The following is a 111,830-nucleotide window of genomic DNA, read 5'->3' on the forward strand; positions in this document are numbered from 1 at the left end:
TTTGAGCAGACACATGCACATTTGTGGCCTGCTGGAGGTCATTTTGCAGGGCTCTGGCAGTGCTCCTCCTGTTCCTCCTTGCACAAAGGCGGAGGTAGCGGTCCTGCTGCTGGGTTGTTGCCCTCCTACGGCCTCCTCCACGTCTCCTGATGTACTAGCCTGTCTCCTGGTAGCGCCTCCATGCTCTGGACACTACACTGACAGACACAGCAAACCTTCTTGCCACAGCTCGCATTGATGTGCCATCCTGGATAAGCTGCACTACCTGAGGAACTTGTGTGGGTTGTAGACTCCGTCTCATGCTACCACTAGAGTGAAAGCACCGCCAGCATTCAAAAGTGACCAAAACATCAGCCAGGAAGCATAGGAACTGAGAAGTGGTCTGTGGTCACCACCTGCAGAACCACTCCTTTATTGGGGGTGTCTTTCTAATTGCCTATAATTTCCACCTGTTGTCTATCCCATTTGCACAACAGCATGTGAAATTGATTGTCACTCATTGTTGCTTCCTAAGTGGACAGTTTGATTTCACAGAAGTGTGATTGACTTGGAGTTACATTGTGTTGTTTAAGTGTTCCTTTTATTTTTTTGAGCAGTGTATTATTTGCACTGTGGCCAAGGAACTGTCTGTATAGTGATGATAAAATGTATTCTTTCTGATAAGGCTATATTAAGATGTCACCAGTATCGGGAGATATCTTAATCTCGCACATGCACCTTTACTGTGAGAAGCTGCCCATGCACAAATATACTCCACTACAAATCCAAACCCAGATGCATTATGATTGTGGAGTGTGCCAAAAATTCTGAGTGTGGATTTGTGATGAAGCATATTCGTGCATGGCCGCTGCTCATAGTAAAGACGTCTTGAGAGATGGGCAGTCATCTTAATATAGCCTCATTGGAAAAAACACATTTTAACATTGCTATACAGACAGTTCCTTGGTCATAGTACAGATAATATAAAATTATCCGGTTTATCCGTAGTGGGACAAACTAATTCAGTCATTACTATATTAATGTTTCCTAAAAAAAAAAGCTACCTTTTTTATGCAAAAAACATGACATCACTCAGCTCTATTTACATAAAAAGTTAAGTTTACAGCTGGTGGAAAAAAGTCTGGCTAAAAGTTTGTCAAAAACATATATTTTTTTTCTGAATGTTTGTAAAAGACTATGGCATGAAGGATTGATGTAAACCAAAGTCTATCTACGTGGTACAGCACACATTGTATAAGGCTTGGGGCAATTAATAAACCCAAGTCCTGGAGTAAGGTCCAGTTCTGCTCCCGGTGGTGAATGGAATATAAAATTTTGCAACAGTGACGTAAAGAAGATAAATAGCTCCATCTTAGCCAAGCTCTTTCCAATACAACTTCTTTTTCCTAGAAAGTAATACAAATAAATACAAGAATAAATAATGAAAATCATTTTTGCTTTGCTTTTTTAAACTTTTTTCTAATTTGGTTCCATCTAAACCAGGCATGCTATACCTGCAGCCCTCCAGCTGTTGCAAAACTACAACTCCCAGCATGCCCGAACAGCCTACAGAAGGGCAATGTGGGAGTTGTAGTTTTACAACAGCTAGAGGGCCGCAGGTTGAGCATGCCTGATCTAAACCAATGGGTCAAAAAGAAGCAATTCCACAGAAGTTTTTATAATTTTCTTTTTTTTATTATCTGTGTTAATTATGATTATAATTAATTGAACAGGTTGGTACTGATAAGAAACTATTTAAAGGTTGAGTTCACACTTCAGTTTTTTGGTCAGTTATTTCCATCAGTGATTGTGAGCCAAAACCAGGAGTGGAGCCTATTCAGGGATAAGGTATAATGAAAAGATCTGCACCTGTTCTGTGTTTCTGACTCGCATCTAGTTTTGACTCACAATAACTAATCAAAATAACTGACCAAATTACTGAAGTGTGAACTCAGCCTAAAGCCTCATGCACACGACTGTGTGCCGGCAAGGCCTGTGCTGCGGCCGCAATTTGCACAGGCACAGACAGTAGGGCAGATGCATGCGGACGCCGACCCGTTCACTTGAATGGGGTCCGGAATCCACATCCGACGGTCCGCACCACAGAAAAGTAGTGCATGCACTACTTTTTTCCAGGGCAGAGGAACGGACAGAAACCCACGGAAACACTCCTTAGTGCTTCTGTAGGGTTCAGTACCTCCGTTCTGCACTGACCTTCCGGAATGGGTTTGCATCCGTGATGCCGGGTGCATACAGACGGTTCCTGTGTATTGTGGACCTGCTGTTTACGGGCCACAATACGGCCAAGGCTGGGCAACGGCCGTGTGCAAGAGGCCTAAGTCTGTAATAGTTATCAAGGCATTACATCTGTTAGTGCCCACACATGCCTTTGAATACTCCTGTCCTAACAATATTGTATAGTTTAATGATAAGTCTAAAGCAATACAGTGACCTGATCCCTCTGAAGCAAAAGTCAATTTTATTGAAGTTACCCAGTGAGAATGGTATGAAGGCATCTTTCTTTGCAAGTTTTCCATTGGAGTCAAGAAAATGTTCTGGATAAAATTCGTCTGGTTTCTCAAAGAACTCTTTATCTCTGAGAGCCGAATGAAGGAGCATAATCAGAGTTGTTCCCTGAAAGCAAAAATGAGCAAAAATAGTAATAGTAAGACATTTTGGAATAGAATGATTTAAATCTAAGCATTATATTGTCACGTGTCCACAGAGTTAGTTCTGCTTAGCATTGTACAACCTATAGGCCACTGCCTTCCAGGTTCCTACCACCAATTACATATTAGTCTCCTCACATTTTTTACAGACAGTCTAACCAGGGACTATGGCTGAAATGACCATACTGTAATTTGACTTTTGAATAGCTTAAGAGGAAAAAAAAATGATAGAGCTACAGTACCTCTGGAATACAATAGCCTCTAAATGTAAAGTCTTCAGTAACTGAACGGAAAGTAATTGGTGAGAGATCCGCAAATCTAATAATTTCATGGATGACGGCATCTGTATACGGCATTTGTTTTCTATGCTCCATTTGAGGGCAGGCTGATCCGATCACTCGTTCAATTTCATTTTGCACTTTTTCTGTCGAAGCATAGATGTATAAATATGTGCACCTTAAAATGCATGTTAACACATTTATATAATTTATGGAATTACACGGAGAATACTATCAATCACTGATAACACCTGCCCCATGTACAGCTATCAGTGACTAAGAGCTATCTCTGTATACACACTTAGGGCTCGTTCACACGAACGTATTTTGCATTCCGTATACGGGCCGTTTTCTGCGTTCCGCATGCGGTCCGTATAAGGAAACATTCATTTCAATGGGTCCGCAAAAGATGAGGACAGCACTCTGCATCCGTTGCTCTGTTCCGTGGCCCCGCAAAAATTATGAGTTCTGTCCTATTCTTGTCCGTTTTGCAGACAAGAATAGGCATCTCTATAATGAGCCTCCTGTTCCGTTCCGCAAATTGCGGAAGGCACACGGGCGGCATTCGTTTTTTGCGGATCTGCAATTTGCAGACCGCAAAAAACGGCACGGTCGTGTGAACAAGCCCTTACACCGAGAATACTATCAATCACTGATAACACCTCCCCGCGTACAACTATCAGTGACTGACAGCAATCTCTGTATACACACTTACACAGAGAATGCTATCAATCACTGATAACACCTTTCCCATCTACAGCTATCAGTGACTGACAGCTATCTCTGTATACACACTTACATAAAAAATGCTATCAATCACGGATAACCCCTCCCCATGTACAACTTTTGCTGACTGAGAGCTATCTCTGTATACACACTTACACAGATAACACTATGCATTATGGAAACACTCATTAGTACAGTAGGACCAGGGAGCAGTGAATAGAGTACTCCTTGTGATGGTTCTGAACTCACCGCTCCCTGGTCTTCTGCTAACACTGCATGCTGTCCTGTGTCCTGAACACAGCGTGAGGACGCGGGCACACTCTGTGACTTAATGCTGTGTAATGTTGGGTCACAGAACAGCAAAGCAGGAAGAAAGCAGGATTTCAGGGAAGGTTGAGCCAACTGGAACAGGAGAGATGTTTTAATATTTTTCTTTCTTTGATCTGTGGACTGATCTAATGTCTGATTGGGGAACTTATTAACATTGGGGGTCTGATCTGAGGTCTGATTGGGGATCAAATTTACATTGGGGGTCTGATCTAAAGACTGACTTATCATTGGGGCTCTGATCTGAGGTCTGATTGGTGGTCTGATTAACATTGGGGTTCTGAGCTGGGGTCTAATTACCATTTGGAGTCTGAGTTTGGGACTAATTCACATTATGGGGTTTGGCTTGTGGTCTAATTAACATTGAGGGTCTGAGTTCAGGGTCTAATTAACATTGGTAGTCTGGGCCAGGGTCTAATTACTGTAACATTGGGGGTCTGAGGTCTGGTCTGAGGTCTGATTGGGGGTCTGAGCTGAGGTCTAAATAAAGCTGGTGGTCTGATCTGAGGTCTGATTAACATTGGGGGTCTGATCTGAAGTCAGATTGGGGGTCTAATTTACATTGATCTGAAATCTGATTGAGGGTCCAATTATCATTGATGGTCTGATTGGGGTCTGATTAAAATAGGGAGTCTGAGCTGGGGTCTAATTAACATTGGTGGTCTGAGCTGGGGTATAATTAACATTGCAGGTCTGAGGTCTGATTAGAGATCTGAGCTGAGGTCTAATTAATATTGGAGGCCTTATCTGAGGTTTGATTAACACTGGGGGTCTTATCTAAAGTCTGATGCTAAATTCCCCCCCCCCCCCCCCCTAATTTTCCTCCTCTAAAACCTGCGTCTTATAGGGCGAAAAATATGGTATATTTCTTACTCTGAATTTCCGGGTATTTCATCATGAGCAGAATAGCCCATCTCAGTGTGATTGCCGTGGATTCCACTCCAGCTGAAAACATATCTACCATCAGACCAGTCAGATTATCATTGTGGTAATACTGTGTGGATTCCAGATTTCCCTGTAAAATAAGAGAAACATCACAAATACAGAATACTAAAGACCAGCATTTGACATGCTGCTCTTAATAGAAACCCTGGTGAAGGAAGATCCAACTAATTTATTAAGAGGTGCATGCCTCTTAATAAATGTGTCACACATTTTCCTGTTTGTGTGCCGGAACAGAAATCTACTCCAGCCAAGAGCTGAAGTACATTTATGGTGTAATTTGCTCCAGCTTTCTGACACACATGTATATAAATGAAGAAGGCCATGGGACTCCTGCCAAAGCCTGCCTCTTCCCACTCATACCGCACCGTCCTTTTGGAAAAGAGGTGAGGGCATCAGTAAAAGAAAAAGGTCGTACATTTTTATAAGAAACAACACTTGCACCAGAATTTATGACTTTTCTATGCCAGAAAAGTAGCCTAGATTGTGAGGGCATGAACCCTATTGTCTTCAAACATTTATATAACAGGGAATAATCTATGGGTTTGCTCACTTTGTTTGGTTTGGTGTTTGCCGGCACCTTTACAAAAAGTAAGTATTAGGAAGGAGAGCTTGTACATGCTTAGTTATCAACCAAAGTAAGAATAACTTTTTGTTAAGGTTCTTGGATGAGCCAGCGATCAATTCCAGTGCTGCTTCCTCTTCATTACACTGCCTGTTGTCTCGGTGTGACGGTAACGTACACTACACACAGGGGGGAGGATAGTGACCACTGCGCTCCACCCTCACCCCTGGCCCTGCCTACTTGCCTCGCAAGTCCTAATGGCAGGGGACAACTAGACGGCAGTCCCTAACTTAGGATACGTGCTGGGAAGACAGACAAGACAAATAACGGAATGTGAACGGACCGGGTCAATACCTAGAGAGCTATGCAGTACTAAGGAATGAGCAGAGAATAGTCAGGAAAAGCCGAGGTCAAATACCAGGAGAGAAACGAAGTACAACAGGAGTCCGCAAAGAATCGTCAGGTGGAAGCCGGGGTCAGGATACCAGGAGAGATGCGCAGTACAGGAGGAGCAGGCAGAGAATCGTCAGGGAACACAGGATCAGGTAAGAATGCAGGAACAAAACAATCACCAGATACCTAAAATTAACAGGCAACCTGTGGCCAGCAGGCTGCCTTTATTTATAGTGGGGAGTGAGGGTCATGTGACGTGGCCAGCATCACATGACCGACAGACCGACCAGTTGAGCACCGAGTGATTAGCTCGGCGCTCAAGGCACACCTAGGAGCAGGGAGCCTCCCAGCTAGCAAAGCTGCCCTGGGAACAAGGTCAAACACAGATCCTCGCTCCCGAAGCTAAGCAGCAGGTCTGCGGCTGATGGGAGACCGAGTGCGCCTTCGGCACCCCGTTACACTCGGAAGTGCAGCATAATTACATGTACTCGCTCCATTCACTTGAATGGAGAGAGTACTTGTAATTACACTATGCCACCGCTACCGGGGAAACAACCTGTAGTGTAATGAAGAGGAAACAGCTGCCTGGAGCAGCGCCTCCTCTTCAAACAACCACTGTCGATCAGATATTGATGACTAGAGATGAGCGAATTTCTCAAAAATTCGATTCGGACGTTTTTTTTTAATATAATCTTTATTAGCTTTTGTCATTTTTCATTCAAACATCATGTCACAGTGGTATGATAGTTTGACAGGTGATAACACATGCAATACAATACTACTGGGGTAAGTTAGACAAAATTACACATGCATGTAGCTGCATTACAACTGGTACTGCTTGCATATTGTCATAATGATCATTCAATTCAAATCGTGACATTCTAAGCTAATCTTCTAGCTTAAAATAAACGAGGATAAACTTCTTGCCCCCCCCCCCCCTTTCCCCTCCCTCCCAGAATGATTCCCTTCAGTATACCGGACCCCAATAAGCACTATAATTTAATCAGACAGCAATCTTCCCAGAGTTCCTGCTATTTTACATTTTAAATACCATTCCGAGGACAGAAAAGGTGTCATTAACTCCTTCAGTTCCAGATTTGAGTAAACCACTAACATAAAATCTTCCCATCTTTTGAAGAAAATCTCAATACGTTTTCAGCCTCATGCACACGACCGTATTTTTTTGCGGTCCGCAAAAACGGGTTCCATTTTTCCGTGATCCGTGACCGTTTTTTCGTCCGTGGTGTCCGCCTGGCCGTGCAGAGCCAAACGGATCTGTCCTGAATTACAATGCCAGTCAATGGGGACGGATCCGTTTGACGTTGACACAATATGGTGCAATTTCAAACGGATCCGTCCCCCATTGACTTTCAATGTAAAGTCAGGAGTTAATATACCATAGGATCGGAGTTTTCTCCAATCCGATGGTATATTTTAACTTGAAGCGTCCCCATCACCATGGGAACACCTCTATGTTAGAATATACTGTCGGCTATGAGTTAGGTCGTGAAACTCAAATCCGACAGTATATTCTAACACAGAGGCGTTCCCATGGTGATGGGGACGCTTCAGGTTAGAATATACTAAAATAACTGTGTACATGACTGCCCCCTGCTGCCTGGCAGGTGCTGCCAGGCAGCAGGGGGCAGACCCTCCCCCCTGTTTTTAACTCATTGGTGGCCAGTGCGGCCGGCCCCCCTTCCCCCTGTAGTTAACTCTTTGTTGTCCAGTGCGGCCGGCCCCCCTCCCGCCCCTGTAGTTAACTCATTGGTGGCGAGTGGGCCCCCCTCCCTCCCCTGTAGTTAACTCTTTGTTGTACAGTGCGGCCGGCCCCCCCCCTCCCTCCCCTGTAGTTAACTCGTTGGTGGCCAGTGGGCCCTCCCCCCTCCCTCCCCATCTTAATTAAAATCTCCCCCCCTATTATTGGTGGCAGCGGTGAGTACCGATCGGAGTCCCAGTTTAATCGCTGGGGCTCCGATCGGTAACCATGGCAACCAGGACGCTACTGCAGTCCCGGTTGCCATGGTTACTTAGCAATTTGTAGAAGCAGTATACTTACCTGCGAGCTGCGATGTCTGTGTCCGGCCAGTAGATCCTCCTACTGGTAAGTGACAGGTCTGTGCGGCGCATTGCTTAATGACCTGTCACTTACCAGTAGGAGGAACTCCCGGCCGGACACAGACATCACAGCTCGCAGGTAAGTATAATGCTTCTACAAATTGCTAAGTAACCATGGCAACCGGGACTGCAGTAGCGTCCTGGTTGCCCTGGTTACCGATCGGAGCCCCAGCGATTAAACTGGGACTCCGATCGGTACTCTCCGCTGCCACCAATGATAGGGGGGGAGATTTTAATTAGGATGGGGATGGAGGGGGGAGGGCCCACTGGCCACCAACGAGTTAACTACAGGGGAGGGAGGGGGGGGCCGGCCGCACTGGACTGGGACTCCGATCGGTACTCTCCGCTGCCACCAATGATAGGGGGGGAGATTTTAATTAGGATGGGGATGGAGGGGGGAGGGCCCACTGGCCACCAAAGAGTTAACTACAGGGGAGGGAGGGGGCGTCCACTGGCCACCAATGAGTTAACTACAGGGGAGGGAGGGGGGCTGGCCGCACTGGACAACAAAGAAATAACTACAGGGGGGAAGGGGGGCCGGCCGCACTGGCCACCAATGAGTTAAAAACAGGGGGGGAGTCTGCCCCCTGCCAGGCAGCAGGGGGCAGTCATGTACACAGTTCTTTTAGTATATTCTAACCTAAAGCGTCCCCATCACCATGGGAACGCCTCTGTGTTAGAATATACTGTCGGATCTGAGTTTTCACGAAGTGAAAACTCAGCTCTGAAAAAGCTTTTATGCAGACGGATTTTAGGATCCGTCTGTATGAAAGTAACCTACGGCCACGGATCACGGACACGGATGCCAATCTTGTGTGCATCCGTGTTCTTTCACTGACCCATTGACTTGAATGGGTCCGTGAACCGTTGTCCGTCAAAAAAATAGGACCTGTCCTATTTTTTTGACGGACAGGATACACGGATCACGGTCTCGGCTGCAAAACGGTGCATTTTCCGATTTTTCCACGGACCCATTGAAAGTCAATGTGTCCGCGAAAAAAAACTGAAAACGGCACAACGGCCACGTATGCACACAACGGTCGTGTGCATGAGGCCTTCCTCTAAGGGAATTCGCTTCTATTCTCTGCAAGTCAAAGCATTTTTTGACATGCTGAAGTACCTCATTCATTGTAGGTATTTGTGGACGGAGCCAGCTGTTCAGTAAACACCTCTTAGCTGCCAAAATAATAATGTGAATAATTGGTTGCACATGCCTATGTTCTGGAAGAACATGAAATAGGATAAATTCATGAGTAATAGGGATATTCACGTCTAAGTGTCTTTTAATTTGCTGTTTTATTGATTCCATAATTTCGACGATTCGGGGCAAGACCAAATTCCGTGTATTATATCTGATCCATCTAGATGGCATTTTGGGCAGCACGTCAGTCCGTCTTGCTTTTGAGTCTGAGAGGAGAAGCGAAATCCATAAATTGCTTTGTGCATTAATCGGAACTGTGTTTCCCTCCAACCTTCATTAAATACTTCATTTCTAATCTTTTCCCAACCTTTTTGTATTATCTGTTGTATTTCAACACCCGGGAAGTCTTTATTCCAGGATGAAAAAAGAGTCTCCGCAAGAGCTTTTTGTTTGGTTTCACTGATCCCTTGGTATAGCTCTGACAATGATTTTTTTGTTGTTCCTTGCCCTATAATACGATCAAAGCTACTCACAGAGAACACCGCTCTGGAATCATTTATTCTAGTGTATAGGAAGCTCTTGACCTGAAGAAAAGCAAAACTAAGTTGTGGGCCTTTTAAGGGAAATCTCTCACTCAGCTCGGCATATGTATAGAAACGTTGTTCTTGTGTATGCCATAAGTCTGAAACCTTCATGATGCCCGCTTCTTTCCAGGCATTAAAATGTTTAAGCTGAACACCAGCTGGAAATTCCGGATGTCCCCATAATGGCATATGTTTATAGAGGGAAAAGGTCAGTTTAAAAATTTTGCGGGTTTCTTTCGAAGTGGCAATAGTGTCCCTTATTAATAGACTCGATCTTATCAATGGGGTCTGGGCTGAGTATTTAGTGTGCAGTAAGGCCTTTAAACTCCAAGGATGTACAAGCTGGGATTCCAATGATCCATTGGTATAGAAATTGGTATTAAAAATCCAGTCAATACAATGCCTCATGAGACTCGCCAGATTGTACAATCTTAAGCTAGGGAACGCCATACCTCCTTTCAATTTGGGTAGGTGCAATTTTGATATTGCCACTCTAGGTCTTTTCCCTGCCCACAGGAATCTACTAAAAGCTCTTTCCAGCATTTTGGTGTCAGAATGTTTGAGAAGAAGTGGTATTGTTTGCATGGGGTAAAGGTGTTTTGGGATGGCAATCATTTTTAGGAGCTGGCACCTTCCTCCCAGTGAAAGGGGGAGGTTCATCCACATCTCCATATCTGAGAGTATTTTTTTAAACAGCGGTGGATAATTTAAGCAATATAGCGACCCTGGCTGCCTAACTATATGGATTCCCAAGTATTTAATGGATATGGGGGCTATTTGGATAGGAATATCAAGGTTGTGTAGGTTTTTCCTGTGGGGGTTATTACTCAAAAAGAGAATCTCAGATTTAGTGACGTTCACTTTGTATCCGGACACATTTCCAAAATCTTCCAAAAGTTTAAATACACTGGTTAAATCCCTCTCAGGATTTTCTAGAAAAACTAGTAGATCGTCGGCAAAAAGGGCGTGTTTATAGGAGGTTTTGCCTATTTTGATACCCTCTATATTTTGACTTTTGCTAAGTTTACGCGACAGTGGTTCTATTGCAAGGTTGAATAGCAGGGGGGAGAGCGGACAGCCTTGTCTAGTCCCTTTATGCAAACTAAAAGATGGTGAAAGAAAACCTGGAGTGCATATCCTAGCTTGCGGATCTGTATATAAAGCTGCAAAGTATTTACGAAAAGGTCCACTAAAACCCATACGATCTAAAACAACTCCTAGCCACCCGCAACTTACATTGTCAAATGCTTTTTCAGCATCTATCGAGACTATGGCCGCGGATGGGTGCACTAGTGGGCACATTTTCACTTCATCCAGCACCGTTAGGACCTTTCGCGATTCGGCCAGTTTGACAAATTTTCCGAAAAGATTAGATTTGATCTGAATTTATTTGCGGCGAATCGCGTTAAAAAAACTGCTATTTCCTGGCTGCAGAGAGCCTGTATAGTGGTGTAGAACACTGTGCCTTGCAGTAACATGCATGGGGAGTCTGCTGTGGTAGTGAAACAATACTATGAGTCAGTATGACACACACATGACAGGCGTCGCTCTTAGAATCACTGCACACTTCACTTATTTGGGCAGTTACGGGGTCAAAACTGACCAAATTACTCAAGTGTCAACTCAGCCTTACAGGTCAATGTTAGCGCCAGTTATAAAGAACTGTGCAGAGGCCCAAAATCCCACTGTAGTGTGAAAGAGCGTACTTCTGTCACGGCTGTATGTGAGCAACAATAGTATACACAGTAAAAGAGCTACTGACCGGACCCAAACTAGGGAGGATAAAGGGTGACCCCTGTCAGACCCTCAAAGCTCTCCCTATGCTGCTAAAGCACATGCCCGGATCTAAATGGCGGAACGAGGCATGCCCACGTACCTAAGACTGATGACCACTGTAGCCCCTACAATAGTGGAAGGGGCACGGCCACCGGTGCCCTACTCAGTATATGGAGGGAACCGTGGCCACCTCAGATCCAGTCAGAAAATAATCAGGTACACAACAATGTCTGTACACTTAGCTGAAGGTGTTGCAGCCGCAGAGAAGACGGATCCAAGGACAGCTGGCAATATCCGGAGTGCTTGCTGCAGCAGAACACAGGTCCAGTGAACTGATGGCTACAAGTGAAGATACTAAAGCAAGAGCTACAACTGAAATGAGAACTATAATCCACGCCCTACAATAGGAGGCAGGGTCATATAAAGAGAGGGAAATCAAACGCATGAGGAACAGCTGGGAGGAAGGAAACAAAAAGTAAATAGAGCAGTGAGAACTCCTCCCAGCTCTAGTAGTGACATCATCACAGGGGTGGAGAAACAGAGCTGTGAGAACGTCCCAAAGCTCTGGTAGTGACAGTACCCCCCCCTCTATGGGTGGACTCCGGACACCCAGGACCCACCTTCTCAGGATGAGCCCTATGAAATGCCCTGATGAGGCGAGTGGCTTTAATGTCCGACACCGGAACCCACATCCTCTCCTCAGGACCATAACCCTTCCAATGAACGAGGTACTAAAGAGAACCACGGACAATGCGAGAGTCCACAATTCTGGAAACCTCAAACTCCAGATTGCCATCAACCAAAATCGGAGGAGGAGGCAAAGAGGAGGGTACCGTGGGCTGGACATATGGTTTTAAGAGAGATCTGTGAAATACATTATGTATCTTCCAAACCCGTGGAAGATCAAGACGGAAGGCAACAGGATTGATGACTGACAAGATTTTATAAGGCCCAATAAACTTGGGACCCAATTTCCAGGAGGGAACCTTCAGTTTAATATTTCTTGTAGACAACCACACCAGATCACCCACATTCAGGTCCGGACCAGGCACACGTCTCTTATCAGCCACACGCTTATACTTCTCACTCATCTTTTTAAGATTACTCTGAATCTTTTGCCAAATGGTAGACAAAGACGAGGAAAATCTCTCCTCCTCAGGTAAACCAGAAAGAGCCCCTCCCGAGAATGTCCCAAACTGCGGATGGAACCCATATGCACCAAAGAATGGTGACTTATCAGAAGATTCCTGACGACGGTTGTTCAGAGCAAACTCAGCAAGAGGGAGAAATGAACACCAATCCTCCTGGTTCTCTGCCACAAAACAGCGCAAATATGTCTCCAGATTCTGATTGAGGCGCTCAGTCTGACCATTCGACTGCGGGTGAAAAGCAGTAGAGAAGGACAGCCGAACCCCCAGGCGAGAACAGAAAGCCTTCCAGAACCTGGACACAAACTGCGTGCCTCTATCGGAAACAATATCAGAGGGAATGCCGTGCAATTTAACAATATGGTCGACAAAAGCTTGCGCCAACGTTTTAGCATTGGGTAAACCAGGGAAAGGTACGAAATGAGCCATCTTGCTAAAACGGTCCACCACCACCAGGATCACGGACTTCCCCGAGGAACGAGGAAGATCCGTGATAAAGTCCATGGACAGGTGTGTTTAAGGACGGGAAGGTATGGGTAACGGGAGAAGGGAACCTGAAGGCCGTGAACGAGGGACCTTAGCGCGAGCGCACGTCTCACAAGCAGCCACAGAACCCTCCACCGACTTACGAAGAGCCGGCCACCAAAATCTCCGAGCAATGAGATCTACCGTGGCTCTACTCCCGGGGTGACCAGCAAGAACCGTATCATGATGCTCCTTAAAGAGTTTGTGACGTAGCTCAGGAGGCACGAACAACTTCCCAGAAGGACAACGGGCAGGTGCCTCAGTCTGGGCAGCCTGGACCTCGGCCTCCAAATTGGAATATAGAGCAGAAACAACTACCCCCTCCGCCAAAATGGGACCCGGGTCCTCGGAGTTTCCTCCTCCCGGAAGACAGTGAGAGAGAGCATCAGCCTTCACATTTTTTATCCCAGGTCGGAATGTAACAACAAAATTTAATCTGGAGAAGAACAGAGACCATCTGGCCTGTCTCGGATTCATACGCCTGGCCGACTCCAAGTATGCCAGATTCTTATGGTCGGTAAAAACGGTGATAGGGTGCCTGGCCCCCTCCAACCAATGGCGCCATTCCTCGAAAGCCAACTTGATGGCCAACAACTCCCTATCTCCCACATCATAGTTTCTCTCTGCCGGGGAGAGTTTTTTAGAGAAAAAGGCACAGGGTCGCCATTTGGCAGGAGAAGGGCCCTGGGACAAAACCGCACCCACACCCACCTCGGAAGCATCCACCTCAACAATAAAAGATAAGGAAACATCGGGAGGCACCAAGACGGGAGCAGACGCAAAACTCTCTTTAATCTTAGAAAAGGCTGCAAGCGCCTCCTCCGACCAAGAGGAAAAATCCGCCCCCTTTTTTGTCATGTCAGTGAGGGGTTTGACAACAGAGGAATAATTCAAAATGAACTTTCTGTAATAGTTCGCAAAACCCAGAAAGCGCATCAATGCCTTCTGATTCTCAGGAAGCTCCCACTCAAGTACAGCACGGACCTTCTCCGGATCCATGCAAAAACCAGAAGCAGAGAGGAGAAAACCCAGAAATTGAATCTCCGATACCATAAAAAGACATTTCTCCAGCTTGGCGTACAATTTATTTTCCCGCAGAATCTGCAGAACCTGAAAAAGATGATCCTGATGGGTCTGAACATCAGGGGAAAAAATCAAAATATCATCAAGATACACCAATACAAATTTCCCCATTAAATGGTAGAAAATACTATTAACAAAATGCTGAAAGACGGCCGGAGCATTCATCAGGCCGAAAGGCATAACGAGATTCTCGAAATGCCCGTTAGGGGTATTAAAGGCCGTTTTCCATTCATCCCCCTCTCTGACCCTGACCAGGTTGTACGCGCCTCTCAAATCCAATTTGGAAAACACCTTGGCCCCAACAATTTGGTTGAAGAGGTCCGGGATCAGAGGAAGGGGATAGGGATCGCGAATCGTGATACGGTTCAGCTCCCTAAAATCTAGGCAAGGTCTAGGAGAGCCATCTTTTTTTTTAACAAAAAAAAAACCCGCGGCCACAGGTGACTTTGAGGGACGAATATGCCCCTTCTCGAGACTCTCGGAGATATAAGTTCGCATTGCGATTCTTTCCGGTTGTGAGAGATTGTAGAGGCGTGCTTTTGGCAGCTTGGCGCCTGGAATGAGGTTAATGGGACAGTCAAACTCCCGGTGAGGAGGTAGCTCCTGAACACCGCTCTCGGAAAACACGTCCGAGAAATCAGAGAGAAATGATGGCACAGTTTTAGTAGACACCTCTGCAAAAGTCGCTGTGAGACAATTCTCTCTACAAAAACTAGTAGATCGTCGGCAAAAAGGGCGTGTTTATAGGAGGTTTTGCCTATTTTGATACCCTCTATATTTTGACTTTTGCTAAGTTTACGCGACAGTGGTTCTATTGCAAGGTTGAATAGCAGGGGGGAGAGCGGACAGCCTTGTCTAGTCCCTTTATGCAAACTAAAAGATGGTGAAAGAAAACCTGGAGTGCATATCCTAGCTTGCGGATCTGTATATAAAGCTGCAAAGTATTTACGAAAAGGTCCACTAAAACCCATACGATCTAAAACAACTCCTAGCCACCCCCAACTTACATTGTCAAATGCTTTTTCAGCATCTATCGAGACTATGGCCGCGGATGGGTGCACTAGTGGGCACATTTTCACTTCATCCAGCACCGTTAAGACCTTTCGCGATTCGGCCAGTATGACAAATTTTCCGAAAAGATTAGATTTGATCTGAATTTATTTGCGGCGAATCGCGTTAAAAAAACTGCTATTTCCTGGCTGCAGAGAGCCTGTATAGTGGTGTAGAACACTGTGCCTTGCAGTAACATGCATGGGGAGTCTGCTGTGGTAGTGAAACTATACTATGAGTCAGTATGACACACACATGACAGGCGTCGCTCTTAGAATCACTGCACACTTCACTTATTTGGGCAGTTACGGGGTCAAAACTGACCAAATTACTCAAGTGTCAACTCAGCCTTACAGGTCAATGTTAGCGCCAGTTATAAAGAACTGTGCAGAGGCCCAAAATCCCACTGTAGTGTGAAAGAGCGTACTTCTGTCACGGCTGTATGTGAGCAACAATAGTATACACAGTAAAAGAGCTACTGACCGGACCCAAACTAGGGAGGATAAAGGGTGACCCCTGTCAGACCCTCAAAGCTCTCCCTATGCTGCTAAAGCACATGCCCGGATCTAAATGGCGGAACGAGGCATGCCCACGTACCTAAGACTGATGACCACTGTAGCCCCTACAATAGTGGAAGGGGCACGGCCACCGGTGCCCTACTCAGTATATGGAGGGAACCGTGGCCACCTCAGATCCAGTCAGAAAATAATCAGGTACACAACAATGTCTGTACACTTAGCTGAAGGTGTTGCAGCCGCAGAGAAGACGGATCCAAGGACAGCTGGCAATATCCGGAGTGCTTGCTGCAGCAGAACACAGGTCCAGTGAACTGATGGCTACAAGTGAAGATACTAAAGCAAGAGCTACAACTGAAATGAGAACTATAATCCACGCCCTACAATAGGAGGAGGGGTGATATAAAGAGAGGGAAATCAAACGCATGAGGAACAGCTGGGAGGAAGGAAACAAAAAGTAAATAGAGCAGTGAGAACTCCTCCCAGCTCTAGTAGTGACATCATCACAGGGGTGGAGAAACAGAGCTGTGAGAACGTCCCAAAGCTCTGGTAGTGACAGTACCCCCCCCTCTATGGGTGGACTCCGGACACCCAGGACCCACCTTCTCAGGATGAGCCCTATGAAATGCCCTGATGAGGCGAGTGGCTTTAATGTCCGACACCGGAACCCACATCCTCTCCTCAGGACCATAACCCTTCCAATGAACGAGGTACTGAAGAGAACCACGGACAATGCGAGAGTCCACAATTCTGGAAACCTCAAACTCCAGATTGCCATCAACCAAAATCGGAGGAGGAGGCAAAGAGGAGGGTACCGTGGGCTGGACATATGGTTTTAAGAGAGATCTGTGAAATACATTATGTATCTTCCAAACCCGTGGAAGATCAAGACGGAAGGCAACAGGATTGATGACTGACAAGATTTTATAAGGCCCAATAAACTTGGCACCCAATTTCCAGGAGGGAACCTTCAGTTTAATATTTCTTGTAGACAACCACACCAGATCACCCACATTCAGGTCTGGACCAGGCACACGTCTCTTATCAGCCACACGCTTATACTTCTCACTCATCTTTTTAAGATTACTCTGAATCTTTTGCCAAATGGTAGACAAAGACGAGGAAAATCTCTCCTCCTCAGGTAAACCAGAAAGAGCCCCTCCCGAGAATGTCCCAAACTGCGGATGGAACCCATATGCACCAAAGAATGGTGACTTATCAGAAGATTCCTGACGACGGTTGTTCAGAGCAAACTCAGCAAGAGGGAGAAATGAACACCAATCCTCCTGGTTCTCTGCCACAAAACAGCGCAAATATGTCTCCAGATTCTGATTGAGGCGCTCAGTCTGACCATTCGACTGCGGGTGAAAAGCAGAAGAGAAGGACAGCCGAACCCCCAGGCGAGAACAGAAAGCCTTCCAGAACCTGGACACAAACTGCGTGCCTCTATCGGAAACAATATCAGAGGGAATGCCGTGCAATTTAACAATATGGTCGACAAAAGCTTGCGCCAACGTTTTAGCATTGGGTAAACCAGGGAAAGGTACGAAATGAGCCATCTTGCTAAAACGGTCCACCACCACCAGGATCACGGACTTCCCCGAGGAACGAGGAAGATCCGTGATAAAGTCCATGGACAGGTGTGTTTAAGGACGGGAAGGTATGGGTAACGGGAGAAGGGAACCTGAAGGCCGTGAACGAGGGACCTTAGCGCGAGCGCACGTCTCACAAGCAGCCACAGAACCCTCCACCGACTTACGAAGAGCCGGCCACCAAAATCTCCGAGCAATGAGATCTACCGTGGCTCTACTCCCGGGGTGACCAGCAAGAACCGTATCATGATGCTCCTTAAAGAGTTTGTGACGTAGCTCAGGAGGCACGAACAACTTCCCAGAAGGACAACGGGCAGGTGCCTCAGTCTGGGCAGCCTGGACCTCGGCCTCCAAATTGGAATATAGAGCAGAAACAACTACCCCCTCCGCCAAAATGGGACCCGGGTCCTCGGAGTTTCCTCCTCCCGGAAAACAGCGAGAGAGAGCATCAGCCTTCACATTTTTTATCCCAGGTCGGAATGTAACAACAAAATTTAATCTGGAGAAGAACAGAGACCATCTGGCCTGTCTCGGATTCATACGCCTGGCCGACTCCAAGTATGCCAGATTCTTATGGTCGGTAAAAACGGTGATAGGGTGCCTGGCCCCCTCCAACCAATGGCGCCATTCCTCGAAAGCCAACTTGATGGCCAACAACTCCCTATCTCCCACATCATAGTTTCTCTCTGCCGGGGAGAGTTTTTTAGAGAAAAAGGCACAGGGTCGCCATTTGGCAGGAGAAGGGCCCTGGGACAAAACCGCACCCACACCCACCTCGGAAGCATCCACCTCAACAATAAAAGGTAAGGAAACATCGGGATGCACCAAGACGGGAGCAGACGCAAAACTCTCTTTAATCTTAGAAAAGGCTGCAAGCGCCTCCTCCGACCAAGAGGAAAAATCCGCCCCCTTTTTTGTCATGTCAGTGAGGGGTTTGACAACAGAGGAATAATTCAAAATGAACTTTCTGTAATAGTTCGCAAAACCCAGAAAGCGCATCAATGCCTTCTGATTCTCAGGAAGCTCCCACTCAAGTACAGCACGGACCTTCTCCGGATCCATGCGAAAACCAGAAGCAGAGAGGAGAAAACCCAGAAATTGAATCTCCGATACCATAAAAAGACATTTCTCCAGCTTGGCGTACAATTTATTTTCCCGCAGAATCTGCAGAACCTGAAAAAGATGATCCTGATGGGTCTGAACATCAGGGGAAAAAATCAAAATATCATCAAGATACACCAATACAAATTTCCCCATTAAATGGTAGAAAATACTATTAACAAAATGCTGAAAGACGGCCGGAGCATTCATCAGGCCGAAAGGCATAACGAGATTCTCGAAATGCCCGTTAGGGGTATTAAAGGCCGTTTTCCATTCATCCCCCTCTCTGACCCTGACCAGGTTGTACGCGCCTCTCAAATCCAATTTGGAAAACACCTTGGCCCCAACAATTTGGTTGAAGAGGTCCGGGATCAGAGGAAGGGGATAGGGATCGCGAATCGTGATACGGTTCAGCTCCCTAAAATCTAGGCAAGGTCTCAGAGAGCCATCTTTTTTTTTAACAAAAAAAAAACCCGCGGCCACAGGTGACTTTGAGGGATGAATATGCCCCTTCTCGAGACTCTCGGAGATATAAGTTCGCATTGCGATTCTTTCCGGTTGTGAGAGATTGTAGAGGCGTGCTTTTGGCAGCTTGGCGCCGGGAATGAGGTTAATGGGACAGTCAAACTCCCGGTGAGGAGGTAGCTCCTGAACACCGCTCTCGGAAAACACGTCCGAGAAATCAGAGAGAAATGATGGCACAGTTTTAGTAGACACCTCTGCAAAAGTCGCTGTGAGACAATTCTCTCTACAAAAGTCACTCCACTCATTTATTTGCCTTCCTTGCCAATCAATAGTGGGGTGATGTCTAGTGAGCCAGGGTAACCCCAAAACTAGAGGAGAAGGCAATCCGTTAAGGACAAAACAAGATATATCCTCCACATGAGTGTCACCTACAGCTAGCCGGATATTGTGAACAATGCCCTTCAGAGATCTCTGTGAGAGTGGAGCAGAGTCAATAGCAAAAACAGGTATATCCTTTTCTAATGTGCAAACCTGAAAACCATGCATGGCTACAAATTGAGTGTTAATAAGATTGACGGCCGCTCCACTATCGACAAAAATCTCACAAGAAATGACTTTGCTCTCTAGCGCCACCCTGGCAGACAGGAGAAAACGGGAACTGCAGGTCAGAGGAAAAGCATCAATTCCTACATCAACTTTGCCCAAAGTAGCAGATGAAGCAGAACTTGATGATTTACCTTTTTAGGTTTTTCTCTTATTATCGCTCTTAGTACAGTTCAAGAATCTCCTAGACGGACAAACATTTGCCAAATGACCTATGCCCCCACAACAAAAACACACCATACTCTGAGGACTAAATCCTCTTTTATCAGGGGCAAGTCGACCTAGCTGCATGGGCTCCTCCTCAGAGGGGAGCGAGACAGGATGAGGCCCCTGCACACTGAATGAGACCGCACCACTGCCCCTAGACTGACAATGGCTGGACAGAGAGGTCTTGTTTCTTTCTCTTAGACGCCTGTCAAGGCGTACCGCCAATGACATGGCAGACTCTAAGGACGTTGGTCTCTCATGGAAAGCAAACGCATCTTTCAATCTCTCTGAGAGACCATGACAGAACTGACTCCGGAGTGCAGCATCATTCCAACCCGAATTAGCTGCCCATCTCCGAAATTCAGAACAATAAAGCTCCGCAGACAGTTTGTTCTGGCATAAAACACGTAAGTTAGATTCGGCTAGAGCAACACGATCCGGGTCATCATAAATCTGCCCCAGGGCCACAAAAAATCTTTCCACGGATCGAAGGGAGGGATCCCCTGATGGCAGCGAAAAAGCCCAAGTCTGAGCATTACCCCTGAGCAGGGAGATGACAATCCTCACCCTCTGCTCCTCCTTACCAGAGGAGTGGGGACACAAGCAAAAATGGAGTTTGCATGCCTCTCTGAAGCGAACAAAATTCTCACTGCCCCCGGAGAACGTTTCTGGAAGTGAGACCTTTGGCTCGCAACAGGCTCCATGAGCCGGAGCAGAGCCCAATGCTTGAATCTGAGTCATAGATTGACGGAGATCCGCTACTTCCAAAGAAAGACCCTGCATGCGGTCAACCAGGCCAGAAAGCGGATCCATGTCAAAAAAAGGACGGTTTTGGTGGATTATAATGTCACGGCTGTATGTGAGCAACAATAGTATACACAGTAAAAGAGCTACTGACCGGACCCAAACTAGGGAGGATAAAGGGTGACCCCTGTCAGACCCTCAAAGCTCTCCCTATGCTGCTAAAGCACATGCCCGGATCCAAATGGCGGAACGAGGCATGCCCACGTACCTAAGACTGATGACCACTGTAACCCCTACAATAGTGGAAGGGGCATGGCGACCGGTGCCCTACTCAGTATATGGAGGGAACCGTGGCCACCTCAGATCCAGTCAGAAAATAATCAGGTACACAACAATGTCTGTACACTTAGCTGAAGGTGTTGCAGCCACAGAGAAGACGGATCCAAGGACAGCTGGCAATATCCGGAGTGCTTGCTGCAGCAGAACACAGGTCCAGTGAACTGATAGCTACAAGTGAAGATACTAAAGCAAGAGCTACAACTGAAATGAGAACTATAATCCACGCCCTACAATAGGAGGAGGGGTGATATAAAGAGAGGGAAATCAAACGCATGAGGAACAGCTGGGAGGAAGGAAACAAAAAGTAAACAGAGCAGTGAGAACTCCTCCCAGCTCTAGTAGTGACATCATCACAGGGGTGGAGAAACAGAGCTGTGAGAACGTCCCAAAGCTCTGGTAGTGACAACTTCTTTTACACCATCGTCAGCTGATTCCACATAGATGTCTACAGAACCTGTTTGATGAAACGCTTATACAAGTATAGCCCCCCTGACAGAGTGGAGAGGGTGTCAGCAGTAAGTTTGTGTTGACATCACTGATTATTTTGCCCTTCCTCTGATCCATCAGAACAATACCCTACAAAAAACGGATCCTTTCTGTTGAACATCCGCATTCACTTGGTCAGCATTTGGTCAGTAATCCATCAGTATTGCTAAAGCCAAAGAGAAACAGAAGTGGATCCAAAACAGAGATGACATATGAATGGAATATTTGCATGTCTTCTGTGTTTTGTACCCACTTTTGCTTTTGGATACCAAATCATAACCCAATTCTGATGGGACCATACAGGGGCCATACAGCTGCTACACAGGACACTATACAGGATCTGTTGTGCGTCTCATTTTTCCATCCTTTTGAGAGATCAGAAGAAGAGTCAAATAAATGATGATGTCAACCAGGCCAAAAGGCAACATAGTGGTCATGGAGTGGGCAGAACAGCTTGAGAAGTCTACAGAGTGGCCCAATGACATAGTGTTGAGGTAGCAGCAGCATGAGGAGACCACAAAGTGGCCCAGTGACATAGCGGGGAGGTGGCAGGAGCAGCAGCATTAGGAGACAACAGAGTGGCCCATTTACATAGTGTTGAGGTGGCAGCAGCATGAGGAAGCCACAGAATGGCCCAGTGACATAGTGTTGAGTAATCAGCAGCATGAGGAGGCCACTGAATGGCAAGGTGACATAGTGTGGAGATGGCAGAATCAGCAGCATGAAGAGGCCACAGAGTGTCCTAGTGACATAGTGTTGAGTTAGCAGCAGCATAAGGAGGCCACAGAGTGGCCTAGTGACATAGTGTAGAGTTAGCAGCAGCATGAGGAGGCCACAGATTGGCCCACTGACATAGTTTTGAGTTAGCAGCAGCATGAGGAGACCACAGTGTGGAGGTGGCTGCAGTAGCATGAGGAGTAGAGATGGCCTTGTGGTTTGCCCGGCGGTTGTTTTGCAGCAAACTTTGCGTGTTCGCGATTCGCCGAACATGCGAACATATGGAGATATTCGCGCCCGCCATATTATTTTACATTATGAAGAACTTTGACCCATGACACATCCATCAGGTGGTACAGGACAGCCAATTAAGACGTTTCAGCATAATGGACATACCCCCTACCTTATAAATAAACCTGATCAAACCGCCATTTTACATTCATTGTTTTGCCAGTGTAGGGAGAGGATGCTGTGTGGAGCAGGGACAGGCATTTAGGGACAACAAACGCTAGCTAATAGGGCCATAAAAGTCATCTTAAGGACTAGTATAGGTGTGCTATCGATAGGTGTGATACACAGAGGGGTGCAATATACTTATAATATACTTTTATAATGAGTCAAAAACACAGATCTATATAGTGATCACCTGGAAGTAAGGGGGCTAGGGGCTTACTAGGGCCATTTTTATATAGGGTAAGGTTCCGGATGGGGTCGCTCTTATCAGGGCAGGTGGTCTGTGGTTAGGCTATCAGGGCCAGAATAGCACCCCCTGTAGGGCAATATCAGGGACAGTTCTTTGCCCACCCTCTCCTTCAATACCACATCATCATCTAGCCCAGGGATAGATGTGTTTTGCTTTCCCTCTGGGATTCATGGATGTGCACTGGAACCCCCCGGATTGTGGTAGGACATATGGTTTCTGATTGAGTGCCGCCGAGCACTTGTTATTGCCTACCACATCTATGCTTTTTGCTTAACTTTAATAACTTAATTTATTTTCATTTTGAGGGATATCTTTTCCATTCACACGTCCGCAAAATGGGTCCGCATTTTTTGGAACGGGTGAAGACCCATTCATTTTCATTGGGGCCGGAATTTGCTGTCCGCATCCGCATTTGCGGGATCCGCACTACCGCATCCGTGCTTCCATTTGCGCAAAAAAATAGAACATGTCCTATTCTTGTCCACAATTGCAGACAAGATTATTCATTTTCTATTATAGTGCCGGCGATTTGCGGTCCGCAAATTGCAGAATGCACATTGCCAGTGTCCGCGTTTTGCGGATCCGCAAAACACTTACGGACGTTTGAATGGACCCTCATAGTAACATTATTAACCCCTTCAGGACACAGCCATATTTCACCTTAACCCCTTTGAGACACAGACTTATTTCACCTTAAGGACCAGGCCATTTTTTGCAAATCTGACCAGTGTCACTTTAAGTGGTGATAACTTTAAAACGCTTTGACTTATCCAAGCCATTTTGAGAATGTTTTTTCGTCACATATTGTACTTCATGACACTGGTAAAATGAAGTCAAAAAAATTAATTTTTATTTATAAAAAAATACCAAATTTAGCAAAAAATTTAAAAAATTAAAAATTTCCAAGTCTAAATTTCTCTACTTCTATAATACATAGTAATACCTCCAAAAATAGTTATTACTTTACATTGCCCATATGTCTACTTCATGTTTGGATCATTTTGGGAATGATATTTTATTTTTTGGGGATGTTACAAGGCTTAGAAGTTTAGAAGCAAATCTTGAAATTTTTCAGAAATTTTCAAAAACCCAATTTTTTGGGACCAATTTAGGTCTGAAGTCACTTTGCGAGGCTTACATAATAGAAACCACCCAAAAATGACCCCATTATAAAAACTACACCCCTCAAGGTATTCAAAACGGATTTTACTAACTTTGTTAAACCTTTAGGTGTTGCACAAAAGTTATTGGCAAATGGGGATGAAATTTTAGAATTTCATTTTTTTGCCAAATTTTCCATTTTAACCCATTTTTTCCACTAACAAAGCAAGGGTTAATAGCCAAACAAGACTGTATCTTTATTGCCCTGACTCTGCTGTTTACAGAAACACCCCATATGTGGTCGTACACTACTGTACGGCCACACAGTAGGGCGTAGAGGGAAAGGTGCGCCATATGGTTTTTGGAAGGCAGATTTTGCTGGACTGGATTATTTACACCATGTCCCATTTGAAGCCCCCCTGATGCACCCCTAGAGTAGAAACTCCCTAAAAGTGACCCCATCTAAGAAACTATACCCCTCAAGGTATTCAAAACTGATTTTACAAACGCCGTTAACCCTTTAGGTGTTGCACAAGAGTTGTTGGCAAATGGGGATGAAATTAGAGAATTTCATTTTTTTGCCAAATTTTCCATTTTAACCCATTTTTTCCACTAACAAAGCAAGGGTTAACAGACAAACAAGACTGTATCTTTATTGCCCTGACTCTGCCGTTTGCAGAAACACCCCATATGTGGTCTTCTCTTTCCCGGTCCGAAAAGATCAGGGCCTTGAGGACTGTCTCATAGAACTGAAGGAATGTCCCTGTGTTGCCAGCGCTCCGGGACAGCACAAAAGAGTTGTACATGGCAACCTGCACCAAGTAGACGCAACTTTTTTGTACCATGCCCGGGTTTTGCGCATGGCATTATATGGCTTCAGGACTTGATCAGAGAGAGCAACTCCTCCCATATACCGATTGTAGTCGACGATAAAAATCGGGCTTGAGGACCGTTGCCGCGGTACCTCGCACAGGGACAGGGGTGATGCCGTTACTATAAATTGTGGACAGTACAAGGACATCCCTCTTGTCCTTATATCTGACCAGCAACAGGTTTTCAGTGGTAAGGGCATGGGTCTCACCCCTGTGGATAGGTACCTGGAGGGGGTGGGCAGGGGGGCAGCATTGATTTTTTCGCACGGTCCCACAAGTGGACATGGATCTGGCAGCGAGGGACTGGAACAAGGGGATACTAGTATAAAAGTTATCCACGTACAGGTGATAACCTTTATCTAGCAGTGGCTGCAAAAGGTCCCACACAAGTTTCCCGCTAACACCCTGAGTAGGGGGACATTCTGGGGGTTGAATACGGGAATCTCGCCCCTCGTACACACGAAACTTGTAAGTGTACCCTGAGGTACTCTCACAAAGTTTGTACAGCTGCACGCCATACCTCGCCCGCTTTGAGGGAACATACTGATGGAAAATGAGTCTCCCCTTGAACGCAATGAGAGACTCATCAACCGCGACCTCCCTTCCAGGTACATAGGCCTGTACAAATTTGGCCCCAGAGTGATCGATGACCGGCCGTATCTTATACAGACCGTTATAGGTAGGATCACCTCGGGGGGGGACATGCTGCATTATCTGAAAAATGCAGGCATTTCTGGATGGCCTCAAACCGGGAGCGTGTCATGGCCGTACTGTAAAGTGGGGTCTGGTAGAGGACGTCCCCACTCCAGTAATGCCTGACACTAGGTTTCTTGACTAGGCCCATATGCAGCACGAGGCCCCAAAATGTTCTCATCTCTGCTGCACTGACCGGCGTCCAGCCACAGGGCCTAGCCAAAAAGGGGCCCGGGTGTTGAGCAACAAACTGTTGGGCGTACAGGTTCGTCTGCTCCACCATTAGATTTTCCAGTTGGTCACTGAAAAAATGACTAAAAAAGTCATATTCAGTGAAGCCCACTGTGGAAATCTGGATTCCTGGTTGGCCTACAAAATCAGGAATCACGGGCTCAAATCGCTATGGGGTACACCAGACAAGTTAACCGGCAGGGGGCTCCGGTGGATTTAACTGGTGGGCCGGAAAACTAGTACGAGCCCCAGAGCTGCTCGTACTAGGGTGGGCCACAGGGTCCCTAACATGGCGGTCCCCTTGCTCCGCCTGGCGGCGTCTTCGCCGCCTTGGGGCCTCATCATCATCGCTAGATGATGAGGAGGACGCGGATGACAACAGGAAAGTATTACACTATAATACATAGTAATACCTACAAAAATAGTTATTACTTTACATTCCCTATATGTCTACTTCATGTTTGGATCATTTTGGGAATGACATTTTTTTTTGAGGGGATGTTACAAGGCTTAGAAGTTTAGAAGCAAATCTTGAAATTTTTCAGAAATTTTCAAAAACCCACTATTCAAGGACCAGTTCAGATCTGTTGTCACGTTGTGAGGCTTACATAATAGAAACCACCCAAAAATTACCCCATTCTAGAAACTACACCCCTTAAAATATTCAAAACTTATTCTACAAACTTTGTTAACCCTTTAGGTGTTCCACAAGAATTAATAGAAAATTGAGATACAATTTCAAAATTTCACTTTTTTAGCAGATTTTCCATTTTAATAATTTTTTTTCCAGTTACGAAGCAAGGGTTAACAGCCAAACCAAACTCAATATTTATGGCTCTGATTCTGTAGTTTACAGAAACACCCCATTTGTGGTCGTAAACCACTGTACGGGCACATGGCAGGGCGCAGAAGGAAAGGAATGTTATATGGTTTTTGGAAGGCAGATTTTGCTGGACTGTTTTTTTGAAACCATGTCCCATTTGATGCACCCCTAGGGTAGAAACTCCAAAAAAGTGACCCCATTCTAGAAACTACACCCCTCAAGGTATTCAAAACAGATTTTCCAAATTTTGTTAACCCTTTAAGTGTTCCACAAGAATTAATGGAAAATAGAGATACAATTTCAAAATTTCACTTTTTTGGCAGATTTTCCATTTTAATAATTTTTTTCCAGTTACAAACAAAGGGTCAACAGCCAAACCAATCTCAATAATTATGGCTCTGATTCAGTAGTTTACAGAAACACCCCATTTGTGGTCGTAAAACCGCTGTACGGGCACACAGCAGGGCGCAGAAGGAAAGGAATGCCATACGGTTTTTGGAAGGCAGATTTTGCTGGACAGTTTTTTTGACACCAAGTCCCATTTGAAGCCTTCCTGATGCACCCCTAGAGTAGAAACTCCAAAAAATGACTCCATTCTATAAACTACACCCCTCACGGTATTTAAAACGGATTTTAAAAACTTTGTTAACCCTTTAGGTGTTCCACAAGAATTAATGGGAAATCGAGATACAATTTCAAAATTTCACTTTTTTGGCAGATTTTCCATTTTAATATTTTTTTCCAGTTACAAAGCAAGGGTTAACAGCCAAACCAAACTCAATATTTATTGCCCTGATTCTTTAGTTTACAGAAACACCCCATATGTGGTCGTAAACCGCTGTACGGGCACACAGCAGGGCGCGGAAGGAAAGGAATGCCATACGGTTTTTGGAAGGCAAATTTTGCTGGACTGGTTTTTTGACACCATGTCCCATTTTAAGCCCCCCTGATGCACCCCTAGAGTAAAAACTCCAAAAAAGTGACCCCATTTTAGAAACTACGGGATAGGGTGGAAGTTTTGTTGTTACTATTTTAGGGTACATATGATTTTTGGTTGCTCTGTATTACACTTTTTGTGAGGCAAGGTAACAAGAAATAGCTGTTTTGGCACCGTTTGTTATTTTTTTATTTACAACATTCATCAGACAAGTTAGATCATGTGGTATTTTTATAGACCAGACGCGGTGATACTTAATATGTATAATTTTTTTTTATTTATGTAAGTTTTACACAATGATTTAATTTTTGAAACAAAAAAATCATGTTTTAGTGTTTCCATTGTCTGAGAGCCATAGTTTTTTCAGTTTTTGGGCGATTATCTTGGTTAGGGTATGATTTTTGCGGGATGAGATGACGGTTCAATTGGCACTATTTTGGGGTGCGTATGACTTTTTGATCGCTAGCTATTACACTTTTTGTGATGTAAGGTGACAAAAAATTGTTTATTTAGCACAGTTTTTATTTGTTATTTTTTATGATGTTCTCCTGAGGGGTTAGGTCATGTGATATTTTTATAGAGACGGTCAATATGGACGTGGCGATACCTAATATGTATACTTTTTTTAATTTAAGTTTCACACAATAATATCATTTTTGAAACAAAAAAAAATCATGTTTTAGTGTCTCCATATTCTGAGAGCCATAGTTTTTTCAGTTTTTGGGCGATTATCTTAGGTAGGGTCTCATTTTTTGTGGGATGAGATGATAGTTTGGTTGGCACTATTTTGGGGTGCATATGAATTTTTGATCGCTTGCTATTACACTTTTTGTGATATAAGTTGACAAAAAATTGTTTATTTAGCACAGTTATTATTTTTTATTTTTTACGGTGTTCATCTGAGGAGTTAGGTCATGGGATATTTTTATAGAGGCGGTTGATACGGACGCGACAATACCTAATATGTATACTTTTTAATTATTTATGTAAGTTTTACACAATAATATCATTTTTGAAACAAAAGAAAATCATGTTTTAGTGTCTCAATATTCTGAGAGCCATAGTTTTTTCAGTTTTTAAGCGATTATCTTAAGTAGGGTCTCATTTTTTGCAGGATGAGATGACGGTTTGATTGGCACTATTTTGGAGTGCATATGACTTTTTGATCGCTTGCTATTACACTTTTTGTGATGTAAAGTGACAAAAAATTGTTTATTTAGCACAGTTTTAATTTTTTACGGTGTTCATCTGAGGGTATAGGTCATGGGATATTTTTATAGAGCCGGTCTATACGGATGCGGCGATACCTAATATGTATACTTTTTTTTTATTTATGTAAGTTTTAAAACAAAAAAAATGATGTTTTAGTGTCTCCATATTCTGAGACATAGTTTTTTTTATTTTTTGGGCGATTGTCTCAGGTAGGGGCTAATTTTTTGCGGGATGAGGTGACGGTTAGATTGGTACTATTTTGGTTGGCATACTCCTATTTTATCGCTTGCTTTTGTACTTTTTGTGATGTAAGGTGACAAAAAAAATGGTTTATTTACTACAGTTTTTATTTTTTATTTTTTACGGTATTCATCTGAGGGGTTAGGTCATGTGATATGTTTAAAGAGCCGATCGATACAGACGCGGCGATGCCTAAAATGTCTACTCCCCCCCCTATTTTTTACCCATTTTTCTAAACTTTATTTGGGGAAAATTAAGTTTTTGTTTATTTTTACTTGAAACTTTTAATTTTTTTGGGAGGGAACTTTATTTTTTTCACTTTTTTTTCACTTTATTTTTTGTCCCACTTTGGGACTTCAACTTTTCAATCCTTTACAATGCATTCCAATACTTCTGTTTTGGAATGCATTGGCTGTATGAGTAATACAGTGTGTATTACTCATACAGCTTCCGGCCTGTGAGATCCAGGGGGCTGGATCTCGCAGGCATGTCACAGGAAGGAGGCGCCGATGCCTTCCATGCCATCGGGTCCCCCCTACAACCCTACGGGGACCCGATGTCATCACCGCCCGCTGCCGCATGATAAAAAGCCGCAAACCGCAGGTCTGAATTGACCTGCAGTTTGCGGCGATCGCCGACACGGGGAGGCGGGGGTCACAGGACCCCCCAGAGCATTTAGCCAAGGTGCCTGCTCAATGATTTGAGCAGGCACCTTGTTCCGATCACTGCCCGCCGCGCGGCGATGATCGGAAATACATAGGACGTACCGGTACGTCCTGTGTCCTTAAGGATCGGGACATTAGGGCGTACCGGTATGCCCTATGTCCTAAACAGGTTAAAGGTTACGTTTTATCTTTATGTATATTCTAATAGATTGCCTTCCTTGTACAATGTTATAATATACTTTCTATGTTAGAAAGTATGTTATAGTGCATTTGTATTGTGCGGAAGTTGTGTGCGGTTCTGCTGCGATACTGCAGGTATATAGAGGGACAAGCGTTATTGGAACAAATAATTTCTACTGGTGTGATATACCAGTCGCCCCCCCCAAAAAACTGATTAAAGCGGGGTGTTATATACCAATATACTTTCTTTATAGTGAATTTGGGTAATGTATAGTGCATTTGCGCATGCGCGTACGTGAAAATAATATTGACGATATTTTGCATTGAAAAAAATTATGAATGGAGATCACAAATTCGAATAATACATCTGGTATGTCACTATCCATATTGTGGGACGATTTGTGCACGTCTAGTAATTATTTCTTGGCTGCAAATATGAGCTAAAGGTTTTTCAGGTTCGCCTGAAATTAAAATGAATGGGACCCGCCGCAAACTCGCGGTTCGTGAAAATTTGATCGTGTTCACGCGATCGCGTTCGCGAACCGTCTCGGCAGATGTTCGTCCATCACTAATGAGGAGGCCACAGACTGTCAAGGTGACATAGTGTGGAGGTTTCAGCAGCAGCAGCAGAATGAGGAGGCCACAGAGTGGCACAATGACATAGTGGGGAGGTGGCAGCAGCAGCATGAAGAGACCACAAACTGGCCCAGAGACAGAGTTGTGAGTTGGCAGCAGCATGAGGAGACCACAGAGTAGCCCCGTGACATAGTGTTGAGGTAGCAGCAGCATGAGGAGACCACAGAGTGGTGATTTGGTAGCAGCATGAGGAGACCACAAGTGGTAAAGTGGCAGCAGCATAAAGAGACCACAGAGTGGCAGCAGAATGAGGAGGCCACAGAGTGGCACAATGACATAGTGTGGAGGTGGCAGCAGCAGCATGAAGAGGCCACAGACTGCCAAGGTGACATAGTGTGAAGGTGGCAGCAGCTGGAGGAGACCACAGAGTGGCCTAGAGACAGAGTTGTGAGTTGGCAGCAGCATGAGGAGATCACAGAGTGGCAAGGTGACATAGTGTGGAGGTGGCAGCAGCATGAAGATTCCACAGAGTGGCACAATGACAGAGTGTGGAGGTGACAGCAGCATCATGAGGAGACCACAGACTGACCCAGAGACAAAGTTGTGAGTTGGCAGCAGCATGAGGAGACCACAGACTGGCACAGTGACATAGTGTGGAGGTGGCAACAGCTGTGTGCGCTTTTTTTTATGTGTCAGCTGCTGACAATAGTGTTGCCATCTGCAGCCTGTGCTGTTAACGCATAAGTGGCGGTAAGCCCAACACTCCAGCATTAAGAAGGCACCTGGCCTCCAATCACCAAGCCCAGTGGGAGCAATGCCGTCAGAACCCACAAAGTCACACTCCCGGCGCTCCACGTCCTGCCTCTTCTCCTTCTTCTCTCTCCTCCCATTTGTCCTCCACCTTCCACCGTGCCGTCGTCGTGTTCATTAGGCAGAAGGCAGGCTTCCGTGGCACCAAATGTACGAACATAAAAAGTTGATGATGCCAGATAACCCTCTTGCCCAACGGCTGACCGCTGGCTTGTCTGAACTGCTAGCCTGCCAACTACTGCTATATAAACTGGTGGACTCGGAGGCCTTTAGAAAATTTGTGGCCATTGGCACACTGCAATTGAAGGTCCCTGGACGGAAATATTTCTCCCAGAAGGGCATCCCAGAGCTATTTTGCCACGTTCAGCGGCAAGTGAATATATCTCTGGCACACAGTGTCGGTGTCAAGATACATCAGACTACAGACACGTGGTCTAGCAAACACGAGCAGGGAAAGTACATAACTTTTACTGTCCACTGGGTGAACCTTCTGACATCCATCAAGCATGGAACCCGTGGCTCTCGTGTGGATTTGGTGTTACCGCCAAGGATTGCATGCAGGCCTGCCTCCTCTTCTCCTTCTCCTCCTCCTACTCCACCCTCCGTCTCCTCCTCAGCTGACTCCTTCTTTTCCACTGCTACCGCCTCTTCCTCTCCTCCCCAAAGCTCCCCAGAACCTATTTGACATCCCAGGTGAGATATTGCCATGCTGTGCTGCGGCTGTTGTGCCTGGAAGCCAAGAGCCACACCGGTCCTGCACTGCTTTCGGCTTTGCAATCACAGGCCGATCAGTGGCTAAGCCTGCTCAATTTGACAGTTGGTAAAGTGGTGTGCGACAACGGTGCAAATCTGCTGAGCGCGCTGAAACAGGGCGAAATGAAACACGTGCCGTGTATGGCAAACATCCTTAACTTAGTCGTGCAGCAATTCATTGCCAAATACCCTGGGGTCCAGGACGTCTTGCGGCAGGCCAGAAAAATCTCTGGCCATTATAGAAGATCTTACAAGGCCATGGCTCGCCTTGCTGACACTTAGTGGCGACACCACTTGCCCGTCAGACGTCTTATTTGTGACAGCCCGACGCGCTGGAACTCCACCTTGTGTATGCTTGATAGGCTGCTCCAGCAGCAACTTGCCGTTAACTACTACCTGTACGAACTCTGATGCAGGACAGGTTCTGGGGAGCTTGGTTTTTTTCACCGCGTCAGTCACATCATACCTTACGCTTTCTTTCTGGAGCGTGCATTGCGTTGTGTCATTGATTAAGCTGTCGAGGAGCAGGAGCTTGAAGATGAGGAAGTCGCAATGCTGAATGAATTCCCAGGGGGGCTACTCCATCTGAGTCAGCAGGAGTCTGAAGAGGAGTCAGAGGAGGATAGTGGCTGGCGGGAGGAGAACCAAGAAGAGCAGGCTTTGAGTGGGACTTTGGTGATGTCCGTGGCTGGGGGGAGGAGACTGAGGACGACATTCTCCTGGGCCTTAAGCAGGAGCAAGAGTGCTCCACTGCTTCCAGTTTAGTGCAAATGGGGACCTTCATGCTCCAGTGGTTGAAGAGGGACCCCCGTATAAAAAGCATAAAGGGCAAGGACCAGTACTGGGTGGCAACATACTTAGACCTCCGGTACAAACACAAACACAAAATGGTGGACATGTTAACAGCATCACAGAGGGCTGGCAGAATGCAGCATTTCCAGGCCTTGCTGCGAGAGATGCTGCATTCTGCTGTTGCAGGCGCTGGCAGAGGAATTTCCACCCAAAGCAAAACAGGTACAGGTACCAATCCTACCGCACCTGCAAGAAGAGGGCGGTTTGAAGAGGTGTTGGTCACTTTGGATATGAGATCATTTTTGCAGCCAACCCATCGAAAGCTGCCCTCCGGATCCAGCCCCAGGGAACGCCTAGACCGACAGGTGTCAGACTACATCGGGTTAACGTTCTATGTGGATGCTCTGAGAAGCGAGGAACCCCTGGACTACTGGGTGTACAGGCTTGACCTGTGGCCAGAGCTGGCACAATTTGCCATGGAACTCTTGGCCTGCCCCTCGTCGAGTGTCCTGTCCGAAAGGACATTCAGTGCAGCAGGAAGGATCGTGACCTATAAGCGCACTCGCCTAGCTCACGACAGTGTGGGCTACCTCACATTTCTAAAAATGAATGAGGCATGGATCTCGGAGGAACACCTGTGATGACCACGTGTAATTGAATTTCCTCATGCCAGCTGTGACACAGTGAAAGGTTTGGTCTGGGAAAACAAGTATTTTCCTCCCAGCATGTGCTGCTGGGCTGATTTACAGCCAGGTGAGCTCAAATACCAGACTGTTTTTTTAATACCGGTGGGGGTTTTGGCAGCACTTGGCTATTCTTAAATAGGAAGAAGCTAGGTCTCTGTGTTGGGATATGGGATCCTTGTGTCTGGATGAAGACTTGCTATCAGCAAGGACTCTTTGAGGCAGAATTGCCGCATGGTCTAAATTACCACCAACACCGCAAGGTGACTTTTTGTTTGAATATAAATGCTTGTATTGTCACTTGCCTAAAGTGTGAATAAAACACTGAACTGTTTGATCCAAAGAACTTGTTGTTCCCTCTATATTGCGTCCACTAATCCTGTCTACCAGAGCGAGTCCCCACAATTGGTGGAGGATGCGGGCAAGAGCAGTGAGGCTGGCGTGAACCAGCTATGTTACAACCAGTGCCCCACGACAAAATGGAGGCTGTTGTGAAGGCCCTCATGGAGGCTAATCTGCAGCAGCGAGAGACAAACCTGCAGTAATGTGAGGCTAATAAACAGCAGCAGGAGACTAACCAGCTGCTGCAACACGTGATGGCTTTGCAGACAGCAGGAGCAACATCGAGCATCCACGATGCTCGGAAAGCAGTCCGTGCCGCGATTCCTAAGATGATCCCCGCAGACGACATCAAATCCTACCTGGCGATGTACGAGAAAGTGGCCATCAGGGAAAAGCTACCCCGTGACCAGTGGGCTGAGGTCGTCGTTCATTCCTGGCATCCGATTCCCAGCGGGTGTATTTCGACTTGCCGGACGATCAAGCGGCCGACTACCAAAAAGTAAAGGGTGAGATTTTGGCAAGACTGGGGGTGAATGTGTTGGTCCGGGCCCGGCGGGTACATCAGTGGGGGTTTAAGATGGCTGATCCTGCGAGGACCTAGTATTATGACTTACTCCACCTCTTGCAAAAGTGGCTACAGCCTGATGTGCTGAGTCCCCCGGCTATGCTGGATAGACTATTAGCCGATATGTTCTGAACAGCTTTGCCATACCCTCTCCAGCACTGGATCGGTCAGGTGTCTCCTGGCAATACCCTTGAGATGGTGGACCTGGTGGAACGCTATGAAGCTACCAGGAATCTAAAGGAGGGTTCTGTTGGGTGGGGGTTCGGCAAACCCCAGAAATCTCCACCCCAGGCCTGGAGATTTGAGCCGATAAAACCCACCCAGGATGTACCCACGGCGGACCTGGCTCCGATAGTCTGCTGGTGGTGTCAGGAGCCTGGCCATGTAAGGGCTGACTGTCCCCATCTGGTTGAGCCCATGGACACTAACTATGGCTACCGTCAGTCACTATATACCAGGAGGCTGTGTGCAACAGGTACACCAGAGTCTCTAGATTACTGGAAGTGGGAGACATTCCGGTGGAGGCTCTGCTGGACTCAGGCAATCTGGTGACCCTAGTAAGGGCTACCCTGGTGCGGTCCACTGAGTATACTGGCTGGAAATTCAGAGTGATGTGCATCCACGGAAACTTAAAAGACTACCCCACCGCGCTGGTGTCTCTAACCACGGTGGCCGGTAGATGGACCTACGAGGTACATTATGAACTTATAATAGGGAGAGACTTCCTGGGCTTCCCGGCAGTGTTGACTGCTATGAGAGTGACTGATAGCCATGAGACAGGGGTAACCCTAGCAGAGTGGTCTAGCTCAAGGGGGAGACCAGAACTCTGGGAACCTGAGACTGAAGGGCCAGCGGTATGGGTGACCGCCACTTCGGTGGAAGAGGGGGAGACAACCCAGCTAAGTGTGGTGGTGGGAAACATGGAGGACTTACCGCCGGTTCATGAATTGGCAGACCTCAATGTCTCCGGGGAAAATTTTGGTACCGTCCAACATCGGGACCCAACCCTATCCCGCGCCTGGAAAAATGTGTTAATAGTAGATGGTGAACCACAACAACCTGGGGCAGAGTCAGTTTTTACTGTTTTGTGGTTCATCAAGATATGTTGTATCGGGTAAACCAACTATGGGGTGAGCCTATTGAACATTTGGTGGTCCCCAAGGCTTACTGCAAGCTTGTGTTAGATCTAGCCCACCAACACATTCTCGGGGGTCACTTGGGGCTGCAGAAAACTCAGGATCGTGTTTGACAGCGGTTTTACTGGCCCAGCATATTCAAAGAAGTGGAAGAGTTTTGTAAGTCTTGCCCGACCTGCCAGAAAACTAGCCCCCAGCCACATTTCCGTAGTCCTCGAAACTCTCCCGATTATCCCGAAGTACTGTTTGACCGAATAGCTATGGACCTCATAGGCCCAGTATTGAAGTCCGCAAGAGGGCATCAACACATCTTAGTCATTCTAGACTACGTCACTCGGTACCGGAGGCGGTGCCATGGCGACATACCTCGGCCAAACTCATAGCTAAGGAGTTAATGGAGATGTTTTCAGGAGTAGGACTACCAAAAGAGGTTCAGTCTGGTAGAACGGTTTAACCGAACATTAAAAAATATGTTGTAAAAGGTAGTGTCTAAAGATGGGAAGGACTGGGACCTCCTTCTGTCCTATCTCTTGTTTGCAGTGCGAGAGGTACCCCAGGCCTCTACTGGGTTGTCCCCCTTCGAACTGCTATATGGCAGACACCCTCTCGGTCTCCTGGACGTGGCCAAAGAGGTGTGGGAACAACAACCCACTCCACATAAAAGTGTCATTGAGTATGATGCAAGATCAGATAGACATAGTGTTTCCGCTTGTTAGGGAGCATATGGAGGAAGCTCAGCGACCCCAGAGTCAGGTCTATAATAAGCAGGCTCGGGTCCGGATATTTAACCCGGGTGATCGGGTTTTGGTTCTGGTGCCGGCCGTGGACAGTAAGTTCCTGGCTAGGTGGCAGGGGCCCTACGAGGTTCTCGAGAAAATTGGCGATGTAAACTACAAGGTACACCAGCCAGGGTGGCGAAAGCTGGAGCAGGTTTACCATGTGAATTTACTCAAACTGTGGAAAGATAGGGAAACCGGTACAGAAGACAGCCCGCGGCTGGGTTTTCTAGGAGAAGAAGTATCGGCCCCTCTGTCTGATGCAAGAGAGGCGGCTGCCACAGTAAAAATTGCTAACAGCCTCTCCTCTAAGCAGACTCAGGAGGCCAGGGAGTTCATTAGTCGGAACACGGATGTGTTCTCGGACCTCCCTGGACGCACTTCCATAATCCAGCATGACATTGTCACTGAGCCTCAGGCAAAAGTCGGATTAAAATCATACCGGGTGCACGAGGCTCAGTGACAAGCCATATCGGAGGAGGTGCAGATGATGTTGCAGTTAGACATCATTGAGGAGTCAAGAAGTGAGTGGGCCAGTCCTATAGTATTGATACCCAAGCCGGACGGGACGCTGCAGTTTTGTAACGAATTTTGAAAACTTAACGAGGTTTCCAAATTCGATGCGTATGCCCCGGGTGGATGAGCTCATGGAGAGGTTAGGACAAGCCCAGTATTTTTTGGACCTCACGAAAGGGTAATGGCAGATGCCTTTAATGGAGGCTGCTAAAGAGAAAACTGCCTTCATCACGCCTGAGGGGCTGTATCAATATAAGGTATTACCCTTTGGTCTACATGGCGCCCTCCGCCACTTTTCTGCGACTAATGGACATTGTGCTTCGTCCACATCATCTGTACGCTTCAGCTTACCTGAATGATATTTTCATCCACAGTACCCACTGGGAAAGTCACCTACCCAAAGTGCAGGCTGTAGTGGACTACCTTCGGAAAGCTGGCCTAACCGCTAACCCCAAAAAATGTGCAATAGGGTTAGAAGAGACTAAGCACCTGGGGTATGTCATTGGGCGCAGAGTCATCAAACCCCAAGTGAACAAAATAGAGGCGATCCGGAATTGGCCCTGACCTGTCACCACTAGGCAAATAAAGTCATTCCTAGCAATGGTGGGCTATTACATGAGGTTTGTTCCCCACTTTGCTACTCTAGCCGCGCCCTTGACAGGGCTCTTGAAGGGACACAAGTCAATGATGGTTCGTTGGGATGATCGGACAGTAGAGACTTTCTCTGCTTTGAAGTCGGCCCTGTGCGGGTCCCCGGTTTTGGTGACACCCGACTTCAAAAGGGAGTTTATAGTACAGACTGATGCCTCCGAAGTAGGCCTCGGTGCTGTACTGTCTCAGGAAGTCAACAGGGAGGAGCATCACATTGTCTTTCTCAGCCGTAAGCTCACCCCAGCCGGGACTCGGTATAGTGTAGTGGAGAGTGAGTGCCTGGCTGCCAAGTGGGCACTAGAATCTCTCCGCTATTATTTATTCGGGAGAAAATTCTGCCTGGTGACTAACCACTCCCCTCTCAAGTGGATGAGCCAGGCCAAGGACAAAAATGCCCGTGTCACCCGATGGTTTCTCTCCCTACAAAACTTTAAGTTTTCAGTGGAACACAGGGCAGGCCGGTTACAGGGAAACGCGGATGCCCTGTCCCGGGTACACTGTCTGGTGTGTGTTCACGACCGCAGGTTTGAACAAAGGGGGGGTATGTGACAGAGTGAGAGGTTTGGTCTTGGAAAACAGGTATTTTCCTCCTGACATGTGGTGCTGGGCAGATTTTTCAGCCAGGTGAGGTCAAATACCGGACCAGATTTTAAATGCCGATCTGGGTTTTGGCAGCACCTGGCTGTCCTTAAATAGGCAGCTGGGCTCAGAAGCCAGGTCTCTGAGTTGGGATCTGGGAGCCTTGTGTCTGGATGAAGGTTTGCTACTTGTTTGGCGTAAAAACAGGTTGGTGCTGCTATCAGCAAGGACTCTTTGAGGCAGAATTGCCACAAAGTGTTAATTACCACCAACACTGCAAGGTGACTTTTTGCTTGAATATGACTGTTTGCTTTGTCACTTGCCTAAAGTGTGAATAAAACACTGAACTGTTTGATCCAAAGAACTTGTTGTTGCCTCTATACTGCGTCCGCTAATCCTGTCTACCAGAGCGAGTCCCCACACAGCCCACACATATCCGCCACCACCCAGAACAAAGAATGGTCCTTGTCTTATGTATATACAGTGGCATAAAATACCTTTTCTGTCAGGTGAATGCCTAATTTTTGGGGCCTGTACTGGCCGACAGTAACATTTTTATCCAGTGACCACCTAATGTACCTCCAGCCACATCATCACAAGTTCTTTTCTGTCAGGTGAATGCCTAATTTTTGGGGCCTGTACTCCCATGGCCAAAAATAAAAATTTTCTAGGCTCCAGCAGGGCACATTTTTAAGAGTTTCCCTTTAAGACGCATAAAAATGGCCCCTGATTAAAATATATATTTTTTGCGCAAATCTTTGCCAATGATCCCCCTCTGGTCTGTCACTGTCCATGTTGTGGGACTATTTGTGCACTACTAGTAAGTATTTGGTCACCACGAAGCGTCAGTAAATTCGGATTCGGTGCAAATCAAATTTTTCCTGAAATTTGGATTGAATTCCACTTCGTCAACTTCGATTCGCTCATCTCTGATGATATGACCTATACTGAGGATAGGTCATCAATATAAACAGGCTGCACAATCCTTTTAATTTTTATGGCAAGGAATGACTCCAATTAATTGCAATTCATCTGATCACCGTCATAACAATCTAAAATTAATGTAATGTAATGCAGCAAACCTTGTAAATACCAAAATTTGTGTCTTTCTCAAAATGTTGGGTCACGACTGTAGAGTACTGAATCCACACTTTTTGTTTAGTCAAGCGATTTGCATAATTAATTAAAAAGATTGTGGTATGTTTTGATTATTTGTTTTATTGCTGCATTTGTTTGCTGATGCATAATTTATCATACCTCTTGTTGCTTGGCTAAGAAGGTATCAACAAGGTTCCGTTGGTCATTTACGTCCAGTTCTTTCCTCTGTTTTCTAAATGTTTTTCTTACAAAGCTCTTAAGCTCCTTCATATTTTCACTCATTGTTCTGTGAGGTCCGGGCAGCCATTTAAACAGAAATGGATAACTATTGTACAGCTACAACATACATGAAATACAAATACATGTTTTACAAATTGAACTTAATGAGATAGAGACATATTGAATGCAAAGTCATGAAACAGATATAAGACAGACAGGCAGACAGACAGATAGACAGATTGATAGATAGATAGACAGATAGAGAGAAAGATACAAAGATAGATAGACAATAAACTGTAAGAACCACTTACCATGACCCAGGGACTGTTGAGAAGTTTTGTATTTTCACTGACTATAGCAAAAAGCCTCAGTACGGTTGGATCTTCATAATCATATCTTTTATTCAGCAGTATAGTCACAATTATATTGGTTACAGCAGCTTTAAAAATCATCTGATTATTACAGGGCTTTCCTGAAAAAGAAAAAAAAAAACATGATTTTCATTTTTTAACAGATTTTGTTTGCATTTGTTTGACACACCAGATTACATGATTTTGATACCCAGAATGTGCACCTGAGAAGTCACCTCAAATAATAGGTGCATGTTACTCTATCTTATATCCATGGAATGTTATAAATGTCTAATAGGTGCTGGTGGTGATGGGTCTTATAGATGACTCCCCTTTGCAACGTTAGGTGGCTGTCTGCAAAGAGAGGTAGTAGCTAAGGGAATTGTTTCAGTAAGTCCCATATACTTCATAGGCATGGGCATAGCTATACGGGGTGCAGAGGTAGCAGTAGCTACCAGGCCCAGGAGACTGAGGGGGCCCGAAGACCCTTCTGCCACATAAGAAGACACCAGTGCTATAGATAGTGCATGCTGGTCAAGTTACACCTCTGGCTTTAGGGAAGGGGTTAGGTCAAGAATTTGGCATGGGGGGTGGGGGTGCCATTAAAATTTTTGCCTCAGGCAGCACAAGGGCTATGTGCTTCCCTGCCCCTGGCCACAGAGCATTGAGGGAAGGGGGCCCCAAGCTGAACTCTTTCACCAGGGCCCATCAGCGTTTAGCTACGCCCCTGTTCATAGGGGAGAGACAGGTTCATTTGTGACCGGCTCTACATCATAGACAGACCCTTGTTACATTTAAAGGAATGGAAGGTGTGCCAGAGAAGTATATTAAATGTGTATTCCAGTGGTGAACAATTATTGTCATGGCGGGTGCAGTGTACCCTGAATTACCTGTTCCCAGAAATGGACAAAACCAATACAATACCAAGCCAGAGTCCAAACCAGGAAGAAACGTCAAGTTTTGAGTTCAAATCATCTGACAAAGGTCAAGGTCCAAATCAGAGATTGAGAATCCAGTAGGTAATAACGCACAATGAAGGTGCACTTACACCAACAGATTATCTGACCAATTTCATTCCAATCAGAGCAATAGTTGGTGTGTATAACAAAAGATCTGTGTGTGTAAATGGCCATCTGACCAATGATTGGTCATAAAATATGTCAGATAATCTGTTGGTGTGAATGCACCCTAAGTCTAGTGAGGCAATCCAGGAAGATAACACCAATCACAGACAACGTGTGGCCAGCAGGCTGCCTGCTTAAACTTCTGTCCAGTATCACATGACTGATGACATCAGCGTACCTCTGATTGGCTGTCGCTTCCTAAACCAGAAAGCCCAACCTTGTTGTCTTGATAACTGTATGCAGACGGAACTGCCTGATGAGGAGCGCGCGGTAGGAAGAACATGACTGTTATCCTCTATACACAGGATAGAACTGTGGGGGCTTTCCGCTGGCACCCCTATCGATCAGGAGAACAAGGAACCTGTACCCCATGGAGCGGCCACTCCGTCAACTTTCATTTGTTATTTTTGTAATGGAAAATTCTTAATTTGTTTCACAACTTGTATTTATTGAATAGAGTGCTTGGTTTTAATCCTTTTATGTGAGAAATGTAACCGTTGACCCCTACAACCAGGGAGGCCCCAAAATAGGTTGCATTTTGAACATTGAAGCTATTAATCTGAAACATTCAATGAATATTATCCTTGATGACAGAACCAGCAAGCAAGATCCTATTTTCTAACTGTTAACTATATACCGTATTTTTCGCCGTATAAGACGCACTTTTCCTTCCCCAAAACTGGGGTGCGTCTTATACGACGAATACACATTTTGCCTGCATTAAAACTGCCCCTAACTTTGTGTGGTGCTTGCTCGCAGTCCTCTTTTTATGCTGTGTGTGCTGCAGGCTGGATTTGTGGCATGTACTGCGGGCTGTGGAGACTTCTCTGACCCTCCCTGCCTGGCCAGGCTGTGTGTGTTCGGGCTTCCCTCTTCCTCCTATAGCGCGCCTTGTCCCCCCCTCCCGACAGTCTAACCACGTGCTGCCCGGGCACCATGTCAACGCTCTGCTGAGCTTACCAATACCTTTCCCTCCATCAGTGCGGGCAGTGCCTCCTCATGTCTCCCCGGGCAGTCTCACTCCTTGCTGGGCAGTGTGGGCACAATCCGCTTCTGGGCATATCTCCCGGGCACTGGGCATATCTCCCGCTGCCCTGAAATGTCTGCACGTCTGCCCCTCCTGCTCCATACGTTCCGCCTCCTCCGGCCAAGGTTTACTGTGTGCTATCCGTGCTCTGCTCCGCCCCACTCCTACTTGCTTTGATGCCCGTGATTGATGGGCAGAAGAATTGATCCGCCAAAGCTCCGCCCCCCGAATCCCGGGGAGAAGATACCGCCCTCCCTACCTCATACTGCTGCTCCTGCTCCGCCCCCACTTCGCCTACTACTCTATTGGATGCCTATGATTGATTTGTATTTGGTTCAGAATCTGAGTATTTGGTTCAGAATCTTTTTTTTCTAGATTTTCCTCCTTTAAAATTGGGTGCGTCTTATATGCCGGAGCGTCTTATACGGCGAAAAATACGGTAACAGAGATGACTATGCCAAATATGTCTTTAGGCAGAAAAACCCTTTAACGACCATAGGCACAATATTTTATGGGGTGATGAACTACTAAGGAAGTGATGAATTATCCACTCACCTTCATACAATCTTATTTTCTGAGTTAGGAATTCAGACTCTTCAATGATCTTATCTTGTATGGTTTTTTTCCCCATTCCATAGTCTCGTAAGGTTGAGAGTGTAAATCTTCTCATCGCTTTCCAGTTGTCTCCATTGGAGAAGACGACACCTGAATGAAAGGGATATGTAGAATGTGATACATAATGTCTACAAAAGAACATAGTTAGGGGATGGCAAACCCCATTTCATAAGGAGCCCCTTAGGATGGGAACCCTGAAAGCAGACTGAAGCTATTCACTATTTTATATTGTGGTATTATTTGAGACTTGAATGGCAGTACTATGTGGAAACTATATGACAGTGTTCGGCTACTTTCACACTAGCGGTACGGACCTCCGGCAGGCTGTTCCGTCGGGTGATCAGCCTGTCATATCAGCCCTGCCGTTAGTGAACGTGTGCCCCCGGACTGCCGCTCCGTCCCTATTGACTATAATGGGGACGGGGTTGGAGTTCCGGCGGAGGCACGGCAGCGCGCGGCGAGAGGCTGCCGGAATAAATGTCGGACATGCCGTAGTTTTATTCCGGCAGCCTCTCGCCGTGCGCTGCCGTGCCTCCGCCCCCACCCCCATTATAGTCAATGAGGACGGAGCGGCAGTCCGGGGGCACACGTTCAGTAGCGGCAGGACGGATCCGACAGGCTGTTTACCCGACGGTAAAGCTAGTGTGAAAGTAGCCTTATATAGGATCTTTAAGGTTTAATTATTTTAGAGATTGAACAAACATTTTGAGATTCGTTTTGCTTCAGGTTCGCCAAATTTTTCAAAATGTTCGGTTAGGTCCTAATTTGATTCTACCTGAACCAAAATAAGTCCAATAACCTGAAAATTGGAATATGACACCCTCCCATCTCCTATGATGTTTCCCTTTTCATACATTTTTTATGACTTTTTCTCTGCTCCTTCCCTAAACTCTTGAACATAATGACACCAATAGCAAATAATGTCAGGGTGACACTAACATATATCTATGGGTAAACACATAGCTGATGGTTTTTAAAATCACCTCACCGTCATGTGCTTTTTTATTCCATTGCTGCTAAAAATTGCCTCTTACATAAGTCGATTGTGTTTAAACACACACAATGCTATTGGAAAGAAGACAATGTCTTGTTTGAGAACCAAGCTTCCATATATTATGCCAAGGGGGCAGAATGTCTGCCCATATGACACGCACAACTGTTACATGTCAGAGAAAAAGTGGCTCATTGGGTCCAAGCTTCCAAAAATGATATGTTCAAGGGGCATTCCGAGATTGCTCTTTTATATTTCACTAGCAGAAGGACCCGACTTCGCATGGGTATATTTCATCTATGCCATCTATATATTCATCTATAATTCAGTGACATCTACAGTACCCCTCCCCTTTAATAGTGACCTCCTCAATGGCCTGCCCTCCTAACAGTAACATCCACAGCGCCCTCCCCTTTAACAGTGACCTCCACAGCGGCCGCCCATTTATTAGTGACCTCCACAGTACCCCGTCTCATTAACAGTGATTTCCACAACAACCCGCCCCCTTAACAGTGACCTCTACAGTACCCCACCCCTTAACATTGACCTCCATAGCGGAACATCCCCTTAACTGTGACCTCCACTGCTGCAGGGAGAAAGTCAACCCTCCCTCCCACCCATGCAGCTGACAGAAGTTGATTTTTTAAATCCCCGCCGGCTGCAGAGTGGGAGAGGGCGTGGCCTAACTGGATCGTGGGTATGGCTTAGCGCAGTGTTTCCCAACCAGTGTGCCTCCAGCTGTTGCAAAACTACAACTCCCAGCATGCCCGGACAGCCTTTGGCTGTGCGGGCATGCTGGGAGTTGTAGTTTTACAACAGCTGGAGGCACACTGGTTGGGAAACACTGGCTTAGCGGGACCCGGGAATGGGGTTATTAAGTACGTCTTTTGCCTGCCCCCTTAACTGTGACCTCCACAGCACTCCGCTCCTTTAACAGTGTCATCCACAGCGCCCTGCTCCTTAAAAAACTGACCTACAGCAGTGAAAAAAAAATGGCTGGGTAGTTATGGAAACCTGGTGTAAAACTGTGTGTATGTGGAAACAAAGGGCCTGCAAGCTTCTATTGGCTGATAAGGGTCATGTGACCAGGCTTCTATTGGCTAATGCATTTTTTGGGAATATCTCAGGAACAATATGTGCTAGAGAGCTGAGATCTGGTCTAAAACCTTCCCGGACACCTGATGAACGTGTGTGCCAAATTTTGTGATTTTAAATTCGATGGTGCGGATGCCTTTAGCCGACATACACACACACATACAAACACTCAGATTTATATATTAGATGGTTCCCCACCTTGCAGTGGCGTACATAGAAAAGTAAGGGCCACATAGCAAGGATCAAACCAGGCCCCTCACACAGGACAGAAGGGTTTCTGCCTAAACTCCATTCAATGACCCTTGGGCCATTTTTCCACTGCTTCATTTGCTAAAAGATGTTCCTTTGGAGGGTAGAGTCCTGACCAAGTTTTTACCTCCAATAGAAAAGGAGATAATCCCAACCAAGACTGGGCCCCCTCTTGCCCTGGGTCCCATAGCAGTTGCATGGTCTGCCGCTATGGTAGTTACGCCCCTGCCACCTTGCTTTGTATTGTACCTTCGTAATATACATTTAAGTTTCTTCTGGGCTTGAGATCGTCAGCTGAGCCACATGGTATGCCCTCTGCACGTCGTCCTTGCTCCCAGAACAAGTGTCATTCATTGTGCACGTGTTTCAGGTGCCCGATTTCTACCCACCATGGACATGTCAATCAGCGGTGATGACGCTTTCAGGGAAAGCCCCCTTGCCCTCCTTGACCACTACCATCACCAAGCCAGCAACGCTTGATATCAGCAGTCAGTACCAGTGGCTGCCTGACTGTACTTATATATTATGTTGTGACAGCTTCTGCACAGATTCAATACGTGCTATTCTGCCATCAGGGACACTCAACACTGCCACCACCATCCACTACATCTACTGGACTGCATCATAACAGACCATATAGTTTTACTTTGGTGAAAGGAACAGAGCTCAATATGTTGCAGGGTTTATTTATTTTTCTAAAGTAAAATTTTATGGCATCCAAGTGGGCAGACAGCCTTACCTCTTCTTCTGAAGCGTGACATTGTATGTGTGTGTGCAGTGGAGTAGCCAGTAGCGTATTAATAATAATAATAATAATAATAATAATAATAATAATAATATAATAATAATAATACAGAGGGGGTTATAATAATAATAATAATAATAATAATAATAATAATAATAATAATAAAAAATCAGAGGGGGTTATTATAATATACAGGGGGAATAATATTATGGGGAATGGGGGACTATCTGTATGGCTCTAGCACAGTATTGGGGAGCAGTAGGATGACAGTGTTGAGAGGAGAGGATGATAGTAAAGTGAGGAATCAAAAAAAAAAATCTGTGAAACTCTGCAGAGACGAGAAGCGGCTGAAAGAAGGTATCATGGTGGTCTAATCTCCGAATGAGGATGTTGAGGAAAGAGTCTACATCCCAGGAGACGTCACTGGATGTAACAGGTATGGTGCTGTATTCTACTGTATGATTAATAGCGATGTATGTAACGTGCATCCAAATATCTGTTTCATGGTAGGGTCGGAGGGAGGAGATTGAGAATTTGTCCCGCACTGCCGCAGACTGGCCCCAGACTTCAGGTCACACTGTGCGTGTTCTGAATTCTGGGTCCTCACACCCATCTACCACATTATCTGTACTCAGAAAGTTATCACTGTGTTATCTGAGGAGTTACGTAGGACTGCAAGTTACATCTACTACATTATCTGTTAAAAGGGGCGTGCCCAGTGGCTAGGGGGGGTGCCATTTTTGGCTTGTCCCGGGTGCTGGAAACCAACACTACGCCACTGCGTAGGAGGAAACAGGAGATCATGGAAATTGCCTGGCAGAGATCCCACACTTCTGATACTGTGCCTGAAGTATAACTTTGTCTTTGTGTCTTCATGTATTGGTCTTCCTAGTCCACACAGCAGCCACGGGGTTAGTTACTGGAGCAGGATGGCTGCTGCTTATCACCTATCTGTGTTCCAAACAGACAACAACTTCAGGGCAATGTTTTGTGTCCTCTATCGCCCTTGCCCCGTCACAGACTTCTGCACACCTACTGTCTCTCTTCTAGTTTACACAAGCTATGTCTCCCCAATAACTCCTGATATCAGTGACATATGATGTAAATGTCTCAGGAGGTTATATCAGTACTGGAACGTTATGATATGATATATGATATAAATGTATCTGGAGGTTATATCCAGGGGCGCACTGCCTCAGGTGACATGATCCCAGACTCAAGTGGGGTCGGCGGCAGGCCGTGGGAAATGAGCGCTTCCATTGTGAAAGTGCTCTTCTTTTTATATTCAACTGTATCGCCAACCTCTGGACAGCGATACTTTCTAATGCTGTTGTGGGGCATTGGATCAATGTCTCCCTGCCCCGTTCCCTCTGATAGACTTCAGACCTAGTGCCTGCAGCCTATCGGAGGCTGGTGCAGGTGACCTGATGATGTCTCAGCTGGCAAGCATATACCACAGGACCCGCATCGCTAACAGCCACATTGAGGTAATTAATTTAGTTAATTTTTTTCATTTGGCAGCATGTTGTTGGGCTACTATAGGGAAGCTGAGGAGAGGAGCACTATGGGGGCATCAACTGTGGGCACACTAAATTGGGGCACTATGGGGATATTGGCTCTACTGGAGGCACTAAGAGTTGGTAATTTTGTACTGGCACACAGAAGGGGACATTGGCTCTACTGTGGCATTATGGGGACATTGGCTCTATTGTGGGCACTCAGAGGAGGTATTTTTTGTACTCTAATGTGGGGGGGGGATTTATGTACTAGCACAAACTATAAAAGGTCTTTTTTTTTACAGGCACACATTATAAGGGCGTGATTTTAGTACTCACACACATTATAAGAATTATTACTAGTGGGGGCTATGGGGAACATGATTACTATTATAGGCACTATTGGGGCATTATTACTTCTGGGGCACAGTGTGGACATTATTACTATTGGGGCTCTTTAAGTACACTGTTACTACAAAATGCACTCTGGCAGAGAATTATTACTATTTGGGGACAATATTACTGTGAGGTGCTCCCTGGCACAGTATCAGCCTTGCTAAATTATTTTTGGGGGACACTATGTTTGCAACGCTATTACTGTCAGGAGCACTATTTGCTGAGTGAAGTTACTTTTTAGGGTAATGTGTACCAATAAATATTGCAGGGAGTTAGGGCTGCAGTAAACAATTATTTTAGTAATCGAGTATTCTATCAATTATTTTTTACTAGAGTTGAGCGAACCCGAACTGTAAAGTTCGGGTTCGAACCGAACTTTAGGGTTTTAGGCACCCGGACCCGAACCCGAACATTTAAGTAAAAGTTTGGGTTCAGGTTCGGTGTTCGGCGATTTTTATGGCACTTTTTGAAAGGCTGCAAAGCAGCCAATCAACAAGCATCATACTACTTGCCCCAAAAGGCCATCACAGCCATGCCTACTATTGGCATGGCTGTGATTGGCCAACTGCAGCATGTGACCCAGCCTCTATTTAAGCTGGAGTCACGTAGCGCTGCCCGCGTCACTCTGCTCGGATTAGTGTAGGGAGAGGCTGCAGCTGCTGTGAGGGAGAGATCATGGAGAAATCTTATCAAGAACTGGTTTATGTACTCAGTGATCCACAGAAAAAGTGTTTTGTGGGTGCAGTGCACAATTTTTTCAAGCCTGCCCTGAGCCAACTACTGCTTTTTTTTTCTTCAGTTAGTCAATATCAATACAGGATCGGCAGCCATTTTATGCAAAGATAGTGCACCAGCATAGGCTATCTGCAAGTCCAGAAATACAGCTTTGGCATACTGGGGTGAAAAAACCCTCCAATATACTGCACATCTGGGATTAGACAAGCATAAGTCACTGTCACATTTAGGACAGAAATACAGCTTTTTGGTTAGGGTGAAAAAAAACCTCTAATATACTGCACATCTGGGATTACACGTGCATAAGTCCCTGTCACATTTAGGACAGAAATACAGCTTTTCGGTTAGGGTGAAAAAACCCTCTAATATACTGCACATCTGGTATTAGTCAAGCATAAGTGACTGTCACATTTAGGCCATAAATACGGCTTTGGCATACTGGGGTAAAAAAGCCTCTCATATACTGCACATCTGGGATTAAAGGTGCATATGTCACATTTAGGCCATAAATACGGCTTTGGCATAGTAGGGTGCAATACCCTCTAATATACTGCACATCTGGGATTACACATGCATAAGTGACTGTCACATTTAGGACAGAAATACAGCTTTTTGTTAGGGTGAAAAAAAAACTCTAATATACTGCACATCTGGTATTAGACAAGCATAAGTGACTGTCACATTTAGGCCATAAATATGGCTTTTTGGTTACTGGGGTCAAAAAAGCCTCTCATATACTGCACATCTGGGATTACACGTGCATAAGTGACTGTCACATTTAGGCCATAAATACGGCTTTGGCATACTGGGGTAAAAAACCCTCTAATATACTGCACATCTGATATTAGACGTGCATAAGTGACTGTCACATTTAGGCCATATATACGGCTTTTTGGTTACTGGGGTGAAAAAAGCCTCTGATATACTGCACATTTTGGATAAGACATGCATAAGTGAGTGTCACATTTAGGCCACAAATACCGCTGTCATATAGAGTTAAAAAAAAAAAAATAGAGTGCAATACCCTACATCAGGGTTTATATTTGCGGTTAATTATTTTTAACATACTTAACCACTTTTTACTTTGCTTTGTGAACACTAACTATGAGACAAACATCTAATAAGGGACGCGGTCATTGTCGTGGTGGTGGTGTTGGTGGAGCCTCTGGTGCAGGGAGAGGACGTGGCCGTTCTGCCACAGCTACACATACTACTGAACCTACTACCTCAGGTCCCAGTAGCCGCCAGAATCTACAGCGATATTTGGTCGGGCCTAATGCCGTTCTAAGGATGGTAAGGCCTGAGCAAGTACAGGCCCTAGTCAATTGGGTGGCAGACAGTGGATCCAGCACGTTCACATTATCTCCCACCCGGTCTTCTGCAGAAAGTGCACAGGTGGCGCCTGAAACCCATGCCCATCAGTCTGTCACATCACCCCCATGCATGTCGAAGAACCTGTCTGAGCCTCAAGTCATGCAGCAGTCTCTTATGCTGTTTGAAGACTCTGCTGGCAGGGTTTCCCAAGGGCATCCACCTAGCCCTTCCCCAGGGGTGGAAGACATAGAATGCACTGACGCACAACCACTTATGTTTCCTGATGAGGACATGGGAATACCACCTCAGCACGTCTCTGATGATGACGAAACACAGGTGACTTTCAGAGTTCGGAGGAAAAGGCAGTGGTGAGACCGAGCCAACAACGTAGCAAAAGCGGGAGCAGGGTGCAAAAGCAGAGCAGCCGTCGCCAAAACAGTTCACCTGCTACTGGCCACCGTCACCAGGGACCGGGCACACCAAAGGTAGCTTCAAAGAGTTCCCTGGCATGGCACTTCTTCACACAATGTGCTGACGACAAGACCCGTGTGGTTTGCACGCTGTGCCATCAGAGCCTGAAGCGAGGCATTAACGTTCTGAACCTTAGCACAACCTGCATGACCAGGCATCTACATGCAAGACACGGGCTGCAGTGGAGTAAACACCTTCAAAACCAAGAAAGGGCTCAGGCTCCTCCTGCTCCCTCTTCTGCTGCTGCCTCGGCCTCTGGAGGAACGTTGGCACCTGCCGCCCAGCAAACAGAGGATGTGCCACCAACAACACCACCTCCGTCACCAAGCATCTTCACCATGTCACACGGAAGCGTTCAGCTCTCCATCTCACAAACCTTTGAGAGAAAGCGTAAATTCCCACCTAGCCACCCTCGATCCCTGGCCTTGACTGCCAGCATTTCTAAACTGCTGGCCTTTGAAATGCTGTCATTCAGGCTGGTGGAGACAGACAACTTCAAATAGCTTATGCCGCTTGCAGTCCCACAGTACGTCGTTCCCAGCCGCCACTACTTCTCCAGGAGAGCCGTGCCCTCCCTGCACAACCAAGTATCGGATAAAATCAAGTGTGCACTGCGCAACGCCATCTGTGGCAAGGTCCACCTAACCACAGATACGTGGACCAGTAAGCACGGCCAGGGACGCTATATCTCCCTAACTGCACACTGGGTAAATGTAGTGGCGGCTGGGCCCCAGGCAGAGAGCTGTTTGGCGCACGTCCTTCCGCCGCCAAGGATCGCAGGGCATCATTCTTTGCCTCCTGTTGCCTCCTCTTCCTACTCGGCTTCCTCCTCCTCTTCTACCACCTCCTCATCCGGTCAACGACAGACCTTTACCACCAACTTCAGCACAGCCAGGGGTAAACGTCAGCAGGCCATTCTGAAACTGATGTGTTTGGGGGACAGGCCCCACACCGCGCAGGAGTTGTGGCGGGGTATAGAACAACAGACCGACGAGTGGTTGCTGCCAGTGGGTCTCAGCCCGGCCTGGTGGTGTGCGATAATGGGCGAAATCTCGTAGCAGCTCTGGGACTAGCCGGTTTGACGCACATCCCTTGCCTGGCGCATGTGCTGAATTTGGTGGTGCAGAAATTCATTCACAACTACCCCAACATGTCTGAGCTGCTACATAAAGTGCGGACCGTCTGTGCGCGCTTCCGGCGTTCTCATCCTGCCGCCGCTCGGCTGTCTGCTCTACAGCGTAACTTCGGTCTTCCCACTCACCGCCTCAGATGCGACGTGCCCACCAGGTGGAACTCCACCTTGCACATGCTGGACAGACTGTGCGAGCAGCAGCAGGCCATAGTGGAGTTTCAGCTGCAGCACGCACGGGTGAGTCGCACTGCGGAACAGCACCACTTCACCACCAATGACTGGGCCTCCATGCGAGACCTGTGTGCCCTGTTGCACTGTTTCGAGTACCCCACCAACATGGCCAGTGGCGATGACGCCGTTGTCAGCGTTACAATACCACTTCTATGTCTCCTTGAGAAAACACTTAGGGCGATGATGGAAGAGGATGTTGCCCAGGACGAGGAGGAGAAGGAGGGGTCATCTCTAAAACTTTCAGGCCAGTCTTTTAGAAGTGTCTCAGAAAGAGGATTTTTGCAACAGCAGAGGCCAGGTACAAATTTGGCCAGCCAGGGCCCACTACTGGAGGACGAGGAGGATGAGGAGGAGGATGGGGATGAAGCATGTTCACAGCGGGGTGGTATCCAACGCAGCTCGGGCCCATCACTGGTGCGTGGCTGGGGGGATACGGAGGACACAGACGATATGCCTCCCACAGAGGACAGCTTGTCCTTACCTCTGGGCAGCCTGGCACACATGAGCGACTACATGCTGCAGTGCCTGCGCAACGACTGCAGAGTTGCCCATATTTTAACGTGTGCTGACTACTGGGTGGCCACCCTGCTGGATCCCCGTTACAAAGACAATGTGCCATCCTTAATTCCCTCACTGGAGCGTGATCGGAAGATGCGCGACTACAGGCGCACACTGGTAGACGCGCTCCTGAGAGCATTCCCGACTGACGCCGGGAGACAAGTGGAAGCACAAGGCGAAGGCAGGGGAGGAGGAAGAGGTCGCCAATGCAGCTGTGTCAGCACCAGCACCTCAGAAGGCAGGGTTAGCATGGCCGACATGTGGAAAAGCTTTGTCACCTTGCAGCAACAACCGGCCCCAACTGCTGATATGGAGCATGTTAGCAGGAGGCAGCATTTGAACAACATGGTGGAACAGTACCTGTGCACACGACTACATGTACTGACTGATGGTTCTGCCCCATTCAACTTCTGGGTCTCCAAATTGTCCACATGGCCAGAGCTTGCCCTGTATGCCTTGGTGGTGCTGGCCTGCCCTGCAGCCAGTGTACTCTCTGAACGTGTATTTAGCATGGCAGGAGGCATCATTACAAACAGACGCAGCCGCCTGTCCACAGCCAACGTGGACAAGCTCACGTTCATTAAAATGAACCAGGCTTGGATCCCACAAGACTTGTCTGTACCTTGTGCAGAATAGACATTTATACCACCATCAAACATACATTCTTGTACTCAAGTCAAGTGCAATGATTCTTTGATTTCTTTTTTTTTATTTGTCCCAATATTTTGAGGGCTACCTACCCCAATAAAAAATAAAAAAAAACATTGTTGGCTACCTGTTCCTCCTCCATTGCTGCCTCCACCTAAAACACCACATTCACCGCCTCCTCAACCTCCGACTCCATATCCACCTCCTTCTCTGAGTTGCAGGTTAATAATTTGTAATTTTTAGTTATTTTACTTCATTTTAACTTATTTCCCTATCCACTTTTGTTTGCAGAGCAGTTGACATGCTCTTAAGCACATTTTACTGCCTTTTACATCCCACTAGCCTTTTCAAGGACTATTTTAGAGCCATTTGAATTTAAAAAAGTGCCAATTTTAGTGTCCAAAATTGAAAAAAATAACTTTTAATTGTCGGGTGACATTTTACCATTTTTGCCGTATACAAACCCCTGCTGTGCCTGGCTGACAGGGGCCTAAATCTCTCACAATCCTCTGTTCTATTGCTGGGTGACATGAACCCCCTTTTGCCGTGAATGAACCCCTGCTCTGCATTGCTGACAGGGGCCTAAATCTCTCAAAATCCTCTGTTCTATTGCTGGGTGACATGAACCCCCTTTTGCAGTGACTGAACCCCTGCTCTGCATTGCTGACAGGGGCCTAAATCTCTCAAAATCCTCTGTTCTATTGCTGGGTGACATGAACCCCCTTTTGCCATGAATTAACCCCTGGTCTGAATTGCTGACAGGGGCCTAAATCTCTTAAAATCCTCTGTTCTATTGCTGGATGACAAGATCCCCCTTTTGCCGTGAATGAACCCCTGCTCTGCATTGCTGACAGGGAACTAAATTTAGTGAAAACATCTGTTACTGATCGGAAGATGCGCGACTACAAGCGCACGCTGATGATAGCATTCCCACCTGGACAGCGGGGGCACAGTGGAAGCACAAGGCGAAGGTAGAGGAGGAGGAAGAGGTCGCCAACGCAGCTGGGGCACCACCAGCACCTGAGAAGGCAGGGTTAGCATGGCCCAAATGTGGAAAAGCTTTGTCAGCCTTGGAGGTGCTGACCTGCCCTGCAGCCAGTGTATAGTGTGAACGTGTGTTTAGCACGGCAGAGAGCATTATCACAGGCCGCAGCCAATGTGGACAAGCTTACGTTTATTAAAATGAACTAGGCATGGATCCCACAGGACTTGTCCGTACCTTGTGCAGAATAGACATTTATACCAGCCTCAACCATCTATTCTTGTACTCAAGTGCACTTATTCTTTGTTTTATTTTGTTATATGTCCCAATATTTTGGGGGATACCCCAATTTAAAAATAAAAAATAACACAAATCAGTGTTGGCTACTTATTCCTCCTTCACCGCCGCTTCCACCTACACCGTCACGTCAACCTACACCGTCACATCCACCCATCCACCGCCTTCTCCACCTCCTACTTCTAGATCCAGATTGTTATTTTTTATTTTTCTGTATTTTCTGTTATTTTAAGTCATTTCCCTATCCATATTTGTTTGCAGAACAGTTGTCATGCTCTTAAACACATTTTGATGCCTTTTGCAGCCCTCTAGCCCTTTCCAGGACTATTCTAGAGCCATTTTAGTGCCCAAAAGTTCGGGTCCCCATTGACTTCAATGGGGTTTGGGTTCAGGTCAAGTTCGGGTCCCGAACCCAAATTTTTTTTCAAGTTCGGCCGAACCTGCCGAACCCGAACATCCAGGTGTCCGCTCAACTCTATTTTTTATGATTAATCGAGTACTCTAATAAGAAAAAAATGAATTAATAGACTGTTTTCCTTTATAAAAACTCATCAGACCCCCTGCCATCAGTCCTCAACACCATTTTTTTTTTCCCTGTGCGATCAGCCCAAGTGCATCAGTTCCCCCAGTGCCATCAGCTCCACTATCCCCCCAGTGCCATAAGCCCCCCCCACCCCAGTGCCTTCAGCTCCACTCCCCCAGTGCCATCAGCCCCTCCATGCCATCCATTGCCATGTCCCCCACTCCCCCAGTGCCATCAGATCAGCCCCTCCATGTCCCCCACTGCCATCAGATCAGCCCCTCCATGTCCCCCAGTGCCATCAGATCAGCCCTTCCAAGTCCCCCAGTGCCATTAGATCAGCCTCTCCATGTCCCCCAGTGCCATCAGATGAGCCCCTCCATGTCTCCCACTCCCATCTGCCCCTCAATGTCATCCATTGCCGGCTGTCCCCCTTCAGTGCCATGTCCCCAGCGCCAGTGAAATAAAATACTTTCCTTTCCAGTAGGAACGCCACTCCACAGCTCCTTCCTATTCTTCTCCGTGCGCTGCACTGGATCCTGCTGTCACACAGCGTTGGGTCATAGTGTGCACTTACGTGCACTATGACCTGACAATGTGTCAGGATCCAGTGCAGCACGGTAATGGCCGGCGGGTGACCACAGATCAGTAAGTAATAGCAAGCGCTTCACTCCTGCTCCGTGGTCACATGACACAAACCAATCCTCAATGCATGATTTTTTTGTGTCAAATTACTCGATTCAATCGAGTAATCGTTTCAGCCCTACAGGGGGCCCTATCTGTGTTCTACTAGTATTTCCGGGGGATTATCAGTTTCTGCAGTTTAGTTTCGGGGAGCACAGCAAGAACATTATTACGGTGGCAAGATGATGTGTTTAGAAGGTGGGAGGATGATGGAAAAGTAGGACTCTAAGATGTCTGTTTGTCAAACTCTTCTGCATAGTTGTATTTTGTAGCACTGTATGTAATGTTAGGAGGGAAGGGGCAAGGTTGAGAATTTTCTACTATGGAGGGGGCACAGAGGGCATTACTACTGCAAAGGAGCATAGAGGACATTACTACTACAAAGGGGCACAGAAGGCATTACTACTATTAAGAGGGTACAATGGGCATTACTACTATGAAGGGGGGACTATGGGCATTACTACTGTGAAGGGGGCACAAAGGGCATCACTACTGTTGAGGCAGCACAATGGATATTACTACTATGGAGGGGGCACAATGGACATTACTACTGTAGAGGGGGTACAATGGACATTATTACTATGGAGGTGGCACAATGTACATTACTACTGTAGAGGGGGCACAATGGACATTACTACTGTGAAGAAGGCACAATGGGCAATACTACTGTGAAGGAGGCACAATGGGCATTACTACTATGAAGGGGGCACAATGGGCATTACTACTATGAAGGGGGCACAATGGGCATTACTATTATGAAGGGGGCACAATGGACATTATTATTATGAAGGGGGCACAATGGGCATTATTACTATGAAGGGGGCACAGAGAGCATTACTACTGTGAAAGGGGGTGTGCATAACTGTTATGGGGAACAGAGTGTGCATTATTACTGTGAAGGGGCACAATGGGCATTACTACTGTGAAGGGGCACAGGAAGTGCATTACAAGTGTGCAGGGGGCACAGATAGGGCATTGCTACTGTAAAAGGGCCACAAGGAGGGCATTACAACTGTGAAGGTGGCATAGATAGGGCATTTCTACTGTGAAAGGGGCAAAGAGAGGGCATAACTACTGTGAGGGGGGCATAATGAGGGCATAACTGCTGTGAAGGGGGCAAAATGAAGGGATAAGTACCGTGAGGGGGCACATATCTGGACAAAAGTACTGTGAAGGTTGTACAATGAGGGCAATGGAGTACAATTTTTTAAAAGTATTGCAGGAAAGGTGTTCCAGAGCAAGGACCCGCCCCATGTGCCAAACACCCTAGGCACGCCACTGCTAGAGTGTTATAACAGGAGCAGCTTATATCAGTCATATATGATTTAAATGTATCAGGATGTAACTGGAATATGATGTGGTAGCAGACCTATGAGTTGGCGCTGTGGGTGGCTGCCCTTATTTCACACATTCTGGCATGATAATAACATTGCAGCAGGGCCACTGTCTGACATGATGTTTGTTGCAGTGAATGAGCATGGTATTATGTGTGTATGTATATATATATATACAGTTGCAAGAAAAAGTATTTGAACCCTTTGGAATGATATGGATTTCTGCACAAATTGGTCGTAAAATGTGATCTGATCTTCATCTAAGTCACAACAATAGACAATCACAGTCGGCTTAAACTAATAACACACAAAGAGTTAAATGTTACCATGTTTTTATTGAACACACCATGTAAACATTCACAGTGCAGGTGGAAAAAGTATGTGAACCCTTGGATTTAATAACTGGTTGAACCTCCTTTGGCAGCAATACCTTCAACCAAACGTTTCCTGTAGTTGCAGATCAGACGTGGACAACGGTCAGGAGTAATTCTTGACCATTCCTCTTTACAGAACTGTTTCAGTTCAGCAATATTCTTGGGATGTCTGGTGTGAATCGCTTTCTTGAGGTCATGCCACAGCATCTCAATCGGGTTGAGGTCAGGACTCTGACTGGGCCACTCCAGAAGGCGTATTTTCCTCTGTTTAAGCCATTCTGTTGTTGATTTACTTCTATGCTTTGGGTCGTTGTCCTGTTGCAACACCCATCTTCTGTTGAGCTTCAGCTGGTGGACAGATGGCCTTAAGTTCTCCTGCAAAATGTCTTGATAAACTTGGGAATTCATTTTTCCTTCGATGATAGCAATCCGTCCAGGCCCTGACGCAGCAAAGCAGCCCCAAACCATGATGCCCCCACTACCATACTTCACAGTTGGGATGAGGTTTTGAGGTTGGTGTGCTGTGCCTCTTTTTCTCCACACATAGTGTTGTGTGTTTCTTCCAAACAACTCCACTTTGGTTTAATCTGTCCACAGAATATTTTGCCAGTACTGCTGTGGAACATCCAGGTGCTCTTGTGCAAACTGTAAACGTGCAGCAATGTTTTTTTTGGACAGCAGTGGCTTCCTCTGTGGTATCCTCCTATGAAATCCATTCTTGTTTAGTGTTTTACGTATCATAGATTCACTAACAGGGATGTTAGCATATGCCAGAGACTTTTGTAAGTCTTTAGCTGACACTCTAGGATTCTTCTTCACCTCATTGAGCAGTCTGCGCTGTGCTCTTGCAGTCATCATTACAGGACGGCCGCTCCTAGGGAGAGTAGCAGCAGTGCTGAACTTTCTTCATTTATAGACAATTTGTCTTACCGTGGACTGATGAACAGCAAGGCTTTTGGAGATACTTTTATAACTGTTTCTAGCTTTATGCAAGTCAACAATTCTTAATCGTAGGTCTTCTGAGAGCTCTTTTGTGCGAGGCATCATTCACATCAGGCAATGCTTCTTGTGAAAAGCAAACCCAGAACTGGTGTGTGTTTTTTATAGGGCAGGGCAGCTGTAACCAACACCTCCAATCTCATCTCATTGATTGGACTCCAGTTGGCTGACACCTCTCTCCAATTAGCTCTTGGAGATGTCATTAGTCTAGGGGTTCACATACTTTTTCCACCTGCACTGTGAATGTTTACATGGTGTGTTCAATAAAAACATGGTAACATTTAATTCTTTGTGTGTTATTAGTTTAGGCAGACTGTGATTGTCTATTGTTGTGACTTAGATGAAGATCAGATCACAATTTATGACCAATTTGTGCAGAAATTCATATCATTCCAAAGGGTTCACATACTTTTTCTTGCAACTGTATATATATATATATATATATATATATATATTTACTGTATATATAAAGGCTGATAACAGCAAACAGGAGTGAATGAGCACTGTGTTATGCATACTGTGCCTTGAAAAAGTATTCATACCAATTGAATTTTACCACTTTTTTTTATGTTATACCCGCAAACCTAAATGTATTTTATTGGGATTTTATGTTATAGACCAACACAAAGTAGCAAGTATGTGTATCTGTAATAAATAAAAATCAGAAAAGTGTGGAGTGCTTTTTTACTCAACCCCCTGTACTCAGATACCCCTAAATAAAATCCATTGTGACCAATTTTCTTCAGAAGTCACCTAATCAGTAAATAGAGTCTATCTGTGTGAAATTTATTCTCAGTATAACTACAGCTGTTCTGTGAATGCCTCAACATTAGTGATCAAATAGCATCATGGAAACCAAGGAAACCATCAGACAGGTCAGGGATAAAGTTGTGGTGAAGTGTATAGCAGGGTTAGGTTATAATAAATATCCCAAGCTCTCAACATCTCACGGAGCACTGTTCAATCCATTATCTGAAAATGTATTGCACAGCTGTAAACCTACCAAGACATAGCCTCCAACTAAACTGACACCTCAGGCAAATAGATCACTAATTTGAAAAGCAGCCAAGAGGCCCATGGTCACTGTGGAGGAACTGCAGCGATCCACAGCTTAGGTTGGGCCATGTGTGTACTCCACATATCTGGCCTTTATGGAAGAGTGGGAAGAAAAAAGCCATTTTACAAAGCAAGCCATAACAAGTACTGTTTGCAGTTTGCCACGAGCAATGTAGGGATCACGGCAAACATATGGAAGAAGGTGCTCTGGTCAAATAAGACCAAAGTTGAACATTTTGGCCTAAATGCAAAATGCTATGTGTGGTGGAAAACTAATGCTGCACATCTTCCTGAACACACCATCTGCACTGTGAAACATGGTGGTGCCAGCAATATACTGTGGGGATGCTATTCTTCAACAAGGATAGGGAAGCTGGTAAGAGTTGATAGGAAGGAGGATAGAGCTAAATACAGGGCAATCCTGGAGGAAAATCTGGTAGAGGCTGCAAAAGACTTGATCCTGGGGCAGAGGGCAACAACCCTAAACATGCAGCCAGAGCTACAATGGAACGGTTTAGATCTAAGCATGTTCATGTGTTAGAATGGCCCAGTCACAGTCCAAACCTAAATCCCATCACTAATCTGTGGCAAGACTTGAAAATTGCTGTTCACAGATGTCTTCTATCCAATCTGACTGATCTTGAGCTATTTTGCTAAAATTTTCAGCATCTTGATGTGCAAAGCTGGTAGAGACAAACCCCAAAAAGACTTACAGCTGTGATTGCAACGATAGCACTTTCCAGATTTTTAGTTATTAAAAATTTTGAAAACCATGTATCATTTTCTTTTCTCTTCTCACATACACTGCTTACTACTTTTTGTTGATCTATCACATAAAATCCCAACAAAATACATTTAAGTCTGTGGGTGTTACAAGAAAAAAATATTGAAACGTTCAAGAGGTATGAATACTTTTTTAAGACATTGTACAGGTAAGAGCTACCCCATCAGCATTCCAGTGCAACAGACAGCCTTGCAGAAGGAAAAAAAAAGCCCATGGTGTACCCACTATACATAACAGAGCCACACTCTTGTACATATTCTCTAGACACATCCACAAATTGCATATAAGCTTATTACTTATTTTGCCCTAGTCTGCAGGAAGTAAACAGAGGAGCACAACCCTGAATGATGGATCTTGAAGGCAGCACCTTAAAGCATAATGGGAAGGCAGAACTCACAAGTTCAGGGCACAGACTCACCAATGTCTTGTGTAAAGAATGAAAATATTGGAAAACGTGGTTTTGTGGTCAATATTTCAGCATGGTTGGTGAGAGCATCTTTAATGGTGTCATAACCACTTAGGACAATTGATTTTGATGGTCCTAGCTTGATACTGAAGACTTTACCATATTCCTTAGACAACTGTGAAAACAGGAATGATTATATAGTTACCAAATGAGCTAAGATATTATTTGCAGCATTCTATGTACGTCTATAACTAGAGATGAGTGAAGTTTAAAAAAATTCAATTCGGCAGCTTCGCCAAAGTCCGACAAGAAATTTGATTCATTCCAAATTCATTTGTCACAAATTGCTAAAAATTAGGTATACCCAAGCCACTCTACCTTAGGTTTTGTCCACATGGAGCGGCTATGCTGCAGGCGGATTACCGTCATGCTGCGGTGAAGAACCATGTGGCCAATTAGCCCACAGCTGCCTTTCATTTAATGATGAAGACCAAACGATATAGTAGGTCTTCATTGTCAATGGCTATGTGGCACCTTTAATACATCTTTAAACAGGGGCTGTACCCATTTCTCCAACCACAGCGCTCTCCTGCCCTACAGGTGGGGGCCCTTCTTCTGCCTTCTGCTTTCCTCCTTTTCCACATCATCTAATATACAGTCTTCCTGGACTCTCCGTCTCCAATAATCTTCTATTAATAGTTTTCAACAACACTGTTGCTAGCGCGTGAGCACTTGCCACGTCTCTCCCTATGATCAGCTCACAGGAAAATGGCCAGAGACCATGCGGGATGAAGGTTTTATAGGGCTGTGACATCACAGAGGATGACTATCTGTGGATGGCTGGCTGTAGGGCTTTATGGGTGATCTTGTATTCCCGTGCTTGTCTCCTCTATTCTTAAAGTTTTGCTTTGTAACAACTGCAGCCGCCATTTTTGGAAAACCTGATTCGTTACCCAAAATTTTCCTAAACTTTGGACTGAATTCCGCTTTGAATGCTTTGCTTCACTTAATACTATCTAGAACATGTGGCTGGTTATGACTATTTCATGAATTCTTCCAAACCTTATGGTCAGGATCTTACCCAGCCAGGTTCCTCTGAATGTCTGTTTTAGAAGGATTACCATGTCTGAAAATTTCCGAACTATTAAAATATGAAAATATTTTTCCTATGCACTGTATGTCAAAACGGAAAAAGAAATACACTAATTTAACATTTTTTGTTACCTTGTACCCCCAAAAAAATGAATAAAGAGTGATTAAAATTTTGTCATCACCCAAAAATGGCACTGATAAGGAAATTAGCACTCTAGTATTCTGATGGGAAGACTTTTCTAATTTTCAAGTGTTAAAGGTTGGGTACTCCACCCAACTTTGGATTAATGACCTCCCAGAGGCCATAGCAATCACACTGTGCCAATCACAAAAATAAGAGAGAAATCCCAAATAGTGACACTGAGGTCCTGTGAGCTACCAGTGGATGAGACTGATTTATCATGTGGTAGTTAGTATACTATGAAGCTGTAGTGCTCACTGACATCTTGGGAATGCCGAAGACCATGTGCCTAAACACAGCCATGGGACACTTTACTGCCTGTCCTAGGAAGCCACAATGTGTGAGGGATGTCCCAACCCCATACTTTGCAACCAGTTACCGTGACAAAACAGTGCGCTGGTAATTTATAACAATTGTAAGGAAAGAAATAGAGTCACCTGTGAGAGAGGGATTTGCTATGTCTCTTGCAGCCTAAGTCCCCCGAAGCAAGACCCACTGAGGAGGAGAAGATTAGCAAGGTATGGGGTTATACTGTATATCTGGGAGAAATAGAAAGTGGTGTATGTCTAGAACTATGGCCACAGATGCCATAGGTGTAATACAGTTGTACTGCCTTAAGGATGAGAGAGATGTTTGCAGACTATATCCTGTTATGTAAAAATGTAACCTGGACCTTAACACTGATAATAGGAGAACATGTAAAAATACCAAAAGAGAAAGATTAGCGAATGGCGGAAAAGGTCCTGTTAGTCAAATTTCTATATCTCTTCCAGCATCAGTGAAACTTAGGCAGGGTACTGTCTGTCTTTACAGAGACCACCCTGTATGAAGAGTCACTGGAAGTGCTCCACAGTATGGAGACTTACTGGCAACTCTCCACAGGAAAACATTATGCAAGAGGTATCTCTCAATTAAAGAGAACCATTACACTACTGCCATCATGTGGAAGTGGCTCCCTATGAGTATAAAATCTAATTTTGTTTTCCCATAGAGCATTGCCAAGAAGTCTCCATACCATGAACTTCTGATAATACACACACACACACACATGTGCCTGGAGGTGGTTTGGACAGCGAGGTAAGACTACTTTCACACTTGCATTTGTAATTCCGGTATTGAGACCCGGCAGATGATCTCAATAACACAATTAAACTGTTCTGTTTAAAAATTATGATTTTGGGGGGGAACGTGGCCTATAGCTGGATGGTGTAGACGTGATTCGCCACGGCTCCTGCGGATGGGATCTAATCCTACCCCATCCACCGCATTAACATCGCCACAGTGCCCCAATTCCTGCAGTCCTGCGCTCCACTCATTACCCAACACCGTTTGAACCAAGTGGGGAGCTTCTACGACCCAGGCGGCCCGAGATACATTTGCGGCCTAACCGACAGGACAGATCCCCGGCCTCGATTTTCAGCCGCGGTGCGGCCCGAGTGCCAGCGCTCCATGCCAGAGACCCTTTGATCCATCTTTGGACCCCAGCGGGGCTCGAAGGGGAATGAGCGGAAACCAAGCACCATCAGGTCAGCGCTCTCCCCCTGCCTCCCCTCACTCACCTGGTCAGACGAGGAACATCGCCATAGCGGCGGCGCCATCTTTGAGATGGCGTTATCCTTCTCCAGCATCCTCCCACGAGGGAACAGAAGGCAGAAGTTCTCTGTGCCCGCCGTCTACCGTATCCACGTTAGGGGTGAGTGATTCACAGTGAGAGCCCCTAGCTAAGTGCCCTGGGCTGGAACCCACTCCACATCCCCAGCCAGCTAATATATCATAGGGCTTCAGCCCTCAAAACCTTCTGCCAATCACAGCAGAGTTTGCAAAAATCAGTACAGCAGCAGCACTGCTACATTTCCTTAAAGGCACAGCCTTCATTTTTTACAGTACCCGTTCCTGAGAAGGAGAGATTCACACAGCCTTGATTTTTTTCTGAAACATCTCCTGGAAAGCTAAGGAATGGATGTATAACACCACACCAATCTGGAGAGAAAGATAACCTGTTTTCATGTAAACCCTCTAAAATAGCATTACCCTGGGGCGCATGCACGAAGTTCACCGGGGAGGATGTGTGCTGAGTGAGCTCCGTGCCCGCCACTGCTGGAGGGCTGTGAAGCGATGCCTAGCAGCTCCATGAGCATTGACCATAGCTTCTAGCCTACCAAGACGATGACTAAAACCAAGAAATCAGATGCCAGCCAACTTCCCAGCCTCTATTCCAGTCTATCCCGGCCATCTTCGCCTCTCAGGCCGCTTCCAAAATGGCGACCCCGTCCACCCCAAATGCCAATGTGGACTCTAATCAGGGAGTACCGGGATCCCAATCGCCGGCACCAGCCTCACCCCCTGCATCTCCACCGAGAGACCACTTTCAAAACATCAGACAAATGTTCCGGGATGAACTAGCCCAAGCAGGAACTGAGTTTTCCGGCCAAATTCACGACCTAGGCCAACGTGTCGCTGATGTTGAAGCGAAGGCCGAAAGCATGGTCGATGCTATAGCAGCGGACCAGCATGATATTGATGCCCACGCAGCGCAAATAGAGGCATTGGAGCTTAAATTGGAAGATCTAGAAAACCGCTTCAGGATGGCAAACCTTCGCTTCCAAGGGGTACTGGAGAGTCTCATCTCATTGCATCAAACAGCATCAGAGCTCTTTAAGACCCTGCTGCCCCAACAGGACGTTTCACTGTTCCTTTTTGACAGAATACACAGGGCTCTGGGCACTCCAAAGAATCCCCATCCCCAGGGACATTGTGCTGAAACTCCACTATACGGAAGCCCGCAACAAGATTCTTCTAACGGCCCACAATCTCCAGGCCTTCCTCCCACAGCAAAGCTGTTTTCTGATTTGGCACCCTCAACTCTAGGTCGCCGCAGAAATATGAAGCATCACATTGGCCATCCAACAAGCCCAAATACGCTACCGTTGGGGCTTTCCTTTCTCTCTGACTTTTACCCACAGCTCCAAGACCTATTTGGTCCGCTCTCTGGAGGAAGGTAAAGAAGCCCAATTCAAAGCGGGAATCCCTACGGAGACGCAAGCGCCTCTACCTCCGAGGACCCCGAGACCAACGAGATTTTGGTCCAACAAAGCACGCCCATCGATGAGATCCAGAGTGGGACCCAGAACTGATCATATTACATCTCCCACTTCTCCTGGGACTGCACTTATCTGATGGGTAGGATTTGAGCCAATGGCTCCTAATGTAGTGTCCCACTAGGTAAAGGTGGGCACTACACAAAAGGGGTTAATGTGTCTTAATTGCATTTAATGTGTTTTTACATGCAATGTTTCCCTGTGTTAACTGGGTGTCAGGCCTGTCAGGGTGCAGTTTAGCCTCCCAGACGTTAGAGGGAGCCAGAGAGCCCTGGTCATATATAGGTAGGCCCAGACAGGGGAGTGGTAGTTCATTCCAGGGGACTAGAGGAGTTACTTCGTCTGCCTGAAGCTCCTGAGGCTAGGATTAGCTCAGTTGAGACACACCAGTAGCAGGACAGAACCTCCTGGGAGAAATCTGCAGTCATCCTCAAGCCAAGTAAGGATATTTCCAGCCAAGATAAGTAAACTAATAGGCAGAGGAACTATAAAGCAAAGCAAGAATTAATACGGGAGGAAGATATATATTTACCAAGGATTTAAGCCAGCATTTAGGCATCCGGGCCTTGGGATAAGAAACCAGACAGGAGTTCTAAAAGAACAGTGTACACTATTTCTGAGGAAAGGTACAACCTGATTCTGAGTGTGTTATGGATTTACCCTCTGAGTATCTTGCATGATTAATACCTGCCATCTTGTGAAATAAGCCTGCTTGTGAAGCACTTGATATAAAGGACTGCATTACTATCTCGATGTACAAAGTTGGACTGTTTAAGTAAAGCAACGTTTGGTTCACTATACCACCTGTGTACCTCACTTATTCCAACTATAAATCGGTGTGCCACCGTTACAGTCACTGGCGTCACGAATCCAAAAGGGACCTTGCCCGAGGCACACAAAATACCAGTAACATCCAGGGCACCTCATCCACCATCAGGCCTGGTCCCTACATACCGAGTGTGCCCCAGAGGAACTGTGTCTACCTCTCCTTCACTGCCGCATGCCTGCCCAGGGTTCTCCAATACAGTGAGCAACCCTCGATTGCCCATAACCGTGACCTCACTTCGCTAATACCCTGCAGGTCTGGCGTGCTGCACTAACAGTCCTCCCACACCCTAAGAAGGTTCATGGCCGGGCCTCTCGAGGTCACTATCCTCTATATACCCTCTGGTCAATGTTGTTAGAAAAATATGGTAGCCCTGTAGTGGCAGGATTATCATGTTGCCTTATGTTTCCTAGTCTGGGGGACTAAACATTATGTACCCCCACTCCAGGCTTTGGTACCCCCACTCCAGACCTACTGAGTTGTTTTGGTTCTTCATTTTTTTTTTGTTCTCTGCTCTGTTCTAGTTATAACAGTGTTTTTGTACGGTATCCTTTGATGCTTTCTATTATGCTACATGGGGATTTGATTATGTGCATTCGGGGGAGAGATGGCAGTGGGGGTGGGCGGGGGTGGTGTGAGAGTGAGTACTCCCGTACTTGCTCTTCTCCTGCGATTATCAGTTCTTTATCATGTGTCGCATAATCTCACATAATGTTAGGGAGTTTAATTCACCCCACAAGCATAAAAAAACATTTTTCGACTATCTAAAACACTGCCCTGATATTGTTTGTCTGCAGAAGTCTCACTTCTCCACCACCTCGTCCCCCTCTTATATTCATTCTCAGTACTCTACCTTCTGTACTGCTTTATCTACATACAAGACAAAGGGTGTGGTTACTCTCTTTAAGAATAATTTCTCCTTTCAGGTTAAACAGACCTATTCAGACTCTGATGGTAGATACCTGATTATTATAGGCACCCTTTATGATACATCCATTTGTGTCGTGAACTCTTACTCCCCTAATGAGCACCCCATTCATTTTTTTTAAGAATTTTGCTGAAATAATTGAACCTCTAGAATACCAATATCTTGTATGGTGTGGGGATTTCAACTTTGTACTGAACACCACTCTGGACAGGTCACACACGTCGGACTTACACCACACACGAGAGCAAAAACAGATTATAAGCGACACTATGCACCAACTCTCTCTCTCTCTCAGACACTTGGAGAGAGCACAATGGATCAGCTAGGGGATACACTTTCTACTCATCAGCTCACAATTCCCATACTCGAATTGACTTAATTCTTTCTGAAAAAGCCTTACGCTGGACCAAAGCTAAGTACTATAAATGGGCCAATAAACCTGATAAATTATTGGCTAGGAAGCTCAAATCCCAGCAACCCATTAACCAAGTCCTGCGGATTCAAACAAAAGAAGGCCAAGTCACTAGTAACCCTAACAATATATATAAGACCTTCAATGATTTTTATCAAGCCCTTTATAAACACCGAAACCCTCAAATGCCTGCACTAACTAACGCCTTCCTCTCCAAAGCCAACCTCTGACGCTCTTCTTCAGCTCAATAGGGAGGTATCAGCTGAAGAAGTTGAGATGACCCTTAAAAACCTGAAATTAGGAAAGGCCCCTGGGCCAGATGGTCTGACTGCACTTTACTTTAAGAAATTCTCCCCAATCCTTATTCTGCACACAAGAACCTACTGTAACCATCTCCTCCAGTATAATGCAATGCCGGATAAATTCCTGGAGGCTCTTATAACAGTTATCCCCAAGCCTAACAAGAATCCTTTGTCCCCAGCTAATTATAGACCGATCTCTTTATTAAACCTTGATGCAAAGATCTTCACATCAATTCTAGCTAGCAGATTAAACCTTTTACTTCCACTCTTGATCCATCCCGATCAAGTTGGATTTATCCCTCAAAGAGAAGCCCCTGATTATGTTCGCAAAATTCTCAATGTAATCTCTTGGTCACATCAGCATCAACATCCTCTAACCTTACTTTCATTGCACCTAGAAAAAGCCTTTGATTGCCTTGGAGACGTGCATGATTGCCCCATTTTCCTGGCCTGCATTGTTTTGGGATACAAATCCTTTCTTTACTGACCTTAAATACAAGGTCCTATTGCCTTTCTACGCTATCCAACTTTGGCGATCAGTCCGTTTTAAGGCTGGCCTCCAATCCAGGCCCGCTCCCCTCACTCCTCTACTGACTAACCCGGCCTTCCCACCTGGGATGGACTTGAGTGGTTTCTCATGGTGGTCCGCCAATCGCTTGACAAAACTGCATGACTTCCTTATTGCTGGTAAATTACTATCTGCAGATCAGTTAAGGTCTAAATATTCTATTCCCACATCTGAAAGCTATAGACTGATTTTGTCATTTTGGCGGTCCATTGTGGGGACTATCTCATCCATTTCCTGATCTCCTTTTGAACGTTTTATCTTATATTCTTTTAGAAGAGTAGGACTGATATCTGTTCTCTATTGTTGGTTAAATACTCCATCCAGTGATATCAAGCTCCCCTATATGTTAAACTGGGAGGAGGACATCCATTGCTCAATGTCTTTAGCTAGATGGCACACGTGTTGTGAAACTATCGCCAGGGGCAGCTGGCAAATATCCCTGGTGGAAACTTCTCTTAAGTTCCTCCACAGGACCTATTTAGTACCCGAAAGGCTACATCATATATATCCATCGGTCTCATCTGTTTGTTTCCGAGGCTGCAGCGCTACTGGATCAATGTACCATATATGGTGGGCATGCCCTGTAGCTAGCTCGTTTTGGTCAGGAGTTTGCGCAGTCTTGTCGGACGTTTTAGGGATCAATTTCCATAAGACCCCATCGGTTTGTCTCCTTGTAGATAAGCCTGTAAGCTTAAAATATGCCCCATTTAAATTGGCCCAACACTTTCTGATCGCGGAGCGCATTCACATAGTGGCCAAATGCCGATCCAACACCCTCTGTCTTTCTGAGGTTGTGCAGCGGATGGATAGAATGGCCATATATGAAAAAATTGCAGCCACTATGGGGGATACGATAGAATCATACTCAAAACACTGGCAGTCATGGCTGATCTCCTCCCAAACTTTTCACAGGATACCCTACTTGTCATTATAAAGTTGGTTAGAGGTTCTTGACCCCCCCATATGGTACACTCCGCCTGCAACACCTGCCCCTTCTATGTGGCTAAGAATTCCAAAAAGCCTTACTTTTAACAGGATACCATGTTTTTGTTACCTGTTGTATGTGAATCTATTGATTTTATTGTTGTTATTATTATTATTATTATTATTATTATTATTATTATTTTGTTGTTCTCTTGCTCACCAATCCCTGGTTGCTTGATACTACATGCATAAAACTATACGCTTATCATTAACCGCCTCCTGCGTGAGGTGCAATTCTGCAATATTTCTTTTGGTTGTGTAACCGTACCTTTTGTTATTCTTTAATAGAGTTGAGAGGACACCTGGATGTTCAGGTACGACGGGTTCGGCCGAACGTCACAAAAAAGTTTTAGTTCGGCACCCGAACTTGACCCCGAACCCGAACCCCATTGAAGTCAATAGGGACCCAAACTTTTGAGCACTAAAATGGTTTAAAAAATGTCATGGAAAGGGCTAGAGGGCTGCAAATGGCATCAAAATGTGGTTAAGAGCATGGCAAGTGCTCTGCAAACAAATGTGGATAGGCAAATGACTTTAAATAATATAAAATACGTAAAAATAAAAAATAATAATCTTGATCTAGGAGGACGAGGTCCATATGGATTAGCAGGTTGAGGAGGCGGTGGATGTGGCGGTGTAGGTGGAAGCGGCGGTGGAGGAGGAGGAGGTAGCCTACACTGCTTTTTGGTTTTAAATTTATTGGGAAATATAACCTGTGATAACCCCCTCCAGTATTGCTAAACACACGTTCAGACAATACACTGGCTGCAGGGCAGGCCAGCACCTCCAAGGCGTAAAGGGCAAGCTCAGGCCATGTGCCCAATTTGGAGACCCAGAAGTTGCAGGGGGCAGAACCATCAGTCAGTTTGTGTAGCCGTGTGCAAACATACTGTCCCACCATATTGCACGTCCCCGTGATGTTCACGATCCAATTGGATATCTGCTCTATCAACTTTCGATGTTCTTTTCTGCGCCTACCATGTTGATCATGGTTAGCGGCAAATCAGGATTCCACCCCGGAGAGAGAGCGTGAGAAAGAGAGACCACATCCAAGGGAGATCAATGGATAAAATGTAATTGTGATCGAGCGTAAATGTGGGAGAAGCTATTAAAACGGAAGAATTGAAGGAAAGGATGGGGTGCGCGGCAATTACCCACTCCCAAGTTGGGGAGGTAGTGACGATAAATAACAATAAAGGACTCTTAAGATGCCCTGTTATTTGAATGATTAATAAAAAATTATAGGGAATGTCACTGGGGTAATTTGGATTCAGAAACGTTAACCAGGAGAGGCTCTGCTGCCGCTTTGTTCACACTAGATAACTTCTGCCTGGTTGCACGTTCCTGTGACGTCCACCATCCATTTGGATATCTTCTCTATCAACTTTCGATGTTCTTTTCTGAGCCTACCATGTTGATCACGGTTATCGGCGAATCAGGGTTCCATGCCAGATAGGCAGCGTGAGAAAGGGAGACCTCATCCAAGGGAGGTCAAAGGCTGCAATGGGTTGAAGCGGAAATGTGACACAAATTGTTAAAGCAGAAGGATCGAAGGAAAGGGCCTGGCTGCTCCTGCTCCTCCTCTCCTGTCACCTGTGTAAAAAAAAAAAATTCTCTACGCATTGCTTGTGTTTAAATGTCCTCCTCCTCTAGCTCAGCCCCCACATGGCTCATGTGGCCGTGAGATGTAGTCACCAAGTCAGATTACGCAGCATGTGCTCCAGGACATGAATCAGTGAATGACGTTGTTCATTTCGTAGTCCTGGCAACTGACAAATAAAATGGCCTTCTTAAAGGGCCCGAGCAAACGGCAGGTGTCACGCATAATCTGCCACTGGCTAACATCGAAGTTACAAAGAGGAGTACCTCTGTCCGACTGTATTATCAAGAAATTGTACAGGGACTTTCCCTGTTCATATAATCGGTCCAACGTATTGTCACCGCCAGCTCTCTGAGAAGCTGTGGCAGATGTTCTTCTGTACCTCTTGCATGATGTTCTTTGTTTTGGTTTCACTTTGTCATCTCCTTTCCTTCTCCCAGCTGTCATCTATTTACACTGATTGCCTCCCTTTATATTCCCTCCCATACTGCTTCACTTTGCGGTTTATACTACTTCCTGGATTGTGTTCACTGCAAGAGGCTGCAACTGCTGGTTCCTCAGATAAGTCTTTTCCTTTATTTGTGTTTCCGTGCTGGCTTGATTCTAGGTGACCCTGACTCCCTCCGTATTAAGTGCAGGGAGCCGGTGGTCGTGTCCCCTCACTATTATAGGGTTTTCAGGTGTCACTCGGTCTAGGTACAAGGGCATGCAATTTTCTATCATAAAGATATTTGCATGGGCAAAGCAGTCAGGGAGAGCTTTAGGGGTTTTATAGGGCTCACCCATATGTTCCTTAGTTTGGGATCAAGTCAGTCAGATGTTTATTTATAACTTCCAGTTTTCTGCAACACCATCCGTGACACTTATGGAGGGTGGAATTCCAACGTGTGGAAATTTCGCATATCAACCTATGTTGGGAGACGCCGGTGTGCCGTTGCAGCTCAAGGAGGGTGTGCTTTGCGGTGTATGAGTGGCTGAAGTGCATGCAAAGTTTTCTGGCCATGTTCAGGATGTCTTGCAGATGGGGTGAAGACTTCAGGAACCGCTTTACAACAAGATTGAACACGTGTGCAATGCAGGGCACAAGGCTCAGCCCTCCTTGACACTATGCCGACACCATGTTCTTCCCGTTGTCGGTCACCATGATTCCGATTTTGAGTTGTCGAGGAGAAAGACAGGATTCGATTTCACAGAGTAGTTCCTCCCCTGTGAGACTCCTTGCCCTGCACATGTGGTATGCTGGAGGAGCACTGTGAATTGTAACTGCAGTGGAGGCTGAGGACATGGTGGAGGATGAGGAGGCATAAGCGGACATTGTCGCAGGACCAACGGCGTGACAACGTGGAGGCGGAAGCGGCATCACCTGGCCAAGTTGCTGGTGTGACTGGGTAGGAAACACATTTATCCAGTGGGCCGTAAAGGACATACAGATGTAATAGAGTTGACACACATGCTTTATGAGATGTGTTATCTAAACTAAATGAGTTATGCAAACACCTTCAATTGCTTTTCAATGGCTTTTGTTTTAAGATAACGTGATGAGTTAAGAAATTTGAGTTAAGAGTTTGTGTGTTAACCCTGCTACATCTGTATATTGTCCTTGACCGTAGTTACAGCTCCACATGTTGGCGCAGCTGTGCACATTGGTAGACACCGACAGGCTCAATGACTGGCCCACCTTCTGTTCTATATATGTGTGCATGGCTGGTACTACCTTTTTCGCAAAGAAATAACGGCTTGGGACTCTCCACCTCGGCACAAGCCATCAGTTCTCTCAAAGGTGCAGAGTCCATCACTTGCAAAGGGACTGCAGCACCAGCAACTTGGCCAGGAGCGCGTTCAGCTTCTGCGCCGTTGGATGAGTGCACGCATACTGTTGTCTCTTGGCAATCGCTTCGGTGATCGATTGCTGACAGAATGACTGACGAGGAGTGGGAGGATGAGGAGCAGGAGCTTTATGATTAACAGATGATAGGAAGGCCAGACAGGTGCCTTCAGCTGAGGTGGTGAAGCATTGACTGCATGAAATTGGTTGCGTGCCACTGGGTGATGCAGCAGTTGCTGCGGCAGGCAGGACCACCACATCGGAGCCACGTTTCTCCAAGGCCACTTTATGGTGAAACTGCATGTGTTGATGCAGAGCCGTGGTGCCAACATTGACACCCTTGACATGCTTCATCTTCTGGCCACAAATTGTGCAAATGGCCATGTTCACCTCCTCCGGTGGCCTAACAAAAAATTGCCACACCACCAAGTATGGCATTTTCCCCCCAACATTCCGCACTGACTGCCTGCTATTGTTGCCTCCGTGAACCCCTGCACCCGTACCTTTCTGGGCCGGTGGGCTCCTGCGAAACAGTTGGTCTACCCCGGGCACGTTTGGCTCCTGACCTCCCACTGCTGCCACCCTGCTGACCTACAGCCACGCTACCACCCTGCTGGCTTAGCCGCTGCCTCATGCGCAAGCTGCCATCCTCTTCTCCTGATGATAATAATAAGGCCCCTTCTTTACCTGGCTCCCAAGTGCGATCGGCTAAATCATCATCATCCGCTACTGTCTGCACTTCACTGATGTCCCCCTCAACGGTCTCAGGGCCAGGAGCCTGACCGCTCGCAACACCTGCTTCCATGCGACTCTTATCATCACTACTTGCCTGCCGGAGGTAGGGGAGGATGTCTCCTCCAAATCTTGGCTGGGCTGCAGCTGCTGACTGTCCTCTAGTAGCTCGTCCTCGCTAAAAAGTGGAGCCGAGCTATCAGCATATAATAATTCTCGCACTGAGGGGACTGAAAATGACAAGGGAAGGTTTATGAGAGGTGGGGGCACAGGGCATGCTCCCTGGCCATGCCAACTAAGAGTCGTGTCAGAGGAATCGACTGGGGTTGTCTGATGTCACTTGAGATGAAGTTAAAGACCGAGTCAACCATTTTAGCACCGCTGGATTGCTGGTCTAGACACGACCACTAGATGACACCGGGAGCTCAGGCCTCTCGCTGCGAATCCTGCTGCAACCCCACCTTCTTCTGCTGCCTGCGACAGAAACATTTTGGCCACTGCCCGTTCCTTTTAAAGGGCCTGTCACCTGTCTGTCTGACATTCTGCATAATAAAAGAATTAAATTAAAACTAAGATAATACCCCACAAAAAAGGCTGTAGTACAATGTAACTTCACCACAGAACGGCAATTAAGACATATTCTTTTTCCTATTAATACACCCCAAAAAAAGAAATATAACAATCGCAATTCACTGCAGAACAGCTAATGGGACGTCCATATATTTCCTATTAACCACCTCCGGACCGCCTAACGCAGGATTGCGTTCCGGAGGTGGCAGCGCTGCGCAGAGTCACGCATATACGCGTCATCTCGCGAGACGCGAGATTTCGCTCAAAGCCGGCCCGCGCATGCGCATCGCGGGCCGGCAAAATTAAAAGAAGTATTTCGTCACCAGCCTGCCAGCAACGATCATTGGCTGGCAGGCTGGCGATTTTCAAAAAATCCAATCCAAAGTCATATAACAGATCATATTAGTAAATATGATCTGTTATATGGCTTGTCTGCTCCTGTGCTGGTCCTTTTCGTCGGTTGGATCCAGCACAGGAGCAGACTGAACTGTGAGTACACCAACACTACACCTTAGCCCCAGATCACCCACCTGCACCCCAATTAACCCTTTGATCACCCCTTTGATCGCCCCTGTCAATCACTAGTGAAAGGAAAAAAAGTGATCAGTGTAAACTGTCACTTTTTTTTTTTCACTGGTATTGGCTGTTAGGTTTTAGGGATAGTTTAGGCCCCTTGGTTAGGTAGTTAGCGTCAGTTAGCGCCCACCCCACCGCACCGCAGTCACTTTTATTCGCTGTTTAGCGTATCGCTAATCAGCATTTGTACTTTTATAGTATCTGTAAGTGATCAAAACTGATCACGGTCAGATCTATAATAGTATTAGTGTCACCTTAGCTCGCCCTCCACCCAAAACGCAGTGTTTGCCCGATCAGGCCTGATCGGTCGCCCACACGTGCGTTCACCCACGCCCGCCCCACCGCAGTGACAAAAAATATATATTTTTTGATCACTGCACATTCATTTTACACGCACTGCGGCGATAAAAAAATCAGTTTTGATATTTTTTATCAACCGCAGCAGCCTCCGGTACTTCGCTAGCCTCCCCTTTGTAAGACAGGTTTGCTTTTTTTCTTGGGTAGTCTCAGGGAATACCCCTAAATTTAGTAGTCCAAAATGTCAAACAGGGGGTATTCTTCTGAAGAGGCCTACAGGATTCTGACCCAGTCGGATGAGGAGTGGGAACCCTCATCTGACGAATCTAGCGGGTCAGAATATGAACCTGTGGAAAGCAGTGGCTCTCTGACCCAAAGTTCGGACGAGGAGGTGGAGGTCCCTAGCAGCACCAGGCGTACCCGGCCCCATGTCGCTAGACCACAGGTTACGCAGGATCCGCTTCAAGAGCAGCAGAGTGGGGCTGTCGCTGCCGGATCACGTGGTGAGGCATACACCAGCAGCGCAGCCCTTCCTGGACCTAGTACCAGCACTGCCGTACAACCTGGTGAAGTAGCGAGCACCAGAAGGGCAGTTGAAGCTGGTACGGTGGCACGTGCAATAGTTACCCCGTCGCAGCCACCGCAAAGACGGGCCCGTAGAGCCCCTAGAGTCCCTGAGGTGCTGGCAAATCCTGATTGGCAGTCACCAACTTCAGCCGCACCAGTAGTTCCCCCTTTCACCGCCCAGTCTGGAGTTCGGGTTGAGACGGCTCAAATCGGTTCGGCCCTGGGATTTTTTGAGCTGTTCTTGACTGCGGAGCTCTTGGACTTAGTCGTGGCAGAGACCAACCAGTATGCCACACAATTTATAACCGCTAACCCGGGAAGCTATTATGCCCAGCCTTTCCGGTGGAAACCAGTCCAAGTTTCCGAACTTAAAATTTTTTTGGGCCTTCTCCTCAACATGGGCCTGACAAAAAAGCATGAATTGCGGTCATATTGGTCAACGCACCCAATTCATCACATGCCCATGTTCTCTGCTGCTATGTCCAGGACACGATTTGAGACCATCCTACGTTTTCTGCATTTTAGCGACAATACCACCTCCCGTCCCAGAGGCCACCCTGCTTTTGACCGGCTCCACAAAATTCGGCCCCTCATAGACCATTTCAACCTGAAATTTGCAGATTTGTATACCCCTGAGCAAAACATCTGCGTAGACGAGTCCCTAATACATTTTACCGGGCGCCTTGGCTTCAAACAATACATCCCAAGCAAGCGTGCCCGGTATGGGGTCAAATTGTATAAGCTCTGTGAAAGGGCCACAGGCTATACCCACAAATTTCGGATCTATGAGGGAAAAGATCAGACCCTGGAGCCGGTCGGTTGCCCTGACTACCTGGGGAGCAGTGGGAAGACAGTCTGGGACTTGGTGTCACCCTTATTCGGCAAGGGGTACCATCTTTATGTGGACAATTTCTACACAAGTGTGGCCCTCTTTAGGCATTTGTTTCTAGAACGGATTTGCGCCTGTGGCACCGCGCGAACTAGTCGCGTGGGCTTCCCCCAACGGCTTGTAACCACCCGTCTTGCAAGGGGGCAGAGGGCTGCCTTGTGTAACGAAGAACTGCTCGCGGTGAAATGGAGAGACAAGAGTGACGTTTACATGCTCTCCTCCATTCACGCAGACACGACAATCCAAATTGAGCGAGCAACCCGTGTCATTGAAAAGCCCCTCTGTGTCCACGACTATAATGCGCTCATGGGAGGGGTGGACTTCAATGACCAGATGTTGTCTCCGTATTTAGTTTCCCGCAGAACCAGACGCTGGTATAAGAAGGTGTCTGTATATTTGATTCAATTGGCGCTGTACAATAGTTTTGTTCTCTACAGTAAGGCTGGGAGAACAGGATCCTTCCTCAAATTCCAGGAAGAGATCATCGAGAACCTCCTTTATCCAGGAGGTTCCGTGGCCCCATCCACCAGTGTAGTTAGCCGTCTACACGAGCGACATTTCCCCAGTGTCGTTCCTGGTACCTCAACCCAACCGTCACCCCGAAAAAGATGTCGTGTCTGTAGCAGGAGTGGAATAAGGCGTGACACCCGCTATTTCTGTCCTGACTGTGCTGACCACCCTGCCCTATGCTATGGAGAGTGTTTCCGGAAGTACCACACACAGGTACACCTAGCATAGGGATCACATCTCACCAGGACAGGCACACAGGGCTATTAGGGCCCATTCACTCACAGCTGCTGCAAACCTCTCCTTTCACCTGGGATAAAGTGCATAACGTACTTCGCCACATCTTTGGGCGATTTGCGCTTTGCACATTGTCCCATGGGGAAGGAGAGGTTTGTTCTATAAAAGGTAAAAAAAACTAAACAAAAAAAAAAATACCGGTAAGTAAAAAAGTTAAATGTTCAGTTAAAAAAGTTTTAAAAAAGTTTCTATGTTCTGTTCAACAGTTAATAAAGTTATTGCTTTGCGGCCTGTTTTTTTCTTTTTTGTTTTGTTTTTTTTACCTTTCAGGTGGACCAACCGATCGACTAGCTGCAGCACTGATGTGCATTCGGACAGAAGCATTGCGCTGCTGTCAGATTACACGCAAGTCGGTGTATGCGGCGCTGCAAGACGAGATTTCTCCTCTGCAGTAAAAGATACGTTTGCCGAGGCATATGAGCTGAGGAGGTGGCGGTGTTCCTATACTTTGGCAAACACTTTGTATATATAAAAAAAAAAATCCCGGCAATGATTTATTCATCCAAATCGATTGATGTGAATGGAGAAATCTGGTTTGCCAGGGCATACGAGCTGAAGTGGGTATGGATGTTGGGCGGAGCTCCTATGTCCTGGCAGACGCCTTTCCCCTCCTTTTTCTTTTTTTGGCAGAGATTTTTTCATCCACATTGATCAATGCGAATGAAGAAATCTGTGCCGTTCATTTTTTTCTTTCAGCCCAGAGGCTGAACGGAAAAAAAAAATCTCATTACCCGTACGCTCAATATAAGGAGAATAGCAGAAACTCCTAATGCTGGGCATACATGTAATGATTGCGGAGACCCTCAAATGCCAGGGCAGTACAAACACCCCACAAATAACACCATTTTGGAAAGAAGACACCCCAAGGTATTCGCTGAGGGGCATATTGAGTCCATGAAAGATTGAAATTTTTGTCCCAAGTTAGCGGAAAGGGAGACTTTGTGAGAACAAAATCAAAAAAATCTATTTCCGCTAACTTGTGCCAAAATTTTTTTTTTTCAATGAACTCGCCATGCCCCTCATTGAATACCTTGGGGTGTCTTCTTTCCAAAATGGGGTCACATGTGGGGTATTTATACTGCCCTGCATTTTAGGGGCCCCAAAGCGTGAGAAGAAGTCTGGTATCCAAATGTCTAAAAATGCCCTCCTAAAAGGAATTTGGGCACCTTTGCCCACCTAGGCTGCAAAAAAGTGTCACACATGTGGTATCTCCGTATTCAGAAGAAGTTGGGGAATATGTTTTGGGGTGTCATTTTACATATACCCATGCTGGGTGAGATAAATATCTTGGTCAAATGCCAACTTTGTATAAAAAAAATGGGAAAAGTTGTCTTTTGCCAAGATATTTCTCTCACCCAGCATGGGTATATGTAAAATGACACCCCAAAACACATTCCCCACCTTCTCCTGAGTACGGAGATACCAGATGTGTGACACTTTTTTGCAGCCTAGGTGGGCAAAGGGGCCCACATTCCAAAGAGCACCTTTCGGATTTCACAGGTCATTTACCTACTTACCAGACATTAGGGCCCCTGGAAAATGCCAGGGCAGTATAACTACCCCACAAGTGACCCCATTTTGGAAAGAAGACACCCCAAGGTATTCCGTGAGGGGCATGGCAAGTTCCTAGAATTTTTTATTTTTTGTCACAAGTTAGTGGAAAATGTTGATTTTTTTATTTTTATTTTTTTTCATACAAAGTCTCATATTCCACTAACTTGTGACAAAAAATAAAAATTTCCATGAACTCACTATGCCCATCAGCGAATACCTTGGGGTCTCTTCTTTCCAAAATGGGGTCACTTGTGGGGTAGTTATACTGCCCTGGCATTCTAGGGGCCCAAATGTGTGGTAAGGAGTTTGAAATCAAATTCTGTAAAAAATGACCTGTGAAATCCGAAAGGTGCTCTTTGGAATATGGGCCCCTTTGCCCACCTAGGCTGCAAAAAAGTGTCACACATCTGGTATCTCCGTATTTAGGAGAAAGTGGGAAATGTGTTTTGGGGTGTCATTTTACATATACCCATGCTGGGTGAGAGAAATATCTTGGCAAAAGACAACTTTTCCCATTTTTTTTATACAAAGTTGGCATTTGACCAAGATATTTATCTCACCCAGCATGGGTATATGTAAAAAGACACCCCAAAACACATTCCTCAACTTCTCCTGAGTACGGGGATACCAGATGTGTGACACTTTTTTGCAGCCTAGGTGGGCAAAGGGGCCCACATTCCAAAGAGCACCTTTTGGATTTCATAGGTCATTTTTTACTGAATTTGATTTCAAACTCCTTACCACACATTTGGGCCCCTAGAATGCCAGGGCAGTATAACTACCCCACAAGTGACCCCATTTTGGAAAGAAGAGACCCTAAGGTATTCGCTGATGGGCATAGTGAGTTCATGGAAGTTTTTATTTTTTGTCACAAGTTAGTGGAATATGAGACTTTGTATGAAAAAAAAAAAAAAAAAAAAATCATCATTTTCCACTAACTTGTGACAAAAAAATTAAAAATTCTAGGAACTCGCCATGCCCCTCACGGAATACCTTGGTGTGTCTTCTTTCCAAAATGGGGTCACTTGTGGGGTAGTTATACTACCCTGGCATTCTAGGGGCCCAAATGTGTGGTAAGGAGTTTGAAATCAAATTCTGAAAAAAATGACCTGTGAAATCCGAAAGGTGCTCTTTGGAATATGGGCCCCTTTGCCCACCTAGGCTGCAAAAAAGTGTCACACATCTGGTATCTCCGTACTCAGGAGAAGGTGGGGAATGTGTTTTGGGGTGTCATTTTATATATACCCATGCTGGGTGAGAGAAATATCTTGGCAAAAGACAACTTTTCCCATTTTTTTATACAAAGTTGGCATTTGACCAAGATATTTATCTCACCCAGCATGGGTATATGTAAAAAGACACCCCAAAACACATTCCTCAACTTCTCCTGAGTACGGGGATACCAGATGTGTGACACTTTTTTGCAGCCTAGGTGGGCAAAGGGGCCCACATTCCAAAGAGCACCTTTTGGATTTCATAGGTCATTTTTTACTGAATTTGATTTCAAACTCCTTACCACACATTTGGGCCCCTAGAATGCCAGGGCAGTATAACTACCCCACAAGTGACCCCATTTTGGAAAGAAGAGACCCCAAGGTATTCGCTGATGGGCATAGTGAGTTCATGGAAGTTTTTATTTTTTGTCACAAGTTAGTGGAATATGAGACTTTGTATGAAAAAAAAAAAAAAAAAAATCATCATTTTCCACTAACTTGTGACAAAAAATAAAAAATTCTAGGAACTCGCCATGCCCCTCACGGAATACCTTGGGGTGTCTTCTTTCCAAAATGGGGTCACTTGTGGGGTAGTTATACTGCCCTGGCATTCTAGGGGCCCAAATGTGTGGTAAGGAGTTTGAAATCAAATTCAGTAAAAAATGACCTGTGAAATCCGAAAGGTGCTCTTTGGAATATGGGCCCCTTTGCCCACCTAGGCTGCAAAAAAGTGTCACACATCTGGTATCTCCGTACTCAGGAGAAGTTGAGGAATGTGTTTTGGGGTGTCTTTTTACATATACCCATGCTGGGTGAGATAAATATCTTGGTCAAATGCCAACTTTGTATAAAAAAATGGGAAAAGTTGTCTTTTGCCAAGATATTTCTCTCACCCAGCATGGGTATATATAAAATGACACGCCAAAACACATTCCCCACCTTCTCCTGAGTACGGAGATACCAGATGTGTGACACTTTTTTGCAGCCTAGGTGGGCAAAGGGGCCCATATTCCAAAGAGCACCTTTCGGATTTCACAGGTCATTTTTTTCAGAATTTGATTTCAAACTCCTTACCACACATTTGGGCCCCTAGAATGCCAGGGCAGTATAACTACCCCACAAGTGACCCCATTTTGGAAAGAAGAGACCCCAAGGTATTTCGTGATGGGCATAGTGAGTTCATAGAAGTTTTTATTTTTTGTCACAAGTTAGTGGAATATGAGACTTTGTAAGAAAAAAATAATAAAAAAATCATCATTTTCCGCTAACTTGTGACAAAAAATAAAAAGTTCTATGAACTCACTATGCCCATCAGCGAATACCTTAGGGTGTGTACTTTCCGAAATGGGGTCATTTGTGGGGTGTTTGTACTGTCTGGCCATTGTAGAACCTCAGGAAACATGACAGGTGCTCAGAAAGTCAGAGCTGCTTCAAAAAGCGGAAATTCACATTTTTGTACCATAGTTTGTAAACGCTATAACTTTTACCCAAACCATTTTTTTTTTACCCAAACATTTTTTTTTTATTAAAGACATGTAGAACTATAAATTTAGAGCAAAATTTCTATATGGATCTCGTTTTTTTGCAAAATTTTACAACTGAAAGTGAAAAATGTCATTTTTTTGCAAAAAAATCGTTAAATTTCGATTAATAACAAAAAAAGTAAAAATGTCAGCAGCAATGAAATACCACCAAATGAAAGCTCTATTAGTGAGAAGAAAAGGAGGTAAAATTCATTTGGGTGGTAAGTTGCATGACCGAGCAATAAACGGTGAAAGTAGTGTAGGTCAGAAGTGTAAAAAGTGGCCTGGTCTTTCAGGGTGTTTAAGCACTGGGGGCTGAAGTGGTTAATACACCCCGTAAATGGCTGTAGTACAATGTAACTTCACTGCAGAATGGCAATTAAGATGTATTTTTTTCCTATTTCTACACCCCAAAAAAAGAAATCTAACAATCATAATGGCTAATGGGACGTACGTTCATTTTCTTTTAATACACCCCGTAAATTGCTGTAGTACATTCTGACTTCACTGCTGAAAGGCAATTAAGACACATATAATGTGTGTGTGTATATATATATATATATATATATATATATATACATATATAGTGGATAGAAAAAGTCTACACACCCCTGTTAAAATGATAAATATTTTCAGAACTTTTTCCACCTTTAATCTTACCTATAAACTGTACAACTCAATTGAAAAACAAACTGAAATCTTTTAGGTGGAGGGAAGAAAACAACAAAAAACGGTAAATAATGTGGTTGCATAAGTGTGCACACCCTCTTATAACTGGGGATGTAGCTGTGTTCAGAATTTAGCAATCACATTCAAAATCATGTTAAATAGGGGTCAGCATACACCTGCCATCATTTAAAGTGCCTCTGATTAACCCCAAATAAAGTTCAGCTGCTCTAGTTGGTCTTTAATGAAATTCTTTTTGTCGCATCCCACAGCAAAAGCCATGGTCCACAGAGAGCTTCCAAAGCATCAGAGGGATCTCATTGCTAAAAGGTATCAGTCAGGAGAAGGGTACAAAAAAATTTCCAAGGCATTAGATATACCATGGAACACAGTGAAGACAGTCATCATCAAGTGGAGAAAATATGGCACAACAGCGATATTACCAAGAACTGGACGTCCCTCCAAAATTTATGAAAAGACGAGAAGAAAACTGGTCTGGGAGGCTACCAAGAGGCCTACAGCAACATTAAAGGAGCTGCAGGAATATCTGGGAAGTACTGGTTGTGTGGTACATGTGACAACAATCTCCCGTATTCTTCATATGTCTGGGCTATGGTGTAGAGTGCCAAGACAAAAGACTTTTTTTTTTTTTTTTTTTTTCATATTTAGAAAATACAGTGTAAACAAACACCAACAGTGGTGTAATTCGGTACCGGACACATATAAAGGCATATGCATTTTAGAATATGCAGGATTAGAAAAAGGGCTATTACATTTCAATAGGTAAAGATCATAACATAATTATTATACCTGGCAAGGCAGAACTAGTACAGAGCAATCAAGACTCTACATGGCTGGACACTATAGACCTATTTGAAAGAGTGAATTTAAGTGTAAACACTGAACCCATGAAACATTCATTAGTTCTAATCCGGAAGGAAAAAATCTGGTAAAACACAAGATGTTTTAATTCCCCATCTAGCCCAGTTATGGGGAGAAGGATGGGAACCTGTATTTTGTCCATTGAGCCCATCTTTTCATAAATGTCAAATGTGTTCGTGATTCCCATGAGGCTAGTTCTTCAAATCTGTAAATTTGGTCAACCTTAAGCCTCCATTGTTCTATCGTGGGTATATTTGTTTGTAATCAGAATTTGGGAATCAAAAGGCGGGCCGCCAACAAGAGCTGTTTAACCACCTCCGGTCCGCCTAACGCACGGATGCGTCCGGAAGGTGGTTGATTCATTCCTCCTGGACGCATCCATGCGTCTTCTCGCGAGACGCGAGATTTCGGTCAGAGCATGCGCATTTCGGTCAGAGCATGCGCATAGCGGGCCGGCAAAAGTTAAAGGAGTATTTCGTCAGCAACCTGCCAGCCAATGATCGTGGCTGACAGGTTGCTGATTTTTAAAAAATCGAATCACAAGCCATATAACAGATCATATTAGTAAATATGATCTGTTATATGGCTTGTCTGCTCCTCTGCTGGTCCTTTTCGTCGGTTGGATCCAGCAGAGGAGCAGAGATCACAGTGAGTAGCACCAACAGTACACTTTAGCCCCAGATCACCCCCTGCACCCCAATTAACCCTTTGATCACCCCTTTGATCGCCCCTGTCAATCACTAGTGAAAGGAAAAAAGTGATCAGTGTAAACTGTCACTTTTTTTTTTCACTGGTATTGACTGTTAGGTTTTAGGGATAGTTTAGGCCCCTTGGTTAGGTAGTTTATGGATCAGTTAGCGCCCAGCCCACAGCACCGCAGTCACTTATTCGCTGTTTAGCGTATCGCTAATCAGCATTTGTACTTTTATAGTATCTGTAAGTGATCAAAACTGATCACAGTCAGATCTATAATAGTATTCACCTTAGTGTCACCTTAGCTCGCCCTCCACCCAAAACGCAGTGTTTGCCCGATCAGATCTGATCGGTCGCCCACACGTGCGTTCACCCACGCCCGCCCCACCGCAGTGACAAAAAATATATATTTTTTTATCACTGCACATTCACTTTACACGCGCTGCGGCGATAAAAAAAATCAGTTTTGATATTTTTAATCAACCGCAGCGGCCTCCGGTACTTCGCTAGCCTCCCATTTATAAGACAGGCTTGCTTTTTTTCTTGGGTAGTCTCAGGGAATACCCCTAAATTTAGTTGCCCAAATGTCAAACAGGGGGTATTCTTCTGAAGAGGCCTACAGGATTCTGACCCAGTCGGATGAGGAGTGGGAACCCTCGTCTGATGAATCTAGCGGGTCAGAATATGAACCTGTAAAAAGCAGTGGCTCTCTGACCCAAAGTTTGGACGAGGAGGCTGAGGTCCCTGATAGCACCAGGCGTACCCCGTGTCGCTAGACCACAGGTTGCGCAGGATCCGCTTCAAGAGCAGCAGAGTGGGGCTGGCGCTGCCGGATCACGTGGTGAGGACACTTGTGGGGTGGTTATACTGCCCTGGCATTCTAGGGGCCCAAATGTGTGGTAAGAAGTTTGAAATCAAAATGTGTAAAAAATGACCGGTGAAATCCGAAAGGTGCTCTTTGGAATGTGGGCCCCTTTGCCCACCTAGGCTGCAAAAAAATGTCACACATGTGGTATCTGCGTACTCAGGAGAAGTTGGGCAATGTGTTTTGGGGTGTCATTTTACATATACCCATGCTGGGTGAGAGAAATATCTTGGCAAAAGACAACTTTTCCCATTTTTTTATACAAAGTTGGCATTTGACCAAGATATTTATCTCACCCAGCATGGGTATATGTAAAATGACACCCCAAAACACATTCCCCAACTTCTCCTGAGTACGGCGATACCACATGTGTGGCACTTTTTTGCAGCCTAGGTGGGCAAAGGGGCCCAAATTCCAAAGAGCACCTTTCGGATTTCACCGGCCATTTTTTACACATTTTGATTTCAAACTACTTACCACACATTTGGGCCCCTAGAATGCCAGGGCAGTATAACTACCCCACAAGTGACCCCATTTTGGAAAGAAGACACCCCAAGGTATTCGCTGATGGGCATAGTGAGTTCATAGAAGTTTTTATTTTTTGTCACAAGTTAGTGGAATATGAGACTTTGTAAGAAAAAAAAAAAATCATCATTTTCCACTAACTTGTGACAAAAAATAAAAAGTTCTATGAACTCACTATGCCCATCAGCGAATACCTTAGGGTGTCTACTTTCCGAAATGGGGTCATTTGTGGGGTGTTTGTACTGTCTGGGCATTGTAGAACCTCAGGAAACATGACAGGTGCTCAGAAAGTCAGAGCTGCTTCAAAAAGCGGAAATTCACATTTTTGTACCATAGTTTGTAAACGCTATAACTTTTACCCAAACCATTTTTTTTACCCAAACATTTTTTTTTTAGCAAAGACATGTAGAACAATAAATTTAGAGAAAAATTTATATATCGATGTCATTTTTTTTGCATAATTTTACAACTGAAAGTGAAAAATGACATTTTTTTGCAAAAAAATCGTTAAATTTTGATTAATAACAAAAAAAGTAAAAATGTCAGCAGCAATGAAATACCACCAAATGAAATCTCTATTAGTGAGAAGAAAAGGAGGTAAAATTCATTTGGGTGGTAAGTTGCATGACCGAGCAATAAACGGTGAAAGTAGGGTAGGTCAGAAGTGTAAAAAGTGGCCTGGTCATTAAGGGTGTTTAAGCTATAGGGGCTGAGGTGGTTAAAGAGGAAAGAGGGAGAAGGTGTGGTGTTGTTAGTAAAAAGGGAGAGCAGTGCTCCGTATGGGGAAGTAGTTACGTCCAATGAACAGATTTGATTGCATATTTGAAATATCTCTTTCCACCATTTGTTTATAGGAGGGTATGACCACCAGATATGGAGGAAAGTGCCTATGTCCTCTTGGCATCTCCAGCATTTATCAGAGGAGGGTCTAGTGAAGCGTGCTGACTTGATTGGCGTAATATACCATTGTGACAAAATTTTGTAGCCATTTTCCTGTGCCCTAACGCACCTGGACGACTTATGAGGGGATTCAAATAGTGAAGGGAGGATTTGAAAAGGGAGGTCTAGACCCGTTTCCTTCTCCCAGTAACGGATAAAGGCCGGTTTGAAGATTAGGGGAGGGGATCTCAGTTTGTTGTAGATAAGAGAAATAGGCTTTTTCGGGGGATTTGGATTTGCTATTAAGGTTTCAAACCAGGTGAGAGGTCGTAAGAGATCACCCCTTGTATTGTTTTTACGAAAGAAGGCCATGATAAGTGGGATTAGGGTAAGGTCGCAGGGCTGTGGGTTTAGAAAGGATTTAATGGAGTCAAACAAAGGCATTAAGAATTGGGGCTCCAGAAAATGTGAGATTAGCACCGTTGATGATCTGATTGATTTAGAGAAGGTGTTACGAGGTCCAGAAGAGGCAGAACCCAAAATATCACTGATTGTGGTAAGAGGAGAAGGAAAAGGGACCGAACAATGAGAGCGGTTCCACCATTTCCAAGCTTCAATAGTAGCTCTAATTATTCGGTATGGTTGAAGGCTGATAGGGGGAGGGGTATAATGGCCTAAGCATACAGCACGAGCTGGCATTCCAATGATGCTTTGTTCTAAGGCTACCCAAGACTTGCTGTTTGAGTTTCTCAGCCAGTCGATGACTCTAGACATTAATATGGCCTTCCCATAAAGTTCAGGGTCTGGGAGACCAATTCTGCCTGTCGAGCGTGAACGAGACAGGAATAAATATCAGAGTCTAGCTCTCTTACCATTCCATATGAATGTACTAAATCTTTGTTTTAAGGACGTATAGTAAGATTTTGGGATAGGAATTGGGAGGACTTGTTGCAGGTAGGTGAGACGAGGGATGATAAGGGAAGAAAGGAGATTTTTCCTACCAAACCACGAAAGGGTTGGAGCTGATTTGTTAAGTTTATCCAGGGCTGCGAATAAGGAAGATTTTAAGGGAGTAAAATTGAGTGAGAAGAGATCAGAAATGTTTGGGCTGATTTTTATTCCTAGATAGGTAATGGTTGGGGAGGACCAATTAAATGGGGAATTTTCTATTAAGGAGAGTTTAAGTTGTGGGGATAGGCCAGTGCTAATTATGATAGATTTACTTTCGTTGATCTTAAAGTCAGAAACATCACTATAATTTTTTAGATGCTCCTGAATTAAAGGGAGGGAAACTCTGGGATTGGAGGTCATGATCATAACATCGTCCGCAAAGGCAGCTAGTTTATGACTTCTGCCCCCCAGTAACACTCCTTCAATCCCAGTGTCTGCCCGAAGTTTTGCTAGGAGGGGTTCCATTGCAAGGACGAATAAGAGGGGAGATAAGGGGCATCCCTGTCTCGTTCCGTTGTGGATTTGAAAGGGAGAGGAGAGATCACCATTAACCATGACACGTGCTGTAGCCTGCTCGTACATTGCGAATACTGCTTTAATATATGGACCAGGCAGGCCAAAAAACTCTAAAACATGACTTAAGTAGTTCCAATTTATGCGATCAAATGCTTTTTCAGCGTCAGTGCTGAGAAGTACTAGAGGAGAGGAAGTGTGTTTGGCATGGCAGAGTACATTAATGACTCTGGCAGTGTTGTCTCTGCCTTCCCTGTTGCGAACAAAGCCTACCTGGTCCATATGTACCAAAAGGGGGAGGAGGACTGCCAAACAATTGGCCAGAAGTTTCGCTAATAGCTTAAGATCCATGTTAAGTAGAGATATAGGCCTATAATTAGCACACAATTTAGAGTCCTTCCCCTCTTTAGGAATTAAAGCTATGTGGGCAATCGTCATGTCTCTGGATAAGGGGACGTTTTGCAAGGTTTGGTTGCATACAGGAAGCAAGTGTGGCAGGAGTTGTTTCTTAAAAATTTTGTAATAGGAGGCGGGAAGGCCATCCGGCCCTGGACTTTTACCCTGGGGCATTTGGGCTAAAGCTATGGATAGCTCGTCGATGGTAAATGGAGCCTCCAAAGATTGTTTTTGAGCTGTAGACAGGGTCGGGCAGGACGTGGAGTCCAAAAATGTGTCAACTAATGAGGAATGAACTGTTGAGAAGAAGGAGGAAGGGATATTGTAAAGGCCTTCATAAAAATCCCTAAATTGAGCAGCTATTTTTGATGAAGCAAAAATTTGTTCACCTTTTGGAGAGGAAAGTTGGTGTATGTAATTGTCTGCCCTTCTGGCTTTAATTCTGTTTATTAAAAATTTAGTAGCTTTATCTCCATGTGCAAAAAATTTGTATTGGGAGTTAAGGTAATATTTTGCTGAGTTACTCTGTAATAGGGCTTTTAATTCGGCTCTGGATTTGGAAAGTTCTTGGAATTGGGCTTCAGACAGGGATTTTTTATGGACCGCTTCTAGCTTATTTATCTTGGAAAGGAGACTGTTAATATTGCCCTCCCTAAGTTTTTTCAAATGAGAGCCAATGCTAATAAACTCACCTCTAATAAAGGGTTTATGAGCGTCCCATACAACTTGGGGTGACAGTTCAGGAAGGGAATTTAATTTAAAATATTCATCTAATAATGAGGCTACTTTTTTAGTGGATTCGGAGTTACCTAGGATGGACTCGTTCAGTCTCCAATTAAAACTTCTGGTTTTTCGCATAGGGGAGGCTATCATAAGGTATATTTGTGCATGATCTGATAGATGGATAGACCCGATATTGGCCTTTTGGCATAATTGGAGATGTTCTTTGGAGATGAAGAGGTAGTTTATATGGTGATATGAACAATAAGCGTGTGAGTAGAATGTGTAATCTAGGGTATTAGGATAAAGAGTGCGCCAGACATCCACTAAATGGAAATCCCAAAAAATTTTCTTAATGAATTTTAAGTAGCGTCTAGAATGTGGAGTTTTATGTGAGGAAGAATCTATCTGGGGGTCGAGGGCCATATTAAGATCACCTCCCAGTACGACTATACCTTCCTTAAAAGAGGAGATTGTTTGAGTAATGGAAGAGAGCCATCTTGCTTGATTAGAATTAGGGACATACAGGTTAATAAAGGAATACATTTGAGGACCTATGTGTCCTTTAACCATAATAAATCTGCCCTCTGGGTCCTGAAGATGGGTAGTGGGTTTGAAAGGTATTTTTCTCTTAAATCCAATGCTTACTCCTCCAGACGAGGCAGTGCCCCCCCCACAATGGAACCAAAGGGGGTGATGAGAGAATTCCATGTTGGGGTAATGGTTTAACCTGAAATGTGTCTCCTGGAGGAGCAGCACATCCGCACCCTCCTTACGTAGAATGGAGAAAATCTGGCTTCTCTTAGAGGGTGAGTTAAAGCCCTTCACATTATAAGAAGCTATATGAATATCAGCCATAATCAATTGTTATTGTGAGCAGAGGAGTATAAAGTGTGCTGGTCCCCCAGGAAAAAACACTCACGATCTGCGATAGCCCCACCCCGCCCAAAGGAGAAGTCGGATCCCCATCAACCTGCATGTTCCTCAGAGAAATCAAGGATGGCTGTGTCAGGTACCTAAAATAAAACAACGGGACAAGGGAAACAGTGAGAACGAAACAAATAATCATAAAATAACATGGTGTGGGGTTTGAATCACTGGTGTAAAGCATGGGGGAAAGTTGGTCAAGGACCAGTATACATGACGTTCAGCACGTATAGTTGCAACCTGGAAAGGAGCTTATAATTAAACAGATGACTAGCAGGACCCATAGAGGGAGGAAAGGCAAGGGCCAATTTAAGCCAAAATAGGAAAGCCCAGGTGCAAATGAGTCAGAGGTGACCCAAAAGGTAATGAGGACTAAAAAGGGAGAGAGGCAAGTGAAGCATGCAATACAAAAGCATTATCTAATGGGAGATAGCTTGAACATGACTTCAAACAGGCTATGTCATGGATCTACTAGCAGAATAGAACTAATCTAAACAGACTATAACTAGGGATGAGCGAACCCGAACTGTATAGTTCGGGTTCGTACCGAATTTTGGGGTGTCCGTGACACGGACCCGAACCCGAACATTTTCGTAAAAGTCCGGGTTCGGTGTTCGGCGCTTTCTTGGCGCTTTTTGAAAGGCTGCAAAGCAGCCAATCAACAAGCGTCATACTACTTGCCCCAAGAGGCCATCACAGCCTTGCCTACTATTGGCATGGCTGTGATTGGCCAGTGCAGCATGTGACCTATGATTGAAGCATAGGGAGAGGTTGCAGCTGCGACGTTAGGGCGAGATTAGGCAGATTAACTCCTCCAAAAGACTTCATTCTGTGATCGATCTCCAGCTGTGGATCATTGAAGTGCTGATATTCAATTGCTCACTTTTTTTAGGCTGCCCAGAGCGTTTTTATATCACTTTTTTCTGGGGTGATCGGCGGCCATTTTGTGGCTTGTGGTGCGCCAGCACAAGCTACCACCAAGTGCATTTAATCATCAATAGTGTGGTTATTTTTTGCTATATCCTACATCAGGTGCAGGCTGAGCCTGTGTCACCCAAGTGCATTTAACCATCAATAGTGTGGTTATTTTTTCGCCATAAACTACATCAGGTGCAGGCTGAGCCTGTGTCACCCAAGTGCATTTAACCATCAATAGTGTGGTTATTTTTTGATAATATCCTACATCAGGGTCAAGCTTTCATCAAGTGCATTTAACCATCAATAGTGTGGTTATTTTTTGGCCATATACTACATTAGGTGCAGGCTGAGCCTGTGTCACCCAAGTGCATTTAACCATCAATAGTGTGGTTATTTTTTGGCCATATACTACATCAGGGGCTAGTTGAGCCTGTCACCCAGCGCCTAAAAAATAGGCCTGACATTTCTATTCCTCCAAATCAGTACTGTTTTAGCTGGTCAAGTTATTTTTAGTGACCGTAAAAGCACAGTTTTTGTTCTGGGTTGAAAAACAATTCCCAAATTTGCCATTCTCAAAATTAGTAGTTTCTGCTATATCAGGCCTACTTTAAATCTATCCCTAAAAGGGTATATTAGATTCAAGGTGCTGATAGGGTCATTCTGAAAAACTTAACACACACACACACTACAGTGCAGATACAAGTCTAATTCTGTGATTAAACGTATACCTGTCACCCAGCGCCTAAAAAATAGGCCTGACATTTATATTCCTCCAAATCAGTACTGTTTTAGCTGGTCAAGTTATTTTTAGTGACCGTAAAAGCACAGTTTTTGTTCTGGGTTGAAAAACAATTCCCAAATTTGCCATTCTCAAAATTAGTAGTTTCTGCTATATCAGGCCTACTTTAAATCTATCCCTAAAAGGGTATATTAGATTCAAGGTGCTATAAGGGTCATTCTGAAAAACTTAACACACACGCTACAGTGCAGATACAAGTCTAATTCTGTGATTAAACGTATACCTGTCACACAGCGCCTAAAAAAATAGGCCTCACATTTATATTCAGCTAAATCTGTCATTACTGGTGTGCCTGTATTAGTGTAATACGGTACCTAAATAGATAGCCAGACAGTGTTAGGTGTCTGTAAAAAAAGGCCTGAATTTTAATTCAATACATAGGCCCGAATAATATTTTTCTTATTGTGGTGAACGGGAGCAATGAGGAAAACATCTAGTAAGGGACGCGGACGTGGACATGGTCGTGGTGGTGTTAGTGAACCCTCTGGTGCTGGGAGAGGACGTGGCCGTTCTGCCACAGCCACACGTCCTAGTGTACCAACTACCTCAGGTCCCAGTAGCCGCCAGAATTTACAGGGATATTTGGTGGGGCCCAATGCCGTTCAAAGGATGGTAAGGCCTGAGCAGGTACAGGCATTAGTCAATTGGGTGGCCGACAGTGCATCCAGCACGTTCACATTATCTCCCACCCAGTCTTCTGCAGAAAGCGCACAGATGGCGCATGAAAACCAAGCCCATCAGTCTGTCACATCACCCCCATGCATATCAGGGAAACTGTCTGAGCCTCAAGTTATGCAGCAGTCTCTTATGCTGTTTGAAGACTCTGCTGCCAGGGTTTCCCAAGGGCATCCACCTAGCCCTTCCCCAGGGGTGGAAAAGATAGAATGCACTAACGCACAACCACTTATGTTTCCTGATGATGAGGACATGGGAATACCACCTCAGCACGTCTCTGATGATGACGAAACACAGGTGCCAACTGCTGCGTCTTTCTGCAGTGTGCAGACTGAACAGGAGGTCAGGGATCAAGACTGGGTGGAAGACGATGCAGGGGACGATGAGGTCCTAGACACCACATGGAATGAAGGTCGTGCCACTGACTTTCACAGTTCGGAGGAAGAGGCAGTGGTGAGACCGAGCCAACAGCGTAGCAAAAGAGGGAGCAGTGGGCAAAATCAGAACACCCGCGGCCAAGAGACTCTGCCTGCTACTGACCGCCGCCATCTGGGACCGAGCACCCCAAAGGCAGCTTCAAGGAGTTCCCTGGCATGGCACTTCTTCAAACAATGTGCTGACGAGAAGACCCGAGTGGTTTGCACGCTGTGCCATCAGAGCCTGAAACGAGGCATTAACGTTCTGAACCTCAGCACAACCTGCATGACCAGGCACCTGCATGCAAAGCATGAACTGCAGTGGAGTAAACACCTTAAAAACAAGGAAGTCATTCAGGCTCCCCCTGCTACCTCTTCTGCTGCTGCCGTCTCGGCCTCTTCTGCTGCTGCCGCCGAATCGGCCTCTTCCTCCGCCTCTGGAGGAACGTTGGCACCTGCCGCCCAGCAAACATGGGATGTACCACCAACACCACCACCTGCGTCACCAAGCATCTCAACCATGTCACACGGCAGCGTTCAGCTCTCCATCTCACAAACATTTGAGAGAAATCGTAAATTCCCACCTAGCCACCCTCGATCCCTGGCCCTGAATGCCAGCATTTCTAAACTACTGGCCTATGAAATGCTGTCATTTAGGCTGGTGGACACAGACAGCTTCAAACAGCTCATGTCGCTTGCTGTCCCACAGTATGTTGTTCCCAGCCGCCACTACTTCTCCAAGAGAGCCGTGCCTTTCCTGCACAACCAAGTGTCCGATAAAATCAAGTGTGCACTGCGCAACGCCATCTGTGGCAAGGTCCACATAACCACAGATATGTGGACCAGTAAGCACGTCCAGGGACGCTATATCTCCCTAACTGCACACTGGGTAAATGTAGTGGCGGCTGGGCCCCAGGCGGAGAGCTGTTTGGCGCACGTCCTTCCGCCGCCATGGATCGCAGGGCAACATTCTTTGCCTCCTGTCTCCTCCTCCTCCTACTCAGCTTCCTCCTCCTCTTCTTCCACCTGCTCATCCAGTCAGCCACACACCTTCACCACCAACTTCAGCACAGCCCGGGGTAAACGTCAGCAGGCCATTCTGAAACTCATATGTTTGGGGGACAGGCCCCACACCGCACAGGAGTTGTGGCGGGGTATAGAACAACAGACCGACAAGTGGTTGCTGCCGGTGAGCCTCAAGCCCGGCCTGGTGGTGTGCGATAATGGGCGAAATCTCGTTGCAGCTCTGGGACTAGCCGGTTTGACGCACATCCCTTGCCTGGCGCATGTGCTGAATTTGATGGTGCAGAAGTTCATTCGCAACTACCCCGACATGTCAGAGCTGCTGCATAAAGTGCGGGCCGTCTGTTCGCGCTTCCGGCGTTCACACCCTGCCGCTGCTTGCCTGTCTGCGCTACAGCGTAACTTCGGCCTTCCCGCTCACCGCCTCATATGCGACGTGCCCACCAGGTGGAACTCCACCTTGCACATGCTGGACAGACTGTGCGAGCAGCAGCAGGCCATAGTGGAGTTTCAGCTGCAGCACGCACGGGTCAGTCGCACTGTGGAACAGCACCACTTCACCACCAATGACTGGGCCTCCATGCGAGACCTGTGTGCCCTGTTGCGCTGTTTCGAGTACTGGCGATGATGCCGTTATCAGCGTTACAATACCACTTCTATGTCTCCTTGAGAAAACACTTAGGGCGATGATGGAAGAGGAGGTGGCCCAGGAGGAAGAGGAGGAAGAGGAGGAAGAGGGGTCATTTTTAGCACTTTCAGGCCAGTCTCTTCGAAGTGACTCAGAGGGAGTTTTTTTGCAACAGCAGAGGCCAGGTACAAATGTGGCCAGACAGGGCCCACTACTGGAGGACGAGGAGGACGAGGATGAGGAGGAGGTGGAGGAGGATGAGGATGAAGCATGTTCACAGTGGCACCCAAAGCAGCTCGGGCCCATCACTGGTGCGTGGCTGGGGGGAAACACAGGACGATGACGATACGCCTCCCACAGAGGACAGCTTGTCCTTACAGCCTGGCACACATGAGCGACTACATGCTGCAGTGCCTGCGCAACGACAGCAGAGTTGCCCACATTTTAACGTGTGCGGACTACTGGGTTGCCACCCTGCTGGATCCCCGGTACAAAGACAATGTGCCCACCTTACTTCCTACACTGGAGCGTGATAGGAAGATGCGCGAGTACAAGCGCACGTTGGTAGACGCGCTACTGAGAGCATTCCCAAATGTCACAGGGGAACCAGTGGAAGCCCAAGGCGAAGGCAGAGGAGGAGCAAGAGGTCGCCAACGCAGCTGTGTCACGGCCAGCTCCTCTGAGGGCAGGGTTAGCATGGCAGAGATGTGGAAAAGTTTTGTAACCACGCCACAGCTAACTGCACCACCACCTGATACGGAACGTGTTAGCAGGAGGCAACATTTCACTAACATGGTGGAACAGTACCTGTGCACACCCCTCCACGTACTGACTGATGGTTCGGCCCCATTCAACTTCTGGGTCTCCAAATTGTCCACGTGGCCAGAGCTAGCCTTTTATGCCTTGGAGGTGCTGGCCTGACCGGCGGACAGCGTTTTTTCTGAACGTGTATTCAGCACGGCAGGGGGCGTCATTACAGACAAACGCAGCCGCCTGTCTACAGCAAATGTGGACAAGCTGACGTTCATAAAAATGATATAAGGGGTTGAGTCAGCACAACCTGCCTGCAGGTGCACATCACTATGGCGAAATACATACACAAACGGAAAATGCAAATGTGATCGCACACTGCATCCAGCACTCTGCCCTCCATGCTGGATGAGACATTGGTTTATATTTTGGCCAAAGCATAGTAAGCCACTCACCGCGTCAAGGTCGTCTCAATTGAGTGGTCCCTAACTCTTGTTCCTACCTGTTCATGGGCCATGACAGCCACATAAAATCCAGGGAATGCAGGTCAGCATGCAAGCCAAGCACACTTTGCTTGTAACCCCGTTCGGTGCCATTACAGCTTTCATCGGATCCAGGGATGCAAGTACCAACATGCATGCTGAACCCACCATATACTTCTCCTGGAGCCAGATGGCCAATGGTAGGTTCTATATAAGCAGACTCAGTTTTATACTGACTTTAAAACCAGCCTCCAGGACAGATTAACTGGTCAGGTGTGCTTGACTCAAAGGAGATCGCCACGCCTCCAATATATGCTCAATTGAGACGACCTTGACGCGGTGAGTGACTTACTATGCTTTGTTCATAAAAATGAACCAGGCATGGATCCCACAGGACCTGTCCATCCCTTGTGCAGATTAGACATTAACTACCTCCCCTTAACAATATATTATTGTACTCCAGGGCACTTCCTCATTCAATCCTATTTTTATTTTCATTTTACCATTATATTGCGGGGCAACCCAAAGTTGAATGAACCTCTCCTCTGTCTGGGTGCCGGGGCCTAAATATGTGACAGTGGCCTGTTCCAGTGGTGGGTGACATGAAGCCTGATTCTCTGCTATGACATGAAGACTGATTCTGTGCTGACATGAAGCCAGATTCTCTGTTACGGTACCTCTCTCCTCTGCCTGGGTGCCTGGGCCTAAATATGTGACAGTGGCCTGTTCCAGTTGTGGGTGACGTGAAGCCTGATTCTCTGCTATGACATCAAGACTGATTCTGTGCTGACATGAAGCCAGATTCTCTGTTACGGGACCTCTCTCCTCTGTCTGGGTGACAGGGCCTAAATGTGTGACAGTGGCCTGTTCCAGTGGTGGGTGACGTGAAGCCTGATTCTCTGCTATGACATGAAGACTGATTCTGTGCTGACATGAAGCCAGATTCTCTGTTACGGGACCTCTCTCCTCTGTCTGGGTGCCGGTGCCTAAATATGTGACAGTGGCCTGTTCCAGTGGTGGGTGACGTGAAGCCTGATTCTCTGCTATGACATGAAGACTGATTCTGTGCTGACATGAGGCCAGATTCTCTGTTACGGGACCTCTCTCCTCTGTCTGGGTGACAGGGCCTAAATGTGTGACAGTGGCCTGTTCCAGTGGTGGGTGACGTGAAGCCTGATTCTCTGCTATGACATGAAGACTGATTCTGTGCTGAAATGAAGCCAGATTCTCTGTTACGGGACCTCTCTCCTCTGTCTGGGTGCCGGTGCCTAAATATGTGACAGTGGCCTGTTCCAGTGGTGGGTGACGTGAAGCCTGATTCTCTGCTATGACATGAAGACTGATTCTGTGCTGACATGAAGCCAGATTCTCTGTTACGGGACCTCTCTCCTCTGCCTGGGTGCCTGGGTCTAAATATGTGACAGTGGCCTGTTCCAGTGGTGGGTGACGTGAAGCCTGATTCTCTGCTATGACATGAAGACTGATTCTGTGCTGACATGAAGCCAGATTCTCTGTTACGGGACCTCTCTCCTCTGTCTGGGTGCCGGTGCCTAAATATGTGACAGTGGCCTGTTCCAGTGGTGGGTGACGTGAAGCCTGATTCTCTGCTATGACATGAAGACTGATTCTGTGCTGACATGAGGCCAGATTCTCTGTTACGGGACCTCTCTCCTCTGTCTGGGTGACAGGGCCTAAATGTGTGACAGTGGCCTGTTCCAGTGGTGGGTGACGTGAAGCCTGATTCTCTGCTATGACATGAAGACTGATTCTGTGCTGAAATGAAGCCAGATTCTCTGTTACGGGACCTCTCTCCTCTGTCTGGGTGCCGGTGCCTAAATATGTGACAGTGGCCTGTTCCAGTGGTGGGTGACGTGAAGCCTGATTCTCTGCTATGACATGAAGACTGATTCTGTGCTGACATGAAGCCAGATTCTCTGTTACGGGACCTCTCTCCTCTGCCTGGGTGCCTGGGTCTAAATGTGTGACAGTGGCCTGTTCCAGTGGTGGGTGACGTGAAGCCTGATTCTCTGCTATGACATGAAGACTGATTCTGTGCTGACATGAAGCCAGATTCTCTGTTACGGGACCTCTCTCCTCTGTCTGGGTGACAGGGCCTAAATGTGTGACAGTGGCCTGTTCCAGTGGTGGGTGACGTGAAGCCTGATTCTCTGCTATGACATGAAGACTGATTCTGTGCTGACATGAAGCCAGATTCTCTGTTACGGGACCTCTCTCCTCTGTCTGGGTGCCGGGGCCTAAATATGTGACAGTGGCCTGTTCCAGTGGTGGGTGACGTGAAGCCTGATTCTCTGCTATAACATGAAGACTGATTCTGTGCTGACATGAAGCCAGATTCTCTGTTACGGGACCTCTCTTCTCTGCCTGGGTGCCGGGGCCTAAATAGACATGAAGCCAGATTCTCTGCTATGGCATGAAGAGACTGATTCTCTGCTGACGTGAAGCCTGATTCTCTGCTATGGGACCTCTGTCCAATTGATATTGGTTAATTTTTTTTAAAATTATTTTTATTTTAATTCATTTCCCTATCCACATTTGTTTGCCAGGGATTTACCTACATGTTGCTGCCTTTTGCAGCCCTCTAGCTCTTTCCTGGGCTGTTTTACAGCCTTTTTAGTGCCGAAAAGTTCGGGTCCCCATTGACTTCAATGGGGTTCGGGTTCGGGACGAAGTTCGGGTCGGGTTCGGATCCCGAACCCGAACATTTCCGGGAAGTTCGGCCAAACTTCTCGAACCAGAACATCCAGGTGTTCGCTCAACTCTAACTATAACTAACGATCACTTATTTTAAAGAAGCAAATTCTCTGGATAGATCCAATAAGGTCCTAGGAAGGAACATCTCCATTTTCATTTGTTATAGCTGGAAGATCAAAGGTATCAATCTTGGGCTAGCCTCTTGGGAGTCAGTTGTCGGTTCCTCTTCCCCACTTTATGAGCCTTGGGAGTATGTTGTAAGGTGAAGGCTGCCACATCTGGAACTTCAGGTAAGGCGAAGAGTTCTTGAAACTGCTCCCAATTTTCTATCTGCAGGGGAGAGATATGAAGATGATCATAGACAGCGTCCAAATCTGCATGGGAGGTAATGTTGAAGCGTCGGCTTCCTTGTGAAAAGGAAAGTCCAAAGGGAAAATTCCATTTATATAGGATTCTGTTGGCCCGCAGCCATTCTGTTAGTGGTTTAAGGTATTTACGCTTCTGCAAGGTAGAGGGGGCAAGATCTTGGTATATTGACACTAGTGCTCCTTCAAACAATATGTCAGATCTATTTCTGGAGGCCTCCTGAACTGCTGATTTGACCTGAAAATTCAGGAATTTACAAATGATATCTCTTGGGGGCTCCTCCAATTTAGGCTTGGGCCGCAGAGCTCTGTGTGCCCTCTCAATCGTGATCTCCAGAGCAAATTCAGGGCCAAGAAGAGATGAACAGAGGGAGATGATTGCAGCAGGAATGTCACCAGGCAGAACGGATTCAGGGATCCCTCTTATTCGCATGTTATTCCGGCGGCCCCTATTTTCCTGATCTTCTAAGGCATTCTGAATCTCATTCAGGTAGGTGCCGCACTTTCGGAATGAACTTGTTGTAGCCCTCTGGTGATCCAATATCAGGGCCTGGTTGTTCTCAAGCGCTTCGACTCGTTCGCCCACTTACCTCATATCCTGGCGCATTGTGGCGAATTCACTGAGCAAAGGCTCCAGGGCTTTATTTAAAGTGTTCTTTAGGTAATTTCTAGTGATCGGAAGGGCCCCCCTACCTTGCAGCTCCTCGATGTCACTCTCTTCATCCGACTTGTCTTGCTGGCCAGCTTTCTGTTGTTGGACCGGCGCCATCTTGGAGTCACGAGCGACGAACGCTGCATCCGCTTTCTTGATGAATCTGTCCATGTCACCTCCCTGAGCATGGCTCTTGTTGGTGCTTGGGTGATCCCCTGCCTTAGGGTTGCCTATTTTTACCATTTTCAGGTGTGGAGCGAAAGATTGCTGGTGCTATGAACGATCTGTAGCACGGACCTCAGAATTAAGCGGCCATCTCAGACCGGCGCTGGCTCCGCCCCCCCTCAAAAGCCTTTTCTTACGAAGAAAAACATCCAAGCCAGGCTACATTTTGCCAAAACACATCTGAAGTCTCCCAAAAGTATGTGGGAAAAAGTGTTATGGCCTGATGAAACCAAGGTTGAACTTTTTGGCCATAATTTCAAAAGATATGTTTGGCGCAAAAACAACACTGCACATCACCAAAAGAACACCATACCCACAGTGAAGCATGGTGGTGGCAGCATCATGCTTTGGTGCTGTTTTTCTTCAGCTGGAACTAGGGCCTTAGCTAAGCTAGAGGGGATTATGAACAGTTCCAAATACCAGTCAATATTGGCACAAAACCTTCAGGCTTCTGCTAGAAAGCTGAACATGAAGAGGAACTTCATCTTTCAGCATGACAACGACCAAAAGCATACATCCAAATCAACAAAGGAATGGCTTCACCAGAAGAAGATTAAAGTTTTGGAGTGACCCAGTCAGAGCCCAGACCTGAATCCGATTGGAAATCTGTGGGGTGATCTGAAGAGGGCTGTGAACAGGAGATGCCCTCGCATTCTGACAGATTTGGAGTGTTTTTGCAAAGAAGAATGGGCAGAACGGCAATTAAGACGTATTCTTTCTCCTATTACTACACCCCAAAAAAAGAAATATAACAATCACAATTCACCGCAGAACAGCTAATGGGATGTATGTTTCCTATTATTACATCCTTAAATGGCTGTAGTACAATGTAACTTCACAGCTGAACGGCAATTATGACATATATTTTTTCCTTTCTTTTCCTATTAATACACCCCCCCAAAAAACGTAAAACAATATAAAATCGCAGCAGAACAGCTAATAGGACGTACGTATCTTTCCTATTAATACACCCTAAAATGGCTGTATCACACAGAACTTGCACTCCAATCACAAGCAAGGTTTGCTGGAATTAGGGATGTATCATATAGTGCAAACAACCTAAAAGAAGCAGCATAACTGCAACTAGGATCCCCAATTAGTTCAGCAAGGTGTAATAGTAATTGCTCCTATTACCCAGGCTTTACTCTCCTATTGGACCCTGTTCTCCTTTTATATTGTAGATAATGCCTCCCTATCCTTTCCCTACACCTTGAACAATCTTTCCCTGAACTTGTAAATAGTTTTTTCAGCACAATGACGTTTTCCCTTGCACTGTCCCTGTTGCCTGCTGACATCTCTCCTTGCACTAAGCACACTGGAAAATGGCAGAATCCAAGATGGCTGAGGCTATTAGTAGTGCTATGACATCAAAGGGGCTGGCTGACTGCTGATTGGCTGCATGCATGGTATATAGGTGATCCTTTTTTCCCTGAGTTCTTTGCTCCATGCCCTAACATGTGCAGCAGCCATTTTAGTAAAATAATTTGATTCGTTACCACGAAGCGTGAGGAAATTCAGCTTTGATGCGAATCAAATTTTTCCTGAAATTCGGATCGATTTCCACTTCATCAACTTCAATTCACTCATCTCTAGTTATAGTACTCAGGTTATTCACGGCCTAATGGAATTGCTCACCTATTAAACTAAGTGGGCACCCAAATAAAGGTTAGATTACACAATTTATTCATCCTAATTTGAGAATAAAGACGTAATAGAATTGAACCAGTCAAAATGGGGGCATTTAGACCTTCCGAGAGGGAGAAAAAAATGGGCTACTATAGAGACATGCTGTGCAGTAATTTGGTTGTTGCGTATGAGTGTCATCCCCCATTCCCAGGAAGGTCAGACCAGGGGGACCCTCTGTGCGGACACTGCACTGTCATGACGGTGAGGGGGGCAGGAGCAGCACCAGCTCTATAAGCAACAATTTCAGACCAGAGTCTATGATCAGCAGTTTTCTTCAGCCACCTACTGAAGAAACCATCCAGCAGCAGCAGGACATGCAGCAGAACCTCAATCAGCAGGTGGTGGCATACTTGGACTGCACCCTGTCAACCATGATCCGAAATTCCCTGGACTACTGAGCCTTCAAACTTGAAGTGTGGCCGCAAGTGGCCAAGTTTGCCATGGGCATGCTTTTCTGCCCAGCCAGTAGTGTGCAGCAGGGTCATAGTTACCCCTAAGAGAACTCACCTTTCCTCCCAAAATGTTGAGAGCCTAACCTTCATAAAGATGAATAAGGGGTGGATCAGGATTTCCAGATACCAGTGCCTGATGCAACAGAATAGATCATTCTGCCACTAATGATCATACTGTAGTGTGCTGCCACACCAGAATATTCTGCAAAATGTTCAAATATTTCTATCACATTTTATTGCTGTTTTGGACCAAAAATACTGACCAAATACTGACCGTGTAAAAGAGGCCTAATGCTCAATTTGCATCCATTTTGGCCATTTACATCTAAAATCAGATTTTTTAACAAGGAAAAAAGTCCTGCAGGACTTTAATGGCCTCTTTCACGCATTTAGTATTTGGTCTGTATTTGATTAGTAATTGTAAGCCAAAAGCAGGAGTGGGTCCAAAACCCGGAAGAGCTACAAATATTTCTATTATATTTTATCTCTGTTTTGGACCCACTCCTGCTTTTGGCTTAGAATTACTGATCAAATAATGACCGTCTGAAAAGGCTTTATGGATGCTCAAAATACAGGCTTTTTGTTTCTGTTCTTTGGATGGATCAGAAGAATGGAAAAATAAGCAGTGATGTGAAAACAGCCTTACTGACACTGCTGCCCCCACCCCACTTTGTCACTGGGCCACTATTGTCACTGTGACTGCCGCTGCTTCCATCATCCCCACTCAGTTATGGCACCGCCATTTGAATTTTGGGGCACTGCACAGCTAAGTCCACGGCGATTAATTAAATCTGACGGTAACAGTGACCTGTAATACTGGCACACTAAATCTACAGCTAAGAGAAGAGATGAAAAAGCATGTGTTTGGATGGCCAGAATGTGCATTAATAGAACGCTGCCTCCTTTTCTTTATTTTATTCCACTGAGGAGCCATTTTTACACAGCTCTTGGGGCTTCGGCTTTACTGAAGGCTGCTGTATGCTTTTCTTTTATTTTTAACAGACAGGATTAGCTATGAATCTTGGTACAGTGATGTAGATGGTGATACATTATAGCTGTAATACTGATGGCACAGTACCTACAGAACGGATTAAAGTGGCCACTTTCATAACCCCCAAAACAAGACGGTGGGGCACAATACTAAAACACACAGAAAGGAAACCAACATCTATATAAGGCCTCATGCACAAAAACGTGTGCTGGCTATTCTGTGTATTGGGGACCGCAATTTGCAGTCCTCAATACATAGGCACCATCTGTGCATTTGCTGCAGACGGATGCAGACCCATTCAACTTGAATGGGCCTGTGATCCATCCGCACCGCAAAAAAAATAGAACATTTTCTTTTTTTTTTTTGCAGTGCAGAGGCGCGGAGAGAAACCCCCCAGAGCCACTCCGTAGTGCTTCTGTGGGGTTCTGTGCCTCCGTTCCTCACCGCTCCTTCCAGATTGCAGACCCATTCAAGTAAATGGGTCCACATTCAAGATATGGTATGCACGCAGCCAGTACCCACATATTGTGGATCCACTGTTTGCAGGCCACAATATGGGCAAGGCCGGGCAATAGCCATGTGCATGAGGCCTAACACTGTCAGCCACATTAAAGTAGAATTCTGTAGATAAATCATTGCTTTACTCACCTAACTTGCTTATGTTATTTAACTCCTTTGCTAAATTCCTCCTACAGTTATTGAACATTACAGGGAGGAAGTAGAAAAGATAATTATAACCCCCAGCATGTCCAGGCTGTTGTTATGTGATATCAGAGAATATTACTGGGAGGAGGCATAAAAGGAGATGACTACAGCTCCCAGCAGGATACCATACTATTCTAAATACTTGTGCAAATACTGTTTTATCTAGTATGTTTTATCCATATATAGTATATATGGATGGCACATATGTTTCGCATAATGATTAGGTGAGTTTTGTAATTTTTGATACAGGCCAATTAATCATGATATTTATTTAAAGAGGACCTTTCACCGATTATTACACTATGAACTAACTATACAGACATGTAGAGCGGCGCCCGGGGATCTCACTGCACTTACTATTATCCCCGGGCGCCGCTCCGTTCTCCCGTTATGCCCTCCGGTATCTCCGCTCACTAAGTTATAGTAGGCGGAGATTCCAGTCACTAAGTTATGGTAGGCGGAGTCTGCCCTTGTTCTGCTCTAGCGCTGGCCAATCGCAGCGCAGAGCTCACAGCCTGGGAGGTTATTTTCTCCCAGGCTGTGAGCTCTGCAATGCGATTGGCCAGCGCTACAGAATAACAAGGGCAGACTCCGCCTACCATAACTTAGTGAGCGGAGATACCGGAGGGCATAGCAGGAGAATGGAGCGGCGCCCGGGGATAATAGTAAGTGCAGTGAGATCCCCGGGCGCCGCTCTACATGTCTGTATAGTTAGTTCATAGTGTAATAATCGGTGAAAGGTCCTCTTTAAAGGGAACCTGTCATGTGGATATTTGATTATAATCTAACTAATTATATACAATCATTAACTACTAAAAAGTGCCTTAGATGTATTCACTTACTGGTGTGACAGATGGTTACCTCATAATATACACATAAAGATGTTGCATGCTAATGAGCTGATTGGTGTCCGGCGTGATGTCATTGAGTCCAGTGTAAATTTAATTCAGAGCTATAGCCACTCCCCTGCCCACCTGCTGCTGGTTCATATGGAAACAAACTGTCATTCAGCAGCAGGTGGGCGGGGAGAGTCAGGAGCTCATGAATATTCATGACTCATCATTATCAGCTGGAGCTTTTCAATACAAGATGTTGGCAGATTGACTGGGTCAATTAAAGAAAGTGACCCAGCATTGTGCTAAGAGAATCAGTCACTTATTTATGTTGCCCTTAGTTAGGACACCATAAAACTGGTGACAGGTTCCCTTTAAGTACAGTGGTCCCTCAGATTACAATATTAATTGGTTCCAGGACAACCATTGTATGTTGAAACCATTGTAAGTTGAGTAATCGGTTCCAAAGCCTCAAAGTGTCATTCAAGATAAGAGAAAATGAAGATGTAGGGTCCATTCACGTAAGTGTTTTGTGGATTCGCAAATTGCGGATCCACAAAACACGGACACTAGCAATGTGCATTCCGCAATTTGCGGACCGCACATCGCCGGCACTACAATAGAAAATGCCTAATCTTGTCCGCAATTGCGGACAAGAATAGGACATGTTCTATTTTTTGGCGGAAACGGAAGCACGCATACGGAAATGCGGATGCGGACAGCACATTCCGGTTCTGAAAAATTGTGGAACGGATGCGGACCCATTTTGCGGATGTGTGAATGGGGCCTTAAAGGGGTTGTCTGAGTTATGAAAAACAAAGATACAGCACTGTAAATCTGATTGTCAGTGATATATACTTAAGCTAAGCAAGTTTTAGGCAAAAAAAATATCTATTTCCTCATTTCCCTGGTTCTCTTCTGGCCCTTTGTTTACTTGCAATAATAACAATCTCTGCCCCTCCCCCTGCACTGCTAAGGAAGTGAATACAAGCAGTGATGGTCAGTTCGCAGTGTTTTCCAGCGAACACATGCAGGCTGCCACCTTTAGTAAGGTAGACTCACCCGTCCGGCGATTCACAGGTAAGCCCTTACCTGAGCCTGTGCCGGGAGTCGGTCTGAAATCAAATGCAGTCACCGGAGGCAGGCAGTTCCGAGAACAGCCCGATGAAGGCTCCCGGCGGCTGTTCTCAGAACTGCCTGCTCCCGGTGACTGCATTTGATTTCTGACCAGCTCCCGTTACATGCACAGGTAAGGGCTTACCTGTGCATCGCCGGACGGGTGAGTCTACCTTACTATGGCAGCCTGCATGTGTTCGCTGGTGAACACTGCGAACTGACCATCACTAAATACAAGTACTGCCCTGAGTGACATGTCTGCCTGCTGGGAGAATCAGCAGCATGTTGTATGTGTAGGACTACAAGTCCCAGCTGTACAATGACATTGCTGATACACACAGGATCTTCCCCCTACCTGTAATGCTCTGCAGAACTTCTCTTTCAGCTCCTGTGCCCAGCATTTGTCTCCTCACTGCCTGCAGCTACACAGTAAACACTTCAGCCCTGAGCATAGGAGTGCGCAGCCTATTGCATTAGGGTGTGCACCCAAAAGCACAAACACACGCCGTGCGAGTGTGTATGTATGTATGTACAGTACAGACCAAAAGTTTGGACACACCTTCTCATTCAAAGAGTTTTCTTTATTTTCATGACTATGAAGGCATCAAAACTATGAATTAACACATGTGGAATTATATACATAACAAACAAGTGTGAAACAACTGAAAATATGTCATATTCTAGGTTCTTCAAAGTAGCCACCTTTTGCTTTGATTACTGCTTTGCACACTCTTGGCATTCTCTTGATGAGCTTCAAGAGGTAGCCCCCTGAAATGGTCTTCCAACAGTCTTGAAGGAGTTCCCAGAAATGCTTAGCACTTGTTGGCCCTTTTGCCTTCACTCTGCGGTCCAGCTCACCCCAAACCATCTCGATTGGGTTCAGGTCCGGTGACTGTGGAGGCCAGGTCATCTGGCACAGCACCCCATCACTCTCCTTCATGGTCAAATAGCCCTTACTTTCAAAGTTTTCCCAATTTTTCGGCTGACTGACTTGACCTTCATTTCTTAAAGTAATGATGGCCACTCGTTTTTCTTTACTTGGCTGCTTTTTTCTTGCCATAATACAAATTCTAACAGTCTATTCAGTAGGACTATCAGCTATGTATCCACCTGACTTCTCCTCAACGCAACTGATGGTCCCAAACCCATTTATAAGGCAAGAAATCCCACTTATTAAACCTGACAGGGCACACCTATGAATTGAAAACCATTTCAGGGGACTACCTCTTGAAGCTCATCAAGAGAATGCCAAGAGTGTGCAAAGCAGTAATTAAAGCAAAAGGTGGCTACTTTGAAGAACCTAGAATATGACATATTTTCAGTTGTTTCACACTTGTTTGTTATGTATATAATTCCACATGTGTTAATTCATAGTTTTGATGCCTTCAGTGTGAATCTACAATTTTCATAGTCATGAAAATAAAGAAAACTCTTTGAATGAGAAGGTGTGTCCAAACTTTTGGTCTGTACTGTATATATTATATACACATACACACATATACAGTATATATACACAAATACACTAAGGGGTATCAGGGTACATTATTATACAGGGGTAATATAACTAAGGGGTATCAGGGAAAATTATACAGGAGTAATATAACTTATATTATAAAAGTTATATTACCGATTTATCATGTCCCCTGAGATAGCCTTCCTCAGTTATATTATCCCTGTATAATAATGTACCCTGATACTCCTTAGTTTTACCCCCTGTATAATTTACCCTGATCCCTCAGTTATATTACCCCCTGTATAATGTCCCCGATAGCCCTCCTCAGTTATATTACCCCCTGTAATTTACCTCGATACCCCTCAGTTATACGGTATCATATAACTGAGGTGTATCAGGGTACATTATACAGGGGTATAAATGAGGAGGGGTAGTAAGTAGCAGGGAACATACTTTATGCGTTAACTTAACGTTATATTATTATTATTATTATTATTATTATTATTATTAAAGCGCCATTCATTCCATAGCGCTGTACATATGATAAGCGGTGCACATACATAATACAGACAATTGCACTAATCATAAACAAGACGAGTTACAAACTGGTACAGAAGGAGAGAGGGCCCTGCCCGTGAGGGCTTACAATCTACATAACTAACTTATATGGGGGGTGACTCTCAGCCAGGGCAGAGTTCCAGTGGCGTAGCGTGGGTTGCCAGCACCCGGAGCAAGCCAAGTATTGCCCCCCCCCCCCCTCCAACCTATAGACACACCCCTTTTTTACAAATAATGCAGTACATGTCACCTACAGTCCTATGTAACACCACAGATAAAACAGTGATAAATGAGTACAAATAATGTAGGATATATTACCTGCAGTCCAATGTACCACCACAGATAACAGTGATAAATGAGTACAGATAATGTAGGATATATTACCTGCAGTCCTATGTAACACCACAGATGACACAGTGATAACTCTGCCTTCAGCCCCTCCAACATACAGTCCCATGTAAAATACAAAACTCCCCCTGCCGTCAGCCCTTCCAACATACAGTCCCCATGTAAAATAATATCACCCCTCCTGCCTTCAGCCCCTCCAGTATACAGTCCCATGTAAAAAAACATCACTCTCTCTGCCTTCAGCCCCTCCAGCATAAAGTCCCCGTGTAAATAATATCACTTCACCCCCTCTCTTCAGACCCCTCTAACATACAGTCTCCAGTACAAGGATTATTCCTCCTCTCTTCAGCCCCTGCAAAAAGCCCCCCAAGTACACATAACAGTGAATCTCCTCCTCCACATACTGACCTGCAGCTTCTGCTCCTCTCTCCAACAACGTGCTCTTTTGAATCTCCTGCACATCTTGAGGCCCTGCCTCCTGTATGATGAGACTCTGCCTCTTCCTCCAACATCATACCTCCCTGGAGCAACTCCATTCTAGCGCTCTACTGTCTCATAGGCTTCAGACCACTAGCCTGAAGCCTATGTGAAGGATTGGATCAGGAGTTGGCAGATGGCAGTGCAGCACAGAGGTAATGATTAGGGTGTGACCAGGCACACCCGACACACCCCGTGCGCACGCCTATGGCCCTGAGTCTGTGCTGCTGAAGGGGTTAAGAATCCTGGGAGAGAGCAATAAGCAGCAGCCGGCAGTGCAGGGGGGCGTGGCCAGCACAGTGATGTCTGGTGTACAGATCTCTCAGGCTTGTACACGAACATTATCAGAGCAGGGAGAGAAGCTGACATCATAGGTCATGTGACCCTCAGTAAAATCTGAGAAACCAGCCACTGGGCAATAAATTGTTCAGAGCACTGAAACAGTTCAGGCTATGCAAACACTCCAAGGCGATAAACACACAATGGGCCCCTATGGCAGGAGGGGGGAGTATAATTATTTAAAATGTAACTTTTAATAAGGTCAAAAAATATCAGACTAATAGAACTCACTACATAAATAAGACATACATACACATAAAGGACCAAATGAATGGTGCCTGGCTGGTATAGACAAAATTCTGTTCCGTCCGGGAAGACGCGAACAGTCTTACCAGACCCTTACCAGACTGTTCGCGTCTTCCCGGACGGAACAGAATTTTGTCTATACCAGCCAGGCACCATTCATTTGGTCCTTTATGTGTATGTATGTCTTATTTATGTAGTGAGTTCTATTAGTCTGATATTTTTTGACCTTATTAAAAGTTACATTTTAAATAATTATACTCCCCGGTCCTGCCATAGGGGCCCATTGTGTGTAAACCAGCCACTGGAGATAAAGTGACCTAATTGGAAAGCTGTTACATTTGCCTAGTTAGAAATATAGAATAAAAAAATAACTCAGACAACCCCTTTAAGAAAAATAAGCAGATAACTAAGATAAAACAAGTCCTTACACATAACATTCAGGACTAGCTGCTTACTAGCAGCTAATACAGCAATTTAACCAGATAAGTGAACCTTCACTGGTTGGATCTGAGTCTGAGATATTGTATGTTGAGTCTAGTTTCAACTTACGATGGGTCAGAAAAGACCATTGCATGGTGAAAATATTGTATCCTGAGGCCATTTTATCTTGAGGGATCACTTGGATTATATGGTACTCTGTCTGTCCCGTCCTTTATGGATTATTTTTATTTTTGGATTTAATTCTTTTATTGGCTTAGTGTGGCCTTTTTTGTTGCAAATTTTACATAATAAAAAGCCTTTAAACAACAACAAAAAAAGTTTTTGTATCGCTGTAGCCCAAAACCCATAACTTTTTTATTTTTCATTCTAAGAAGCTTTGTGAGGGCTTAATTTATGCGGGGCGACTTGTAATTTTTATTGCTATTATTTTGAGTCGCATAAATCCTTTTTTTATTGCATTTGCTTTTATATTTTTTGTGGCAAATAATCAATGGCCCTGTGCGCTGGGGAAATCTCGCGCCATTCACTATTCAGCGCAGGCGCAGTGAGGAAGCCGGCAGCTGGCGAGCACCCTTCACTCACTGCGCCTGCGCCGAATACTGAAATGGACGGCGCAGGCTCAAGATTTTCACGGCAAACAGCACCGACAGTAGGAAACCAATGCTGCCTGGCCCTGTCAATCTAGTGTAGCACGGCGTGGCCAGAGATGGGAGAACGGAGCCTCTAGGAGCAGGAACAATGCCCCCCCCCTGCACCTAGAAGCTAATTAGCATATTATAAAAGTTATATTTCTGCAGTAAAGGGGGCATAGATAAAATAAAGTAGGAATAGACTAGTTAGGTTCAGCTGACATTAGCACATCGCTAATGTCAGCTAGCGTAATAGGGTTAATTCTGGTAACAGAAACCCTTTAAGGGGTAGGTCACTGTTGAGGAGCAGGGCACTGTTGAGGTCACTCTTAAGGGTTCTGGGTGCTGTGTAGGTCACTGTTAAAGGTTCTCAGTTCTGTGGAGGTCACTTTTAAGGGGTAGGTCACTATTAACGAGCAGGACACTGTCAAGGTCACTCTTAATTGTTCTGGGTGCTGTGTAGGTCACTGTTAAGGGTTCTCAGTTCTGTGGAGGTCACTGTTGAAGGGGCAGGATGGAGCAATGTGGAGGTCACAGTAAAAAGAGTGGAGCGCTGTGGAGGTCACTGTTATTGGTGACAGTTAAAAATTAAATAAACAATGTTAAGTGCCGGGGTACATAGGGCTACTAGCAATTTCCCCATAAAAAAAAAGGGGGCACCCTTGGAACAAATCCAATAAACACACAAACAGACCAGCTCTTCATATTTGTGCAGCACCGGTACTTTTTCTAGTAGCTTTATAATAGTTAATATTTTAAGTAATATCAAATATGTGATTAAACAAGATGTGCTAGAACGGAATCTGTAACAATGCCTTGTGACGGTCATTCTGACATTAGGCGACTGTATAAGGCCTGAGGCAGATAAGCTAGCAGGATGATCGGAGACAGAGGCCTCACTTTAAGACAAAACATTCCTTGTAGTTCAGTGGTGCATTTTAACTCCTGGTGTACAAGGTGTGAGGTAGATTGTAAGTACCAATAAAAACTACAATTTGCCCCACAAAAAGGAACCATTATACAGCTCTGTAGATAGAGATATAAAAAACTTATGGGTGTCAGAAAATGGTGATGCAAAGAAATGTTTTGATTTTTTTTTTTTAAGGAAAATGTAATACAAACTATTGAAATTTGGTATTGGCCGTAATAGTTCTGGCCTGCAGAATAATACTTAATTAAATCATTTTTATCGCAAAGTGAACATCACAATATCAAAACCCAAAGAACTTTTGTGGAATTGTGTTTTTGTTATTTTTGATCTTTATTTTAATTTCACCCCACAAAGAATGTCTGATATAGTAAATTACACGATATAGTAAATTACACGGTGCCATTAAAAAATGCAAAATGTAAAAAGTTGTGGCTTTAGGAAGACCGAAAAAAAAAATCAAATATGGAAAACCAAAAATTGTCCCAGTCCTTTGAGGGGTTAATATAGTCAATATTTATAATGTTAATCACTTTCAACTTCTCCCATACCCAAATAAGAAAGCTTAGAACTGTGATGTCTAACCTCCGGCACTCCAGCTGTGGTAAAACTACGACTCCCAAGAAGTACACTTGCTTGGCTGTTCTCAGAACTCCATAGGAATGAATGGAGCATGCTGGGAGTCGTAGTTTCACCACAACATGTTATATATTGGATTCTCCATTTACTTAACAATGGCCCACAATTACTTCTGTTGTTCCACCAGAATTCTTTTTGATTCAAATCAATTTAGAGAATTTTAATATTTGCTCCAAAATGAGCAGATGTCTGCGCCTTTTTCTTGATGCGTTTCAGAAGTGTCCAAAAAAAGGAGGCATGTATGCTCCAGCTTTTTTATAATGGCGTGCACTACCTTTTTGCCACAAAAAAAGAAGACATAATGGTAGTCTAACCTTGAGCTGGTGTTAGTAATAGAAACTGTCTACTTCATGCCGGATGCAACAAATCACCTAAGTACTACTGTAAGTAATTTGGTGCATTCTGTGACTGCCTGGTCTATGTACATAACTATGAGAGAGCATTAGTACATCATCCCCAGCATGGACATTCAGAATTACCTGCATAAATGTTCTGTAGGGTTTATTTCCATCCACAATGTGCATATTACCAATGATCGGCAAAGGCGGTGGTCCAGGTGGGAAATTTTTAGAACTTCCTTGTTTATTCTTCTTAAAAGCACTAGCCAGAAATAGGATGACAACGACGGAGAAGAGAAGAATGACCAGATCCATGGTGAATAAAAGTTCTGTAAAGTATTAAGAGGAGAGACAGAGAACAAGTTTAGGTTTGAAAATAAATAATGAATAATAGAAATATAGATTAGATTATATATAGATAGTAGATAGATATGAGCTATAGATATGAGCTATAGATATGAGATAGATAGATAGATAGAATTTGAGAATCTATAAAAACAAACTATTGAGTGACATTGTTTAGATTACATTGTATTCCAGAAGAAGAAAATCAAGAAAAGTGGGAGAAAAGTTGGTCCTGCGTGGATCCAGTCTTCTCTTTCTATCTGAAGGACTTTTATACAGGATTATGGAATTACAATACCAATAGCTCCACCTCCACAAAGCCTACACTGGAAATGAAAATGTCAACAGTGTTTATCTTCCACAGTGTGTCAAACTCAGTGGAACGTTCTGTGTAATGTACGACTGTGAGAATATTTTATTTATTGATTATTATTTATTTTATGCAATTATATAGCACTGACATATTCAACAGGCCCTTTACAGACATTAGCATCACTTGCTTTCGCCAATGGGGCTCACAATCTAAGTTCCCTATTGTTATGTCTTTGGAGTGTGGGAGGAAACCCACGCAAACACGGGGAGAACTTACAAACTCCATGCAGATGTTGTCTTTGGCCAGAATCAAACCCAAGACCCCAGCATTGCAAGGCACCAGTGCTAACCACTGAGCCACCGTGCTGTCCATACAGTAATGAATATACTAATATTCTCAGTCCAGCTGTCTGGGGAACCTGAATGCAGATGGGGCAGAGTTTGCGTGTGTGTGTGTGTTTGGGAGGTACAAGAAAGCCCTGGGAATGGGACTGAATGTGTGTGGGTGTATTTTACTTACAGAGGTATGTACATTTTACTTATAGAGGTATGTGTATTTTACTTAAAGAGGTATGTACATATACTCTATATGTACATACCTCCTAGCCTTTGAAAATCAGAAAGAGAGACAATTGCATTGGCACATTTTTCAATACTAAGCCACACTTTTAACTCTGCCCAATGCCTATCTATACATGTCCAATCCCACCCAGTCCCCTTAGTGCCCCCAGATGGTCATTAATCTCCTTTTGTGCCCATATTGTGCCAACTTCACAGTAGTCATGTCCACATTGTGCCCCAGTAAGGGGGAAACTAACTCTCCTTTGGGAGAGAGCACCTTAATCAGTGTTAGGAGACTTATAGGCCATCCATGCTCCTCTGGAATTCTGGGAGGGAAGGGATGCAAATGAGTTCTTAACAAGCTCTGCCTCTAATGCCACCAGATAGCTG

General features: G+C 45.4%; 1 protein-coding gene across 1 annotated transcript; it reads right to left on the reverse strand.

Annotated features, from left to right (window-relative positions):
- Positions 1 to 1,125: 1,125 nt before the first annotated feature.
- Positions 1,126 to 110,826, reverse strand: LOC120997247 (cytochrome P450 2K6-like). The gene is made up of 10 exons (XM_040427252.1): positions 110,751 to 110,826; positions 110,364 to 110,551; positions 59,852 to 60,014; positions 42,283 to 42,432; positions 39,538 to 39,698; positions 39,167 to 39,343; positions 4,853 to 4,994; positions 2,891 to 3,072; positions 2,472 to 2,613; positions 1,126 to 1,385 (listed from the first exon to the last, which is right to left on the reverse strand). The coding sequence occupies exons 2-10, from the start codon at positions 110,535 to 110,537 to the stop codon at positions 1,207 to 1,209; spliced, it is 1,470 nt and encodes a 489-aa protein (XP_040283186.1). The 5' UTR covers positions 110,538 to 110,551; positions 110,751 to 110,826; the 3' UTR covers positions 1,126 to 1,206.
- Between the last annotated feature and the right edge of the window lie 1,004 nt (positions 110,827 to 111,830).

This window comes from Bufo bufo, chromosome 4 (genome assembly GCF_905171765.1).
Source record: "Bufo bufo chromosome 4, aBufBuf1.1, whole genome shotgun sequence".
Classification (NCBI taxonomy): domain Eukaryota; kingdom Metazoa; phylum Chordata; class Amphibia; order Anura; family Bufonidae; genus Bufo; species Bufo bufo.

Bases quoted from the DNA above. Each gene is read 5' to 3' on its own strand.
- LOC120997247 (XM_040427252.1), bottom strand. From the start codon at position 110,537: ATGGATCTGGTCATTCTTCTCTTCTCCGTCGTTGTCATCCTATTTCTG. The intron at 4,995-39,166 runs GTATGATAAATT...CTTATTTTACAG, and splicing joins TCTTAGCCAAGCAACAAGAG to GGAAATCTGGAATCCACACA. The intron at 3,073-4,852 runs GTAAGAAATATA...ATGCTTCGACAG, and splicing joins GAAATACCCGGAAATTCAGA to AAAAAGTGCAAAATGAAATT.